At 40.4% G+C, this 144,179-nt stretch overlaps 3 protein-coding genes across 3 annotated transcripts; all 3 read right to left on the reverse strand.

Moving 5' to 3' along the window:
* Positions 1-20,579: 20,579 nt before the first annotated feature.
* Positions 20,580-37,167, reverse strand: LOC118793322 (bcl-2-like protein 11). The gene is made up of 4 exons (XM_036551457.1): positions 37,145-37,167; positions 35,227-35,558; positions 31,762-31,895; positions 20,580-21,208 (listed from the first exon to the last, which is right to left on the reverse strand). Exons 1-4 carry the CDS (start codon positions 37,156-37,158, stop codon positions 21,101-21,103), a joined length of 588 nt encoding a protein of 195 aa, XP_036407350.1. The 5' UTR covers positions 37,159-37,167; the 3' UTR covers positions 20,580-21,100.
* Positions 37,168-45,124: 7,957 nt separating this feature from the next.
* On the reverse strand, positions 45,125-97,101 carry acoxl (acyl-CoA oxidase-like). Its single transcript, XM_036542219.1, has 19 exons — positions 96,879-97,101; positions 96,211-96,307; positions 95,809-95,895; positions 94,831-94,917; positions 93,934-94,032; positions 93,250-93,364; positions 92,746-92,832; positions 89,783-89,855; positions 89,256-89,388; positions 87,019-87,053; positions 82,750-82,866; positions 79,948-80,101; positions 76,327-76,416; positions 73,503-73,612; positions 70,567-70,678; positions 66,115-66,202; positions 62,824-62,894; positions 52,735-52,836; positions 45,125-45,754 (listed from the first exon to the last, which is right to left on the reverse strand). Exons 1-19 carry the CDS (start codon positions 96,992-96,994, stop codon positions 45,566-45,568), a joined length of 1,962 nt encoding a protein of 653 aa, XP_036398112.1. The 5' UTR covers positions 96,995-97,101; the 3' UTR covers positions 45,125-45,565.
* Positions 97,102-102,072: 4,971 nt separating this feature from the next.
* On the reverse strand, positions 102,073-110,668 carry LOC118793001 (sulfotransferase 6B1-like). The gene is made up of 7 exons (XM_036550921.1): positions 110,476-110,668; positions 108,820-108,936; positions 106,683-106,768; positions 104,573-104,699; positions 103,759-103,853; positions 103,417-103,573; positions 102,073-102,200 (listed from the first exon to the last, which is right to left on the reverse strand). The coding sequence occupies exons 1-7, from the start codon at positions 110,666-110,668 to the stop codon at positions 102,073-102,075; spliced, it is 903 nt and encodes a 300-aa protein (XP_036406814.1).
* Between the last annotated feature and the right edge of the window lie 33,511 nt (positions 110,669-144,179).

The raw sequence follows: 144,179 nt of genomic DNA on the forward strand, positions 1-144,179 counted from the left end.
GCACTGTTCAATAACCCCATAAATAGGGGGATTTAATTCTGTAGATTTATTTAGAAACCATTATTTACATTATATTATTTTCATTCAGAAGACTCTCTTATCCAGAGTGACTACCAGCACAAAAGAACTGAAGTGTATCCATTCAAGTTGAATGTGTCAGATCAGGCTAACAGCCCTCCCAAACCAGTGAGTGTGAGCATAACACTATTTAAGCTCTACCACAAGTAAACTTGTGCAACCTGACTAAACAAGGGAAGCCAACTGTCCTACCATACATCACAGTCATTAGATCATAGAATCCAAAACACATTGTGATACTACACATAAAATAAACAGCAAATAATGCAGGTAGCAGGTGTTAGGGAGTGAGGTTTGAAATGGAACTGAAATGCAGTCTGAAGAGGTGCCTCTGTCCTGACCGTTGTGGGGAGTTCATTCCACCACTGGGGGACTAGTATAGACAGGCACCGGGATGGGACAGTCAGTTGCCCCATGGTTACAAAGTGTAGCGATCTGGGCGGTACTGTTTGAAGACTGTACGTAAGAGGCGGCTGTCCCATTCATTGTACTGCCAGCACCAAGGATTTGAAGTTGATGGAAGTGATAACAGGAAGCCAATTGCTGACCCCTCTTGTCAATGAAGAGAGGTGAGGAGGGGTGTAACTTGACTACATTTGGGGAGGTAACTGCATTCTGGATGAGTCATAAGTGTTTGGTGGCACAGGAATGAGAGGACCAGGGTGTGAACTAGGAGCTGCGTAGAATACATAGTGAGGTGGGGGCGGTTTCTTTGGATATCGTTCAAAAAGAATCTGCACGCCCGACTCACCACTGCAACCTGTGAGGAGAAGAACAATTGGCTATCAAGTATTATGCCAAGGCTTTTGATAGTGCTATTGGTGAAAAGGCTTGTGGAGTCTAGGCTGAGGGAGAGGTCTTGACTTGGATGGAATGTAAAGCATCTCAGTTTTAACCAGGTTAAGCTTTAGGTGGTGGTCCACCATCCACTGTGAAATGTACTTCAAGCAAGCTGAAATAAGACCTGTGTGTCAGTTGGCAGAAAAGACAGGAAAAGCTGCACCATTTTTAGAACCGTTCAGAAGGAAGAACACAGGATGAAGTTATATTGCTACATGAAGCAATATTGTAATTTTTGAATGACATTTTAAAGTAGCTTTATGATAGAAATCTGGAGTAGGACATACACAATCCATGGTCACATCAACACAGAAGCCATGAAGACTATATGCTCTTCAGATTGTAAGAGAAAAAACACCAGGGACCAAGTTACACAAAATAATTCAAGAAACGCTGAATAGCTTTGTTTTTTAAATGTGCTCATTCTGTTGTATGAGAGCACATGTGAGAAAAAATCATTTTTTGGGTGCTGATTTTACTTACTTTCTTCATAGAGACAAAAATCATGAATCATTGTGCCTGTATGATCCATGATAACAGTGATTTCAACTTATAACCAATACAAGCAGACGTCATCATGTCAGTATGCAGGTAAAGTGCTTTGGTTACATTCTTAGCAGGGACCAGAGCAGACATAACTAAGCTTAGTCATTGTGTCACTGGCTTTGTCAGTGATAATCCATGATCTCTTTTTCTGCAAAATCTAAACTCAAATGTAATGATTTTGAAATTCTTATGTTATGCAACCCTATTCAGATCTATGCATCTAAAGTATTGGGGGTGGGGGTCATTTACAGTTTAGTCAGATGACAAGCATGAAAAGTTATCTTGCTGTCCCAGACATTAAAGCCCTTATCTCCCACACACCAAACCACACTGAAGCTACTCTTCCAGGTACCTGGGAAATTGGCAGGCGTCTCCTGTGTGAATATGACTCAGGAAAAGCTGTTTACTCACTGAGAAGTCCCTTTGAATCACTTGTTCATGTACTTCAGTTTGATCACAGCAGATTGCAGAAATTTCATCATCTAGTTCAATCATTAGTGTAGCCAGTCAATCTGAGAAGATGAATAAGACCAGATAAATCTCATGAAATGGAAACCGTTCATGGAACTGTGGGGAGCGAATCGTAGCTTACATGGTCAGATGGACAATACAAGCAGTCTTTTCAGCACCACTCATGTGATGCCCACATCTCAACATTCATGCATTCTTTTTTTCTTAAGAGATGGAGTTGGGGGGAGGGAATAATTAGCTATGGTATTGACCAATATGATTGTAGAATTGCATTCTCCTTTCTCTTAGGGCTGGTGACAGGAGTCGGCCATAAATGTTTCTGGGATTCTCTGCCAAAGGTCAGATGCTGAGGGCAGCATATTTCGTTGATTTTCCCTGAGCTGTTCACACATTAACCTTTGTCAGTTTTACACATGCACGCATATGAAAAGCAGACAGGACTAAAAATATCTAAAGATGACACTTCCCTATTTACCCATGTAAAATGAATCATGCTAGTTTTGCAATGCTTTTTGCTGGTGCAACATATTTGTGTGAGGATTTGTGCATCTTAGCATATGGTATGGTTTAGAAGAGCAGATTATTCCAATTTCTTAAAGAGCATTAGTTTCTTACACAGCATCATCAATTGCTGCAGAAAAGCTGCCACAATGTGGCATTGTACCACCACAAGGAGTGACCATCTGAGAAAGTGTCAAACCTGTAAAATGAACTTTACCATTATTGTTACTGTCGTTATCATTATAATGTTATTTTGCAGGAAACCCTAATCCAGTGAAAATATATTACGTGTTGTATTATTACTTGTTTAAATTACACTAATGTAATGTAACATGAGGTCAAACATGGCTGCAAACAAAATAGGGAGTACAAATATATGATACCAATTGAATTATTAAAGTTCACATTAAAACAATATATTACTGAGTATAGAGTAATACTGGGTATTAAGTCTGGAATAATTGTTCATTGTTTACATAAGATGTACAGTAGTACATTTTTTTCCATTATTCACATGAAGCGTGGTCTTTCAGCAATCTCAAAAGCATCAGGCAATACTTAAAAGATGCAGCAGATTCCTAGGGTTCCAAATGCACATTCACATTTACTGCATGAGTACAGTACTATTCCACAAAAAAGACTGTACTGTTAAAGAAGGACAGAAAATATGAAAAGAAGGTGAGTACTAAGGTGAATCCAACTATTAAATTCATTTTCCAAAGTGAAATTTAATATTTTAAGGTTTACATTATCTGGACACTAATAACTAAATATTATTTAATTGATGTAACATTAGATCTTTTAAGCACTCTAAGAATCTTCAAAATAATTAGGCACTGGTAATGGGTGTTGATCAGTAAGTGAAGGATTACATTTCCAGTATCTACAGTCTCAAACAGGAGTTTTGATGTTAATAAAACCTGATGCCTCTGAGACCTAGTTGGACAGCTGTAGTGCTGGCAGACTTGCTTCCTGTCCACTCCCCTTCCCTCAGATCTCCGGTGACTCAGCGAAAAAGCAGGATGTTGCGCAATGGATTTCAGAGCTCAGTGTGGAACGAAAGAGATGCATGAAAGGTTCCTCTCTGTACATTCTCCATTTCATAAGATGAAAGCTTAATTTGACTGTGGGACTGTGGGATGAAGTAAAGTGAAAATAGATGATGAATATAGTCAAATATAAAAAGATTCAACCAGATAAAGGTAATTCACCACTGTAGTGAATTCAGGCATGCAGTTGCATATCAAGGTCAATAGCATGATGTGTGGTGGAAAGCACGTTAAGCAAATTAAACTTAATTAACCCTCATGTACTCATAACATTGTAGCCCTGGTTTTAAAAGATTATGTTGACTTCTAAGGGCTTTCAGGTGTTTTTGTAGCACAAGTTTATTACAGTCCTGTTGGAAAGAGTGGCTGTGTAATGTATGCTTGATATTTGTTAATCTTTTAAACACTGTGAATCACAGAATTAGGAAACAAGCATGATATTATCCCCTTTCCATATTTCTGGGGGTCAAACATTAAAGCCCAAACCAATTTTATTCTCTGCCCTGGGCTGGCAGAAAGAAACTCCACAGACACATCTGTCCCTGATATGTAGAAAAGGAAAACATTTTCTCATTATTACCCCACCCCCACCCCCTGCCTTTTATATCCTCTTCTCCAAATGCTACAATTACAACAGACCCCACGATTTCCAAATCACCAGCTGGATCCCAGCAAGCATGCTTAGTGCCTGGGGCGACTGGATTTTCAGCGTTCTAACAGGGGACACGCCCAGACATGTCAGGCAGCAACTTCACCATTCATCGCTCTTTGTCCGGCACAGTGTAAATACGTACTGGCAGACACTGCCAGCTCCTCCACTCCACAGGCAGAGTGTGCTGAACAGCTGCGCATTCATCTGACAAACATAGTGCTCATAGGTCTCTCTAAGGTCCATTGAACCGTGGCCTCACCTTGCTGTCAGCCTTATAACTTACCCATTAAACATGTAACATATAATATGTTTCAGTATATTACACATGAAAAGCAAACTGCATTTTTCTGAAACCAATGTACTGACTTATTACTGCACTGGGAACGCTACAATAAGATAAAAACCTGTTTCAAGAGAGTTGACAGTCATAAATGTCCATATCCATACAGGTGTTCACATACTGTATGGTAGAAATGATAGCTTGTGTTTTGTATTTTAGCAATGTTTTATGTTCATATGTGCATGCATTGGTTTTTTGTAAACAAACAGCCTTATTGTATATAAGCTCCCTTTACCTGATGGTGACTCAGAATTAATTACTTGCTAAGGAATGTTGACAAGGCTGAAATTTTTGGGCCAGTGTGTTGCCAGTTTTGATGCTGACATGGGCCATGGCTCTTTGAGTGCTAACAGATATCTATTAATTAAATCCCACACACCATAACCTGGCTGTTCCAATATTACAAGAGTTAAAGGGTACATTTGATTGTATACTTACAGTTGTAAGTATACTGCAAAAAGGCACATTGTGTAGTCAGACAAACCATGCATGCCATAAACTGTCATTATATACATGGGTTCTACAAACAGTGTAGAAATGGGATGACACCACTGTCATAGCTAGATTGACTCCAAGCACTGATTCAGCTGGTGAGCTGTTCTTTGATTTGGAGTGTGGTGTTGGTTGGGCGATTGATTGGTTAACATGCTGTAGTGGATTGAAAGCTGAACAGTTTCTTTGTATAATTGACTTACGGCTTTTACAGACAGTGCAGTAATTAATGGTGTATGGTGTGCTTTCTGTAAGGCTTAGCATAAGTAGACCCAGCAAACAGCACACAGGAAATGAGCATACACGGAGCAAACATGGCCGTGACAATGGATGTTTACCCCAGTGGAATCAATACATATACTGTGCAGGGTCAGAAACTCAGTTGGCGTCGTAACAGATTTTGATGACTCATTACAGAGTGTTCTCCTCCTCCTGTTAGCAGACAAGGAGCAGGAAAGAGGACTCTTTGTCTGTGAGTCACTGTCCCACATCCAGATGGCCACACAATTGTAACCCTTCTGTAATGACCAAATTAGGTCAAACTCTACAAAAAACGCTATATGCGCATGTGAAGTCCAAACATTGTATTTTTGTAGTTCCTTTAAAATCTACAGCATCAGCTCTTACGCAATTCAAAACCTTTGTGTAAGTAATTGTATGCATGTATTTTGGAATGTTTTGTAAAAACATAGAGATAATGTCTATATCTATCGTTATGTGCATAAAGATAGATATAGATGCACATAAAAATGAAAACATGACAACAGTTCATGTGTTTTGTATATTATGAAGATTTTGAGAAAAGATACAGTTTATCGAGATCTAAATTTGCCATGTATTGACATAATGTATATTACTTTAGCATTAGCGCATTAGTGAGGGCAGACTGGATCTTGACCTGTTTTGAACTTTATAGTTCAGTTGGGGTAAAGCCTAGAATTGGGCGCTGCTGCACTGGCCCTGCCTAAATGAAGCAGCTGCATAATTAGGTCACCAAACTACTCCGACCCCAGTGTGCACGTAAGCAGGGGAAGCCCAATAGATAAAGGCGCTCGTGAGGCAAACAGATAATGTTAAGTGATTGCTGCAGAGAATGGACCGCCCCTGCCTCCCCTCCCAAAATGGCACTGATATCCCAGACTGCCATGTGTTCTCTACTGAAAGCAGATCTGGCCCCGGTCCTTGCAGTGGCTGATGGAGTGGAGTGACTCAGACTCACCCACAGTTGAGGCATGCTCTCACACTTGGCCTCTCACCATGATAACAGAGCTATTAATAGAATTTATTAGGCACTGGATCTGTAAGCCTGGAGCTCTGTGATGGTGACAAAGGCTGGTGCTTGGTGTTTTTGGATTTATCTATTTGTACAGAAAAGGGATGTGTCACCACTTGGGTTTTATATTGAGTGTTCATGGTCTTCGACATAGTAAGAGGTTTGAGTTTAAAACTTAAGTTAAAGCTTCTGCTAGCCTAAATTTAATTGCTTGTCTAGTACTACTCCCAATTGTAGCCTAACCTAGTATTATCATACTAGGTTAGGCTACAATTGGGAGTAGTACTAGTACTAAACTAACCTTAGTTTGAGTTCCAAAAATTAACCCTCTTCCAATGTTCCTTGTTAATTTGACAATTTTTGATAGTGTAAATCTATTACTTGAAGTTGTGCAACTCACTGTTGTCAACACAGATCTAAACACAGAATTAAGATTTGAATTTGTGTTGAAAACGTAGAGTGAAATCTTTCCTGCAGTGAAGTTTTAATGCCTAAATTACATCAGATTAAACTGATGCAATCATTTATTGCCAGCTGTAAAGAACTATAAAATCAAATCCCCAAGGACTAATTAGTTCAAGATTTTCTACATACCTTTACTGTTCTTTCTAAAAACCATTACAAAACAAAGACAAATACGGCCACAACATAATGCCACTATGTGCATATTGCAGTTTCAACAAAAACATATTGTTCCTCTCTGTTTGTGTGATCAAGGCAATCCTTTGTTGCTGTTATTGCCTTATTGTTTGAGCATTAAAAGAGAAACCAGGACTTGCTGTATGACCAAAAAGGAGTCCTGAATGAGTTAGCTATGGTATCTCATGGGTGACTAACACATCAGGAAAGTACCCAACTTTTTGCTCACAGACTGACGCACTACAGGTGAGAAGTCAGACAATAGAATAAAAAGACATAGATGTAGAATCACTGGACTGACCAAATGTTTGATTTGTGCTGTGCTACACTAAGCTCTATGGATTTCAGAATGGACAAACATACAAGGTGCCATTACACGATGTTCTAAGATTACAGCGACTTCTATTGTATAGTTGGTAAAGAGATATCTCAATCTGATTTTAAGATGATAAGTAAGTAATTCTGTCCAATCCAATATGGGCACATGTCTGACTTTTATTTCAGTTGAAAGATTCTACTGGCTCTATTTCTACACTATGGTTAAACTGTGTCATAAACAGTACTATCTCTCTGTTTGTGAGAGGCTGCTGCCTACTGGCTGTAAGTCTTAAACAGTCACACCCATCTCTTTGTGCAACAGATATATGCAGTTGGAGAGGGAATGCCGTATCTTTGCAGTGATTGTTCACCCAATTGTCCTACTGAAGAGATACGCCAATGAAATGTTTTGCCAGAGGTAATGTTTGTTTTTTTGGTTTCTGTTTTTTTTTGGCACTGTCCCTTGACCTCCCAAACATCACGTCCTGTGTCATCCTGACGTGATGAATAGGCGGGGTGATTCCTCCCCTCTGTCATTGTCCGAGCAAAACAAACAAAAAAAACTTGGCCTCCAGTGTGCAGTTCCCCTAACTTTTCATGAAATGGCTGAAGATAAGCGTAGTGACGTCTGTCACAGTGCACAAAGCAGACAGTGGAGTGGTCTGCAGGATACATGATAACTTCCTGTATAATACACGCAATCTGCTGTATTTTTTTTTTTTATCTGAAACACAATGAGAGACATTTTCCACTACCTAAATGAGGAGCCTGTGCAGCTATTGTGGTTATTCTCATTGGTCTGTTTAAAGGACAACTTAAAAGTACAGTTGACCCTCCCCCTTCCAGGAAACATCTAATATAAACAGCATGTTCGCAAAAAAGAGAAGGCAATAAAGCAGAATTGTATTTATTTATTCTGTTCTCGGGATTACCAGTGCATGGTTTCTCTTCCTTTTCCCTTACCCTTTTAATTCCTCAGCATGTGAGTTACAGTGTCATTACATAAAATTGTCATTGCTTAAAAAAGAACAGTCATATCAGTGTCTTTGATTTACTTATCTTTGCTTGGGTGGATTTTATGTATCAGTCACAGATAACCTGTAGTAATCATATATAATGCAATAGCTAATTTTTATTTTTATTTATTTATTTCTTTATTTAGTTATTTACTATGTGCACCTATGTTCAAAGCTGAAGCTCTCTAACAGCATATTCTCTTCTTCCTTGCATATTCAGATTCAAATTTCCTTTATTATCATTTTATCATGCACTTGTGTACAATCAAGAATTAAATGCCATTTCTCCTATACCAACAGTGTACATAAATTAGAAAGAGAATTAAAACAACACACACACACACATATATATATATATATATATATATATATATATATATATATATACAATACACTCGGTTTTGGAAGGGAATAGCAACATGTACTGTCAATAAATGATCTTTTTTTTATCTGTACAAAAAGTGCCAGGTGCAGCATGAAAAGGATTGCACTTGTGGAGAGAAGTATCTGTCTGGTCCTATGGGGGGGGGTTAATGGTTCAGTGATGGGGGGACCAAGAGTGTTCATGATCCTCACAGCCTGGAGTATAAAGCTGTTTAGAAGCCTGGTGGTCCTGGTACAGATACTTCTGTACTTCTTCCCCGATGGCAGGAGGGAAAACTGGCTGTGGGAGGGGTGGTCGGGGTCCATGATGATGCTGGAGGGCATAGCACTGGTTGCAGATCTCTAGCAGGGATGGGAGAGGGGCACCAATGATCTTCCCTGCTGTTTTCACTATCCTGTTCAGCTGTTTCTGCTCGGAAGTTGTGCAGTTTCCGAACCAGGCAGTGATACAGTAGGTCAGAACACTTTCAATGGTGCCTCTGTAGAAGGTGGTGAAGGCCGGAATGGGTAGGCTGGCCTGCTTGAGCCTCCGGAGGGGGTGGAGCCGCTGTTGGCGGAGGGGGTGGAGCCGCTGTTGGGCCTTCTTGATGATGGCCATGGTGTTAGTGGTCGAGGACAGATCGTCCACTGGGTGCACTCCCAGGAACTTGATGCTACTGACCCTCTCCACGCCCGTGCCATCTATGGTCAGCAGGGGGTGGTGCACTGTACAGGCCTTCCTGGAGTCGATGACCATTTCCTTAGTCTTTTCAACATTCAGGGAGAGATTGTGTCTGTTGCACCACGCTGTCAGATGCTCCACCTCCATCCTGTATGCTGACTCATCACCTTAGCTGATGAAAACCACAACTGTATTATCATCATATAGCAGCAGCATACAGCATATACTCCTCTGTCATGCAGGTCCACATACTGACCATTGCAAGGAAGCAGGGCTGGCTGACATCATAGATGGCATTGGTAGGAAGGTTACAACAGAGAAGCAGGAGCTGGAGCATCTGTATTACAGCACTGATGCACTTCTGTCTCATCGGCTCTTAATCCAGCATTTGTAGCATTCTGCTAAAGTGCTACAATGCACTCCAGGGTCTGCGAGAAATTTGCAGTCCACATTGGAGATGATCAGTGAGCCATGATCCATTTTCATCTTGAGAAGGCTACAAGGATACATCTGCATAGCAGAGATGCGTTTGTATCTAGAAGTAGACTATGCAGACTGGCCACAATTGCAAATAAACTCAGGGACTTGACAGACAAGACTGGTCTTTCTGGTGAGAGAACATCTGATTAATGTAGGATCTGAAGCCTAAACAAGGGATGCTTTATAAAAGGGAAATTTTTGTTTTGGGTCCAGATAACTATTGTTTTTGATATTTTTTTAACTAATGGCTCAAAGGACAGTATTGGGTGTAGCACTCTATTGTTGTTATTAATTCTGGGTTGCAGAGAGTGTGTCTGAGATGTTCTTTTGATGTGGCCAGAAGCCTTCTTTACCCACATCTGCTTATAGCCCCTCTGTATCAGTGTTTGAGCCAAGTCTTGTTTCTGTTGTTACTAATTGACATTGGAGCTGCTCTTGCTCTGGTAAATCAGGGTGATGTGCAAGCTCTTTTTTTCTGTATAAAAGGAGGAAACTGTCTTTCTTAAGTGCAGTGGGTCTGTCTGTTGGATTATGAAAAGATTATTACTCAGCTGACAGCTTTTTCCTCAGGCCTAGAATGTCATTATGTTTCAAAATATTTTTATGTCATTCTTATCAATTGAGCAATAAAGAGTTTTGAAGTAGTTTAGATCCAGTCCACACACACATAGACACACTCACAGAGATACACACACATGCGTGATGCATGTGCACCCAACTCTAAGGAATCACCACGCTAGAACAACAAACCAAGATCTCATGAAGGTTTTCTCAATAATTACATCTAGAACATCCTCCATGTTTAATGTATTGCTTGTGCGTGGATAGTAAAGCCCAAATCAAGTAAAAGTAAAAGTTATAGTTCACTTTACTGTGCTCAGTTCCAGGTTTGATCCAGGCTTGAGGGTTGACCACCATAGATTCAGACTGCTTTATTATAGATCTGGAAAAAAGGGACACAGAGAATAAGGCTGAGCTGACCATTGAAGAAATGGTGAGTCATTCTCTTACCCAGTCATACTTCTATGCTGCCACTGTGCATGTCTGAGAGCACTGACTGGTGAATCCTGTGTGTGAAGCATGTCCTTCAACTGGACTTCCTAGCTGGTTTTGCTCTCAGACTGTGCTTTACAGATTGAATATGCTGGCCTCTGCAGCAACCCACCAGACCTCATGTTAAAATTGTCTTCAAACTTTTCCCACCTCACATCATTTTTCATACTAAGTTTTTACCTTTTAACTTACCTGCATTATAAGAAAAACCAAACTTGGTTTGAGCTCGAAAACGGCCATGCCACTTACTGATAACAGCCAGGACAGCAGTTGAAAAAATTGAGTTTGTTTTTCCAGGGATAAGGGTGGATGTATCAACCAGGGTTTCCTTTGCTCTTAGATGCCCTGTGATTCATCAAGCACATACAAGTTGCTCAGATGATGTTAGTGGAGCTGTACCAGTCCTCCAATGAGCACCCTCTCTGTTGTAGTGTACTGTGTGACCTGTAGTATAGAAAATATTGATTGGCTGTGTGCAAGTGTATTGGATGTATAGGATGGCATTCAACTCGCCTCAATGCTCCTGCAGGACTGCAGAAGTGGTGGTGAGATGAGCCTATGTTATGGCCAGAATCCTGCCAAAGGTGACTACAGGCAGTCACAGGACAATTAGCAGGATAAATATTCCGCACATAAAAGTAAATCAACCCGGCTACTCACTCTTTAGTGTTTGGGCCAGCCAGACGGACGACGCAGCAGCAAAGTGCTTCAAAGTTTAACTGCCTAGATAGTATTGATACGGGTCAGAGGAAAGATGGGTGAAGAGATAGCAGTGCACAAGAATTTTAGAAAGAGTGGTTTGAGAGGGGGAAGAAGGAAATGTGGGGCAGAGGAAGATGGGTTCTGGAGATCGGTATGCAAAAGAATGAAGTAAAACGGTGGGGACCGGCCAGTCTGCAATAGACTGTCAGACCTGCTCCGCCGTCCTATCCAAAACAACAAAATAAAACTATAAAATAAATGCGACAAAATGCACCACCGTCTCACAGACTATATACACATGGTAGCACTTCAACTCAATATGAGAGAACGAATAGATTTTCACAATATACCACGCTGGTACTCACAGTAATCCCAGACGTCTGTGCTTGCTGCCATAGTCCTTCAAAATACCTGAGGTGCACACCTTCGTGCACCCGTGACCCTTACGTCACGTTACCCATAAACCCCTACTTTCGTGCACCCTTTACCTGACGTCATGTGGCATACCCGTAACACCTAATGTACAGTTAATGATACCAAAAGAGTGATTTCATAAACAGGAAAAAGTATTAAAAACAATAACAGAAATCTAGAGCAATGAGCTTGACACACTCCACTGACCTGGGTAAACTATTTCAGAGTAGAGTCACTTTCTCTGGGGTGTGCTCCTTCAACAGTGAGCCTGGGCTCAGTTGTGCAGTCTGCATTTGTCACAGTTTCAAAAGGTTAAACAGCAAATTTGAAACCTGCAGTGCAAGTTGTAGCCATAACCAGTGTAGTTATTGTCTGTGCTCAACGCAGCCCTCTTGTTATACGTTTACATCACTATTACTCAATATCTTGTAGTTCAGTAACTTCTGGGGTCTGTGTTAATTTCTACATTCATTTCCAACCCAGTCAGTGACAGTCTGTTGAGTCATGAGCTGCACTGTCTGTTGTACTTCTGATGAAAACACAACAAAGTCCATACCACATCCATATCTGGTATAGAATCTGGTATGTTTGTTGTATTATTATCATCAAAACAATGGAGATTTTCCAATTACTATGAATTGTGTGTCCTGAGGTGTCCTGCAGTGACAGGCCCTTCATGTTAGACTGTTAATCTCTCTGGGTTTGTGGGATGATTTTAGGTAACCCACACAGCAGGGGTCAGCCACGTGAGACAGAGGAAGTTGATGAGCAGCAACACGTGGCCTTGCCCAACCCAGGCTCACTCACTATATCGGCCACAGAGAGGCTTCTCCCCTAGACATGCTAATTGCAAAAGTGATGCAACTTGTGCAAGCCAGAGCCCGGCCACTCAGAGGCTGGACTATTCAGGAGGTCAAACAAGTTTTCTGCTCAGTGGAGTTATGGTGGTTTATCTTCAGACAGTCTCACCTACATTAGTTTCATACAAACTAATGTATGAACACACATGTTTTGGGAGGAGCCATTCCTAGCAGGTGTAACCTAAATTCAGCAGTTTGTTTTTAAAATAAAATACAAATTCAATGAATAAAATTCAGAAGTGTAAAGGGCAAAAGATGGAGGGAACTAAATAGCTCTTTCATTGTTCACAGCTTGCACATGAGATGAAAACACAAAGTTGAACTTGCAGCCTCCCAAAACCTCAAAGAGTGAAAAAGATTAGATTACTAAGTCACCTTCCATCTCCCCACAGGAACTGAAAGCAGAAGTGTAATCATAAGGAACATGAAATCTGTAAAATAGATCTCTTTATCACACAAGTGTGTGTTTGCTTCGTTTTAGGTTTTCGGAGGGGGGAAAGGCTTCTTCCTCTCATCATAAAATTGCTACTGTTATTGTTTTATGGCATTGACATGACATGATTTAGGCTTTCAATGACAACATATTTAACAGAGCATATTGCTTTTACACTCATGTACATCACAAAATGTAAGGCAGGTATACTTACTTTTGTCATTACCTCTGAAACTCTTTCATTTAGAGTACATATAGTCACAAAGGCCACAAAGACATCTTTGTGTGTATGACTGTATATCAGCACCCCTTGAGTACATTTCTTCTGGTTCAGAAATGCTTTGCAACATGCATCTTAAAAAAACAAAAACAAAAAACAGCCATTTGTCTGTAGATTTAGATGAGAATGCATTTCTCAGGGAGGGATCTTCTTACATAGGTAGCATATGTTCCATAAGATAGAAAAAATATGCATCATTAATATATGCATTTTAAATAATGTATTGTTTTCTCTGAGGCAGCAGGGACTTTTTGTGAGGTATTCTTTATTGTATGCAGTTAACCAATGTTTAACTAAGAAATATTGAAGTCATCTGTGTTTTGGTTCTCATAATGCAAAAGAAACTGAACTCTTTGAAAAGTATTGCTAAATATAAGTTATGAACAGCTTGGTAATGCTGAACAACTTGCCATCAAGCTGGCCAATGATCAGGATCCAAGTGTTTAGTAGCAGGTTTCAGATTATATGTGTATGTTAGTAAAAGACAGGGATACTGAGAATATATGAGTGATTTATACAAAATACTGAAAAATGCCTCATCTTGAACTTTGTGTCACTTGTGCCTCGCTTAGCTAGCATTTAAAAAAAGTCAAATATTGTTTTTTTTTCACTAGATGAGGTAAATAGATCACAGTATTGTGATTATTTTTCATTCCATACATCCGCCGTTACATTTAATTTCCATATTCATTACCAGACTTGCAATGTTTCATAAAATCAAAAAAATGTAAACTGTGGTGCACATAGGTACCTTTATCGCTGGATAAGACAGGGTTTCTAACAAAATACTACAACTACAACTTCTACCCACAAGGCTACTTAATCCCGCCCTGGGGTAGCAATGACATTTTCCATGTCATGGTCAATCAGTGTTGGCTGAATGGTATTATGGCACTCTAGTGTGTATTAGCCATTAGTGAGGGGGCAGCCATGCACCACTAGACTGTTGGCCTTGCATTGCTATGGAACCATTTAAAGTACCATCCTCCAAAACAATATGATATGAAAGCTTTAGAAACTGGATATCATGCTCTAGAGTTTCCCTTTCCCTTACTCTGCTCTCTAAATTGCCAAGAACAACAGGAGAGGGTGTTACTTGCAGCTGTGCACTGTCATAAGCAATACTTGACATCAAGGGACTGAAAATGATTAATTTACAGTTCTGCACAGAGGACACACTCCTTACTGTACTGACATGAAATGACTCAGTATTGGACAGATCTGACAGCACAGAAAGACTTTTATGGATCAATCAATGAATTAAGGGACCATTTTGGCTAATGAGGTAATAATAATTCACAAATAATAAATTCACAAAAAACATTCATTTATTGGCTAATCCTAAGGGCTCAGACACAGTCAAAACATTTCGGAAAGTTTCTGTTGGATTCCGGAAACTCTGAAAAAATTATTCTGGACAGACCTTTTCCTCAGAAATGCATTCATACCTCAGCTACAACTTCAACTGAAAGACTTGAGGAAGAAAAAGAAACTGAGACCCCTTTCAAAATGCCCATCAAATGATTACCATACAATATGACACAGGAAACCTTTGTCTTTGTCTGCTCGCTGGGTGACCTACGACATGAGACGGTCACTAGGCTGTATTGGTTTTCATCACTCTACAAAACACATGACTGTCTGGCAAACAGACAGTACTGTGTACTACTGTGGACTGTGGAATAAGAGTGGTTGGGAGCAACACAAAGCTTTTTTAAAATGCTGGACTAGTGAAAGCAATGAAGGATGTCATACACAATGTCATTCCAGCAATCCTTCAATTGAAAACTAAATCATCATTACTTGCAAGAGGTCAGAGTGTGGTGGTAACACAAACAGTTTTTGTTACATTCAAATTTGAACTGATTTCTTTCTCTGGTTAGGCCAGAAAGGCATGGTTTAGATCAGATGTGAGAACTCACTGCCTAAAACACAGGCTCTTTTGGTGGTTTACCACAGTCTCTCATCTGCCAATCACACAATTCACAAGGAGGTGAAGCGATGGTTGCAGCTGTGGGATGGGAATGGGTGAGGGTCCTTCACTCACTTTTGCTGGTCGAGAGCCTGTGTGTGTTCTGTCCACATTTCTCTCATTGAGTCTGATTACCACATTGCAGCCTGACAGTTGCAGGAGTTCTGAAGTCCAGAAGTACACACTTGTTGAAGGTATATTGATTTGACTGGAGCCACTGAAGTATTAAAAAAGTGCTTCTGACTTTGAACAGGTGCTGGAATTCACCCTAGTCTTTAAGGGGGAAAAGGATGTGTATTTATGTATTTACGAGGTCATCATTGTAGGTGTGCAGTAGTGACTGGCTGAATTCAGAATATGTAATTACTGTTTGTGCCAAGTCAGGGAAGGTACCGTACTTTCCACACTTCTGCTAGAGATACCTCTTACTCAGAGGACCGTCATGAATAAAGAGGAAGAAGAATCCAACTTTTACTTTTTTTTTGACATGGATAAATACAGTATTTCTCATAAAGAGAAAACACTGTGCCCTTGGCACAGAAGACCACAGAGAGTCCGCCTCCTTCCATAATCATAAGCATGCAATATATGAATAAAAACACCGTCTCTAGTTGTTTTCCCTCACAAAACATACACAGGGCATTGACAGGTCTGTAATCATAGGTTACCGCTCCAAAAATATGCTTATTATAGCTTCCAAACATTCATACAACTGGGAACAATTAAACATGCATTTATTTCTTCTTCACGGTCAATTTCACACAAAGAAGAAAACAGCCAACAGACACGTACAAACAAATTTCATGAGTGAGTAGGTGTGAGGCCTTTTCTCAGGACTGATGATATTTCTTGACTGATAATTGGTACCTATGTTATGATATTGTTTCTGAGAGAAAATAGAAGTAAACATGGATATTTATGAAAGTCAACATTTGTTACTGTTTGCATTTATCCCTTCAGTTACAATGAATCCTCTAATGCACCTTAAGAATGGTTCCATTAACATCCATAACATCACACCCTATTACAAAGACCTGTTGTCACTTAGAGAGAAATAGTAGTGGGATGAATTATACTTGCAGTGCCGTCTATCAAAGTGCTCTCTGTACATTCCAACACTTGCCTTGGACTGGAATTCAATTCATTCAGCTGGATATTTACAGAAACAATTCATAGGGTACCTTGATTGAAGATATTACAGCAGTAACTCTTCTGTTCTCTAAAGTTGCACATTATTGTTTATAAATCTAGTCCACTATAACATTGGAACAGAGGCCTATTGTAAACCAGAGAGGTTCTCCAAAGTGACACATTAAACTGTACTGAAGGGTAATTCCATGCCTTTAAAGCCACATCACCTGTGTTTCCAATGTTTCCAAAAGTGTATAGCCTTTCTCCTTCAGTAACCATATGGACATGGATCCTTCATGAATTAATTGCCCCTGTAGGTAGAAGTATTGATTGACTTCACATAAAGAATGAAAATATAAAAGATGCATTTATTTACAGCAGTATTGCACAATCCACCTCCAAACATGATAACATTTCAGTGCGAAAAACAAACAACAAAAACAGCATATTAAAACAGATCTCCTCCCACTGAAAGTCAATTAAACAGATCATACTGTGTTGACAATGACTGAACAAATCCTAAATAACATATGGGGATGCACATAAACATACATTGGCACTTTTGTTTTACTGATGATAAACACTGTTTAAAATGTTGCTTGAGATGAGGCCTACTTTCTTGTATTCAAAACTTCTAGGGTGGTTCTCTGAGAAAATAACACAGGAAAAGTGCTTGGCTGGACATACCATGTATTTATTAATACTTGCAAGTGTCAATGGGTAAGGCTCAAAACATATACAAGGGTCCAGACTTTGGTAGTCACCATATCAAGTGCTTTCCAAAATACAAATGTGCAAAGTACACTTCCATGTACACCGAATGCACCCTCCAAAAAAAATCAATGTGTACAATGAAGAACATATTCTTTTACAGTTTTAACACAGAATGCTTTTCTTTTTACATACTTTCCCCTTGATGCAACACTACTTTGAAACTGGCAACTTCTCTTTAAGTTTGGTATCAAACCCAGGCCACAAGGCCAAGCCTGCACTCAAGAGAAGTGTTTTGCTGACCAAGACGCTTATCGGAGGTATCAAATGTGTTCACCAAGATGGAAAACAGACTACTGGGCAGTCTTCTGAGAATGAAATACCTATCTGACTAAAATGTCTTCACGTAAAGTAAACCAGAGAGTGAATCATCTTACATGCTTTCAGCTGTCGCTGAGTTTCTGTGAGCAGAAATGGCTGAGCTAGCCACCTATCTACATGATGCCAAAATAACAATATAGTTGTGATCCTAAAATGTATGTTAGCTAGCTGGCTATCTTAAAGAAACCAAACCCTCTTAGAGGTAGAGAGTAATAATTTCCGTATTCCAAATTACAGTAGCATTTGTAATGCTATTAATATACTTAAACTAACAACAGAGGTGTTTCACAATTACCTGTCTTTTGCAAGCAGCACTACATGAACACAGACTGCAGTGGGTATGATGTGTTGCAAGTGTCTATTTTGGAATGCAGTTGTTGGACTGTTAGTCTGGTATGATCTAAACACTTTCTGTGGGAGCTCATTTTCAAACACATTGCTTTTTTTCCAGGAAAACTTACAATTCATTTCAATATAAAAATATAAACACTTGAAGGACAATTGTGAGATAAACTACTGATCAGCATTTTTGCATTTTGAAGGGGAAATGAAATACAGCCTGTTGGTAAAGTGGGTCTTGTTACAAGTCATACTCTGAATTTTCACCTCAATCAAGAATGCAACCATGCACACAAATGGAAGGATTATCATAAAATTTAACAGGACAGGGGTAAAGCTACCTGAAAGCCATTTCAGAGAACACCAATATCCTTAAAAAGCAAAGCTCATATTTAAATCATTTAAAAACCACATAATCTGTGAACTTTGAAAAGTCCTACCACAAGGATGAACTTCTTCCAAAGCAACACATGCATGACAGACTTCTTTATAGGTCTGTAATTTCTGCTTTACTCTACTTTACTCTTTAACTCCCTTACTTTCTAAGTTTTAGGAAATTTTAGGAATTTTCCCTCTAAGGGTGACAATGTACACCTGGCTAAATAAAAAAAGTCCTGGTTAATCAAATATGATTACCTGTCCTATTCTAATGCATGTCCTAAAAAGGACACTGCACAATATTCAAATTTGACTGAGCATAAAAACATAAAAAAACGTACTTTTTCTAATCTGCTAATATGCTTTAGGTTATATAAAACCCCACCTGGCATATTCAAATAAATCAAGTGCAATGACACCATTTGAAGACTCCACTGGAACAGTACCAAGGAACATGCGTACCAGAATGTTCACCATTACCATCCCTTACCACAAAAACATTCATTTAAGCAAAATCTAATTTAATGTGTGTACTCTAAAAAATGTACATAATTACAATCATATAAAATGTCTGCTAAATCCCATCATCTGTGTAAAAATGATACCATGAAATGAAATGACACCAAAACGATACCGAAATGATGCCAATCTGGGCCATATAAATATTACTTAAATTGTTCATGAAATACAATCTAATAAGTGCTTTGTGACAATTCTTCTGCTGAATGTGCAATATAAAATAATAAATGGATTAATTGTTTTTATTGGATTCGACATTATCAGTATAACTGCATAACACATGTTACATCTATGGTAACCTTACTTTGTTTTTCGAACTTGTGACAAGTATTACAATCTCATTTCAATTCAATTGCTTTCCAATCATGAATGCTGGGAATGAGCAAAAACAGGTTTTCAGCTGTAATGATACAGAACATGTTCAACATGTTTTCCACATTGAAACTAACATGAAAGGTAGTATGTATTGTATGTATTCACCTTACCATCTTTACTCTTGCTTCAGTTACACAATTGCTGTGTCCCTTTGGCAGATACCTCCCCTTAACACATCCATTTCAGCATTCAGGTCAAACAATATGTGCTATTAATTTTGTGGACAGCTTCAACAGACCACTGCATCCATGAGTTAAATGAAAATGTAAATTACAACTAACGATGCAGGAGGAAGGACATAATACAACAATACAACATATCTTGTAGCACAAATGTTATAACCCCATATTTGTTCTTTTATGTTACCATCAAATCTGGCATACTATTTCCTGGGCTAAATAAGACAGGGAGTTCCCAAAATACCGGGATGTTTTTGTGTTCCTCATAAACAGCATCCTAAAACACACACACACAAACACACACACACACACACACAAACAGACACAACCCTGATGTGCAGAGTGGATTCCGCAGCCTTTAGTGAACAACCCTGAAATCTGATCAAAACACCAGACTACACAAGACAATACAGACTTGCCAAATAAGCACCTCAAGTAGAGAGGATCTTACCAGCTGATGTCCTACATAGTCATCATTTCACATACCTGGGAGAGAATGAAACAATTCTTTCTGACAGTTGATGAGAAAGCAGACATGCTGATCTGACAAAGCCTTCTCCAGTGAGAAAGAAACACTGGCGTTCCCTCCCTTAACAATACTAATATTTGGGGGGAGGAATAATGCTGCGTCGGGCAAAAACACATCAGTAAATGAGGGATATTTCTGTTGAATGGCTGAAGCAAGACAACACTATTTAACGTGAAAAAACATTAGACTATGAGGGCTGGACATATATGGCTGCTGACTGAGGTCTTACAAATACGCCTAAATGTAGGCACTACGAGTTGCCCAGAGCACTACAGCAGTGTGGCCATTCACTGGAGGACAGGTGGTACTCTGCCAATTTCATCCAAAAGGCACCTGTCTCACAGGCAATGTGACAGGCAACTCACAGGCACCTCACAAACTGCAGGGTGCCTCAGAGTGGTGAGATGAGGGAATCCTGGCTGACCTACTCGCTGTAAATCAATGTTCACATGATGAAGTTCAAAGCGAAATAACAGCACAATCGAGACCAGGGAGGATTGACCTTATGAAGCAGTTGGTATTTGGAAGTTGTGGCTATTGCATGACAGTCTAATTAAACTTCAATTAAAAAAAACAACAGCCTTGCAGTACACATCTTTAAAAGTAATAAATAGATGCCAATGACACAAACTGCCCAGACAACATCAAAGGGGAGGAGTAAGAAAAGAAATATTTAAAGGTGCACACTATGTACAAGACACTACCCAACAGCATCCCCATCCATGTGTGGGGCGGAATCGTGCCAGGTAGAGCATTTGGTCTCTTTTTTTCCTGCAGGCTCAGCTTTCAAATTATGTTTCCATGGAAACAGTGAGGTATGAGATCCCAATCAAGCTGAAATCCCTTTTGAAATATCTTCTCCCTAATGGGTCCTGGTGTGTGGCTGAGACCTGCTCTGAAAGAGAAGCGAATGCAAATGGCCCGGTCCACAGGCAGAATGGTGAGATATTGCAGAACACCTCAGTATGTTCAAGGAAATCCTCCATATTTACATCTCAATAAGTGCAGAGTGCATGAAAGACACTTTCCCGGATGCTACGTGTCTGCTGGGCTGGCGAGTGAGAGAGAGGAGGGGCTGAGGGGCTGAGGGGCCGCGTCCAGTCATCATCTTCGCCTCAGGATGGTCTGTATCAGCAGTCCCACCAGGAAAGCCATCCACAGGCAAAAGACACACTCGCTTTGGGCCCTCTGACCATTCCTATTCTGCCTCCCCTGGAAAAAACAAAGAAGAGAAACCCAGTCAGCACGTCACATGCATGCAGAGTGTGTCCAAAATGTGTCCTTGTGTCCAAATGTAACAGAATGTATTAATTGGCATCTTTTTAAGCCCAATTTTTTTTTAGCACAGCTCCTACAGAGAGAAATGAGGGAAGCTGTGGTTATGTCTGATTCTGGTACTACCCTAAGCTGTATGTGTGGTTCTGCTGCTACAGTGCTATGGGGTGAGCATGATTCCAAGAATTCAGTCTGCACAACGGTGAACAATAGCCACTGTTCACTCAGATTCCGAATAACACTGCATGCCACGAGAGCTTACCGACATACGCCCTGTTTTCCCTCAAAGAGCAAAGCGACTATAAGCATGAGGGCAGGTTCTAAGTCTCCTACACTGAAATTGCCAAGAAATGATTGAGGGATTTTGGGGAGAGATGCACTCACCCCACTGCTACCCTTAAATCTGCCAATTTTACACTGGAAACACTTTGCAAGGCAAGTTGTAATACCAATGCACTAGGTTTGAGGCATCAAGGAAGTGTTCTGTGTGTTGGGGGAAGCTGGCAAGTTTCAACGCAGGACCCACATGTCACAGTGCCTCTTGTGATCACGGTAAGAGAGAAAAAAAGAAAAAAAAAAAAAGAAAAACAACCCTAGAGCTGTATTACTCACCCCGTGAATAAACCGCTCTCCTGGTTTCACAATATCATGTTGTTGGGGCATTATCTGATAGCGTCCACTAATGTTCATGTTGACAGCCAACGCCCCCCCCCTCCCTGATGCGTGAGGAGTGTTTGTCCTCAGGGGGCTCTGGGAGTAGTTTGGTTACCTACATATCGCCAGGGCAGCCAACTTTTCCCTAGAGCCTGAGGCCTGACATCACACTAAAATTCCCTTTCATGTCCCACTCCCCAGCTGGTCCCCATGCTGCCTGACACAGTCTGTCAAGAGAGTCTCAGACACAGGGTTCTTGCACTGTGCCTCAACAGGCCAGGCTGTTCTTCCCACACACCCTAATGCAGTGGTTTCTGCTTGTCCCTCACCATTACCTTCACAGCTCTATTGAAAATGCTAATGCTGGTGCCAGTGTGTATGAAATGTACATGGTAGCTAACTTTTTCATCAGCGAGTGCTGCTGGTGCACAAATGAGGAGCTATATGCTGTATAATTTGTTGCAGGTGAGGGAAGTTACAGCAGTATCACAAAGTTTGCAGTGGGTAATTACTCAATGAACCTTCAGTGCAGCTGCAGACAAAACATTAAGTACAAAAATATTCCTGGAAATTTTTTAAAAATTGACAGTATAAGCCAAAGGCTTTGTGAGCTGATGGATGAAATACTTAAAACACTGGATCAGACAGATTTCTTTTTTATCAAAGGAAACATTCAGGCACATCTTTGTTGGAGGCATTAAATGCATCCTGCTGGCCTGTGTAAGGCCTTTACAGATACCCATTTGAGAGAAATGCAAGGATAAAACAATTTCCTTAAAGAAATTACAGAGATATTTACTTCAGTGCAAATAAATATATTAACAATGGACCTTGCATGTCAGTGATGCTTCAGTGGTAGGTTTATGAGTATACAGCAGTGTGAGGTGAATTGGCACTTGAGATGCTAAGGGAAATTCTAGTCATATTGATGGCTTAGTTCCCAGCAACAGCTCAATCCCCCCCCCCCCCCCCCCCCCCCCCCCGTTTCACAAAACACCATGTTCAACTACACAGAGTTACCTAAACACCCTACAAACAAATGTAGGAAATAGGGAGGTGCCCTTCCTGGTTTCCTTTTGCCCCCACCCCACCCCCCCCACCCCTCCAGGTGGTTTCAACAGTAGGTATGTTCACTTCTTATCACGTCCAGGTCCACTGACAAACAGCTGGTGTTTGCACATTCACAGTGCTCCAAATGCCAAGCACTGTGATGTGACGAGATGATGAAACACCACCGTCAAGGCCATTGACTAAAGCCTTAACAGCAAACACTATTATTTCTCATGAAAAAGTGCAAAAAATGGAACTGGGTGTGGGACAGTAAGGAGATGGAGCTGTACTGGTTGTTTTTATGACATCATCCTTCACATGGCACATAGTGATCAAAAGGCCTGACCCCACTGACCTGAAGCTAGCAGCCAAATAAAAAAGTTGCCTCATCATTCACTGCTCTGTAGGGGATACATCCACAGATTCAACAGATACAAGTCCTTGTAAAGCAGCATTGAAGAATCTGTCTCTAACTCAAGCACCAGTGGACAATCAGGCTTCACACAGCCAGCAGCCAACAGGCCCTGGTCATTAGGTACATATAGTTCAACAAGTGCCCAAGCGAGAGAGAGAAAGAGAGAGAGAGAGAGAGAGAGAGAGAGGGAGAGATCTTCAGTCACAGAGTTACAATGGAAGGAAGGAAGGAATAGAAGGAAGGACAGGGCAGGAAACCGCACGGAGTCGAAGATTTATGCATTTTATGCTGCCCTGCATGTTGCATGCTGAGATGTTCATTTAAGTACACATAAAACAGTCTAATTTTGATGAGTTTTGTACAGAATTAAGTGTGTTGGAATTTATTTTGAAAAAATTTTAGATATAAAATTACACATTAAATTATAATAGATTTATGTTTGGTACTAACTTATGCTTTCGCTCTGGCTCGCCGCCATATTGCCGTTGAGTCACTGACTACGTCATGAGGTTGGTGAGTTGGTGAGTTGGAAAGTCGACCAAGGAAGACAGCAGTCGCGTTGGTGGTACATAGAATTTCGAGAGCAATAAAATAATTTTTAAATCAATATTTTGTGTCAAACTATTGATTTCTTTAGTAAGTAGCTGTGTAATAAGTGGGATAATGTACACAGCGAGCCTCCGCTTCGTGTCAGGGTCCTGCATCACCCTGTCGGGGTTTATTTCGCAATAAAGACCGGCTCGCTGTACATTATCCCTTACATATTATCTAATCATTATCTTGTAAACTAGATGGCTGTGCTCTGACGCGAAAAGACGTAACATAACCCTGGTCATAACTCTCTCTGCTCTGCCATTGGGCCCCTTTCCTTACGGCGCACAGCTACTTCTTTGCTATTAGACTGGGTCGGACGTATGTACACCCAACCTTATAATAGGAAAAGTCAAACACAGAGGGAGTGGCCTCGGACTTCAGCCTGTTGGTCCGGTGAACCAGCAGTACGCCTGACTCAAAAACCCTGTCGTCCACATAGTCCTCGTTTGTAGTGCACCTAAATGACGATAAAGAACTGCTTGCCACAAAGGCACAGTATGAAAGTTGACAATCTTTCTTTGGTTTTTGACTCTATAAAATTCATTGCTGCATCCAGGGGCAATACAAAAGTGAACCCCCCCTTGTATCGCTATTTAGTTTGGCTTTTCTTATTTTCCATTGAATCAGTGATTGTCAGTGCTGTCACTAGTTAGCTAATGTGAACTAATGTAGGATTTCCAAGACAACCAACCTCATGACGTCGCATTCTATGCTAAGACAATATGGCGCTACACTTGTTTCAAAAATGTAACTTAGATTACTTATCATTTTTAATCCAGTTTCACTGAGAGTGTTAAACCTATAAGGATTTTAGGGTGGGAATCCATCTTGTAAATTATGCTAACTACATCTAGTGTTTCATGTCCACTTTAAGGACTGCCCATTGCACTGTAGCAAAGGGTGAGAGCAGTTACCCCATCTGGCCTCGAACCAGGGTCTACAGGGTACCAAACCTGCAGCTTGACCACAACGCCAAAGATCCAGGCTCGTTAGCATTGGAGTCAGAGCGCATACTCAACCGTAGTGACAGCACTCTGTCACACTGCCCTCCCCTTTGGGAAGCGCACCCATGCACTTCACGCACAGAGGCGTACCTTGCGCATTTCCTCACCATACTTCTCCCATCCCAGGGTGCCCCACTCACTAGTGCTTCACCCATCTCTGGGGTCCCGCACACCGGGGTCAACCTAACCTGGGGGTCCCTCATACGCCTCACACACTGGGCACACCTCCAATGGCCTCACGGCAAGCCATCCCACTTCTGACATCATATGTAGTGAAGAGCGAGAGCAGTCACCCCACCCGGCCTCGAACCCAAGTCTACGAGGTACCAAACCTGCAGCTTGACCGCAACACCAAAGAGCCAGGCTCGTTGGTATGGAAGTCAGAGCGCATACTCAACCGTAGTGACAGCACTCTGTCACATGCACTAAGGCTCTGGCTGGTGAAGAATTGTTACAGTGGTCAGTCTGCATAGACGGTTTCCTCTGCACACATGCTGGAGGAGAGGCTCAGAACAGGTGGCAGCTCTTGGCCTCACAGTTTGACCCCACTTCCCTCCCCCCAGGGCTGTGTCAACAGAAGCCAGCGAGGGATTGATCCCTATGAATGTGGATCCTGTTGCACAACAGAACGCGAAGGACGAAAAGATAAGGCTGGCGGCAACCACAGCGACCCTTGATGCTTATCTCGCGGAGCAAGGCCGGCAGCACTAGGATGAGATGCCTTCTTCCTCATGCAAAGTTGTTGGACCTCTTCTTTTCACAAAGGAAGCATTGTGAGGAGGGATGTGTGTTGGAGGAACTTGGGTCAGGAGAAGTGGGTGTGCCATCAGGCTGATTTTGGAAATCCAATTTGTAAAGACACAAGGAGTTTTGCATATTACTGAGCTTTCCATTCAGTAGCGACCAATGCAAAAAATCACAGAGGTGGTCTAGAACTGTCTATTCACGCGAGGGAAACAGATGCCGAGGAAATGCAGTTGTAGTTCAACAGTTTTGGACTTTTGGACAGGTAAAACAAGCACCACATAAGCAGCAGGTCTATGACCAATTTATTTAGCTCACAATACACCAAGAACAAAACGCAATGAAAGTGTTCTCTGGAGTGTACAGAACAGAACGTACAGAATCAGTCTTTTACAAACAAATGACTTCACATTACTCAGCACTTCTTACCTTAAAACCCCTGGGGGCTCAATATCCTATCCTTCTTGACCGTTCCCTCCCTTCAAAAGTTTAAGTAGTTTCAAAGCTTATTAATTCCAAGTTTAAAGATAAATGGGTGGTACAAGACTGATAACACTTCAGCGAGCAGCCCTAAGTGCAGGGCAGCCCTGGTTGATGCCCTTGCTCCACATGGCACAGTGCTGTGTTGCTGCACTGCACCTGTTCCCTCTCAGATCGCTGACAGGACAGCCACGCGGACACGGAGTGCGCTGGGGGAAGCCGGCGAGCGTGCTCATTGGTCTGATCTCTACAGCGAGGCCTACTCATGAGACCTGCTTGCCTCCTATCAATCTGAGGTGCATTACTTCAGGTCAATGTTATTCACATCTCCAGTTTAGATGTCTTCCTTGCATTCAGGCCCATAGAAGGAAGTGAACACAGTTGAGGTCTAATGCAGATTGACTCACTGAATCCATACATACTTCTGACAATTCCACTGGCATTACTCTGGGCTCAGATGAGCATCTGCAGTTCTTAGGTTAAATCAGCAAAGCAGTTCATTCTGAGGCTGCACCTCCACAGGCCGCACTGCTGCCATGTACTTGTGTAGGCACAGCCTGAGTTTCACACTGATTTCACAGACAAACTGCAGCCCTTTGGTAACCCAGGGCTAACTAGTGAAGAGCTGTACCGCTGGGAGTGGTATACACTTCTAATTATAGTACATACAATTAATTTCTGCTCTGTCTTAACATCCCAATATTTACTGAACATTTCAATGGTTCAGACAATGGTCTTCCAAAGACTAGAGCAACACGGAGAACTCATGCAGGTATGAAAGGAAATAAAGTTTGGGTTCAAGCTCATGACCCTAAAAAACAGCCAAGGCAAGCATAGAAAAGATGGAATAACTCTGTCTAAAGATGGCAGATGGTGATATATAAAAGTGGTAAAATTCATGTTTTTTAAATCTATTACCACATTATTTCACATTAAACAACATATTCTTAACAGTATGGATTTTAGCATATATTAGCATATGTGAGTTTCACACAGCGAATCTCATCTCAATTTCACAATGAGAGATTTCAGATGAACGCAGGATGAAATCTGTAGCACATATAAGGGAAAAAACACTACAAAAGGCACAAGTTCTGGCATCAAAAACACAGCAAAAACAAATCCACTGCAAGAAAATACCTGCGACTTAGAGATGATGACATAATGAAGTAGCAAACTAATGTATCTGCAACTCAGTGAGCAGGATTTTGTGGTGAGATTACTATCGTTGCACAATGCACCACCACACAGACCATCTTCTGGGTTTATGACAAAGATGCAGTGTCTGGATGCTCCTCTATCTGTCACGTACACCTCAGACCACTGAAATAAGTCAGAGACATAACCACACCACCAACTGGGTGCTCGGTATGTCCTAATGAGCACTGTCTGTCTGGTAAATTTCCAGATAATTACTGACATCCAGAACACTTTCTTTTTCAAACCTGAATAAGAAATACACATTAAAAAGGTAACTAATTACTTAGGGCCTAGATGTTTACATGGTGGAAAACTGAGACTGCAGAAAAAGAAATAAGCGCAGCTGACTCGTGCAGCCTTTCAGCTGTGACCCGAGCTCTGAGAAATCTGCGGAGGAGAAGGGAACGGGGCCTGTCCAGCATGCGGTGACATGCAGTCATTAGCTCCGCAGAACAACACATCATTTCTGCTTTCTGTACATCTGCTTTTCATTGCCAGTGCACACTCAGCAATGGGGCATTGAAATCTTGTTCTGAAACCCCTACCCCCACCCCAACACCTCAAACCCCCACATCCATCCCCTCTACCACTGCCCCCCACCATAGAGCACTTACCAAGGGGAGCCCAGGACAGAGGTTGATAATTAAGCTCAGCTGTGAGCAACAGAGGCGCAGCCCTTGACGCAACCTCTAATTGCCTCTAATGTGCACCCTCTTGGCGGAGAAGCACAGGGACTGTGTTATTAAATTTGCCCTCCCCCACTCTCTGCAACCGAGGCATACTCCAGGCCAGACTGCTGGGCAGGGAGCTGCAGACAGCACTCCCAGGCAGCACAACACAGTGATTCATTGTGTTCTTGTTTTCACGCTTGTTTTCCTTTTTTCCCCCCTCTCCCTATGTACCAAAAAAAGAAAGGGAACCAGGAGGTTCTGTTTACTACAGGACATAAGGAATCATCGGAGGCACATATAACGAACTCTCAGGAGCGGCGGCAAGCGTGGTGCCCATATACACTGCAGGGATGGAAGGGTGGGGGTTGCTGTTTAACACAACAAGCATTAGCATTTGTATTCAACAGCAGCCCTAACTTGAAAATACAGAGTAACACAGATTGAGGGGGGGGGGGGGGGGGGGGGCAAGTTTGAGTAATCCATTATGATGGTTATTTTAGGTTTAACAAAAGTACATTATTCAAAAGCCAAATTGCACTATTATGATTACCATCAGGCACTGACCCTGCTTGCTCAAAAGTTTACCCAAAGCAGTGTGGTGTTGAATGACATCCTTTTCATATCACCTCTGATCTAGTATCACAGAACCTTAAACCTTCACAGAAATCGAAATGGATGCGCAGACGTTATGAGAAGTCTTGTGAAGTAACACATCCTCTTCACAAAATGCCACATGAAATTTATAAGATATATTTTCTGTATATACAGCACATATTGACAGCTATGAAAAGAATCTCCTTTTATTTCAGCTTTTACATTTTTACAGTAAGCGAATGACTGAATACATCCTCAGAGTTATCATTCATATATCAGTAACATGCCTCCGATTGTGAAATCAGTGGTGAGCAAAGCATCAGATGTCACGCATTGTCGTATCACTACTTTGGAATTGGAAAAAAAAGATTTAAAAAAAAAAAAGAGATTCAAAGAGACACAAAGTGTCACTGTGTGCCAAAAAAGGTAGAAGCCCAAGAGGTGGTGAGTATCTAATTAGGGTGAGTCTTTGATTGTTCTGTAGTGCCCTTGTGAGTTCCACCATTTGAAATGGTACTTTATAACATAAATACACACTGAGTTGCACAGAAAGGTAGGGAAATACTATTTTCCTTCTGTGGTGATGGAGGAGAAATGGTAGCAAAGCATCTTAGGAAGAGTCTAACTGTAATTTGGAGGCAGTTTGCGGGTTATGTTGAGACCTTATTCATGATTTGCATATCTCGAATTTTGCTCGACTCCCCAGACATCACTTGAGGGCACATCCTCTATGGAACAGCAGTCACCTCAATGGCTGGGTGCTGCCACGTGACATGAACAATGTCACACAGTGATGAAGGCCCTCACAAAGAGAACGCCCACTGAGAGAACTTGCCAGATATTGTCTTTCGGTCATCCATGTAGAATCTTAGATATAATCCCCTCTCTCTCTCTCTCTCTCTCTCTCTCTCTCACACACACACACACACACACACACACACACACACACTCACACACACACACACCCCTTGGGCTGAGTACCCACTTCAACACTTCATGCAAAACCACTCACTTAGCCTGAAGCCTTCAGTGACCACACATAACCTTCTGTTTAATCAAGACGTAAATAGGTCACATGACCCCGAGTAGATGAGAAAAGCATACAGTAAAATTGAGTGTCAACCCAAATAATAGCTTGACAAAAATGATATACTGTACAATGTATCAACTGGACAGATTTACTTTCGCCGTATATTTGGCCTGCTCCGGCTCAGGAACGTATGAAGACACAGCATATTTGAAACCTGCATTCAATAACTCTGTGACTAGATTTATTGAATGTTTTTGGAGATGGCTGGAAATGTTTAACAGCAGACATCTTCAATGTCTATCCAACTTCTGTCTGGACTTGTAGCTATTCTATTTCCCAACTAACAATGACATATTTCTTGTCCTTTTTTCTACTCTCTACCAACAGAAGAGACCAAATCTCTTGTTGCCAGTATTCCATCTTGATACCGGCAATGGCTTTCAGCTGAAAGAGATTTCTTAAAGTCTTGAAAGCATTACTGTTTACTTTCTAAAATAATGCGACGCTTACAGTGTTTTATAATAACAAATAATAACAGACTGATCTTCTATTTAAAAATATATTCAGCTATTGAGTTTATCATTCCCAGTCCAGAGTGCATAGTCATTATATGCAAAGTGCAAAGCTCAAGACAAGGAGATCGTTGTCAATTTGGAATGAGAGTTACATTTCTGACACGCTGGACTACAATGACAGATCTTGAGGATCAATTTTTAGAAACATAGTAGTAAGCCTCAATTCTGTCATGTATTTTACCTCACCTCTTATGCAACTCCCTTGTCAACAGTGGCCCATATGAGGCAAATCTGCCCTGACTGCCATTGCAGCAATGTGTCAAAAGTCACTGAACTGGATTGGCCAGTGAGATATGCCAGTTAGTGTCATGTGAGATATCGTCGGGGCCAGACAAACATGCGGTGTACCAGGCAGTAGACAATGCACCACACAAATGACATTGCTTTACTCCAGACATTTATCGAAGGGTTGTTCATGCTTCTAGCAAGAGCCTCAATATCCAAATGGGAAAGGAGCTAATGACCAAGTCTCCCAGAATGCTGGCACAAGTTGCACGTTAGTGAGTGGCCTCACAGCCTGCATCAACCCCTATCTTGCACCAGACCTTGGCATCAGTGCCAAGCATGGGTCTCGTGGGAGGGTGATAATAACAGAGACACGGTAATGAGTACATCCAAGGGTCTGGGGATCAGATCTGCTTACAGTACCAAACTGAACAGCACGAACGCATCTGAAAAACAGAATAAATACCAAGCATTCATCAGTTCTATTCTCCATTTAGGAGCTTCACAGCTGTGAGGGAACAGGGAAGCACAGGGAGCGCTTTTTGTACATGAACAGCTTTCACACAGATGTTACGAAACATAAAGAACATTTTGTCAGGATTGGGATGCAAGGTTGGGATGCAAGGTTGCTGCAGAAGGACCCAAGAATATGCACAGTATCAATAAAATAGTGTATGTTCATCTTAAAAGGTGGTGGAGTTCAAAAAGCTAGCTAACAACTGGCATGTATAAGAGGCAATTGGCAAATTCTTAACTTCTGCACTTGTTTTTACGTCTTTTTACCATGCAAACCTTTTAAAGGTCCCACAGTGCAATCCCTATGTTTTTAAGTCAAGTAGCTGTACTGTGGCTTAGACATTCATGCACCAGATTTTTATGAAATAATGTGCTTATTCACTGCAGTGATTGATTTGCTAAGTAATACATGAATCATTTTCTATACCAACAGTACAGTTTTGCAGACACATTACAAGTCTATGTAAACCTGACAGGTCACACTGAAGTACCAAATCAAAACACACCGTTTTCCTTGCATGTGCAAAAAACATCACTAGGTCCCTGTTTTGATTCATTTTCTATTAGCTGTGCATCCAAATGCTGATTCAGACAAGGTGGAGCAAAATGACACTATCACCTTTGTTTGGTTCTGCCCCAAATCCACTGACTCCCAACCCACTCCACTCCAATTACAACTAAGCCGTGACATGAGACAATTTCACAAATGCATCTTTCACAGAAAAGATGGCCACTCACCCTGTGTACATGCATTTGGTTTACTTCGTCGCCAATGCGTCGCAGCTCCTGTCCCACCCACACCTCTGGCCGCACGTCCGCCGGCATCGACAGCGACCGCGATCTAATGGGGCGGCCGGGGTCCTGTGCCATCTCTGCTAAATGGAAGATTTTGCATGAGGCCATATGTGTATAAGATCATGACTACAACCAGCAGAAGACAGCTGTAGTAACAATACCTTTACTTAGCTACAATGTATCTGTTGATCTGTACATACACAATCGAAATATACACATAATTGAAAGCAACCTACCTGGCTGGTAGAATGTTATTTATTTGAGGAAAACAGAAACCACTGAGGTTAGACAGTAATAGCATTTACTCTTTCACGGGTGACTTTTACTGAATGAGTATTGTTACAATGCACTTGTACTGACCTCTTGTTATGAGTCATGTGAGAATCTAATTTCTATGTGCTGTTTTTCACCATGGAATTGACGGGCACACAGTTTGCTATATTATATTTCCTTTCGTGCATTTTCAGAACAAATGCAGACCTTAGTCAAGCAGAAGCCACAAAACCACTCAATTTGGAAAAAACTTTCAATTTCAAGTAAATAACTCTGTAAACACTGTCTGGAAGCCAAACCCTTATCTCAAAAGCATACAATCTAATTCCAGAGAGTAATTGGTGGATAAGTAGCTAATATTGAACCTGAGTGCTAACAGTAACAAAAAAATTCAGTTGTGGTGCTGTGCCAGGACAAGCTACAACAAAGGCAACCGAGGTCAATTAAAAGCAAGTCCAGCTTTTGAGGTGAATGTAACTGAAAACCAACATAATTTGCAACCATGTACAGGGCTAATACCTAACGGTTCTGAGCACAATGGCCTTTGGTTTTGAGCAATCGCTTGAGTAAGAAGAAACAGCTGAATCCAGTTACAACCCCAGCAGTTCATTTTTTAGTTATCATTGAACTGCTTGGTGCATGAAAAAGTGTTTTCTTTGACACCAATCATGTTTGTATGTACATGTGCAACCACCAGCTAACAATATTCTTAAACAATACTTAAAAATATGAATGACTACTTTGGAATTCACAAGCTAAACACAGATTTTCATGTAAAAAGGCCAGGTTTGTTCTACTTCAGCCAATTAGAAAATCCAAAATCAATAACATTGCTTTGATTCACACATTAGGGTCATTGTAAACACTGTTAATGCCAGACTGTTAAAGCCCTTTTACTTAGCTTGGACCCTCTTTCTGCACTGCTGAATCATCCAGATCAAAGGATGTTCACATGTCTATTCATTTCTCTATATTTGTTGAATTAAGTCAAAACTGGAATTTGTTTGTTTACTACAATAGTTTAGCAGGTAGTTTTTGCTTATATCTTGCCTATCTTGTGAGCTGTAGGTTTAGTAGACACATTATATTTGATTCATATCAAGCCATTCACACACAAATACTAAGATAGGTGGTATTTGCTTCAGTCATGCTTTTTATTCTGTGCATTTTATCCTCTAGTGTGTGGTGAGTTTTCAGTGATGTAGAACAATTCATTAACTGTAATACAGAAATTGCTTTCAGTAACTATACAGGTCTATCAAACATAATCACAAGCCAATAGGCAATAAAAAGTTATTCTACAGCTTAAAAAAAAAATCTGTCAAAGTTGCTGATGCATATGAAGGGATATGTTATCAACTTTGTTATAAGCATCTGTGGCTGCTACACAAAACACTGGCAATGCAGAGAGACAAATATAAGAGCTACATTAAACACTTCAACAGACTGGCAACTGTGCAATGATTGCTGAAAAAACCCACAGATATCAAGTCATAACACATGCAAGACTGGGCTACATAGATGGGTCAACTTACAAAGAGGAACATGAGAAAAAATTGGGCCACACAGACCCTACAATAGTGTTGCTACAGTGAGTGAGTGAGAAGTTGCCATGTTTTGATATCACAACTATAGCAGACTGAAGTAGCTCAAAGATGTTTTGAGTAGTTGATTATACAATCCAAGCAGATCACTAACACAGATTACAATCATAAACAAACAACAACTAAGACATAATCTAAATTAAACCCAGTAATTTCTCCTGGCACAGACACATCTACACTTACTTAAACCATTCCTCTCTTTCCTGGTGCAAATTCCCATGCACTCAAAAGTCTGTGATGGAACTGAAATGTGTTCCTCCATTCTACTCCAACTAAAATACAAATATAGCTAATTACTGTCATTTTCCTAGCATTTCAATTTGAGACATGCCCCCCCCCAACCCACAAGATTAGACATGCCTGTCAAACTACAGGACTGGATTTATCTGTCCTGCTCATCAGCCAACCCATAAAGCTAAAGCACGGTACAGCATCCCTGTCTGCCGTGTACAAAAGACAGAGGCCTCTATTTTGACTGTAGCCTGCGCCGCCAGACTGACTCACTGCGTGTGACCTTTGCAGCACTGAAGGTAAATAAAAGGAAACCAGAAAATCAGTCTGCGCAATCAGATCCTTTATGCAAGCAAGGGGAAAACATCCGCTATTGTTTGTCCCCGGCTTTTTTCTCCTGGCGCTGCCTTCCGTACAGGACCACTGTTAATATTGTTCATTCATTTCCTTCAGGTCTGGCCACTTGAGCCGACATAACCGTCTATCTCTATACCTGTTTGGATGTAGGGGATCATTTGCAATGCGCGAAAATGCAGGTGGCTTTGTAAGTGAAAGCTCACAACACAAAGATGTGCCAATACAGCCCCTGACAGTTTGTGTTATTTTGGCCACATGAGACTTAAAGACTGATTTACACTCGCAATCATAAAAGAGCATGTCACACTGCTTGTAAGCAAAGTACATGAACAGTCACGCAAGTACAACTTCACACGCAGCTCACTTACCTTATTCTTTTTAAGGGCGCTAACAAGTTTTTATCAAAACATTATGCACACTTTTGAGGAAAAAAAAGCAGAACAAAACATAACAAAGCAGTTAACTCATTTCTGTCTAATTTTTTGACTTATAGTTTTAGAGCAATACAAGCACTGTGTGTTATACGTTGTTAGTCTAAAGTACAAAAACAACGACCCCTGGCAATGACACGAGTGATGTTTTTTGCAGTGACCACGACAGAACGGGATTAGACTGTCAAACAGGGGTGATCATGATAACCTTGTGAGCGTTAATGAGTGTTTCAGAGCACAGCTGGTCAGGATGCACATCGCTGTACCGGAGGTACGAAGAAGCGCGCACCTCGGCTGCAGTTGGTTCTAACAACTGTATTAAACAATCGTACTCAGGAGCAACGCATGCATGCTCAGCGCACCGTCACCTTTTGAGATTACCTATTTGACCATTGCAGGGATAGAAGTTGGCTGTGGTTTTAGTTCGACAGCACACATTGGGTTATAATGTGACTCATCAGTAGGCTATCTTCGCAATGACAATCATTCAACGTGAGGTAAGAATGTCTTACCATGATGCTGAAAGTTCTCGCACACTTGGGCTAAGCGTTGCTGTGCATGGGAAATGGCTTGGCTTGACGGGCTTGGAGTCTGTGTTGACTTATTATGCATCATCAGTGGAGAGTTTGGAAGAGAGTCGTATTCGAATGAAAAATATCCACTAGACGACGTGGATGCGGACAGACTTCTAAATAGCGGAGACCTGGACTGGTAACCAAGTAGACTAGGTGGAATCGTAATCCATCCCCGTAAATGGTCCCCTTCGCCGGGCTGGCGGCTCTCAGACGGGTTCGGACAGGGGTCTGCGGATGCCAGTGCTCTGCCATTCGTATGATTTTGTCCTCTGTAGAACAGATAAAGTAGAAATTACACTTTGTGCTGTTACCCCGTGTAGTATTTTCTAGCCACATTTGATCAATATACGCGTGGTTTTACGAGTAGGCAGTAGGCTACAGTCACTCATCTCTATACATTTTCAGATATTATTAGGGTAAACATGGTTTGTTCTCAAAGACAACTGTTCTTTCATGAATACTGTGTATTCATATCAGTATAACTGGTGAATTCATCGTTTCCCAGCATAATATTACCAATAAAGAATAGATTCTACAAACTCAGCACAAAGCCAGCCAATGCAATGAATTATAATAACTGCGCTACAGTAATCTGTTTAATATCAGGTTAACTTGGTGATCAATTTCATATACTGTTAAAACGATGTGGAGTGCAAGTTATTTGGGGGGAAATTAGGTATGTTTATCATTCGTAGCCAAGTAGCCTCTGCTCCCAGTCCAAAATCTTAAAAAGTTGATTCATCCTCACTCACTACTGTATAGCCTATTTATACACTAGGTAATACACCAAATTCTTTGAAAAATAAAGATGTATACCGAAACTCCAAATAAGCATATTGTGGATTTTGTAGTTCAGGCGTTGAATATCCGTTATTGTGTTGCTGACTCGCTTAATCACTCAACTTGACATTTTATATATTTTTCTTGAAAATCTAGCCATATTCCAAGATTCAACTCTGTCGTGAATTTTATCTAGTGACTCTATCAAGCATGCATCCAAAATCGCACCGTTAGCTCATCACCGCCGCCCAGAGGCTGAAACTCTTAGCATGAGCGTGCCTGTAGCAGTCAAACTCGGAAGGAACGCATTGTGGATGTTATCTTCTTTTAAATGCCCATCAAAATAGGCCTGCATAAATCTCTGACAGCTATAACTGCCCACGTATTTTTTTAAAACACATGTCATTTTATTTATAACTGTTCGTACCATAAAATGTATACTTACTTTGCCGTAATAGGAACCTAATGCTGTTTACAACATTAAGCGTTTAATTTCTCTAACGGGTGTGATTTCATGTGTCCGCTGGAACTCCTAACATATAGAGGAGACTCATCTATACAGTAAATCCACGCTTGTCTGACACCACAGTGACGTAGAACAAAATCAGAATATATGTACAGCATTTATTCGTGTCTGCTTTCACTTCGGCAGCGGCATAGGTCCCACGCCAAAAACTACGAAGACAAAGCGCCTCAAAAGTTCGTGAAACAGGCAACGGTATAACCGAACAATTACGTGTCCGATTTTTCCCCCAGACAGCGGTTTTGTTCATCTGTTAAATAAACGCAACAACTTATCAAGCGACTGCGAGAGTGAATTCAATTACACAAAAAGGACTAAACCGTATCGGTGGGTTAATGTGCACAACTGAACTGTTACCGTTACCGCACATTGGTGGAAACAAGCCGTTACTGCTACCCATTCTGATCGAAATTGAGCTTGAATGTAGCTTTAGGCAGAACAGCAACACACTGACACGCACAACACAATATGCATTTAGCAAAGGACAATAGCCAGAAAGTAAGCGATGAACAGTGTGATTATTGAAAACCGGCGAAACACGACTTCACTTACCTGGGATTGGACATATCCAAGTTTTTTTTTATCTCTGCATAACGCTCTAAAGTGATAAACCGCAGAAAGAAGGATTATGTTGTCGATAAAAAAAGCGATAATGAGGATATTCTCTCACACTGGAGATCACTGTTCTCGTTGAAAAAAAAAGTCTCAAAACATGTAAAGAATCATCTTCTTCTTGATTAGGGTTTTATATTTTGTGAAGAGACCCTTTTGAATAAAAGCACGAATAACAGGCTTGCCACAGCAGATCCCCACGACACTTCAGCACAAACTGGCCAACTTCTGCTCCTCTGAGAGAAAGTTGCATATCTAATGTCAAGAACAGGCCGTCTTCTTTGTCTTTCTCCGCCTACAACCCCGCCTACTTTCCGTGTTGGTTGAAGTTGTAGTAGCCTGCTGAAGTGGTGGTATTTGAATGCAGCGTAGGCTATGTAGCTCTATGTATGTATGTATTTAAACTTTAAAACTTGAAAAAACAACAATTACTACTATCATCATCATTATTATCAGTCATAGCCTACTATTAGGCTAGTAGTACTGGCAGCATTAGTAAGTAGTAGAAAATGATTCTGGCGTTGTTAGCTATAACGTTAATCTGTGCAGAACAACATTGGCGTAGCCTGGGCACCCACGAATCTCTGAAAACGCAAGTGTCATTTAATAAACTGCACTAACACAAATAGTTTTGCGACTTTCGTAAATAATATCTGTTTTTAGTGGTCTGTACAAACTAGCTTTTTAACTGGCGTTTTTTACAACGGCTGTTTATGTTTTAAGTAGCCTACCACACTTTTAATGCATCCTGACTGTAGGTGGCAGCTGAAGTTTGCGGTTGTCAATCGACAAAGTCGGTGATAAACTTAGATGCAGATAACATGACACGTTCTTGTTCGCAACACATGACCCACGATTACAGCCTTATTTGTGGTGGACAGTTATTTCCTCGCATAGTTTTTATTATTGCTATTTAATTATTGCTGAATACAAATACTTTTGTTGTCAGTTGTCTGCTTTTCGTCAAAATCTTTCTATAACTGTCTAGAAGTGCAGACAATATTTATCGTAGCCTACTGCATGCTCTTTTGGACCGCGGGCTTACAATACAACCTAACACTCAAGACACCTGACAGGCGAAAATTAGAACGACGAGACATATATTTAAAGTGTGTTATAGGTTGTTTGGGCCATTTTCTAGCATTTATTCAATGAGTTAGAATAGTGGCTCTTCTGCGTGTGCTTGAAAAGTGTTCAAATGTTTCAGATAAATTATAGAATGATCACCGAAGCCACACCAATTCAGATTTTGCACTGAAATGAAACAGTTTTTGCTGAGAGTGGGTGTTTGAAACCCACAACAAACCGACAATAACGTCTTTGTTTTATAACTAGGTCAGTATCACGTTTCCAAACATAACTTCTGATTGCACTCTCTAAATACCGGACAGTTGTCTACTCTTCTACGCATTTTTTCATATCACGTCTGTCAGTGATGCTTCTTTTTGCTAACATATTCATACGGAAATCTTGATTGTTGTTCACTTTAAAATAAGTTCAGATTCGTGTGTATTCGTGGCTACTTTAATAATTATAACATTTGCATTTAAATCGAAGCAAACATTGATGCATCGGCTGCAACACCCGATCTGGTTTGTTTTGCCCATAGTTATGCCCATCAGCAAAAATTTGAGTAATTACGGATTAGTAATTTAACACTGACACATTGTCTCAAGATTACAAAACACACCACACGACGAAAAGTATCATTAATCAAATATCATTCATCATATCAAAGTTATCACCCAAAAAAATAAAAATATACTGTCCTTGTGGGCGGCCAGCAGTTTTACTGGCCAAAAATGTATTGATCACGTGGGGGATTTGAAACTGTTTGCATGAAGTGTAAAAATTTTCGCTCACATATGAAACGACTTAGGCAGTTGTAAAAACTATTTCAACATTTATGCTATTTAACAAACCCGATGAACTGAATTATATAGATAAAATAAAGCGGTGGCCGCTGCATTTAATACAGATTACACGGTGCAGTCCAAATGCAATAAATGTTTATGGTTCAGACACAAAAGTCAGTCATTCCAGAAAAAAACAACTACATTTTGGCAAATTTAAAAATTAATATCCTGGAGAGAATGTTCGTTCAGTTCACACTATAATGCTTTTAAACCTTATCAGCACAGATAAACTAAAACGTTTGCTTTTTCATTTGTGTTCATTTATAATGTAATGAAGTGTTGATGTTTTACAGCTTTTCCCTTGGAAAGGGAAAGACAACTCATGTGTGTTAAGCGTGAAACATCTTCTCTGCCGGCGACGTCTCCTTTTGACAACATATGACAATCACAAACGCTTGTATGTTTGGACATAATTTTGCGTTTGCTTGCGTATAAGGCTAATGAGAGGCCCTCTTAAGTGTGAACAAGGAAGCATCAAGTTATCCTGTATCAAAGGTTGCTTATTTCATGAACAGCCATCAATGTCTATGCAATGACACCCGGCATTGAATCAGAACATTGGATTCTCAGTGTGTACAGAGATCAGGTAAGGCTGCAACATGACAATCTACGACTGTCTGCTACTGATGACCTAGGCCCACTATATCGAGATAAGCTTTGAACAGCATTAAGATTTCTGTTGAAATTTAAAGGTTTTTACACAGGGTAATTGAAGCACATTTGGAAATAAATAGCAGTGACCTCACTGAAATTTGTCCTGCACTGATGAACTTCCAGTTCATTCACTCTTATGTTTTAGCTTTGACCAGATCATTGCAGGAAATATCTCTAGTAGATTGTGTGTCTTTGACCACTCTGCATTTGTAGTGATTGCTGCTTAAAGACATTCTCCAGACTACACCATACACCAGATTCCAGACATTCTCAAGGTGGAGTATGTCATTATATGATGAATCCATATTCTTATGATTTTACTCCAAATCCTCTAGATTGGGACAGTTGAAGGTATACAGAGTGACAACAAACAAAGTTTCAAAACAGTTACATATATGAAACAGCACATAAACATTAGTAAAAATGAACTGTGGGAAATGTCTGTTTGTCATGATATGCATTGATTTATGTGGGAAGTCGCTATTTAGGCAAATGAAATCATGTGATCCTTATTCATTGCGGTATTATGTATTTGTGCAGATGAAATGTCATACCGAGGGCGACCCATCCGATTACTTCTTATAAGTGGAGGAACCGGTGTTGTTAGAGCAGAGGACACTTCTCTCGTGTCATAGCGGTGCAAGAAATTATGGAGACACCTGTAGACTGAATGTACCGCAATAATGCTATCTCTGTGTCTAGGCTCCTCAGGACTAAGCACATTTAAAAATGCGCTCACAGTCCAAGTGTGGTCACCCAGCTCTCTGTAAAGTCTTCCAAGGGCAACATTGTCCCACTCCCTCTCTATTGCCTCAATGCAACGCAGTGCATCAGTGAAGAACTGTATCACATCTTCCTCATTACCCCTAACAACCAGAAATGACTGGAGTAAAAGATAAAAGAAGAAAGTTCGTTTAGCCAGAACTGCGATCAAGCACAACGGTTGGAAGAACGCCTTACAGTTGTACTGAGATGCCTTCCAGCTATACTGAGATTCCTTCCAGATATACTGAAATGCCTCCCGGTTATACTGAAATGCCTTCCAGATATACTGAAATGTTCTCACGCACATACATGTGAAAAGCTTCTTACTCATCCTTATAAGAATTTTTCACACACAGTTAAAGTTTCATGCTGAAGCATGTATGTAAGTGTGCAATGTTACAAAGGAGTGTGTTTCACATGAGTCTGTATTAGCATTTCATAATATGTTATGTATGTGTGCACCCATTTCACCTGTATCTGAATGAGTTTCATATGTGTGCATGTGTGTGTGAATGTTTCATATGCGTCTGTATGAGCATTTCATATATATATGTGTGTGAGCCCGTTCCACCTGTATCTGTATGAGCGTTTCATATATATGTGTGTGAATGTGTTTCATACAAGTCTATATGCGGGTTTCATATGTATGAATGCGCCCGTTTCATGTGTATCTGTACGAACATTTTATAAGTATGTGTGTGAATGTGTTTCATGTGTCTATATGAGCATTTCACATACAGACATGGACACATTTGCTGGTACCCTTCCACAAAATAAGAAGAACCCACAATTTTCTCTGAAATAACTTGAAACTGACAAAAGTAATTGTCATAAAGCATTGTTTATTCCATATTTAATAAAAATCAGACTTTGCTTTTGATTTTTTATTCAACAGAATATTTTAAATAATAAAACAAATGAAAATGGCACGGACAAAAATGATGGGACCCTTAACCTAATATTTTGTTGCACAACCTTTAGAGGCAATCACTGCAAACAAGCGATTTCTGTAGCTCTCAATGAGACTTCTGCAGCTGTCAACAGGTATTTTGGCCCACTCTTCCTTAGCAAACTGCTCCATCTGTCTCAGGTTTGAAGGGTGCCTTCTCCAGACTGCAAGTTTCAGCTCTTTCCATAGATGTTCAATAGGATTCAGATCAGGGCTCACAGAAGGCCACTTCAGAATAGTCCAATGTTTTGTTCTTAGCCATTCTTGTGTGCTTTTAGCTGTGTGTTTTGGGTCATTATCCTGTTGGAGGACCCATGACCTGCGACTGAGACAGAGCTTTCTGACACTGGGCAGTACGTTTTGCTCCAGAATACCTTGATAGTCTTGAGATTTCATTGTGCCCTGCACAGACTCAAGGCACCCCGTGCCAGACACAGCAAAGCAACCCCAAAACATAACCGAGCCTCCTCCATGTTTCACAGTAGGTATGGTGTTCTTTTCTTTGAAAGCTTCATTTTTTCGTCTGTGAACATAGAGCTGCTGTGACTTCAATTTTGGCTCATCTGTCCAAAGGACATTCTCCCAGAAGCATTGTGGCCTGTCAATATGCATTTTAGCAAATTCCAGTCTGGCTTTTTTTATGTTTTTCTTTCAACAGTGGAGTCCTCCTGGGTCTTCTTCCATTGAGCCCACTGTTGCTCAAAAAACGACGGATGGTGCGATCAGACACTGATGTACCTTGACCTTGGAGTTCAGCTTGTATCTCTTCGGAAGTTTTCCTTGGATCTTTGTCTACCATTCGCACTATCCTTCTGTTCAACCTGGGGTCGATTTTCCTCTTGCGACCGCATCCAGGGAGCTGGGCTACAGTACCATGGACCTTAAACTTCTTAATAATATTTGCAACTGTAGTCACAGGAACATCAAGCTGCTTGGAGATGGCCTTATAGCCTTTACCTTTAACATGCTTGTCTATTATTTTCTTTCTGATCTCCTCAGACAACTCTCTCCTTTGCTTTCTCTGGTCCATGTTCAGTGTGGTGCACACAATGATACCAAACAGCAGAGTGACTACTTCTCTCCATTTAAATAGGCTGAATGACTGATTACAAGATTGAAGACGTGTGATACTAGTTAAAGAAAATAGTTGGTTTGAAGTATCACTATAATCCAATTATTTATAGTCTTTTCTAGGGATACCAAAAAATCTGTCCAGGCCATTTTAGAATATTTTTGTAGAATAAGCAATAATTTGTCTCTTTTCACACTTTCTTTGCTTTACTCTATGACATACCAAAGGCATGCAGGTATACATGAGACAATTGCTTTTAATTTAATCACTTTTCAGGAGGAATGAAGCATTGTTTCAATGAGCTGTAAGGGTACCAACAAATTTGTCCACATCTGTATATGCAAGTTTTCAGTAGTATGGATGCGTGTGTGAAGCGTTTCATATGTATGAATGCGCCCGTTTCATGTGTATCTGTACAACCATTTCATAAGTATGTGTGTGAATGTGTATCATGTGTCTATATGAGCGTTTCACATATATGTGAGTTTTCAGTAGTATGGATCAGTGTGTGAAAGTTTCACATGTGAATGCGTACATGTTTCATATGTGTTTGTGTCACAAAAGTCTGAAATATTTCCTAAACGGCCCCTCATAGATCCTGGCTAGCAGGAAGAGAAGAGCTAGCAAGTTAGCAAGTGTTCAGCTTTTATGCATCATATTTTCCCCCTGTTCTGATAAATATACCTTTACACATTTGTTCAAGTAAATACCCATTTCCAGGGATTTTCTGTATCCATGTTTGACAATTTTAATTGAAGCACACACACACCAACACAGACACACAGGTACACACATATCTACAGAGATACACACATAATAAGTGCACACACACAGAGTATACAAAGAGATTCGACTGATATCAATGATATTTGGCATACTCAGTGATAAAGGCTGCAAAGACTCCAGATGTGATTCTCACAAACATTTTTTAAAATGTCTTTATTCTGGGAACCACATATAAACAGTGAACACATTAGCTTTATTTTTAAAGCATAACCTATACCTTAGAAACAACAAAATAATTAAAACAATGCATATTTATTACTAGATCACTACACACCCTATACCATTTAACCCTGCTGCTTTAAAGTTCAGAAAGACAGTGTCATCATTGTTTTTTGGCAAGAAACACAAACATGTTCACCCATTTATGGGGTGACTGAAAAGGTGTCAGGAAACTGACACCTTTTGGACACACTGCTTTTAGTCCATATTTGACAATCCCCCACTGTGTTCTGTAAATATACTTATACCTCAGTTAAAACATGGATACTACATCTACAGAGTTTGTTTTCCACAACAAGTACTTTTTCATTTCTCTTGAGGAAGGGTGTTCCCTTTCTTTCTAGCCATAATGTTTCCTCACTTGCAGAGCTGAAATCCCACAAAACCCAATACTCATAGTTGGACAGTGTATGGTTGTTGGTACTACTGTACAATACAGCAGGTCTACTGGACTAAATTATTCTCTAGTCCAAATCATGCTGCTATCCACTGACAGTATCAGAGTCAAATGTTGCAAAGGACAATTACACTTTGTATTCTCTCTTGCTGCGTTTTGGTATTAGAATAGCAAGCTTTCAACACTATATTCTGTTAATGCCCCACAACAGTCAGCTAAGTGGAATCACATTTGTGGTCCATTGTAAATACAGTTAACACTCATTTTTATGTGTAACTTAAGAATTTACTGACTTCATTTTCTCTTTGGAATCGTTGCTTAGTAAGCAGGAAATAAATTGATTAAAATACCTACAATATTTCATTTTTAATTTCCATTTTCCATTCATCCATCTCAGTGCTATGACAACTGTGTCCAAAAGCTCTACTGATTTTCAAATCATAGTGGTGGCAGTTATGGTCAAAAACTGCCAAAACACAAACTGTCCCCAGAGCTAAGCCTGGTGGCCTGCTCCATCCAGCTGTCATTAGCATTACCTGGATGAGGTACATTATACATTCAGACATTCAGTTAACATGAAACTACATGTGTAATGGTGGTCCAAAAACTGCAAGTTACTGTAAGTCACTTAGTGTCAATTTTGTCAATTGTCACTTCAAGAAATCATCAATTTCGTAGGCCATTTCATTTTTAAAATACAGTGTCCTAGGTTTTTGTTCTGTATGGTAACATAACATGTCTAGAGCAGAGTCATATATTGCACAAATTTAAATGATTCACTTTTCTCCACAACAAAAATTTTAAAAACATGCTTCCCATAGATAGCCATCAAACTCAATACTATGCTTTTTTTGGCATTCCTGAGAAAGACAATGATCTGCAAATTCTATGCAGAGGTGCTATAAATTGTGTTTCTTTGAATCTTCTGTCTTGTTTGTGCACAAAAATTGTTACAATACAGTTTTACAGCAAATTACAATGATTTATACAGCTAGCTATATGTCTAGCTTGCTACTTGTATGACACATTGAAAACTGAGATTGTGAACCAGAGACCATAACCAATAGCGGATACCGTGTCTCTTAATAGTTTACTGCTGAAAAAATTTTTTTTTAGTCAACCATTCTAATGGTTGGTTCTAAAAACATTTGTAACGGTCCATTTTCATATGTCACAATATCATAACAGAAAAACAAATTCTCTTTCCATCAGTATCTCACCTTGTTGCAAAAAGTACATGAGTTTACAGCAGTTCAGTGTTCAAAACAACCAATTAACATATATAATGCATATTCATATAGATGCAAATATCCAATGTACGAAAGTCATTGTATGTGGTACCATCTAATTAGGACTAGAAACCCAACATTAGAAGGTAGTGTTCAAATTCCCTTTACAGCAGAAGGTGAAGGCCCCCATATTCATAGGCTACGAATACAAGTTTCACAAGTCAACACATTGCAGACCAATTTAAGACAGAAGTCTTAGTCGTCATTTAAATCTGAGAAATGAGATCCAGTGAAAAAATCCTTCTTTTCACTCTAACATCAATCACAGTGATGGTGTCCAAACGTGGGTGAGGTGAAGAGGAAGTCAGAGAATCTCACAGTTTAGACATGGTCTTCACCTCCACTTGAGGTTCGTCAGGATGCCGAGGTGAGGAGTAGAAAGCCCATTCTGCTCTGGGGTTTACCACCCCTGCAATAGGGGCTTGAACGCAACATGACGGAATGTTGAAGTCAGCGACAACTTTCAGAGCATCATCCTTAACAGATTTACACAGCTCCAGCAACTGAAAGACAGAACGTTAATCCATCAGTGAACTCACCAAACATTGAAGGGACCAGAACATTGATGAAATAATGATTAAAAATGACTCATTTTTAATCCATGACTATTTTTTTTTCCATGATCAGACATAAGATATAATCACTTCAAAAGACAATCACAATCGAAAGACAATTGAGCTCTCTTTAGTCATAATCTGAGCAGCAGTGTAACAAAGGACACAAAGTTCTCTTCAATAGAGTGCAGTTTTTTGAATTCTATCAGGTTTTCCCTTGTGAGTAGCTCCAAATAACAGGTATCTATCTGGTTGAGCCTCCAGTCAGGATTATCATAGGAATATAATTTGGCAAGACACTTAACTGTGTTCATGTTCAATAATATTGCTAGGGAGAGAACTGGAAACAGAATAAGAAGTCACAGCCAATCAGCAGCTCAAGGTAACATCTATCATTCTCTTAAAATATAATTACTACCACTAGTAAGCATTTAGTCACTGTATACCATTTAGACATTTCAGCCAGCTCCCTCTGTAATTCTTTCTCAGTTTCCCTGAAATATTCCCTGTATATTATATACAATAACCAACAGCAATAACACCTTGTGGCCAAAATGTTAGTCAAAACATTGATGAAATAATGATTAAAAATGACTCATTTTTAATCCATGACGATTTTTTTTTCCATGATCAGACATAAGATATAATCACTTCAAAAGACAATCACAATCGAAAGACAATTGAGCTCTCTTTAGTCATAATCTGAGCAGCAGTGTAACAAAGGACACAAAGTTCTCTTCAATAGAGTGCAGTTTTTTGAATTCTATCAGGTTTTCCCTTGTGAGTAGCTCCAAATAACAGGTATCTATCTGGTTGAGCCTCCAGTCAGGATTATCATAGGAATATAATTTGGCAAGACACTTAACTGTGTTCATGGCTCTGGTGTGAATTATAACCACAACTTTCTTTTAAAGATTCAGAGAGATGACAAAAAAATCATGGGATTTTTGTGTGTGTGTGTGGCAGAGGCTTCAAAGGGGTTAACCACAAAAATGGCAAAGTGTAAAAAACGAGACTATGTGGTTCACTTTTACTGTATTTTAAGTATGGCAACAGTTAATGATTTATACGTGCTATTTTGCTTCAATGAGTCTTTGTTATGATATGCAAATTCATGACAGTGTGCATAAATGCCAGCAAACGGCAGTGGAATCAGCATTATCATATAGATGGGCATGCTTTAAAGCCTTTTTGTAGCAGGATAATAAGCGCTGCAATCTACTGCAGTAAACCCTAGATTAAATGATATACTGTAGGCATGGTTCCATTACAAAAGGCATTTCAAAAGATTAAGAAACTGGAAGACACCCAGCTGACATTCTCCTCATCTCATGAGAGGAGATATGAGTGCCAACTCCATGACATGAGTGCCAACAGACAGTAAAGTATGCAAAACAATAGAACACAAGTAACAAAAAACAAAATGATAACAAAATAATCATTTATATTATGCTTGCACAAATTGATGTAAATTGACTTGTTTTGTGTAACCAAATAAACTGATCAATGAATCTATTTTCAAACTTGATTAAGCAAAACCATAACAATGCTTTCAATCTCAGCCTTCTTCTGTGACAATTTGAGTCAAAGTGTACAAATTTGTCCATGCCCAATGAGGTAGCGTGAAAGAACTGGGCACTCTCTCCCCTCTTTCTGCCTTGATCAATTGGGCCAATGAGGAAGGGCTGATAAATGTGTCACATGCATGGCTACAGTCCATTTTAGGATATCACACTTCTTCCTCCTCAGACATACACTGCCTCCCAATCCAGTTTGACATTTTTTTGGCTAACTCCTGTGATGCTTGTCATATCAAGACATTTTACAAAACAACAGTCTGCAATTACCATTGAGGGGAGGGAGCTTGTCACACCCTCTACTGCACATACGTCAAAGACAAGGCCCGCAGGCCAAATCAGGCCCCCCGCACCATTCTATCTGGCCCGTGCAATGATTTGGATTTTCTACTAACTCTGGCTTGCTTCCATATCATCCACAACACGCTGCACTACAATCCCCAACATACACTGCAACGTGCTGCCCTTTAAACACCTGCGTGCCACCCCTCCTCCCACCCACAACCAAACACACTCACGAGACAGTCGTTGCATATCACATTCCTGCACCAGACACAAACGATTTCAGCAGCAGCCCCGCACGACAGTTGTATCTCGCATCAAAAATAACTGGTTCGCTAGCTAGCCAGCCAGCCAGCCAGCCAAAAATGGCAAAAAGAAAAGTGGACAGTGAAGGCAGGGGTTTTCAAGACAGGTGGGAGATCGAATACCTATTTACTTACAATAGGGACACACCTGTCTGTCATGTTTAGGAAAATTATAATCAATGAATTATTAATATTGTAATGACTAGAGGAAACTCTTGCTAATTTATGTTTTCATTAGCGTTATTACGTTTCTCATAGTTTTCAGTTAGCATTTGCTATATTTTTAACGTTAAATCGCTGTTTCCTCAAAGCTAAAATTAACTAGAATTTTCCAATCTAGTGTTCTAATCGCGCCAGTTTTAGCATACGCACTAAACGGCAAATCACACCGGTGTGACCATATGCGAAAGTGTAAAAAAAAAAACCTTGTCTTTTTAACAGCGGATTTTCTTGAACTTTAAATATAATTCAACTGACCCAAATAACCCTAAGCGCTACCTCCCCCCCATGCCACCGTCCATCCTGCTGTTTCACTGTAGACATTGTCATATGCCAATTCCGTAGACATTGCCCAACCCTACTTATAACAATATGGATATATATATCGAGAGTTTAGGCAGCTCTGTAACAAAGAAAAGATGCCAGGTGTCTAGCTCAAGCAAATAGGTAGAATCCATAGACCTACAAACCTCCTGAGGGACATTTAAAGAGGTTGGACAATTATTTGTATGTATTGTGAAAATTTTTTTTGAATATTACAAGTACAGCCTGTCTATATTTTGTTGTTGTTGGGAGTTCTGAAATACTTATTATAGTTTGATATAATGGCATATTTTGGTCAAACAATGACCAGTTTGGGTCATAGCAGAATGGTATTTAAAAAAAAAAAACTATAGGCCATGTTTGGCCCGTGAATACGTGGTGATTTTTTAATATGGCCCCTTCAGTGAGTGAGTTTGAGACCCTAGCTCTACTGTCTCCTCTGAGCAAGTCTGTGAAAGTGCTAGCTTTGAAGGAAATGATTGATTATTAATGAATTAAGAGCAGAGTTGGCACTAATATTTATCATGTGAAATTAATATTACACTGTTATTTTCATTTGTCAAGATAAAATCAACTTTTCACACATGAACTGCTACTTTCTACAGCAAACAATGTGACTACCCACTGCCCTTTCTCTAACAAAGATATGCAGAATTTTTTAGCAAATTACCTTGTGAAACAAATTAATACCTCAATTCTGTAATAAATGCTTTCAATAATTTTGCACAAGTTATTTTGTTATCAAACAGTTCTCTCTACATGCATGATGAAACAGTGTGATAGACAGTGATGTTAAGGGCTTGTTAGATTTGGTGTGGAGATGTTCATGCACAAGGCAAGATAAAAAGTCTTAGAAAACATCAAATGGAAGGCAAAGGGTGTCAGTTACACATATTTGTGAACTAGGTGAACACAGAAATGACAGCACTAGAGTATAACGGACTAAAATTAAATCATAAATACAGCATATTTTTGGTAAATCATTCAAGTGGCTGGAAAATCTAGCTAGGACAACATGCATCTCCACAGTCATGTTCATATCCTGTTTTTTGAAGCAATCACATGTAACATATGAGGTCAGCTGTTTTGCAAAAGAAGGTGCAATGCATGCAAATAATATTGCTAGGGAGAGAACTGGAAACAGAATAAGAAGTCACAGCCAATCAGCAGCTCAATAACATCTATCATTCTCTTAAAATATAATTACTACCACTAGTAAGCATTTAGTTACTGTATACCATTTAGACATTTCAGCCAGCTCCCTCTGTAATTCTTTCTCAGTTTCCCTGAAATATTCCCTGTATATTATATACAATAACCAACAGCAATACCACCTTGTGGCCAAAATGTTAAGTCAAAACGACCATATTTTTGGTCATCTAATGCTGTTTTCAAGATGCTTTCTCATCGTATCGGAAACACTGACCCACTCCAAGATGAGAGTGCCCTTCTCGAAACATAAACTAAACATGATGAGCCACTGGTATGTTAAGGAGGACAAGGACTAGTCCAAAACATAGGAACACTGAACCGCAGTCCAGCAGTCCTGTCACAAATCTTCCCCTTACTGTGAACCTGGATATTACTCTTAGCAAGTGCAGTGCAGTTCAGTATAAGTGTCCCCCTGCTAGAGTAAATACATTCCACTTCAACTCCTCTTTGAGATACTGTCTGGAACACATGGTCATAGAATGACACAACCACGTACAATTATGCAATCAGTCCAACAAATCCTGTGCCGATCAAATGTGCCAAATGCTCTTTTGTCAATGTACCACTTCTCAGTACAAGATTTGGCGTTTACAATTCCCTAGAAGCCACATGTATATTCATGCCCCACTCATTACCAGTGCCTGTATGTGTGTGTTTGTGTGCATGTGTGTGTGCGTGTGTCAGGCATTGAAACTAGGAAAGACTCTCAGCAAACACTTGATTAGGGAATTTCTCCTCTATTGGCATGTAGCTAAACTGTCTACAGATAAAGATCCACTAGCTCTGCCTGCACAGACATGTACTCTATTACTGCTTAGTTACCACTTTGGTATTACCTTCTGGGATAAAGGGCAGACCTTAGTGTACAATCTTCAGAACTGCTGGTCTCAATATAAGCATGCTAACAAAGACATATACAGATCTACATACCTCCTATACTTTGTGTTTTCATGACGTTCAATAACACTCTTGAATGCAATTTTTCATTTCAGCTTAGTAATGTGAAAGTGTGCTAGAGCGGCACAAAAAACGTTATTGCCCTAGCAGAGAATTTCTGTTGCTTTTATGAGAACATCAGAGCAACATTTACAATGTGAAATGTTTGAGCACCTGAGACATATCGATTCACTTGCTAGTGAAAGAACCTTGAATCTTTCAAAGCAGCCACCGTTTGGTGTAGATAAAGAGGATAAAAAGAGGACACAGATCACAGTAAATTAATTCAGGTCTCACTTAAGTGCTCCATTTTCTGACATTTACAGCACACATTCAAATACCCCCTCAAGGTCTTAAGTAATCTATCTTATCTGTGGTTATTATGAGCTAATCTACGCTTTGACATTCTTTCACAGACAGAGCTCCTGCCTTTTGGATCCTGATCCAATAACAGCCTTTGTGTACAGCTGCCTTTCTCTTAAGTTTGACCCCTCTCTTTCAAGTCTCTTCACCTTTGCTCACCTCACTAATGACAGGTAATATAAAAGGGAGATGAAAGGACTTGACTGATAAAGAAGACCAGTTAAGTTCCAAGCTTAAGAAAACATACGCTGGAGAAGAGAGGTCACCCGCTCCCAGTAAACCGTGAAATATATAGCAGTGAGCTCAATGACTCAGTGCAGCTCTGTGTGCATGTCTATGTGTGCATCTGTGTGTGCGTGGGCTCCCTGAAGGGCCTCGGCTGATTTGTTGATGCAGACCTTCAGTGGCTTATGACAAACGAGCAGACCCTACACACACACTGTTCTCACGGATGGCTATGTGGGATAAGGAACAATAATGTGGGAGCACAGCCTCATATGCAAACCAATACAAAATCATAAAAAAAAAACCTGCTGACGCATCTTCTTTTTCTTAAACAATTGCTATTTCAATTGTATCGTACAGCTCAAGGTCTAAGATGATCTTTTACTTATTTGCTAAACAAAAGACTTAAAACTGAGGCTTTGCTCACTGGCAATATTGTTTGTTTATTATTCATCCTCAAAGTCCCTCTTGCACCTAGTACAATGATGTATATTATGTAATGACTGCTAGTATCGTCTCTCCTCATAGCCTAACCTTTTGCATGCGCTTTTGTGAGTCACTCTGGATAAGACTGTCTGCTGCTAAATGACTAAATGTAAATGTATTTGCAAAGTAGGTAGTCACAACTGTTCATAACCTTCTAATAGTATTTGCACATCTGGCTTGTACAGCAAATAAATGCAAGGCCAGCACTTATAATAGCCATGTTTCCCCCAACCTGCTTTGTAGCTGTCAGTCAACTATCCAGTAGGTGAGCTGTGGGTGTTTCAGTTGTAAATGGCACATGGCTGACAGTCACCTCAGGTATGCTGGTAGGTTCCTTCAGGCCCAGGCTATTTAAGAACTAGTAGACAGGTTTATTCTGCAACACCAGATAAAAGTCCCTTCAATGCTTACCCCTAGCTGGGCGGAATGGTCTTCTTCATGATGGACAATAACTTTTTACCACCGAACCCCCATATAATTAGCATGAGTCACAGCCAACTTGTATATTGATATCTCACAGAAAGCAAGAGGGTTTCTTACGCCATCAAAAGCCAGTGAGCCAATATCCAAATTTGGTGAGTGACTTCTCCCATCTATTTACAACCAACACAGTACACATTAGAATGATACACACAGCTAAAGCTAGCTCTACGAAAACATGGCCAACACCAGCAGCTTCAGTACAAGGAGATATTTTCCTACCACCTGTGGCATTACACAAACTAATCTGATAAAAATGGGAGCAAAATTTCAAGAGATATAAAAAACTCCCTAAGCAAAACATATCACAGATGAAGTAATGTATTAAATATAAAGAGTAAAATTGTGTTCTTTCCCCTTCAACAGCCTTGATGTATCCTTGCAGTACTTCCCCACTTCTGTACACATTAATACTCCTATGATATGTAGAAGCACTTTAATTGTACCAGTTATATCCAGTAACCCAATGTCTTGTCAGCAGCTCCATGTGGTGGCGTGATGTGGGTCTGTAATTCCTTACCTGACTGCGGATCAGTCTGCTGGTGGTTGGTGTGAGGTAGCTGTGCTCCAGATACCAGGCTCTCTCCTGGTACACCAGGCTGGTGCCATGTAGGAGACAGAACTGCCCGGAAACAAAAAAAATGCAGAGAGACATTTTTTGATAAAGTCCTTGCAACCTTGTGTGGATTTTTCATAACACCGGTTAACACCCCTTGAACCAAATTACACTTTATATGAAACATTTTTTGAAAAGCACACACACCGGATATAGGGAACGAACAATTGTTTCTTTTGACAAAAACTGTCCCTGTGTGTTGTCTTTTGACAGTTTATCTTTGGGATACTTGGATACTTACAATAAAAGGAGTTTTCAATGACGTTCTACGGAATGGCCAGCACTGCTTCACACTTCATGTTTTCTTAGTTTTCCTACCTTTGCCATGAATATTGTTCTAGCAGCCCTGTTTGAGTCAAACAGTTTGCTGAAATTAAAGTAGCCACTCTTCATAACGTAACAATGCTTCATTTTTACATGGATCCTATAAGCTAATTTAGTTTAAAATACAGCAGTGGTAAAGCTGCTTTGATCCCATTATCAGAATGTCACAAGCATTTTATATCATGTCATCCATCATCAAGGGCATGACATGATACCTGCCATTGGTGTATGCAGTCATAGCATTACATGGTTGTTTAATGGTTTTCTCTATAGTGTTAAATAAAGCATTTCTTAATTCTCTTCACAACATGTTTCAAGGCTACGGATCAAACAACATGCACTGGTGGCATTCTATGGGAAAAACAGAAATTGGGGATAGCTGTACTGAGAGTTGTATTGAGTTTTTTATTACTTGGGTTGCGATAAAAAGTTACACATTCAATTTTCCTTCACAAACGTGCCACAGATGGAGCACAAGCATAAACTCTTGATTAACTGTTGACTGCATTCTGAATATTGTTGAGCATGAACCTTTTCTGTTTACATGATTGTTCTGGACCTGCCAAGTATATATATATATATATATATATATATATATTTTTGCTCCAACTCTGATCAAGTGGTAGTAACCTCATTTACAAGAAAAATGCAGCAAGTTGCCACACTAACTTTTTGTTCCTCATTGCTACCCATTCAAATAGCATTAGCTGTATTGGGCCATTTTTTGGTGGTACTGTTGTTCAGCTCACAGCTTGCATCAATATTTAAAAACACACTCTTGCTTATAATTACTGTTGTTCATTTATGTTTATTTAATTAAGTTACGTGTGGGTCAACAAAGTATTGTATCTTCAACAGAATATTGTATGGACATTGCTTGGCATGAAATGGAAAACTTTGCTTACATTATTACTGATCTCAAGCTGCAAAATATCCCCAAATATTAATTAAATTTCTTTTTTTTTTTACATGCCTCATGTAAGCACTGAACAAACTTTCAGACATTGGTGTCTAAATACTATGGGCTCGTAATATACAGTTTATCATAAACTGCTAATCTCTCAAGATGTGACTGCACTGTAGTTAATTAACAGGATTTATGTTTTTTTTTTACATCATAATGACAGCAGCCAACATTTTTTATGTTAAAGTTTTTTTGTTTTTTTGAAAACTACACACACAAACAATACAGTATGTATGTATGTAATATATATATATATATACATACATATATATGTGTGTGTGTGTGTGTGTGTAGAGAGAGAGAGAGAGAGAATAGACATATTTTATACCACTAAGCACTAAGGTATGCATATTTAGATAAAGAACTGTTTTTACAGAGGAGAAATTTATTGACATTTTCCCTCTCTGCCATAGTGATAAATGGACACTTGATTTCTAACACCCTACAGTCCATATTACCCTTCGAAGCATATGCACTTGGTCTTGATGAACTATTTAAGACATTTGCTCTTAATAGTGATATTTCAGAACATTTTTGATGAAATTTAGTACAATTTCTCTAGCTTTGTTCCTATGTGTTTCCTGTCTTATAAATGCACTATGAAGCTGAATCGCAAAGTATGTGAATGTTAACGCAAAGCTGCTGCAATAACAACACAATCATTATATCAAATTTGATGCAGACATAAATCGACTAAGAATACAGAGTATTCAAAATGGTATCTGGCATCTGTGTTTATGCACTTCAGTGGTCAAGAGTGTTTTTTGAATACATAATTTTACATTTACATTTATTCATTTGGCAGACGCTTTTATCCAAAGCGACTTACATAGGTTACAGTTCTTTACAATGTTATCCATTTATACAGCTGGATATTTTTACTGAGGCAACTGTGGGTTAAGTACCTTGCCCAAGGGTACAACAGCAGTGTCCCAGCGGGGATTGAACCGGCAACCTTTCGGTTACGAGTCCTGCTCCTTAACCACTATGCTACACTGCCGCCCCATGATGACAAGATACTTTGGAGAGAAAAGCCAAGATGAAGTAATGGATTTTGAGTTTTGATGGCATGTTACATAGCCTGAGGTATGATACATAACCATGAATGGATTTCAAATTCTGAAATTTGGCAGATCAGTTCATTCATCCAAGGTCACCGACTTGTATCTGACTATAATTTAGAGCTACACAAGAAGTACAACACTAAAAACAACAAAGCGTTACTTAAAAGGCACTTTATTTATAAGAAAAATCCAGGGAAAGTATCTGAATGAGACATAGGAAGGATTTATAAATTAGCCTTGAGAAGGCAATTGATTTCTGTTTGCTTGGTATGTTTGACTGAATGTTGACTGTTTTCAAACCTGTATGACTTTTTCATTAAAATCCCCTGAGTATAGTATATAAAATAATTATGTAAGACAAACCACTGAAATGATTTCTAAAGAAATTCTTTGGTGCCCTTTAAATTATTATCTTCCATCTTAACTTCACTCCTGTCCCACGTCTTTCAGACTCTGACGGTAGTTAGAGGTCTGCCACAAATACATTTGGAGGGTTAGCAGGCACGGATACAAAAGAACAAAGCGGTTAGCAAAACTATCTCTGTGCGCATGTGTTACATGTGTCTTCAAAGGTGTGATAATTGCAGTGAAAGCTCTGCAGACGAATGCCTGCTACCAAAACTGATGAATGGAAAAATGCAGAAAACACCCGGTCCCCCCCCCCCCCGCAACACACACACACACACACACACACCATATCTATGGGGCAAATGCCCTTCACAGTGCAAACCAGTCTTCATCATCCTAGACATGTCTGTCACTACCACCAAAGGGATTGATTATATCATGATGTATTTCACGTGCACTTTTTTCACACAAAGTACTAAGTGTAGTGGCCCGCTTCCAGTGGAAAAAAAAAAAATAGCAGAAGAGAGAACCAGCACAGTCTGTAATGAATTGCCAGTGAGATATGCTGTGCTGATGCCAGCAAGTTATAGAGAGAGCAACTGCATAACAGTAATGGTACCTATGAGAATCAGGTTGCAAATCCTCCAAACAACTAAAATGACTACAGTGCTGAGGCATGGGGATTGAGCTAGCACTCATAGTCTAGCATGATAGCCTCTAGACTCACAGTCTAGCACGCTAGCACTGATATCAATCAAAAATGCCAGCCTTCCTCTTCTGTACGACTCTCCTATGACCCCCCCCCCAATGACTACATTAAGCAGACTGAAACTTGCTGACATTTCCATGTTAAGTGTCCAGTTCTGATATTCCTTGAACAGTATTGCACCATAGTCCAAAACAAAGGGAAAGGAACACTTCAATAACTGAATATTACAGTGGACATTAAGATGCATGTGTATTATTGTACATTCTTTTATATTCACATTACTAAAGACTGCTCTGCAAACATTTCCAAGAGATGTGTCATGCAGATAAGAGATGTATGCGGTCTCCAGTCAATGTGGCGCAATGTGCACAATAAAGAGAGAGGTTTCAGTTATTTCTCAGTCCTTCCCACTGACACAAAGCACTGCCTGAAGTGGGGCTTATTAACCTGCCCTGTTTCCTGGGTCACATGGTGTCAGCTAAGTCCCGCCAATTCTAAATTCTGTCAAAGTGTGTGCATGTGTATGTGTGTCTGCATGCTTGTATATATGTGAGTATATGTGTGTGTCTCTACACCTGTGTGCATGTGTGTGTACTTTTACACCATATATGTGCTTGTCACTATCCTTCTGTGTGTGCTTGTACATCCATATGTATGTATGCATGTCTGTGTACATATGCGTACGTGTGCACAGTGCATATGTGTGTGTGTGTGTGTGTGTGTATACCCGTGAGTGTACATGTGTATGTCTGTGTATATGTCTGAATGAGTGTGTATATATATGTGTGTGATGTCCTTTCTGTGTGGCTCTTACAGCAGTGATTGTGGGACCACAGGGCTGTGGACAGCATGTTAGCTCTGAGAAACTGGGTGGAACTTTCCACTCCTAGATGAAGCCACAGTGCTTTGAGTTTGCACATTTCCCCTACATTTTCCACTTAAGCATCAGTCAGCAGTGCATACCATTAACAGCTCTTGACCAGTGATGCTAAGTCTCTAATGAATGGTAAACAAACTGAAATGTGTTTGGCGTTATGTGCATCTTTGATATTTGTTATCTAGAGGACAAGATTGACTCAATTATCTTTTTCCACATTCATATTTGAATATAAATCACAAGAAAGACAGGACATGCAAATACGAATGTTGACCATATTCACAGTATGTCTAAAAATTGCAGGTTACATTTTTTTATGATCTCTACTTGAGTGCGTTATCATTTTAGCTTTTTACACTGATATGCTCTTCATCTAGCAGCTGACACAAATCAGATGTTGCATATTATAGCACCATCATAAGGATCATAACAATCATAAGAATCCACACAAAATGGAGGTTTATTCCTGTGTTAGCACACAACATTCCCAAGTATTCCCACACCAAAGGCAAGCTGCACTGGGTCTCCTATGGCATGGGTATGGAGTTTCAATGATTTATAATTTTAGCATTAAAATAATTTTACAGGATAACAGCAGTATTACATAGATTGATAAGCAAGTGCAGAGAGAAGTTGCTTCATTCCAGCTGCACCCTTCACTGTGTGTCCCCAGCAGAGGTGCACCTGTGTGTGCCTGGATCCACAGAAACCTTACACCATTGGTCGGCCATTGACAATTCTACACAAACTGAACTATGTAGGGAATGGGAACCGCAAGACGTTAAATAAAAACAATGAACATCCTCAGCAAAAATGCAGATAATTCTCTGACTGTAATAAAGACACAGTATAAACAGACACAAAACCACAGCACTGACTGGATTACTGAGTTACAGGGTGCAACCATGCATCTCTAATCAAATATTCCACAAGCATGTGAAGCTTCTTACCTAGCTCTGTAATTGCTTGACATATGACACAGGTAGTTATTAACTGCAATACCTAGCTAATCAACTTCATTGAGCATTTGAATTTGAGGGGTCTCCATTTCAATTTCATTTCCCTAAAGTCCCTCAATTACAATTAGGATTTAACTACAAAACTACAATGGGCTGCTGACTGTGTTCTGAATCAGTGAACTATTTTAATAAAACACATGGCCAAGCATTTATCAATGCACAGCTGCAAACTCAACAAACCTGCGTTACCTATTCCAGTTAAAAATGAGAAAGTCATTAAAAGCAGCCGACCATGGCAAGAGTCAAAAAAGTGTGCAGATGGCATGCGGCAGAAGAGAGGATGTGAGCTGGTGCTGTAAAGTCGATATAAGATTAAAAACAAATCCATGCTTTCATGTGTAATGACTGAAAAATACATTTCATTCTGAAAAGGACGTAGGTCACAGAATGACATTTTTTAAAAAATTTCATCAAAATTTCAATTTGTCAGCTACTGCAAACCTATTTCGAAGCACATCTAACCGGTGCAGCCAGAGCGCAGTCTAACAAACCAAACTGAAGCCTGATGCTACAGTCTGATAACATTAAAAATCCACATGTACTTGGATGCACAATATATTTGAATGGTCGTCAACAGACAATCCACTTGGCAACAATAGCTTGACTTTTATAACACCTACCCCACCCACTCATTTTGCACGCAGTTGTAGTAGGAGAGTAGATGCCACCAGTATGTGTCATAATTTGCCTCAGATTGTTTTTGTACCTTAAATGTGAGTATTAACATGCAGTACTGGTTTCGCATCCTTTCATCTAATGACTATAATTAGCACTAGATTTCAAGACACATAATGTATTGGCTTTTAGGCTGTTTTAAAAGCCACTTCTGAACTGAGAAAACTAATATACGGTAGTGTTAACGTAGCAAGCTAAACTACACTATATGGCTACAAGATTCATATATTGTCAAATTGCTGGCCTTGTTTGTGTTTTCCACGAGCAAACTAGTTACAGACTAGTAGCACGAAGATGGTTAGTGACCTTGTTAGCTAATTTGGCAAAATTGGCCATAACTAGCTAACTAAAACTTGTTGTTTGCTACTACTTAACTAGTTTCTAGTACTAACAAGTCATAAGACCTAGAATTGCAAGTAAAGCAGACCTTCAAGGAAAGTGAATTCTGTTCTGTTCTTTCTGTTCTGTTCTGTTCTTCTGTTCTTTTAATGCAGCTAAAATTTGTGTCGTGTAAGATGTGTGTACAATGTCTTCATGATGCCCAGAAAACCAAAAGAGGTTTACGTACAATTTACAAATCACCCACAAGTAATTTAAAGATGTCAGCATTAGAATGCAGAGGAATAAAGCACAAAAGGAGCTGCTTTCCCCAATTTATCTTTCGACAGCAAGTTAATTTCTTCAGCCTCAACCTTCAATTAAAATGTGAAACAGCTTGAATATGAAAGCAGGAGAGAGAAAAAAGCAATCCCAGCATTGTGAGGACTGCCATTTGAATGTGCAACTACCATTTAGCATGAACAGCAAAAATTTGCTGCTCATCCCTTCATTCAGACATTCACAGAAAGTATGCATATAAAAATAAGACATTTTTCCACAATAGGGTTCCTGACATTAAATACAAGGAATTCAAAGATTGAGCTGTGAATGTGTAGGCATCATCATGTGACATGAGCTGTAGAGAAGGGTGTTACAGTGTACTCATCCACAAAGGACTGTGGCCAATGTGGAAAACATCCAGTTCCCAAAGCTGTATTTCAACAATCACAGAGTACATTCTCCCTGAGACCTCAGCTGCATTGCTGTTGTAAGGTTTAAGGGAATGTATTATTTTCAACTATTTATTAACCATGACTGGTCATGGTCACCCAGAAACACAACTGGTTGCTCTGGATGACAGAAAAAAAATAGCATTTCAAGACATGACCCTTCACATCATGACCCTGGGCTAAAGATGGCAAGATTTAAAATGGCATTCAATCTGTGGCACATGTCCATAAACTGGAGAAACAGAGTTAAGGACAAGTGTCATAGTCATCAGACTGAATGCATGCCTAAATCTGGCAAGGCTAAATATGGTTCCCTATAGCTGCAGTGCAGTTTTATACTGTGTGCATGTGCATATGCATGCACATGTGAGCATGCAAGACATGCCACATAAAGAGCCCAGCCTGTAGACGACTGTCTGTTCCCTCAGGGTTAAGGTGTTTGCAAACAAAAAAGGCATGTGGCGTGCTCACAAACAAGGACAAGTCGACTTTTTTATTTTCGAGTTGAACAAACTCTCCCGAGAAGCTTCTCACACCCACTTTCCTGTCCCAGAGAGAGGCCGAGCGGCCGGGCAGCGTGAGAGAGGCAGTCCCCCTCCTACTCGTTCCTGCGGCAAAACTGACAGCAGAATCTCCCTGCTGCCTCGTCCCTCACGGCCGACACGGCTGGTGCTCCATCCGGCTCCTCAGACAAAGAAACCACAGCGGAGACTCGCACGAATATGCGCAACACAAGAGACAGAGCCTCCAGATTCTTAAAGCATTTGTATTCTTGTCATTACAGTTTCCGCTTTGCTTGATATTGCTCATGATAATATACACACATTCTCCTTTGCTTAGTAATACCACACATGCCATGATTCTATTGATAATGCACATGGGAATGGAGCCTGTTGTAATGCATTTTGGAGTATGTTGACACAAACTGCAGGGACACTTTGGATCATAAATCATCTGATGATCTGCACTGACAGTACATTAAGTATGAGACAAAAAGTACGTTGATGACCTAGGAATAAACTGCCAGGGTCAAACATAGCAAAGCAGACTTGTGTTCTTAAACCATGAAAGCAGACTTAGCAGTCTACTATAAAGTCAAAGCTTTAAGAAATACTCCTTCAAATAGCTACAATGTGGACAAATTACTCTATACCAACATAATGTTTCCACCTGTCCAAATTCTTGTCACTACTAATAAAATCTGTCATGCCTTCCTCTTTGATTCTCCTGAGGGCAAACAAAGTATGTGTGTGTGTGTGTGTGTGTGTGTGTGTGTGTGTGTGTGTGTGTGTGTGTGTGTGTGTGTGTGTGTGTGTGTGTGCATATGCACACACACGTCTGGTTTCACACCACGCCAGTCTTCTTTACAGTATGTTCAGGGTTACTCTGTGACTACTTGCTATTGCTAATTGCACCTGCATTTACATCCCATCACAGAGCAGCTGTTGTGATGGGTTATGAGGAAACACAAATAAATCAAGCTCCAACTCAAACTATTCCGCCTCAGCTCCAATGCACTCATGGAGCCCGCAAAGATACATTTTCTTCCAGGAAAAGATTCACCGCAAAACTGTTATTGTACGATAGTTATGCTTTTAGATTCGATGTGGCCATGAGGAGTATCTGTGAATGACAGGGCTCTTAGTTTCTATGCTGACACCTGATGCCGCAAGCTTATGAATGAATCATAAGGCTGATCTCAACCAGGTTCTGGTTTGCTGGTTTCCAGCTGTGTTATGCAGTTTTTAATAACTCTCACACATGACACAGGACCATATGATCGTGCTGGTCTCACAGAAAACATGTAATGATGTTATGATTGCAATCATTGTGATCTGAGACGATTTCAAGACTACTTCTAAAGAAATCCCAGGAGAGATTGATCAAAGTACACAATGTCCTAATAGTAAACAGTAAACAACCTGAGGTGAAAATGCATCTACAATTATGCATTTCTTTATGCATCTAACATTTAAGGAAAGAGAGTTTATCAATCGAGCATATTGATCATAGACACACATATTCTGTTTCAGCAGTGGAAGACACATCTACTCAATCAGCTCTAGTACTAGTATGAATAATCAAATAAATGCTGATGTCATTCATATAACCTATGTCAAACCCAAAGCTGGAATAAAACTGCACCAACCCTAAATCTTCAGCCTGAACCAAAAATGAGGGGTCTGTAGGAATGCGAATATTAAATTAAGATCAAAGACAATTAATTCCATCACTGTTAACAGAAACAGCTGAAGTTAGTAATACGTGTAAGCAACAAGAAAAGTATTAGGTCTTGCCACACAGCCAAATTACACGTTCAGATGCACAAATAACTTGATAAACATCACCCTTTCCTCCAGCATCTCTTTTTGTCACATCTTTCACCAAACCCCCATTTTAGGTGTTTTAAATGCAGGTGCTGCCACTGCCACACCCCTCATCTTTGTGCTCAGAGCTGTTCAGCTTCCAACAAGGGCTAACCACAACTATGATAAAGCAGGAAGGTCACATAGGTTTAGTTGGTGTTGTGTTGGCCAGTTAGAGAATTAAACTGGAAGAATCCCAAGCCAGGCCTACAGGCTGGAAGGCACTTTTGTCTCAGGAGGCACTGCAGGATCTGCCCTTTACTTCCCAGGCCTTTCAGCAGTAAACGGTATCACTTGTTGGGGTAGTTTCATGGCAGAGGAAGTCACTGGCTGTACCCTACCACTCTAGGAGGTCGGGTGACAAGCTGTTCCATCCTGTCATCTGCTTTGAATTTTCTCATCTACTTTGAATTTCACTGCATGGCTTCGTCTCTGGGTATTTTCCAGGAAGAACAACGGCCCCCCCCACAAAAACACACACAAATACATTGCTTTTTGTGTTGATTTTTGTATGTGTGTGTGTAGGGGGGGGGTATACTCTGTGTTACACTATGCCTGCAGACTGTCACAAGCAGTGGAAAACTTATTTCACACTTACCTTTGTCAATAGGGTCTGGTCTTCTTTGACCCGACAAGCTTGTACTGCCATCGCAAATTGTTCCAGAGTAACTGCAGGAACAAATAAACAGAGAACATTCATTTTCCTTTTATCAATAACACTAATCTTGTCACTTAATGTCAGTTATGCACATCAGAACAGGTTAAAAACCTTGAAGCGAAAAATTTCAAGATCCTTTGTGTCTGCAGCATTCCTCAAACTAAGGGTGTTCTTTAAAAGAAATTCAACATGTGATCTCTCAAAAAATAGTATCCAATATATTAAGCAATAAACAACAAGAAATAGTTATTAAATCATCTTTCAATGTATGTCAATGCTTTGATTTCAATTGTGACATAAAGTATAAAGTTTCTAAAAGGCAAGTTAAAATGGTAGCTTAATGTTACACCCTTGATCTCTACATAACACATGACTTTTTAATTTGGATTTTATCTACACCTCTGTATTGGCATGACAGTACAGAGTTCTGACAATGAAAAATGTAGCTCATTTTACTGTACTCCAATGCCATTACATTCACAATAAAATCACAATACTGTGATTAAATGCCTGCTGGAAAGACATGAAGATAGAGAACCATGCACAACTGCAGTGCCAAAATGAGCTCTAGAGTAACTACCAGGAGTTTACTACTCTATTGCATTTTTAATTATATTGCACACTGTAAATGACTCTCTGTATCTTTGGAGACACATTAATGCAGGAATAACAAAACAAGTGAGCATGGTGGAGGAAGGAGGTAAAAACACCACATGATGCCCATTGCTTGCTGTTTCATTTTACATCAGCTGTTATGACTGCATATACAGGAGAGCTGTCTGTAATCTGCAACATTCAATAACCTCCAAAATACATGCGTGGTACCCATGTCCTAATAAGAATATGCTAACTGTAAAATGTTCTCCTGCTGTAAGGATACATACATTTTAGTTTTTAAGGAAAAGCAGACATGATAATTACATGCCAAAGCAGACATGATAATGCAATTAAGGCATGAATAAAAACAGTTTTTTGTGTGTTTTTTCTGAAGCATCAGAACTCACAGTAGTGCTGTGAAGTGCTCAGTATCACCACATGGAGATGTGTTCAAAGCCCCTCCCCATCCTTTTTTTGCAAACTGAGAGGGCTCTTTGAATCCCTTTGCATGTCAGCTGCTGGTAACTTTTAGGGTGAAGATGGTTGTGTGGGAGGTGAATGACAGAATGGAAAGGTTATCTTCTTCCTACAGTATAAACAAACATGTGGGGTAGGGGTACTTTCAGAGCAGCACAATATTTCAACAGAGAACTGGTGTTCACTTCACAATTTTCTGCAGTGTGCTTAAATTATGCAGCTTTCTATGTGGTTTGTCATGCAGCTTTTATTCTTTCTTGTGCACAAATAAAAGTATTACTTTATGAAAAATGTCATGTTTTACTTTGAGTGACCCTTTTCATGTTCTTTGTTACATAATTAGATTATTGCTGTACAGGGCAATTAACAAGGCCTCAAAAGACACTAAATATTCTAAAAACTGATATACAGGACATACAGTGTATGATTTATATAAACAATCTAGAGTAGTGGATAGCAAAGCGGTATCTTTAATAATACGAAAGAGAGCCAATTAAAAAAAACAAGCCAATAATTAACACGTGGTATTCTCATACTGGACTCACAGGAGTTATCTTAGGCCTATAAAGGAGGAGGGAGGAAGTGAAAAGAAAATGTGAAACTTGTAAAGCTGGGGAAAAATGTGGTGAGAGAACCGTTTCTTGGCTGAGGGCAAGCTGGGTTCTGGAAAGACTGAAATCGTATTGCACTAGGTGAAGCCCACGTGTCTGAGGAAAGAATGTCTGAATTAACACTTTAATGTCAAGTTTCATAATTGTGTGCTCTCATGTGTGCTCGCAGGCAAACTGCACTTGGGCCTCGTCAACCATTCTGCCCTGACACTCATATAATGAACATTGTTGTGTATGGCTGTATGGTGTATTCTTTCTGTGTATGGCTCTGAATGCTGTAATGACATTAATAACGAAAGGGTAACTGTTTTTGATAGACGGTGGAGCTGTAAGGGGATATTCTAGATGCATCCAAAGCAGGGAAGGCACCATGTGCTGTGACGCATGAATGAAATCATCAGGGACCCATTTTCTCCAAACCTCATTTAAAATGCTTTGCAATTACTGCACGCTATACCTTTGTAGTAGGGAGAAATTCATGTTCAGTCCCCTAATTTCTTCTTCCTTTCACGTAAGCATCTTAGATATAAACACCCAGTCTTGCACATCCACCAAATGAGATATACAGAATCGTACGACTCAGGATCACTCTGACCCAGGATTCCTCCCGTTGGGAGATTGGCAGTTGCAGTGCACAAACTGGAAGTCATGCATGTTATTTCAGCCTTTTGTCAAATGCTCATGGAACACAGTGTAGACTGTAGAGTAATGCTTTCTCTATCACACTGCAAATGTAAGAGAGTGCAGATTAAGATCTCAAATGCCCAATCAACTGTAGAGAATATGAAAAGCAGAAGATCTACTTTTTAACCACTTAGTTTGGCAGTTTGCCACTTAGTTTATTCTAGTTTAGTTTGTTATTGGTAAAAGACTACACAAGTCAAAAAGGACTATACTCAGTTGTCTGTCGTTTCCATAACCAAGGTGATGTGTTGCTAAATTACACTAAACCAATTATTTAGGTGACTGGCTTGAAAAGGTAGATTTAACATTTAATTTCAGCATTTAGCTCAGTGAGATATCAACATAAAGCACAAAGGCCAGTCTGCATATATATAGACTGAAACATTTGTCTTTCAATTTAGCAATTTCACCCTATGCACCCATCCTTGATGGTGCATCATTCTAGCAGCCTAGGATTTAAACTTAAGCTAACATGCATGGTTAAAGTAACCAAACACAAATAAATGCATTCTTTTTCAAAGTACCAAATGAGCTTACTAGCGATAAAATCACATGCAGCCACTGAGCATGGTAGTGAGGAGCAGGGCTCATAACTGAAAGGTTGCTGGTTCGGCAATAATATAATGTAATGTAATGTAATGTAGTGTGTCTAGCTACAGCATATAACAGTTAACCAATATTTATCTATATAAATTAATGTTTTGCAAGCCTATAAAGCACTGCTATAACTAGCTAGAAAAGTTTTACAGAGGCAGTTAGTGTGCAGTGTGCTGAGGTCCATTAAAGTCTTACCTGTTTGTTCAGGGTCCAGCAACAGATACTCTGAAAACTAGACATAACACTGGACACTGAAGCGCCTTACCTCTGTGTATGTGAGCCAGGGCCAGGCTAGTCACATGATGGAGACAGGAGTTCCAGGCTCTGAAAAATTCGTCCTTGTTCTTCTCCACCTGTGGTGGAGAATACAAAGATTATGGGCAGAATGAGAGCATCGTGTTTGGGAGACCTTCAACACCTGCCACAGTGACAAATGAAAGATAGAGGTTACTTTTGATTTAGATGACCAATTCAACAGACAGGCCATTAATGTTGACGTGGTACTGAAGCCGTGCCTCTTGTGGAGATGCCTTATCACCTTTGTCACCAAGTCTTTCTCTTGTTACCAGTCATCCCCGGAGAGCCCGTCTATGACTTCTACACTCTCTCAAGCAGGGATTCAGGCCTATCTCTGATGATAAGGTGAGTGTGTGATTGTTTCCCTTGCTGTGCTCAGACAGCCTGCAGATGTGAGGACTGTACAATGGGTCTTTTCCAGCTTCCTAATGCCACATACACAAGTTAGGACTTTCACACCAATTTAGCCTTTTCAATTTGTTTGCTATGAATTTCTCAATATTCTTGGTGAAACTTGGTGTGTGACAGGTTCAAGTGCAGCCCGCTTACTTACGAATTTTACATCATATTACATTAATTTATCAGACGCTGTTATCGACAGTGACTTCCAGCACAAAAGAACAGAAGTGTATCCATTCAAGTTGAATGAGCAACAGTATCAGACCAGGACCAACTACACTCCTAGACCAGTGAATGTGAGCATAACACTATTCAAGCCCTACCACAAGTTAACTTGTGCAACGTGACTAGACAAGAGAAGCAAAGTATACTGCCATACATCAGTCACTAGATCACCAAATCCAAACCACAACACAATACCACATGTAAAATAAGTTAGGGGGTGGGGATTGAGATGGAACCGTCTGAAGGGGTGGGTCTTCAGGCTGCATCAGAAGATGGCCAGTGATTTTGCTGTCCTGAGCTCCCGTGGGGAGTTCATGTGTAGCTGCATTCTGGATTAGCTGTAGGCCTTTGATGGCACAGGCAAGAACACAAGCAAAGAGGGAGTTACAGTAGTCCAGGCATGAGAGGACCAGGGCCTACAGTAGGAGCTGTACAGAATACATAGTGAGGTAGGGGCGGATCCTTTGGATGTTGTACAATAAGAATCTACATGTCACACTCACCGCTGCAACCAGAGAGGAGGACAGTTGACTATGAAGTATTACACTGAGGGTTTTGATAGTGCTATTTGTAAAAAGGCTTGTAGAGTCTGGGCTGAGGGAGAGGTCTTGAAATGGGGAGGATTTGGATGGGATGAAAAGCATCTCAGTCTTAACCAAGTTAAGCTTTAGGCAGTGGTCTACCATACACTGTGAAATGTCTTTCAGGCAAGCTGAGATGCATGCAGAGACCTGTGTGTCAGATGGCAGAAAAGACAGGAAAATTTGCGGGTTGTCAGCATAGAAGAGGTATGAAAAGCCATGGGAGGAGATGACAGAGCCAAGAGATTGCATGTGAAGAGAGAAGGGAAGGGGGCCAAGTACAGAGCTTTGAGGGACACCAATAGGCAGGTTGTGGGGTCTAGACAACCCACCATTCCAGGACACCCTGAAAGAGTATCCAGAGAGGTAGGATTGAACCCGAAGAAGAGCAGTGCCAGCAATCCTCAGTGTAGCCAGGGTTGACAGAAGTAGAGTGTGGTCCACTGTATCAAAGACTGCAGAAAGGTCCAGAAGACTTAAGACTAAGGAGTGAGAACATGCTCTGGCTGATTGTAGAGCCTCAGCGATGGAGAGTAAGGCCGTCTCTGTGGAATGAACAGCACTGAAGCCAGACTGAAAAGGGCCAAGAAAGTTGTTCTGGGATAGAAATGAGGATAGTTGTTTAGCCACTGCGCATTCAAGAGTGAAAGGAAAGGAGAGAGCCCGGTTGATAATTCTGCACAGCCGACGGGTCTAGAGTCCTTTTCTTCAGCAGCTTCTTCTCAACTTTAAGAATTTTAATGAGTATTAGGCTTCAGTAACTGTGGTAGTGAGCAGACTCCCTTTGTCTCAACACATCTGAGCTCCACTATGCAAATATGCAAAAGGAGAATTTTAAAAGACACCTAGGGAGGTTCTATGATACAATAAAATCTACTGTATTTACAATGATTATGTTTGATGAACAAATCATTCATAAATAAGCCTTTTATATACCACTGTCCTAGCATGTGTTTGGTGCATCCATCAAACATAAACACTTTCCCTGGCATTCCATTTCAAATACTCTCTGTGATTAATTAATTATTTAATGTGACCTTAATTACAGATAAATACACAGTAGCATATAATTGTATGGCAAAATACTGATAACATTTGAGAAGGCTCATCAAAGATTAGTGTGTGCAAGTTTTATAGAGTGGAAAAAGGGACATTATTCTAAGTTTATATGACAAATGTTCATGAGGTTATATTTGGCATATTTAAGACCACCTCATGCTTTGGTTTAAATTGCTTTTACCCGACTTATCTCATATTAATTACACATGATTTTGATTTTACAGGTTAAATGAAACAGACTAATGAAGTTTTCATATAATAAATAGTGTCCTCTGCTGGCAAAAATGGAAAGAGGTTACACATGCATGGTTGTGTTTGCTTTACACTCATATAAAAAGTCATGTTTTGTGTGGGGCCAAAGTGAATAACTGAGTCAGTAAAACGAGTAGAGAAGATCCATTGGGGAGTGTGTGTGAAAACACAGGGATAAACTTGAGCACATACAAAATGTCATTAGGCAAACTACACCATATTTGCACAGAAAATGCTGTTGCTCTGAATTATACTTGATCTAGCATCGTATGAGAACACCTTGACTAAAAATGACAAAATAAGTCGGAGTGAGTAAAAGCAAAAAAAAATCAGAGACAACATTTACACTGGCAACAGTACAGTTCAACAAGATGCAGGGAGCAAATCTATATATATTTGGTCCCTCTGTGGGCAGCAACTAAACTTTACTCACTCCTGTGGGAGAGTCTGTTCAAGTTTACATGGCTTTGTCAATTTTTCACTGTTGCAAGCTGGCCAACTAAGAATATCATCTAGCTAAAACAAATTAGAATAAATACTAGAGATAGCTAAATAATTAACCACTGTACCTTCACTACAAGTTGAAATACGTAGTTTTTTTGCTTTCCAAAGTAAAGTGCAATGTTTGTATGTTCATTTTAAAAAGAGACAGGTTTTTAAAATGTCGCAGCACAAGCTTTTTGGTTGATTAACAGTTAGATTTATTGATTAACTTTAGAAAATGAAAACAACTGAAAAAACAATAGATAAATTCCAGGGTAATTTTTAGAGATACAAACTAAAAATGATGGGGCTTAGTCACATCGACTGCAAGCAAAAATGTGCATCTCAATTATTCTCAGTTTCAAAATGAGCCAGACAATACCTCCATTCTACTTGCATTTATCATCATCATCCTTTGGCCACAGCCAAGATACTTGTATTTATTTATTAATACTTGTATTTAAGTTTCAAAATGACGATGGAAGGTTTTTGGAAGAAGTGAAACATTGCCCCTGTGACCAATGTAATGACACCGCAGCTGTTGAGTGACCGCAGCTCCTCATGAGTCTCTGACCTGTTTACTCTTGCTGAGAAGAGTGTAACTTTGCACACTGCTGAGGTAACAGACGCAAGATTTAGTCAAGCTAACTTACCACCCACCCATTAGAGATGCTCAAAACCACAAGATTCTTGACAAAGTTGCTGCTGTTTTCACTCAGGTTTGGGGATGTATCGAAAACCATCTGTTTTTCAAAAACACAACTGTGCCAGGCTGTCGACCTCTATATCTCTTCATCGGTTTGTTTGTCACATTTATGCAGGTGATAAACCACAACATCATTAGTATTAATGCTGAACTTTCATATCTCACATCTCCTTAACATAACTCCTTAACTCCTAAGCTGTAAACGTTGATGGAATCAAATTTAAATCAAGTGGCATCAAATCAAATCAAATCATCAAATCAAACTCATTTGGCATTAGCACATAATCATCTGCATATGTTCCCCTTTAAAGTCTACTATTGTCAAAATAGCATCAATAAAAACATATTTTGTAATCACATTTTTCATTCAGTTGAAATATAAGGCTGAACAATAATGGAATAAAACTAAGGAGGAGTATATCATAAAAAAATTAAAAATCACTGTCATCGCAAGCATTCACATAATATAACCTGTGGAGGGTGTTTTTAATTGATGAATCTGGACGTTAATCTCTATCATCATGCTCTGACAAACCCTGAATCTGTGGCACAGTCAACTTAAACTATCCACTTCAATCTCAGTTTGTGCCCCACAAGATTTGAAAGTTAGAAGTGAGCAAATGGAACACAGAAGTTGTGCACCAGTGCCTGCATGCTATGATGAGCAGAGGAGGTCAATGGCATTCAAGGGACCATCTCATTGGGAACCACCCACCTTTGTGTAAAGCCTGGCCGCGAGGCTGCGTTGAAGAACTCTCTCCCTGTAGCTCACCGCTTTCAGTAGAAAGGCTAGGTCACCAACTTTGTCCATGCTGAATCCCAGGACACTACAATGGATGGACAAACACATGATACAGTCAGTGTTTTAATGCTAGGACTCATTTGTCTGTGGCACATTAGCATAACATCTCCACTGACTGAGATGTGTGTGAGGTGCTTTAACACTGTAGAGCATTTAGTGTGTTTGAGGAGGCTGCAGGTGCATCAGCAGCACAAGTAATACTTTCACTGGCAACTTTGGGCATCAAGTTGTGATAACCTGCTATTACAGAAAAAAGGTTAAAAGAGGAGTCATAATATCATGGAACATCATACATATACAGTGAACTCAAAAAGTATTTGGACAGCAACACATTTTCTGTTGTTTTGGCTCTGTAGTACAGCACTTTGGATTTTAAAGGTAAACATGGGGTTAAAATGCAGACTGCCATGTTAGAAGTTCTAGAAATTAAAGAATCATTTTAGGGTACCATGAGTATTTGTACAGTTAGCTTCATAACTGTCTGTTATAAGACAGGTGTGTTTCTTTGCATCATAATTGCACACACAAGGGAGTTGTCAGTGTCTAATCTTGATTCTAGGCTTTGCATTTGCCTTTGGAGTCTTTTGCTGATGCCTGACAACATGAGGACCAAAGCAGTGTCAATGCAACAAAAGCTGGCCATCAAGAGGCTGAAAAATCTGAATAAACTGAGGAGACACAGAGCCAACACAATAAGCATGCCAACATCAACTGTTTGGTACATCATTAAGAGGACAGTAAGCACTGGTGAGCTCAGCAATGGCAAATGAACTGGTAGACCAAGGAAGACTACTAAAATGGATGATTGAGGAATACATTAAATTGTGAAGAAACCCCCTCTAACAACAATCCAACAGATCAGGAACTTTCCAGGATGTAAGCATAGATGTGTCAAAGAGTTCCATACCAGCAGAACTTGAACCACTACAAGACACAAAACCCTAGTAAGCCACAAGAACAAAATGGCAAAGCTACAGTTTGCTAAACATACCTAAAGAGCCTATGGAGTTCTGGAACAAAGTGTTATGGATGGATGAGACAAAGATCAACCTGTACAAGAGTGATGAAAAGAGGAAAGTATGGAGAAAAAAGGAACTGTCCGTGATCCACAGCATCTGTTAAACATGGTGAAACACTGCCATAACAACCAAGGAGTTTTTCAGAGCCAGTAAGTGCAAATTTCTTGACTGGTCAAGGTAATAACCTGATCTGAATCTAAGTGAACATGCATTTCACTTGTTAAAGCAAGACTGAGGGCAAAAAGCAGGACATGAAAAGGGCTATTACACAGACCTGGCAGAGTGTCAACAGGGAAGATATCCAACATCTGGTAATGTCTATGGGTTGCAGATTTTGGGCAGTCATTGCATGCAAAAGTTATGCGATCAAGTACAAAATATGACCACATTATGGAATTACTGTATATGGTTAATTTATCCAAACACTTGTGGTACCCTAAGATGGGGGGTCTATGATATGCAATACTTTCTTAAGGGCTCATCCAAATTTCAATCCCATAGTCACTGTATCATTTCAAATTCAAAGTGCGTGAGTGCAGAGCCAAAACAAGAAAAAATGTGTCACTATCCAAATATACACCAAATTAAAGCAATGTAAATGTACCAAATCAAAGCAATTTTCAGTGATATAATTGGTACCACCCAAATTGATGCCAAAAGGACACCATCTGTTCATGTTAAAATCAGCTTTTACTCTGGAATTTTGTAAAAATGAACTTTAAACCCCACAGATCTCATACTAACTTGTATTCATGCCATACGAACTGGAGGGAGACCTCACTAAAATTTGATAAGGAGGCTTGAGAGATCTGGTGCTTGGAGTATCCGAACTCATACACCCTGCTGGTTCCAGCTCTGATTGCTATTTTCCATGACCTTTTGATGACATTTCAAGGGTATATATATGATTTTAAAGACATATATTAATTGTGACTATAGTGAAATTCCCATGAGACAAGTTTACTGTACACTGGTGGTAATACTTTGAAACACATTTCTTTAAGAATATTCGGTTTCTGCATAGACATGCACCCCACTGAAGCGAATACATGTCACCAGTGACTTTTGTTTCTGGGTTTAATATAAAAGGCAGTGTGTCTGTAAACAGTCCTGCTGTAACAGCAGTAGAATTGGCAGGCTGAGTTGACATGGGTCGGCACAAGAATGAAAAAATAACAGAAAACTATCCAGAATATGAGTTTACCCAGAACATAAGTCTGGCTCCAGCTCTGTGGTGGCCAGGGGTACTAGCAGAAGGCCATTGACTGGAGGGGGTAAAGGAACAGCACAGGTGTGAGGGTGCTCTTTAGCACACTCTGCAACATGACTGCCATATTAAAAAGCACCTGTACAACACGATGTAGATAAGATACACTATTTATCTTTTTTGGGGAAAAGCAAAACACGCAAAAATGAACATGAAAAATGAAATTTTCCACTACTACCTCTTTTGTGTTCTGCATGTAGTGTTGTTCCTGCAACTTAACTTTACACACTTTTGTACTCTCACACAGTGACTCACCCTAGATAAGAGATTCTGTTGTGACAAAAAGGAAATGTACATGTAAATATTTGCAAAGGGTTTGGCTGCATGCTTTCTGTGAAGTCTTTTATAATCAATTTTACTGAAATTATCGGTGAGCATCTGTAAATGGGTTACTGACTACTACTGACTACTGTTTCTCAGAAAATGCCACAAATGAGAGAAACACTGCAAGAACCAACCGGAAAGAGAAAGTTGCTTCATTTAGCTTCATTTCTTTTGGTTTCGGGTGTATCCTGAAACCTTTTAATGGTGGCCAAGAGCATGCTCTGTGTTCCATTTCTAACCTGGTTCTGAGGCTGTCAGAGGCTGTGCTTGTCCAGTTCCTGAGGAGTCCAAACATGGCACTACTCTCTAACTGTTTGGTGTATTGAGTCATCAGCTCCCGCACCACCACCTGAAATGAAGTGATTGGAAAAGGAAAGGGGGTGATTTTTTAGCAGGGACCTCCTATTTCACACTAATACATTTCTGACCCCTATTTCTGTCTTCATCAGATCATTTCTGTATGATTTTAAATGACCTACTTAAGAACTCCACCTGAAAAAGAATAAACACACTTGTCAGCTACCATGCAAGAGCTGGATCATAAAATACATGGGTGTGATGTGGCAGAGGTAAGAATGCCTTACTGCACACTGCATTACTGTTCTTCAGTCCTGAGCACAAAGTATTTTAAGCTTACTGATCTTAACCTAGAAAAAGTAAACATGATTACAACAAATTCAAGCGACAGCTGTATTTTATGGACAGGGTGACCCCATGCCATGCTGTGGTATATATCACTGACCCAAAACCTGCTAATGTGAAGTATCCCTGGCTCTTTTGAAGAACTCAAGCCCTTCTGATGAACTTGCCTCTAACTGAATAAACATGTAGTAAAACTGGACGGCATCCCATATACTTGAATACGTTGCACAAGAGGAACAGTCAGGCGTTTTTCATTTAGTAATGGATATTAATGCCCTTCTCCTGGTAGGTGACAGACTACTCCCCAGGGCAAAAGACAGACCACTTCCACACGCAACTGTTTAACCAGACCCAATATCCTGACCAAATTCCCCGTCTCCTTGCCCCCACGGCCCGACTTGTCAATTAAATTCATTTGTCATGTCGACTATGTGAAAAACTGGCAAACTTATTTCTCTTCCTTTGATGAGTCATCTCTGCTCCAGCTGCTTAATGTCCTCATTTGACCTTCTTGGACTGAACAAGATTAGAATCGTGGTTGTGACTTTATTCAATAACAGTGTTTAGAAAAGAAGCAAAATTTATATTTTAAGAGAAGCACATAATACACTGCTCTGTGTACCACTTATGTCATTTAAAGCAGACATCGGGAAACTGTGCAACACAGAAAGTCCTTAGAAATTACTGACATATTAAAGACACATCTGCTCTTGCTCATGTAGTACTTGAACAATTTTCCTTCATTTTTCAAACAAATAAATCAATGTCTGTGTCAACAATAATGCTGCCTTAAATGTGCTTCATTTATGAAATACACCAATTTACAACAAATAGTCGAAAGATTATCACATGCTGTTTAATTCATAATCACTTGTTGTTTGAACAATTTTACACAATCACCATAAATTCTAACTGTAAACAACATTTCTGGAACATTTATGGAAAAATAAAGTTCAAAATGCTATTTTTGCTGAGCTCAATGCACTCACAGTGGTTTGAAATTATTACTACATTCACATGTAATCAAAAATATTTGCCAAACTTTGTATTTCTATCGGCTAATATTTCAAATCTGTATATATTTAGTCAAGGTATCAAAATACAGAGCAGAACATGGGCAACTAAAGGTTAATGACAATGGCTTAATTTAGTTGTAAGGTATCTAAAACCTTTTGCCCCATTTCAATGCTGTTGAATTTTGCTTGAGGTTCAATCCATGCATTTTCTCTAGTTAAAACACAGATACACTCACACACACATAGACAGTCACAGACACACACAGACACACACAGACACACACACACAGTGCTTTGAGAGCTGTTGACCGGATCAAATGCACAACAAATTCAACATGGATATTTTGGCACCAGATTCTCAGTGGAATACGCTTTGTATTAGTCTTGTCTTGAGTGACTGACATTCTGAGGTCAAGTAAGAACTTTAAAAGAACTTTGTTTTTTAGATGTAGGTATTTTCCCTGGATTGTTGAGAATGTATTTTTACATTTTACAAAATAATTTAATTCCACGTGAAACCCCAGTGGCTCTGCAGACTATCATTAGTGCTCATGTGAATAGTAACTTTGTTTCAAAGATACTCACATAAAAACCAGCCTCCTTTCAAAGCATTACTAAGGCTGCTATTGTTCCCTCCAAAAATCGGTTGCCTTGGGTTTTGGAGATTATTACACATGGAAATCCCTCAAAAAAATGCTCCTCTGTATTTCAGCCTTGAACAAGGAGATCATGATAACCAGACCATTCCTCCCTCCAAATAAGAATTAACACTTATCCAATTAGACCTAACACGACCCCTGGTTTCTGAACATATTATTTAAAATTCAATTGGTATAATTAAAAACAGACATGAGAATGAGCACACACAAATGAAAAGGCTCTACTGTGTTATCATAATCACTTCATTAAGCTGCAGGCCCCAGTCTGTGAGAACATGCCTAACTCAAACTTGCCGAAAGCATTGTCCTCCCAGACACTTGTATAACGGTGAAGTGAAGTAGCTGTTATGCATGACCAAGGAAACTTGACTAGGGAAATCTAGTCCTGTGATAGTGTAGTGTATTCCACTGGTGACATCTGACAGTGTATTCTTTAAATGGCATGTAAACGTCATTGCAAGTAAAATGTGAATCTAACCTGTATCAATAACAGGATGTGATAACTAAAAAAACCGCAAATATATCAAAATAAAATGTTAGGCAGCGCTTAAGACAGAAACATTGGTGCTTGGTGCCAAGACCTTGACATTTCAAAAATTAACAAAAAAATATTTGGTTATAAACAAAATTTGGTACAAAAAATGCAAATTTATGTACCAAGCCAATGCAAATTCTGAAAGGGCGAACCATTTGTCTAAAATATGTCGGATTCAAATTGCCCACTCATTGTGCCGATGAAAGCTCACCTGTAACATGACGACATTGTCACCCTCGAATGTAACAAAGACATCAGAGTCACACTTCAGGGCTGGTATGCGGTTTTCCATCATGAAACCCTGGGGAAAAAACGTAATAAACAAAACATTTGATGTCATGTTCCAATCCTGCCACTGAGACACTACACTTTGGTACATTTAGTGTTTCAAATTTGCAATTTCAAAATTCACTGTTAAAACAGGTTCGCTATTTATGTATGTGTTATCAAATCTACTCACAAACAGACCATTTGCCACATGCTGTATGCAGATTACCAGTGTATAACATCTTGGGTGTAATGTTATTTTAATTGGCCCCGAACAGCATAGAGTATTAAGATTGTATGGATTGACAATGACCTGTGGCTAATAAGTGAGAGCAGCTGAGAAAAATGAAAGTATCTCTATTGCTAATTTTCAGACTATTAATGGTGTAACAATAACTTCCTCAATAAACTTATGCAGAACCATGTTTTTGTCTTGTTTTCGTGTTTAAAACAATGAACTAAGAGTATAAGTGAAGCTCAAAGATTGAGATTCAGCCATTCCAATGTTGATGTTGACCTGTATGTTATCAATGTTTTTTTGTTTTTTTAGAGAGAAAATTGACAGACTACCAAAGGACAATGAGAACTGTACACACTATAGGGTGTATTGGGTGGTTTGACATTAAGAGTACACCCAGCTACATGGGAACTGCATGTGGTTTCCTCTCTCCCACACTCAGATGTAGCAGGTGGTAATCCACATCTCCTGCACCATTGAATATACAGCTCACATTTGCACTACAAGACCACCTGCATTGCTTTATAGATGGGTTTAGTCCTTGAAGTGCACCTGGGGATTGTTATCTGACAAGTAAATCCCAGCAGTTTCCCTTACCTGACTGGAATGAATATAAAGGTTGTGCTTAGCTGGTTGTACTAATGGACACTGCAAGTCAACTGCTGCTTTCTCATTCAATCTGGCTTGAACAGGCCTCAACATCAATCCAGCTGAGAGGTTACGAGCACCTTGCTTCCCCACAGCACATGAACACGGGGGACTGAAGAAACTCCACCCCTAAGGGAAATGTGCATGCATAAAAACCGAGGGATCTGGCAGGAACACGCATCTACTTGGCTGTCAACTTGCAGTTAGCAACAGCATGGATGTCCATTAAAATTGAAGGTGTTAACCAATGAAGCAGAATGTTCTTTGTAGTTCTGTTTAGGATATTCAATTGTATATTATCAACAACTGTATGAAGCAGGTAACCTGCATGATATTTATGTAACACTAACTGCACTAATTGTATTGCCTTTGTTAAGATCTATTCAGCTAACATTTTAGTTATCTTTTTTGTTATCTATAGCAATATGAGAACAGTGATTGTTTTTAATAAAACTGTCCAAATCTACGTAAAATTCTATCTAGGCAGATAGCTTCAGCTAGGCTGGCAATCTAACTCCATGAGTAAAAAAACAAAAAAAAAAAAAAACATAATTCGCTAAAGGAATGGTTTGTGGCAGTGTTGAAGGAACCGAATTCAGATTAAGCTCTCTGCATATCACCTGAGACAGGCTGAACACAGATAATGCAAAAATCAGGGGGGCAGGTACATGCGTATGCTTGTGAATGCGTAATATTCGCCATCTAATAATCATAATAATAATACTGCACACATAGAAAAGGAAAATGTAAGTAACAGCATGCATCAGGCAGTGTAGCCATTTTCTACTGGTGATGGGGAGACCACTCCAGACCAGGGAACGGAGTATACAGACTAATGTAAGATAGTTCAGTAAGATTAGCTGTAGTCAAGCCAGTGCTGCCAAAAACGTAGCCAAGAAACCGCCAGCAGCAGACTGCTGTGCCCACAATGTACACTATATGGACGAAAGTATTTGGCCACACCTGTTTTTCAGGGTTTGGGCTAGGCCCCTTATCTCCAGTGAAGGGCAATCTTAATGCTTCAACATACCAAGACATTTTGGACAATGCTATGCTTCCAACTTTGTGGCAACAGTTTGGGGAAGGCCCTTTTCTATTCCAACATGACTGTGCCCAAGTGCACAAAGCAAGGACTGTAAAGACATGGTTTGACGAGTTTGGTGTGGAAGAACTTAACTGGCCCGCAGAGCCCTGACCTCAACCCCATCGAGCACCTTTGGGATGAACTGGAACGGAGATTGCGAGCCAGGCCTTCTCGGTGTCTAACCTCATAAATGCTCTACAGAATGAATGGGCACAAATTCCCACAGAAACACTCCAAAATCTTGTGGAAAGCCTTCCAAGAAGAGTGGAAGCTGTTATAGCTACAAAAGGGGGACCAACTCCATATTAAAGTATATGTATTTGAATACAGTGTCATTACAATGTAATGGTCAGGCGTCTGAATACTTTTGTCCATATAGTGTATCTGCAAAGAGTCATCTGAATTTACACACAGGCCAGACAACTCTGCTGTGCTACTTCAGGATGCCCAGTCTCGCCATCTGTCTGTTCTGCCCTCTTATGTGGTGCAGACTGCCACTGTGGTTAAAACGGAGTCACTAGATCTTCTGTTACAGACGGAAGCCCCACATCTTCAGAATGCTCTACCAAATCATTGCTCAAATAATTTCTTCTCTTTTTCTCATTTCTATGCTCTTCCACCCACTTTTCATCCAATTTAGAATCGCCGAGTGTACTTAGGCTCATCTCACCACGGGAGCCCCCTGCAAGGAGGTGCAGGGCATTGAGGACTGACATATTCTGATACGCTCACATGCCACCAGGCCTGACAAAGGGACTTTGGCTGATCCACTCAACCCTATCCCTAGCTGAACAAGGCCGATTTTTTCTGCCTCTGTTGGCAGATGACAGGGCGTTAAAAAAAGCAATTGCTTGTTCTGTACCGCTGGTCTCAGATCGAAACAGCAAGTCACTCACGGTGGTTGTTCACCACATACTGTGGTGCAGCTGAAAGGAGTGTGCCACACTTCGCATCAATCCCAGATGCTCTTCAAACTTAAGAGGCCCTTTTGTGCTATGTCTATGAGTGCTAAATATAACGTGTCATAATGTCTGCAAATGTATACAGGACATAACCTAAGAGTGCCTATCTGCTCAGGAGACATTCAACAGTGGAGAACTGCCGGAAGTTTTCAGTAACCTGCAAACATTGTATCTATAACCCCTTGCAGAGCACTAACCGTTACAGTTCTATCAATGCAGCAAATGTCCTAGGTAATACTACACAAGTGTTTTGCTGAAGGCAGAAGAAAATGAATGAGTAGTCGCTCACGTATCACTGAAGGATCTTTTATTAGAAGTTTTATGTCCCATTCATTCTTGCAAACGGAGTGCTGAACAGACCATGAGACACGTGGCAAGCGTAGGTCACCCATCTCATCTCATACACCCGTGTTTCCTGTTTTTATCTTTTTCCTCTTTCTGTCATTTTAATCTAAACTGCTTCTAATACCAGGAAAACAGACAACTGCAAAGTGTCATGTCATACAACTGTCGATTAGCCAGCTTCATCGAAGGTGTTGCAGAATGAAATGGCTTCTTCAGAACCCTTTGCCTACTTGTTGGCACACCCTTTTTGGAGGGTACCTTGTGCCTCACACTCACAACGGGACTCACCATGCCCCCCGTGCACTCCCGGCAGTCCTGCAGACAGGCCAGGTTCTCCCACGTGCTGTAGGCTTTCAGGCCGGCCACAAGCGCCTGCAGGGAGCGGCTGTTCATCAGGTCCCTCCCGTGGTGCAGCGCCTCGTCCATCATCTCTGCTGCGAACCTGCGGGGTGGGGGGGTTCACTGCTAGTTAGAGCGGGACATAGGACAAGGAGCAGCAGAGGGGCCTGGCTTGAGTGGGTGGGGTATGAAAACCTTGAGAGGAAATATCCCACAAATTTATTCTGTAAAGCTTTTGGGCAACTTTTTACCATTAGCATGTAAGTTTCATTTTCATTAGTGTTATCATTATTTATTATTATTATATGTTATTGTTGTTATTGTTATTGTCTTGTTGCTATCGTTAGAGGAGCAAGACAGATGGGTGAAATACGCAGCTCAAAACTGGCTGTGAAACAGACCAACTGGTTCCAGTAAACAAAAACAACATTTCGCATCTCTGTGCAGCTGGTAGGAAATCAGAGGCAGGTTCCCAGAAACCATAGTGCTGTTTTCTCTCTTCAACAGGCAGAGCAGCAAACACAACCAGTCTGCAGTGTCGCAGGCTGGGTGATATGATAAGGGACTCACTCAATCTGAAAGCAGAAGTGACGTGAAACCCGGTGGCTAATTTTAACCCTTCGTCTGAAATTCACAAAACCAATGCGGTTTGACGTACATGCTTGGAAGAAGAACACCTCACAAATGCCATGAAATGTCTTTTCATAATAAATTATCAGAATACAGACAAATATTTGCCACAGAGGTACCAGATGTTGCTTTGTCCTGCGTGTATTTCTCCTGCCTTCATCTAAGTGCCAGACCAAACACATGCTTGTGAACTTTGCAAATGATGAGCTGGGACTTCAGAGTGTTTTGGTAAAAGAAAACTACATATGTGATCTGAAGATCCGGCCAGCAGTGTGGCATGGAAGTAAGGAGCAGGACTCGTAACCAAAAGGTCACTGCTTTGATTCCCTGCTGAGGCACTGCTGTTGTGCCCTTTGGCAAGGTACTTAACCCACAATTGCCTCAGTAAATATCCAGCTGTATAAATGGATAAAATTGTGAGTCACTCTGGATGAGAGAGTCTGCTAAATGACATTAATGTAATGAAATATACTGTACCCAAATTCAAACATACATGCTAATGAAAAAAGAATGACACAGAGAACAAAATAACCTCTTGATGCCTGCACATAAAAGGGGCTCGGTTGTGGATTAAAGTGATCCTGTGTTGACAGTCTGGGGTTAGGTACATTGCTTTGCTTTTCTATTAGCCAACAGTGACCCTTTGTTGCTGTCCAAGGTCCTGAGAGACCGCTGGCCTACAGTAGACCTATGCAGACAGACGTAACAGCACATTCGCATACTCGGCAGAACTGGAATGCTGCTCATCAGCTTAGGTGGTAAGACAAGTTCTCCAAAGCATGCTCACCTGACAGCAACACTGGTAACCATAGCAGAGGCTTAACTGTCCTCTTCCATGCCAGCCTCATGTCATTTACATTGTAAAAATATGCTTGAAGCAATGTCAATAGAACATTCTATTTCCGTAAAACTTGGTCACGTTAAATACAGCACTCTTGGAAGGAAAGGGGCAAGGATTCATCGCAGAACACAGTTATAAAGAGAGTTATAAGGTTATAACTGTGTACTTGTGATGTGCAATTTCCCTGAAATGTATCATGTATCATCACTTAAGAGTGTCCCTTACACTCGTAAGGAAGCGTGACCACCAAAACGCATTTGAATTATATACCTATGTTTATTTTCTGGAGAGAGTAAGCCATGATCATTCACTTAACTTATAGCTCTGAAACATGAAGGCCTAAATCAACAGGGGTATATCCCCAGGCATTCAGTGTATACTTTAAACATCACTTGCTGTTATTGTGCATTTGTTCCGATTGTTTTTTCTTTGCCACAAACATCTGTTCATTTCATCAGCAAAATAAACAGACAATGACTGTTGTGATGCACATCACTGAATCCTTGTCTGGTATGAATATGTGAGGAAAAACCAAAAGGAGTGCCATCTAGTGGCCAGTAAGGAAAGCGTTGACCGATGCAGAAACTCTTAGACTCGATCATTCGAGATTCCAGCTCCTCACAAGTCACGCTACAGGGCTGCACAAAGAGCGGCGATTTCCTGTCACTCTTTCAAAGGGCAGTTGACTACTTCCTCAATGATGGTAAACATGCCTTTTTTTTCTCTTCTGCTCATGATCAAACAAACAATAGCGTTCTCAGAAATCCTGAGAGACACATTTCCTGAAACACCTCAAAACTAGCACAAGGTGCTCTTGCGAAGTACTTTTAATATTTTGGAAGGCCCCATTGCAAAACCTCAAAAGCTGTGTTTACCTTGGTCAGTGAAATTCATACAGGGTTTGTATACAGAATATAGCCATCCCTTTTTTGGCATGGACTACTAGACTGTAAGCCACACTGTGCGTTTTAGAAATTTCACAACATGCCGTGACATCTGTGGGAACGGCCAGTCCATATCCTGATTAATACAGAAGTGCAAGTTTTGCTCAGAGGAATGAAATCACTGGAGATCAGTCAACTTGGCTATCCATTCAAAATATGACCAGCCCTTGATTCAGCTGGAAACAACAGGATTACCCAAATCAGCCCGATGACTGTTGAGTGTTGATGTTCTGTCACTCAAAAAGTAGAACATGACAATGAGATTTTTGCCTACATGTCCTCTCAAAACACGATGTTCCTGTAGCCTCTGCTTCAGGTGTGTAGAGTTCACTTTACCTGGTGGTGAAGGTGAGAGCCAGGGCAGCTGCCAGGTGGGGCATTAAACGCAGGTACTGGGTCTGGTGCTCAATGATCTTCACTTCTTCCTGGTCTCTTGGACCAAACTGCCTGCGGCTATGAGGAGAAAACAGTCTTACAGTTTTAAAATTAAAGCTAATGCTTCTGCCTTGACCTTAAGGAGCCATTCTTTTTCATGCCCTGCAGGTTAATCTTTTTCATCCACAATCAAAAGGCTCAGAACCTTAAACACACAGCAGTTATAACCTATTTGTCGATCAGCAGCATGGGCATTACACCCTTTTTGTGACAGTTAACACTGCAAATCATCACTTGAGTCTAAGTCTCTAAATGTCCATCTTTTTTAAATATAAAAATAAAGTAAAAATATAAACACACTAACACACTGAAACACACTGACAAAATAAACCAGGCATTATCAAGGACAGAAAAAAATATTGTGAAAGTATTATGTATTGCATTGTGGGATAATACTGTGTTGAAAGTGTCGGGAAATTATATTGAGAGTTGATTGCAAAGGAATTCATACTTTAAGCTTAAACTGCAAAACTGCAAAGGGTTAAATATGGTCTGTTTACTGCTGTTTGTGCCACAACACTTCCCGAGAATCTATAAATAGCCTGCAAGAGGGACAGAGGACAGAGCCAAGCTTTATCACTATTGTGTTCAGTTCTGCTTGTTCTCAGAGGAAACAGGGGTGAGAGAGAGCTCCTTCAGAGGAAAACTTGTGGCCTCCTGTGCTCTTCTGTATGGTTCTCACTGGCACCATTGCTTCCAGTTTCCTTGTAAGTACGTTGCTGACAGTGACCAATTGTACTTTCCGCTGCAAAGGACAGCGCATACATAAGGTTCATTCAACAGTGCAAATGTTCACAAATGTTTGCTCTCAATGTTTTTTTTTTTCCACTGCCAAGCTTTTCTAACAGATGTGGGCAGCTATAAAGGAGGAGATTGTGCCTCAAACCCTGATCCTGGCTCTGTTTCAGGTTTTCTCCCCACATGATGAAATAGGAATAGGGTTACAAATATGATTTAGCAAACTGGTCCTAGATCAGTTTTTGTGAGAAGCAAGTGTCCAGCAGCTTGAAAGGGTAGCATCTGACAGACTAGGTACAGACTATGACAGGAGCACTGGGACACGCTGTGAAATTTCAACAACAATGTTCCAGTGCCCTTGTTTCAAGAAAGTTCATTTCACCCCACAGTTCAGGAACGTTAAGCCCAAGACCCTTTCGAGAGATAAGAGGAAACCTGTTTGCCAACCTCATAATATGCATCTTATATTTTTGGCTACGGCTGTTTTTGTCCTGTCGTGTGACCACAACATGAGGTCAAGAGGCCCATGCTGCCAAAATCCCATTAGAAGCCAAAGAAAAATTGTGAAAAAAATTCTGACAGACCTCCTTTCAATTGGGCATTCACAGCTCAGAAACATAGCCTATAGTGTTAAGCATCAGTGTTTCAGTGAAGTTTAGAAGTTATGATCCGAAGCTCCAGAAGTCAAAGTTCAGAGAACACCACTGGTATGCTGTAGCTGACTATGGTGCGCTTCAAGTAAACCCCAATACTGAATGATGAGATGTGCAACCTCAGAAACACACATAACAAATATTCTCTCACTGATGTACAAGGACAAACTATTATCTTCACCTTGCACTCCCCCACATCTAGTGCTCTGATGCATGGCTCTTTGAGGCAATACGTCTCACATTATCAATCTCTCATTATCAATCTCTCATTATCTGATGAACTTTAAAGATCAACTTAGCAATCTCTGGTGGCTGTAATCTTACGTAAATTTCATACAAGTTTAATTTGTCAAGAGCATACGAGATTAAAAATTGCTCATCTTCAAGCCCTCACCTTCAGTCTGATACAGAATCCTCGTTGCTGCACTGGCCACCTAATCGGCTGGTGTTGTGCAACTGTGACCTTGATAGGGTTCAATCACTATATAGAAACATGTGCCACATAGTTTTCAGAAAAATATAATATGCAGCTTTATGAGGTTCATATGATCATCACGTTAGTGGGAGAGGGGCTCTCTGTGTCAAGGTAATGGCTACTGCAGAGTACATGGCTGAGAGCAGCAGGTTAGTAGAGTTGTGCAGCTACAACACACATTTCTGGTTTGTGCCAATGAAAAAAATAATCCTGATCCCTCATTCCACTACTTCACAATAAAGAAACTTACTTTTGCTCAGTCCCTTTCTGACCGCATAGAATGTCATGTTGGAAAGTGAGCTCACAGAGACCTGGTGCAGCCCAGGCTGAGTTCAGGGTAGTGTGATGTGTATAAATACAACAGACTTCTCAACCCCGGTGACGTAAGGCTGTAACTATGACAGTACATATGCTCTATCCCACTCCAAATGAGCTACAATAACCAGTAAATAAATCTCATGAGCAAATGGCACAAATCAATCCTTACTGTTGGCTAAACATACCAGAGGTGCTGCTTTTGGGTTCAAATGTAAAGGAGGTGATGCATATTTAGAACATCAGATGGGGTGCTTGTTAACGCGCACAGTCACCCCACCGGAAATGTTTCTTCCTTGCATGGATGCTGACGCCCACTCTCTATGTCTGTCCCCAGGGGTGATTCTGGGGATGCCATGTGCCGACCACAGAGACGAACCCTCCCCCCGCCCCCACAATGGAAACTTTGGTAGTGTCACGCAATCTACGTAGGTGTATGTACAAAAAACACAATGCACGCCTAAACAAGTATAAAAAAAAAAATGAGAGTGCTCGGTGTATTGAAGCTGAAAAGGGGAAGGAGATGTTCTTGAGGATGCAGTGGTAGAGACTGCATTGAGATGCCAAATCTGACTTATATACCATGGCCACATTGCTGCTGCCTCTGTTCATTTTTCCACAATATGCAGTTTGCGTCTCAGTTGCTGATGGTGGTTCACATCTGTTATGAGAACGTAGGAAGAATTTACCACTATATCACAAATGCATCTTTCAACTATAATTAAGGGTAATGAAAACAGCAGATGATCATTTCTTAGATAGTCTGTATTTGGTTTACAATAAATATATCTGTCAGCATTCCGGCCTGAGCCGCTTGGTTTCTCGCTGTCCGTCTGTGTGGGTGTGTCTTTTATTTTTGTTTACAGGTCCTTGTGTTTCCTTGTCCCTCCTGCCTCCCCGCCCTCCTGTTACTTGGCCATGCACCTCACCTGCAGCTTGTTCCGCACACCTGTGTCTCATCCCCTCATCATCGGCCTGCCTACATACACCCTTTGTTCTTTGCCTGATCTTCTCAGTGTCTTAGCTGTTTCATTCCCGACTTTTGTTTGTAATCCTGCTCTGTTCCTGCTTGTTGCTGACTCTACCTGTCCCGGATTACTCTTTTGCCTGCCATTTTGGATGTTGTCTGTTTTCCACTGGATTTTAAGACACTGACTTGGACTTTTTTTCTGACTTTGATTTTGCTTGTGATTCGTGATTTTTGGACTTAGTTATTAAAGAACTGCCTTTTCATACTGCCCGTATTATCTGTGCCTGGGTCCTTTCCCCGCAAACCCTGACAATATCATGTTATTTACAAAACCTGAGCCAGTTTTGCCGAAACCACGTTAAGACCAGACTTCCCCAATCTTCATTTAACGACTGTGCAAAAGAAATTACGCAAATACAGAGTAAGGCAAGTGATTTGTGGCTCAGATATACATAATGTTTGTGTTGGGGAAAATTTCTAGAGAAAACTAGGACACAATTACAATCTACCACAAATAAACCCTAACCACAAGTTATCATAACCACAACTTTCCAAACCAGTCAGAAATTCCCTACTCTACATAAAATTATTCACTAAAAACATGAAAACCAAATCTCACACATCACTGATTGCACAGATAATTTTATCCAATGCAGAATTAAGAAACTAAGGATTGTTTCAAGAGGGACACTGCTCTCATTCAGAAGATAAAAACAGAATTTGGAAGGTTTGGGAAAGTATGTGATCTAACATATATGTAAACGGAACATATGCCTTTTTATGATATATCTACTATACATCTATACATAGTTTACAAATATCATTTAACAAATGTTGAACTGTTGACAGTTTGCCAAATGAGGGTAATTAAGAATTTGAAAATGAACCCAAGCCCATACAAAACATGGAATGGCTTTGCCCAACCAAACCCTTTCTCTGGGTCTTATACAGCTACCATGAATGCATACTGAGGTTAGATTTCCTCATGGGTGCACAAGAGGTTTCAGATTATACTGTACCTGTGGCTGTAGCGGACTGCAATGATGAGGCCTAACTGCAAGAGAAAGGAGATAACAGGGCATAAAATGGAGGGAAATATAAGTCTTTAAAACTAAAAATGTGTAAAAGGTCAGTCACATAAGTGATAGGTAGAACTATGAACAGAAGTGAGTGGAGAATACTGCAAATGTGAACTTGATCACACATTAAGATCTTTTTTTAAGGAAGAGTGCAGGGATTATTTTCACTTTCTCTGTCCACTGCATTTGATACCTAAAAATAATGACAATGACAACAATGAAAAAAAAAAAAAATTTAACAAAAAACTATGTATGCATAGAATCATTTCTTATTATTTAAAAAAAGAAAAACAAAAAAGTTATTCCTTAATAATAAAAGCACTGCAGAGAAGGAATAGTATTGTTCACAAATAATGGGCAGTGAACATCTCAACATAAGTTATTTTTCTCACCAAACATAATGCAGATTAGCATATCCAAAAGGTCAATTTTCATTCCACCAGACCATATGACATGCTTCCAACTGTCACTCAAATAAGGGTTTTTTGATGGTTTGTCTTAAGAAGAGGATTCTTCCTTGCAACGCAGCCATGAATGCCACATTTGTGCAAGAGACTTTGAATGCTACTTTTTGACATTTTGTTTCCTAAAAATGTCAGTTTGTTCAAGATATCTCAAACTGTTTACAGTTGTCTCTCGGACCACTTATCTCACAGCCTGTGGTCGCAAGAGAGATATACATCCTCTTCCTGTCTGGTTTGCCAATGTACAACTAGCTGTAAATTTCTTAATAATGGACAATACAGTAAAAAGTGGTAGATGCAGATCTTTGGCGAACTCTTTGACCTTAACCATGATGATGCACACTACTAATGAATTTCCCTTGTATGTAACTTCCTTTGAAACCCAAGGTAAATAGCAGGCTTTCAGAAGCTCCTACAGTTTCACTAAACTTCAAAAAAGCAGAATGTTGATGTTGATGTCATTCTGATTTCATTTAAAAGATTAGTGTGTGAGTGACAGAATGTGACACCTATGAATTTGCTCTCTGCAATGCTATTAAGATTAAAGTGTAACATTCTCAAATAAAATTAAGGAGAAAAAATAATCATGTACCTTTTTTGCTACATCATGTTTTTGTTCCCCTTTAACGAGTGGCAATATGGAGGGGAGTCTGTGTATATATCATCTAAATTATGCATACACATAGTCATGTATACACATCCACACACACATATACTAGTAGCCACCCTGAGTGTATGTTTATACATTCATAAAAAAACACTTCATCTGTTTTATGCCACAAAATTGTGAATGTCAACAAAAAAGGGTCTGACGAATGAGGATGAGAGCAACAGTTTGTTTTCATTGAGTGAACTCATGTGGAGGACATTAAGAAAACCTATTTGCTCGATCCTTTATTTTGTGATTCATTCTGGATAAAGGTGTGCACATTCTGTACCCTGTTCCATGCCTTTCAAACTCTACGGACATAAGATGGAAGATTAGACGGGAAAATTAGATTTATTCCCCCTGACAAACACACACTAAGTATCCTTTGGGAAAAAAAAAATGAATCTTGTTGAAAATTCATTTAACGCCTCAGCCATTTTACCAACATGGATGTAGACTGCTCTCTAGTGGATAAAAAAATAAAAGAAGGCCAAATCAGATCTGAATTACATGAGCAATAAACTACACTGTCTAAACACTGCACTTCATGTTTATTTGTCTATCAGCCAAGTGCTTTGATGTCATGGCCCTTTGTGATGCTCTACAAAAAAAGAACCCTCTGGGCAAACCTGTTACTCTTAAGACAAGCAAACACATTCTGCTCAATGGAAACCAATTCACACAACCAATGTACTATGTTATGAGCCAGTTATATGTTAATATTGTGTGATGCATAAGTGCAAATCTCACTTTAATTAATTAACCCAAACAAAAGCAACTCGTATGTAATTTAACTCACATTGAAACGGTAGAGTAGACAATAATTACCACCTATCAATCTAGCTAGCTCAAAAAAAGTATATTTTTCAGTTGTATAGTATTAAAAAACAACTAGAACATGTACACTTACACATGTATCAAGTGAACAACTGGTCAGTGATTATCTGCAATAATATCTGCCATAAAACAAGGGCAGTCAAAAAATGAAGTATGATGTCTGCATCTAGTCACTGTGGTGATCATCACCATGTGGGTTGAGCAGCCACATCAAAGAGGGCACTCACCTTCATGGCAGCCAGTGCCTGGACGGTCAAGGCCAAGCGAGTAGGGGTAAGAGCGGCCAACATTGCATTGAAGCGTTTGCTCTTGTTTTGTACAGGAGAGTGGTACACCCCATCAGGGGACACAGAGCCAAACCTGGAGGGGTAGGCAATATTTGATGTTATGCCATGCTGGAGGAGCTGAGAGGTACAGTTTACTTATCAATTGCATTTTGACATGTAAAAAGCAGTTGAATGTAAAACCCAAGGAAGCTGTCAAGTTTGACACCAAGCACAGAGAAACAGGCCAATGTTCATTACCATGTTCATTAGTTCAACCATGAACTTTGCCTGGGTTATATTCTGTCACAGAACCTTCCTAGCTACCTTGTGAATGCGGGGAAAACCTACCGTATGCTGGAAAAAACTACCAAATAACTCATTCAGTGAATTCTGAGACCTTTCTGGTTTTAGGGAGCAGAAGGAAGTATTTTTGTGGGCCAGTAAAAATGACGTAAGTTTGAATTCATGTTGTTAATATAGCAACTTACTTATTCAGCAGGTTCTCCCTTGGAATATGAACATTGTTAAAAACCAAGATACCATTATCAACTCCATGGAGACCTGCACAGGAATAAAGAAAATCAATCATGTTATCTTCAAACAATAGGGGGGTATTGGAATTGAAGTGTCAGATTTGCTAAATGACTACACGAGATTTAATATGTGCAAAGCCATCACCTTGTGCAGTAAAGCACCTGAGTGTATTTAAATGGTTGCGTCAGCACTATTGCATGTAAAATGTGTGAAAAATGTGAGCCGCTGCTTTTCTGCAGGTTATTCTTCATGCATACATACAGTAAACTGCAAAATGATGCAAGAGGAAGATAATACCAAACGCATGAAAGTGCCTGCAGCAACACATCAAGACTTGACACAATTTTAGTTAAAGTTTAGCAGAAATTAGGGCTGGGCGGTAAAACGATCTCGAAACGGGATCACGATAAAAAATATATGTCGATAACTATGATAAGCTTCAGACATTTTTACGATATGGATAGATCTAACAGCCTATCACACAGCAGAAATAAAACAGCAACAACAGCGGGTCAGTCTGCAGTTTGTGGCTTGCACGTCAAAGTACACGCCCATTCCCTGCCGCAAAGCATTGTTTCAGCTAGAGAAAGCTCTGGAAACGTGGGAAAAAAAAATGAGTGGAACCCGCGAGGGCGACAAAAGTGACAGTGAAAGTGAACTCGTGTTACAATGAAAATTCCGTCCATGTTGCGGTTTGTGAACTCGTCAATGTTCTGTGAAAACATCTGTTTTGACAGCTTGTGCGCTAAACGTTGCCTAATGTGATAGGCAATGTCGTGAGTGGATAGGTAGCTGGCCTGTGTATTTGACACGCTAAGTTTGGAAAGTGCAGTCCTGTCCTGTGATGTTATGCACAGGTCAACTAGCGCTGGCGCTATCCTGAAAGACAGGTCATGTTCCGCTATAAATTCGGACATTATGACTGCACACGCAGTCTTAGATAGATGAAGAGGTAGCAGTTACAGTGGCCACAGCTCCCGGGCAACGTTGACGTATAACAAAGAGCCCGAACAGCTGCTTTGTGTGAGGGATCTGTATCATGCCGAGACAATACCTTTTGCCGCTTGTCCCATACTGTATTTTTTTGAACACACGGTGCAAAGCAGCTCCCGGGCTCGTTTAATTTGTGACAACATACACCAAAGGTTTGTCCGTCATTACCGTTTTCATCTAACCAAGCCTATCGCCATTTATTTTTCAATCCCCGTTCTATTGTGCTTGTGTCTGCGCGAACCTTCGCAAGTTTTGCTTCCATCTGTTTGAATGCATGCTAGCCTATTGTGCAGTAATCAACTGATACAGTCCCCGCAAATACTCCCTGACACCACCTCACAGAAAGTTGAAACTAGTTGCCGATTGGATAAGAACAGTGCTCTTGTGCCAGTACGTCGCCTAAACAGGCTACCATTGGCTAAAACTCATCCGAAAAACACCAGGTTAGTGATTGTTTTTAATAAAATTGCGTTCTGGTCTGGTAATATCAGAGCCCGTATATGCTAGTAATAATTTATTGCCTGATCTAAAATCTCTGCACCCCGGGTTTTCCGGCGTGGGACTGGAGATCTTTAACCCATGTATATCGTGATAAATATCGATATTAATCAATATGGAAAAAATACCGTGATCATATTTTTTGCCATATCGCCCAGCACTAGCAGAAATGCACAAGTATTTTCACATATAGACCATATGACTGTTAACTCTGGTTCAAAAATGAGAGCACTGTCATAGCTGCAAAGCTGCAATCTGTCTGCAGTCCCCTGTGCTGAATGAACTGTGGTGAGCACAATTAGGAAACACTGTTCTGAGGCTAAGCATAATTATCCTTGCCTATGAAAAGCTAGGCGGCTATAGGCTTAGGGCATTCAAAAAATGGCCAAATGGACCCTGTAATTTCACCTTTATTTTAAACTGCTTTAGTAAATTATTACCAGTTCATTTCCCTCTTTTGCATGTATCTGATCAGAGGGGCATACACCAGAGAGACTGCTACACTTGGGTCAGATTTGTCTACAAAATTTTCACTTTGACAACACAGTGCTGAACAGCCAGGCTTATCTTCGCTTGCCAAAGTGAAACTCACGTGTGGCAGGTCACTGCCTTTGAAACCCACCCCGGCACACATCCTCATAAGACCTGGAGAAAACTCTGGACTGTACCTAAGGTCAAGTGATCCCTCCATGTCTCAATCAACATGAGTCCAGAAACCTACGGCACTTCCACTCTGTGAATTTGCAGACTGGGTGTGACTCCAAAAGAGTGAAAAAGACATTGTGGCAAACTACCCTGGATTCATGAAGCACTCATTCATCTTCAGGAGGAGCCATTTGTTTTGCAAAGACAAGAGCCAAGGACAAGCACAGTGTACAATTTGGTTTTAAACGTCTGTATTCTTCTGCTCTGAGAGTAGACCTTAACACTGCCTATACCATTTACTGTTGCATTTTGTTGAAGGTGACCATGCCTACCTTAGACGCTAGGATCCTATTACCCATTTAGAACTCAGCCTAGTCTGAGTACCGCGAAACAAGCCGATGGCAGTCACTAGACTGGGCAGCCTGCAGCTGTCATTGCTTACATGAGTACTTCGTGTAAATACCCACTAAATGGAAAACATGATCATGCACACATTTTCACGGAACATGCATTAATATGCAGCTTCCAGCGCCCCTCTTGGTAAATTCCCCATAACAGAGCTTGCCACAGAGTATCTGGCAATTTAACAGAACAATGGCATACTTTCACAGAACTGTGACTGTTCTCTGGCAAATTCACAAAAAAGGACAATTTTGTAAAATTCAGCATGCTGGTAGTATCCTCAACCTCTGTATGTGCTGTCTACAGTCAGTTAAATGCAGGCATGTTCTGTTGTGTCTTAATTGTCTGTGGTCTCCAGAACTCTGGCTGGAACTCATACCTTCTTTGTGTTTCATGTCAATGGCAGTCACTCCTGGGTACATGACACCTTGGTGATCTCTGATAGGAACAATGAAGCAATGAGGGCCTTGAGAAGAGACAAAAAAAAGGTGTTCACATGGTCCAAATCAGCATTCACCATTACCTGACCTGCCTTACCTATAATTCATTATGGTGTCAACACTAAGGCAATCAATCTCCAATTACGGTTTATGACTATGCCATGGGGTTAAGTTTACCAATTTGTTAATTAGTGGTCAATTTCACACTGACGGAATTCATTTCAAGAGTACTATTACCTATTTCACAAAATGATCTAAGCCTGAATGAATTAGGTGAGCAAGCTATTCGGCCATAATAGACTGATGAGAATGGCACGTTACTGAGATGGAAAGTAACTGGTAGAGGAGCTGGCACAATGTAAACATTTTTTTGTCAATATTCACTGTGATAATCGCACAAAAACACCACTCCAACTGATTTTTCAGGTATAAGTCTTTCCAACCTTGGGATTCCCCATTCATTATGAGCTGGGCAAAGACGGCAGCACAGTTGCCCTTCATGGCATTCCCAATGTACATTTTCTTGGCATCCTCACAAGGTGTGTTGATAATGAATTCCTGAAAGGGGAGAACAATGCAAATCTTTGTTTGGGACAACACATTTGGTTAATGCAAATTCTCTGACAGCACCCTCCTAACTCGACCCTCACCCTTCATGAAGAAAGTCATTATTCAAATTGGTTATGAAACAGTACAGCGCTGACAGCACTCAGTTATAACTGCCAGGAACACACGATTGGCTCATTTTGCTTGTATCAATGGATCACCTTGTTGGAGCAAATCCCACTGAGAACACAAACACAGCCTCATTCTCTCAATTCCACTGCTACAGCAGTCTAAGCACAATCAAACCTGCACATATATACATTCTTCATAGTAGAGTACTGATCACCCTTCAATATTTCACCCAAAAATCACTTCTGCACAGGGACAGGACACTGCCACATTGATATATGTTTTGAAACAACAGCTCAGTTTTCACTTCTACGACCAAGTTTCACATCGTCCTTGACTACAGAGCAATCACGCCTCACTGCGTACTGACTGCAGTGGAACTGGAAAGGGAGCAGTCTGCCAAACTGACCTTACTGTGTACAGAACAGAGGGTGTGAAACAAGGGCTGTCACCTGGGACGAGGGCTCGTAATGAGCTTCTGTGAGGATTCCTCGCACATTGCTCCCGTGACCCCTCTCTGTCATGGCAAACATCCCAGTGAACTGCAGCTCCTGGCATGTACAACGAACAAAAAGAAACAACTCAGAAAGGTGAGGGGAGGCCCTCCAGATATGGCTCCATATCATTCTCAGTTAATATCAATGTCAATGCACCTGACACTTCTGTTATTCATTTCAAGAGGAAATGTATGACATGATATGAAAGGATGAGACCTCCTTGAGCATTTTAGGGGCTGATTTACCAGCAGTGTTTCACCTCAAAGATCTATTTTTGCACAATAAAAGGGGAAGTTAATTCCAAAAGTCTTTGATCTGTGTTCATTTTGTAACTTGGGGATAAACCAGTGGACTTTCCATGTGTAATTTTCCAGAAGGAAAAAGGCAAGAGAAATATGTCATTTTTACATTACATTTTGTTTAAGGTCCACTCTTATTCAGACTGACTTACATAACCCACAAGCTTATGTAATCCATTTATACAGGTTGATATTTACTAAGACACTTTTGGTTAAGCACCTTGCCCAAGTGTACAACAGCAGCACCGTACTGGATATTGAACCAGCAACCTTTCGTTTATGAGCCCTGCTCCTTATTGCTACACCACATTTCTGATCAAGAGGCTAAAATTGGAGGCTGTCATTGGTCTAGTTGTGAAAGGCTGTCTAGACAACTCATAGTAAACTGTGGCCATTTAAGCACATTTCAAATAAATTCACAAAGCTCCAAATATGTGTGCCACTTTTGCATCAATCTTTCAGTGGAGACACAAAAGGTTTTTGTTGTCTACACAACACCGTTGCTCTAAAAGGACAGATGTCCAGCAGGTGAGTAAATTAAGGCAACACCTACTGTAACTGGCAGGTACCATTTCTCCTTCTGCTCTGGGCTGCCTAGGTTAGTGACTGCACCTCCAAACAGCCCACACACCACCCCCATCTGTGGGCAGACAGAGAGGCAGTTTGTAAAAGCAACAAAGAGGAGACGCTGTACAATAATAAAATTTCATGGCATGTCATTGCGAATGAGTAGGTTAAGTTCAAGTTTAAGTGGGGTTTCAAACTGAATATAACTTTGCTTCTATCAAAGTTTAAGAACTAAGAAACAATGAATTTCCACATTTCTAACCCTCTCTGTAAAGTATAATATATGGATACAGACTTTTGATTAAATTTGATTCTGTTTATATTTCAAGGACTGGAACATAGCTTTATAACAGTTTTAAAAGTTTAGTACTGTAAGTAATAGCAATATTCTCTAACTTGGTATGTAGCACAAAACATCTCAAAAACACAGGTAAGCAGTAAAGACACTGTTCTTGTTTTGGGCAAATCAAATTAGAATTTTTCCTATCTACTAATTCTCTCAGTCAAAATGCAGTAATAATTAATTTCCCCATCTTTCATTATGTATTTAACTCCACTTTCCCTTACCCAAAAAAACATGTTATAACTTTTGCAGCTCCTGTATTAACTTCATTTTGAATGGATTAAGACTTTCTAGGATCTCAAATTTTACTTTATCCCAAAAAAATGTGAGAACAACTTCAAATGCAATTTTCAAAAAAAGTGCAAATCTTAAGTAAACTGTGACTGACTGACATTTTTGGAGATGATCAATCAAACAAGTCCTAAACCGCTCAAATTGTGTTTTTGGTCTGGATAGTTTAGTTCTGAGATTTTTGGGAGTCATACTGCCTCTCACATTGAAATATTTCACAAAATTCCATCTTACTCCCTGTATGTGTGTCAGGACACCTCCTTTACTCTACTGCAACCAGACTCGCACTGCGAACTGAACATTAAAGGATTGTGAGTGTGTATCCAGTACCTTTACTCCTGTGGCCAAGTCTGCTGTGCAAATCACTTCTGCGATCCCCAGGCTTTTACATATAAAACGGCTCTGCCTCTCCTTCACCTGTAAGCAGCAGAGAAAAACCATTTTCAAAGTAAAAAAGTCTGGTCATATCAGCCTGAACACACCTCAGTACTGACATACAACTGAAATGTATCAATTCAGTGAAGGCTTATTGCAGGTGTTCAGCCTCTACTAAGCCTGGCGTTCAACTCAGATGTTTTATTTGTATAATTATTGTTGTTATAATGATCAAGACGATTTCATTCATATATGAATATAAATAGATTCTTGTGATAACGACACACTCCACTTATCATGTTTACACAAAGCACAGGCAATAAACGGATGCATGCTTGACAACAAAATATGTTATACCTGTTCTTTAAGGTGACGGCGCATTTCGGGAAGCTGTAGGACAAAGTGCAGTCGCTCAGCAGTGAGGTCTCTCGTTTCGTCCAGTGTGAGATCGTAACTAGGGCACACCGGAAAGGCACACAGTGAAGTTTTTTAATGTACTATTTTAAGGGCTGTCAAACCTTAACGCGTACAGTTTTCCATTCAAGTAAAATGTTCAAGCAAATGTCAGTTTGCCTGCATATATAGTGAATGTGTCGTATCATAAGGGGAAGAGGCCAAGGCAAAACTTTAAGTTTAGCTCGACTAGCAATTGACAAATGTACATTGTATTGAGGATCCCTTAAAAGATTTTAAAATCACAATCTGTAGCTTATCTAATGACTAAATATTATCAGACGTTCCAGTGTACCGCTTGTAAGATCGACAGCACGCCAAAATTAGCAGACTGTTGCTGCAACAATGTTATAGGTTGTTATGTAGGCTGGCTAACGTGTTCAGCACATATGAGGAAGTGAACGTATCTGTGACAGATAGCTGAGTAGCTGTGGGTCTTTGCACGGATGTGTTCACGTTACAAGAAAATAATTTGTCTGATCTAAATGTGCAATTGTTTGGATTTAGAAGAAGAATGCTTCACAGTGATACGCATGCAATATTAACTAAACGAAAATGTTTAATATCCAAACCTGGTCAAATGGAATAGCTCGCATTGGCTTATTTCTTGACGGAGACGGTCCTTCAAATCATAAAATTCTCCATCCAGGTACTTTGAAAGGGTGCTTCTTGCACATTTTCCAGGCATGCTGTTGTACGAGTAACAAATTCCCGGTTTCTAAACCGTTTATAAAAATGGAACTGGCAGTATACTCGGAAAATATTCCTCGCTGGTTCGGAACGACTTCCGCGTCACGATGATGTCACCACAGTACATAAAACGAACTGAACTTTGCTGTGTGCACGCCACGTTAAAGGGGGTGTGTCACAGTTTTGCGGTCGCTGCTTCCCTCTCGTTGTATACTTCCTGATTGGATCACATCATTGTAGTTCAGTCGACTTCCACTTGTAAAGTAAAAAATATAAACAATTAAAAGAAAAAATCACATTTTTAAAATGCCAAAGACTATTAAACACAAGTCACTTTAATTTTTTCCCCGAAATATGTGCAAGATACACAGAATGGTATGAAGCCATGAGAGGAATATAAGCGTACTAAAATAGCTGAAAGATACAGTCAAATTTCTTTTGCAAAGGTAAATATTATTTAGGTGTTTAGTGCATATACTGCAGTTTCGTCAAGCTATTAGTATGAGTGCAGGTATTGCATTGAATGTCAAGTTATGATGGCTCCTGTAAAACCTCTTTCATTCTCTGTCCAAAACATTTTCTCCATTTAACCTTTGCTCTGTTCATATGTCAATATTCCATCTGTATTTTTCCATTCCTCGTGTTTACAGGAATAACAAAACCATGGAATGATAACAAAATGACTCATTATAAGGCCTGTTGCAGTTCTTCCATATGAAATTCAACTGGTGAAATAAGAGAGCAATGTTGAAACCTTTGGGCTAATTTGGTCCATGATCCATTCTGACTCTACCTTCATGAATGTCCATGCATTGACTGGTCACTCATTAGTGTTCTATGTTCTGATCTTTTGGCACATAATAAAATGACATCTTATGGGCACATGAAACATAAGACTCCAGTCTCACCTTAGGAGCTCATCCATCTCTAGTGACATAATGTTAAATGTATCAATTCATTAAAAACAAACATGTATGTGTTTCTTATTTTACAGTGCACTGAAAGGTAAAAAGGTAAAATATGCTGCATGTCCCTCTGGATAGACCTAAGTTCATAGTTTTGTCCAGGTTGCTTGTCTAATTTTTATATACTCACCACAGTACAAAATGAAGGGATATGGGTACATATCTGCAAGCAAATCCAAGTTTATTACGATGCTTACTCTCACCATCTTCAAAAGGTATGGTATATGGCCCTGGCCATCTGGTAAGGACAGGGTATTGCTCTGCATGATTCCTCACCCTTATCCGGCCATAAACCAACACTATGCAGTTTGTACATGAATTTTATGACATTTCTCTTGATTTAAGACAAGCACAAATGTCCCGGTGCAGCCATGCATGTGTGCTACATAACGCCTCTGAGGCATCTGGCACTTTGAAAAATATGACCCAAAGCAAAGTTGGAGGCTGTCAGTGATAGCTCTTTATGAATGTGAAGACGACTGTACCTCTTGGACATCCCCCATGTCAACAACATGTGACTGGCAAGATAGCCAGTCTCCAGTGACACACCTGTACGACACGTTTGTTTCCCCTGACCTGTCCAGGATGGAAGCCTATTCCCCAACAACGATCTGGCAACGGATCTCCCCTGTGCATCTCTCTCTGTCTGCTGTGACATGCCCATAAGGCTCCAGTGGAAAATGCACTATGGCCTCCCCGATAGGCCTATAACAAATGAGTTGCCATCACACTTCCCTTTTCATATTGTTTTGTCCCACAGTAATGTTTTCCATCATTTATTCATTAATTAATTTCTTATTTGTTGTTGTCTGTTTGTGTCACTGTTCTAATTTATTTCGTTTCATCAGTGTTTGCTTTGTGTTAATAAACATGTTTTATTAATTACATTGTCACCTCGTCTATATTTTGTATTGACAAACCAGACTCTAACAGCCTTAAAAGACCTAATTTTATTCATTTTTACATTCATTGAAGAATGGTAACTATCCTCAACAAATGACCAGTGCCTCTATGGGGGCAGTGATATTCCCTACATAAACAGTGCCCCGTGTGAGGATAGGCATGTCCGCTACAAAAAGCTGAGGAAATCTAACACATTGTCAGTGATTAAGTGTAATGAATGACTAATTCTTGACATGGCTAAAAGTAAGGGACACAGGCCATTACTATCGAAAGAATATTGTTCACTATTTAGCTCTTGTGACAAACCAGATACACATATTTTGTTTCTCACTGGCATCCAGAGCCCCACAAACTTTGCAGAATAAAACAGTCTTGCTCCCCATTGAGTCCCCATTTTTAAGACTTTTTTTGTCTTAAAGGTTGTCTTTGACGTGCTGGAGTCATCCTAACAGCCTGAATAAGCCATGTGGTTTAAAGTCCTTTAGTTACAGAGAAGGCTATAGGCTATATCAGTGAGTGGGATCTGGTCATATGACCACTGAGGTGACAGTACTTGGCTTTGATTATTGACTGATGGGTTTTAGATGGACTGTTGAGAGCTGTTTAAAAATCAAAGCCCAAATTTTGCCTTTTAATCTGTTCGCTAATCCCTTTCTGAAAAGATTCATACAGTACTGGTGTGTGGGTACCATCCCCTACTGGTTTCACTATTTATCTTGTGTATCTACTGTAGCAGAGGCCTAGAAAAATTTGTGGCAGGCCTAGCTGATGCAAGACTGTAAAAACTGACTGTATAAAATAAATGTCCACATATCACATGTAATTGCTGTTGCAGTGGCTTATAAGAAGTAATCTTTAATTACCTCCATTACTTAATTGTACCTGTTAGACATTATTCTATCATAGAAAAAACAGAAATATGGGATTTTTAGCCTTTATTCAAGCAGTTGTAGCAGCAGCTGTATGAATCCCACATCATCGTCCATGACCCAAAGTCCCTGTATAACACAAGGACTCTAACTTGACCTATGGAATAGAATAATGATACAGTATAACAATAATTCGGCAATAGCTGTGTAAATCTTTTAGCCAGAGAGTTGTCTAAAGTCATCTGTTGCAAACGTTTAGCTTCATTGTGTCTTTTCTGTGTCTTAGAGCTCCATGACATGTATGTGGCAAAGGCAGAAGAATGATTGTCTTTGATAATTTCGGAGGGCTTTATAATGGCATTTCAAATGTTAAACTCCAGAGAGTGCATAACTGTCAGATATTTCAACATGGGTGATGTTGTGAGTTGTTTTGTGTGTTTAGCCTCCAGAGATAATTATGGACCCGTGTTTATTAAGAGTATCATAGTAGGAAATGGGCCCTAGGTGCTTGAACATTCTAAGAGATGAAAATTCTGAGAGATGCAAATTTTGCCCAACTTTTACACCTAAACATGCAAGCTATTCACCAACATTCTTTACACTTAGAAGCATTCCTATCTCTACAAGTATTTAAGAGTCCTCACAAGCTGACCTGATCTGTTAGGAGTTATCTACAGATGACTGCATTAAGTTAGCACATTTTGAAGAGGAAGAATGTTTTGCAAACATTTGACAACGCAAAACTGATAATGACCTTTACGTCACCTTACACCATTGGAAGATTTATTGATTTCCCCAGACCCAGCATCAAATGGATCAAAAATAATTTGCATTCATGTATATTGCTGGCTTCTGGCTTTCTGGGGGATGTCAAAGTCATTGACAGCACCCATTTACACATTGTCACCCCAGGTGAAGATGAGGTTGCCTATTTGATCCTCACTGCATGTTACCTCAATGCCATGCTGAAGTTTTTATTTGAAAACAAACTCATCCCACCATGATGTCACCTACTTGGTGATAAAGGATACCACCAGAAACCATTGCAGATGACTCCATTCCACACCAAGACTGCTTGTAGGTTCACAGCAGGTAACACCTCAGCATTTATGTTGAATTTCAGTTTTAGAGCACCCCTGATAGTGTATGAAACCCATTAATTACCCAAGCAATATTTCATGTTGCTACCTACAGTGTAAATATGTCAGAACCTCTGCTTGATATCTTGCTTGTATTGTGTTTCTGTCTTCCTATCTGTCAGTGTGGGTGTGTCTTTTGTTTGTTTTTTTGCATGCATGTGCTTTTGGTTTTGTTTGCAGCCCGTGTGCTCGTTCATCCCACCTCCTGTCCCGCCTATCTGCCCTTATGCCACACCCATCACCTGCAGCCCGTCCTGCTCACCTGTTCCCTGTTAACTCATCATCAGCCTGTGTATATATACCCCTCTATTTTCTTTGTTCTCTGTCAGTTTGTCTCAGTGTATTTGTCTGTTTTGTTCCTGTCTGTGTATATCTGCATGGTCTGGTTTTTGGATTTTGACCTTGCTTTGTGATTTTGGATTTCTGCCTGTGGATATTCTGGTTCTGACTAAATACCTGGTCTGGTATTCCGGTCTGTGCCTGGGTCCTTCCACCTGAAAGCCTGAAAAAATAAGCTGGCTATTACTGCCTATTTTCTCAACATTTGGGACAAAGTGAGAAAAAGTCACAACCATTTGTTTGCAGCACTTCAAATGTAAAAATAAACTGCTTTTAAGAAATGGTGTTATTCTTTTTTGAAAGTAAGGAGTGTTCTCTATCTTAGACAACGACCAGGAAATAGTTGCCACTGGATTTCACATTTGCAACAAGTGTACCTACATGAGTCAAGACAGATGTTCAGATCACTCAATCCAAGGTATCAGTCTGAAGATAACCCCTCCCAAAATCAGGAAATATTAAGACCAACATGATAAAAAATTCTGTTAGACCCATGGCGATTTTGATACACTCTATTTCAAGGATTGTACCCACTTTCCTGGTACATGTTTCATGGTAAAGAAGGCAAATAAAAATATAGAACCATTATGGTGTGAAGAACACAAAAACTAATCAATGATGCATTCTTTAATAAAAATATATAAAGTCAACCCATTACCTATCAAGAAACATGTGTACTCAATTTGCTGGAAACACCAAATACCTAATTAATTAAAAGAAATGATTACAGTAACATCAGCCACTACATGAATGAGAAGGTGTGTCTTCAAAACGTAATTCTTGACAATTCAAGACAGTGTTCTGTCTTTGTTTTCCTTAAGTATGAAAATTGTTAGTGGAGTTCAGCATTTGGTCATCTCCCTATTTGCAGTACAGATTGTACTTCAGCTTCGCTGCCAGCTTCGTTCCCGCCAGTCGCTTCTCAAACTCATCGTCCATCTCCTTGCTTTGAGCCTCGCTGAAGTGGTTTTTCCAGTCACCCACTTCTCCTGTTCAGGAAAACAACAAGAATAAGTCTCTTTGAGTAGACAGTACAGACATAGCACATTCAAGGGAAAGCAATGCTGTGTTTATGTTTAGCCACTGGACCTTAACGCTTATGAGTTCAAACAGAGATGCTAGGACACTGCTGTGGGGCAAGCACTGGGTACTGAAAACAAAGAAACTTGCTAAATAGAGCAGTAAGCTACCTCAGTTAGGTTAAGGCACCAGGTTTTATGCTAGATGGTTGCTGTTTCAAATCCCAGCTGCTTCACAGCTGTTGTACACTTTAACATGGAGTTTAACTTCTACATTTACATTTACATTTATTTATTTAGCAGACGCTTTTATCCAAAGCGACTTACAAAAGTGCATACAGCAAGTATAGCGACAGTACGGGGACAGGATGTGTACAATTCCACAATGAGACAGTTCTCAGCTGAGAGCAAGGTCTGTTTGAGGACACAGTACTATCAGATTTGTACAATTACAGCCTATAGGGCAACTAATATGATACACCTTCAAGCGGCAAACTTCAACAACTTCAAACGGCGCAATGAGCGTCAGGGTAAAGGCGGCAAGAAGAAACAATTTAAAAAGCACAATTTAAAAAGCACAGCAATTTACGACAGCACTGATTGGGGGGGGGGAAGCAGCAATTGTGTGCTGGGTCAGTCCAGGTAGAGACTGAAGAGGTGCGTCTTCAGGCCCTGTCTGAAGGAATGGGGTGAAGAAGCCGTCCGTAGCGAGATGGGGAGTTCGTTCCACCACTGGGGAGCGATGTTGGTGAAACGCCGATGTCTGGCAGAACGAGCACCTCCTGCCTTGACCAACTTCTATTTCATTTTGTCCTATGCAAGTCTTATACAAGGGGGTTTCAAGAAATTTTTGGTGAAGTTTATTGTTCTATAAAAATGGCAAACAATTGAGGAAAGTCCTTATTTGTGGAAATATAAAGTATTTTTAATGCTTTAAAATCAAGCTTCAAAGTTTCACATTTGCTGAGTCTTCATCAGTGCAATAGGTAGATATATTGAGTGTGGCCATTTCTTTGTTTTCATCAGCACCCAAGGAGGTAAACAATAATCATACTGAGCGGAATGTATAGTGGTAGGGGTGTGATTATTCACTTTGATGCCTACAAGTTCTTGAATGGGTAAAACAAGCTTTTCTCCACAACAAATTTGAGAATTGGTGTACAGAAAATCTTGCATGACTTCATACCTTTCCTAAAGAAGACATCACTCATTTGACCGTGTGAGCCCTTGGAGCTCTCCTTCATGGCATTAAAAGTGCTGTCACGAGCGATGGTCAGGATTTGTTCTTCACTCAGAGTGAAATTGAAGAATTTGGACACCTGTCGTACCCCTTCACTCAGGTTCTGGATAGAGCAAAGACAATGATAGGCTGTTATGTTATAATGACCAATCAAATTGCACTGCTAAGTCTTCCTGCCTTGGACAAAGAAGACATTGCATCCATCAAGAACAACACTTGTGTCTAACATCAGTCTAACAGCCTATGGCATATAATAAAGCATACGCTTAACAACTCAACATGCCTCACCTCCTTCAGGTATTCATAGGTAACAATCATCACATCGGGGTCATTTATGCGCTTTTCCCAAGCCAGGGCATGATCAAAGTAAGAACCCCAAATCACTGTACAAAGAAAAACAAACAACCCTTTGGTGGCTGATTCTGTGAAACTGGACTGGATGAAATATTCATAAAAAGTCAGTATAAGTTGTTACACGTCTCACACGCAGCAAAGCACAAAGGTGTTTCCCAAGACAAAAATAAATACAGTAAAAATACTAAAAAAACATGAGTTTATGTTACACAACCCATTTGGAACAAGGGATGCACTAGAGCTGAGTAGGCAGCAGAAACGCTGAGTGGCCTTCAGCGTCATGGTGACTACATGGTTTTTTATGACCACTAGTGCAACATATGACCTTTTCAAGCCACCGCTTTATAGGTTATATGGTAATGCTAAAAAGTATTGTACCATAATCCCTTATGGATTCTGTTTCATCTGCATAACAAACTACAGTACCAAAAATCAAAATCAGACAACTAAATTGACATGTTGGGAAATACTTGAATGGTTAATTTCTACAACTAAGAAAGTTCCTAAAATTGGTAGGATTGAGGAAATATTTTGGCTACTTCTGGTTATGATTGGGGTTCTGTAAATCATTGCACAAAATTGTGTGTGTGTGTGTGTGTGTGTGTCTAAGATAGAGGAATGGGATTGTGCACCATTCCCATTCTTTATAACCCTATATAATAAAAACACAACAATCATCACAGGAAGTAATATACTAAATATGCTTCAAAGAGTTAATCTCATCATCATATCTGTGCTGTCCCCCTACCATCCCCACTCATGAATTCTGAGTAAAACTTGTCCCAGGATTCGGGTGTTGGGAGGCCAGGGTTCTTGTTGGAGAAGTGGTAGAAAGAAACGGCAGTGTCCTTTGGGTTTCGAAATACAACCAGCATCTCAGGGAAGACAAAAAGACAGAGATTTTATGACTTTTGACGGAATTTAGTCAAAACTTTCAGAGAAAGATGGAGCAAGTTCTCTTCTGACAAGCTGGATATTATATCAGTTTCCCAAAAACAAAGTTAGGAATTACACCTGCAATTGACTTACATTGACTCAAGGAAATAAATATGCATTTTCATTTTCATCAGTCATTTTAATAACAACAGTCCAGTAGCCTAATTAAACTAAAACTAAAACATTCAGTTTGACAGCTATTGTATACTACTGTCACAGTGCTGACCAATGAAATGCACATAAATCAGCATAATGAGATATTTTTACACTTTTTTTTACACATTTTAGAATTGAACATAATGCAGGAATCAGTTTGAACATAGCCCAAATCAAACCGACTGCTCTCCCCCTGCAGGTGGGGCTTGTTAGCAAATGGCTAGCTGCCAGATACAATTACACAATGATCCTGTTTCAAACGATGGAATACATCTGTTACCTTAGAAGCCAGTAAATGGAACTTAATGAACACAGGATCCTTAAACATACACAAAGGTTTAACCCACAGTTTATAATAAAAGTATCATGTTACAAAATAACATTTTAAAGTCAGTGGTTTGGGGATCAGGTGAAGGCTATTTATTTAATTTTGAGCAATACATTTCAGTTAGTACTGTTGCAGTATCACATAGCAATGTATTGCTTAAGACAAATGTTGTCAATAATCTTAGTGTGCATGATGGCAAATGATCATGTTAGCTATTTCTCAAAATTGCATGAACTTTGCTAACTCTAGAAAAGCCTAGGATAAAACAAACAACATACTGTATATAAAGGCTACTGTACATTTATGGCATAGACAGCTAACAAATAACACATCATCACTGTTGAAAACAAAAAAGGAACTTTTTGCTTTATTAAACATGATTTAACCAAGTATTTCAAAGTTATACTGTATGCCTAACGGCTAAAAAACTATGACTGGCTGTTCTGTCAAAGAATGGATTTCCTGATGACATTTAGAGTACATTTAAGAATGAAACCTATCGTGAGTAGCAATTGGTTTTGAAAAAGTGTTTAAGTGGATTGTAAGACTAGGTACATTTGTATTATTACTTTTTAAGTAAGCTTCAAAAGCCAACTTACTGTTCTCATTTCTTCTTCTTCATCTGATTTTCTGAACATTACTACACTTCAGTGAAACTTCCCAAAAGCTAGAATGGTATTGCTTTGTTTATGCTTTTTATGTCAATTCCTCAATTATATTTTGTGATATTAATGATTTAGCATTGTAAATTTCCTATTGACTAACATAGATAGAACATTCAGAATCTGAACAGCCTGCCATGTGCAGACGACTTCATAATGGGCCTGCTACAGAGGCCACAGATTCAAAATGTCTCTCCAGCGAGCCTGGTAACGGCTAGCTGATACCATGCTAGGATTTTTAAGCCAACTTAAAGCTTTTGTGTCAGACTTTCTTTGCTAGTTATTATTATGCTTACAAACATTTTAACTCACAAGCCAAACACGTGATGTGTAATATCGGAATAAATTAAATACTTGCGTTTGTGTTAGCAAATTACAATAAAGGACCAAGCACCATGGTCAATAAATGAATAAATCCACAGGAAATGCATTCTATTACAGTCAGTAACATAGTCAGTAACTCCAGGGAAAGTGTTTGGTTGTGCTGGTCAGTTATTTGTCAAGCCAATGTCTCTGAGAAGGCTGATTTATAAATCATTGGAGTGGCCCACCATAACCATAACCATTAACCCTTGGGTGTTAACCCCTCATAGACTTATCCTAAGTGAAACTCTTCAGAATCCATTTTAGGGCATATCAGCTAGAAACATATCAAATTGAGAAATTAAAAAAACAATAAAATTTACTATATTATTTATTTATTATATTATCATTTTATCTTTATGATGCTTCCAAAAGCATCATTTGTGATATCTGACATTTCATTTCATTTATACCTTAGACTTCTTTGCGGTGAAAGAGCCAGGAATGTTGGTAGGATGCAAGTGTGTTCCAAGGAATCGTGGAGAAGGAGCCTCACTTACTGCCTGAAACGTGAGAAAAAAATGAAAAAAGATGGATAGGGAGACTTCAAGACACTTAAGAGGCTAATTTGTTCTTAACCCTGATTAAGAAATTTTAAAGGAAATTTCTTTTAAGGAATTTTTTTTTAGAAAACTTCATTAATTTGGGAGTTCCTGAAATTTAAGAACGTGAAAGGAAAACAATATGACACAATATGAAGCCCATAAAGATAAAGTCCAGGCTCACTGCATTTTCAAACAAACTGACAGTAAATGAGATGTGCTTAATTAGGGCTTTGTGTCAGTGCTCCCGCCCCCTAGCTATTGTGTTTTGTTTTTCCTTGTCCATGTGCTTTTGTTTTCCTTGTGTTCTAGCCCTGCCCCACTCTCCGCCCTGTCTCCGCCCACCCGATCATCCCCTCCTGCCTGCTTACACACCTGCTTCCCATCTCCTCGTCAGCCCAGCCCTATATCTACCCTGCTTGTCTCTGTCTTGTTGCCAGTTTGTTGCAGTGTGCTTTTACCTGTCTTGTTCCCGCTGTGTTTTCTGCCTGATTGCTGTTCCCTGAATTGACCCTGCCTGCTCTTTGACCTTGCTCCTGCCTGCTGTCCTGCCTTGTTCACCTGATCTTCCTGACTACCTGGTTTGACCCTGCCTGTCCCCAGCTTTGATTCCTGACTGTGTTTGGACTGCCTTCCTGGTATTTTGACCCTGCCTGTTTTGGACTGCCTGTTTGTTCTACAACTCTGTTAATAAACGCCTGGATTCTGGAGTTCTTGTGGTCCGCGCCTGAGTCCTTGCCTGTGCCCTGACACTTTGACTCATACACCACAAGGCATCTCTTTAATTGCCCATTTAAATTTATTAGCCAGGTAATGTCATCAGAATGTGTGGGTAATTAGCATGAACAGTACATGGAAACATTACAGACAACCAATTAATCTCTTTTAAACACTGCATGGAACAGCAGTATTGACTAGTTTGTAGTCACACTTAAAAAAAAAAAAAAAAAAAAAAAAGACTCTAGAAATTGTTACTTTGCATCTGAATCTGAAAAAAAGCAGGTATGAGTATATGGCATACTAAAACACAAAGGTGCTGCCACCCATGCACAGCAGGTCAGATCTAGCCAGATATTTTTGTGTGCTGCATTTTTTCATCCTTTTTCTTCAGTCTGTCTACCTTAGATTACAATACTGGACATTTACCTTATTTTTATATTAAATACTGTGTTGGTGACTATGCATTACACTTAATGATTTATTGTTTTTATACAGCACTCAAATCATTCTTTAACAATCTACATAGCTTTTGTATGAGTCTGGACCAGTCATAAATTAACAATGTGTTTTCTTAGGTACTTCAGTTAAAAAGTGTTCAGAAACACAACCACTGTGACATCTGCATCATACAAATCATGTAGCTACATTCATAGCTTTACTTGCAACTTGCAGTGATGCTTCCCAAGGTTTACTGCAAGCCTGATTTTGTTCCACTTTTTGCATGCAGGGGATATATTTCTTTTTAATGACAGAACAAAGGGATACTCATAATGCAGACAGGCTTCCTTTGATTCAAACAGTCATTACCCAGGCTTTAAAAGATGAGAATGAAGTGTACTCCTGAAAAGACTAGTCCTAGACACAATTATGCCCCTCAGCTAAAAGACTGTTTAGGGTCGCCAGACATTGACATCGGAAACCAAAGGAATGTTGTGGCCTTGTGCAGCAAATGGACACAATTCACAAACAGCCACAAAAAGTTTATGAAAACACTCAACTGTCAAGCACACAGTATCGCTGCCTTTGAATACTCTTTTACCTTCTGTACACTTCTTGTAGAGACTGTTTTGAGCTGTCTACATTGCATCTGTAACTGGATTGCTTTCTAGTACTTGGGAGTATGACTGTCTGTTTTCTCACAAACTTGGCTGCATGTATTATGAGGTGGCCAGTGTACTGCCTATGAAACAGTCAATCCATTTCTTGGGACAAGACATCTAATGGAATCCTACTTGTTGTGATTCTGTGTCAATGAGCATGGCTTATTCACATCCCTCCAGCGATTCACATACCTTTTGCATTTCAGGAGTGAAGAACTCAATTATAGGAGGCATTTTAGATTCTTCTGTCTTCCCAGCGGCAGCAGCCATTATTTTCCGCATCACACCTACCATCCAATTAAATCCTGGCAAAAAAAGAAAGACGGGGTACTGTTATCACATAAGTGTAGTAGGAACAGGTCTTCCTGGGTGTCCTGGAACAGGCACCTCACATTGTTTAAATCAGAAGTTCACAGGCGGACTCCATTTTATGCTGATGTGGTTAACATCTGTCTGCATTTACATTATTGTCATTGGGCAGATCCAGTGTGACTTACACATTTACAACATAAGTGAAAATGTGAATGTCACTATTTATTTATTTATTACAAAACATCCAGATATATGAGAAGAGAGACTGGGTAATGACACCAAGAGTAACAAAAGACCACTCAAAGAAAAAAAGCAAACAATATTTTTTTCCCTATCATAATTTAGGCAGTTTGTTTTCATTCAGTGAACCCCTGACAAGAAGCTAAAGATTTTTTTATGATTTTTTTGATTTTTTTATGTTTTTAGTGTGTTCACTGCCATGGTTGCCTTACTATTAAGTGAATATATGCCATTATTTGCATATTTTGTTGCATCCTCTCCATGCACTGTCAATTATGAAGTGCAAATACTTATGTGTTATATTACTTCATGGGGAAGTATGTCTGAATGAACAAATATATATTAATATTTTATAATTATTTGACTTAATTTCATTTTTTTCAGTATTTTTTATTTCTAGGCTGCATACATGGATGCTACGCTCATATTTTGTCCTTAATTTTTCCTTTTGGAGAACAATACAGATTTAAACAGCTTATAAATAATATTATTGCCCCGTGTTCTGTGTTATACAGGTCTGAGGAGCGGCAGATGTACACATACATACATACTGATTGAGTAGACCAGAAGTTAGCAGAGACGCTGCATGATGTCTCGTTTTACCTTGTGTTATAAAAACATACAGCACAAGCCCACAAAATGGGCTGCTGTGTCTTACATGGATTTCCTTCAATGGAAATCTTTACTTGCACATGTGAATTCTGCAGTCAATGAACATTCTGAATTTAACTCTTGGGAACACCACATGACTGTACCAGCATATGTCCAACATTTATATCAGTGAATGATTCATCTGATCAAAGCTTCAGAGAAAATAAACATAGAGAGGCTGGAGGGTGTGTTATTCCACCCCTGCCAAGCCTCTCCTAGAGTGGACTTTGGGACTGGAAAGCTACCTAATGAATATGTGACAACATGACATGCACCTGACACAGTCTGGCAGAACAAATATCAAATATTGCCACACAGTCTGCCATCTTGTTGCACTCCTCCCAGGTAATACCTGGCACTTTTAATTATAATTATGTCATCCTCCCCCAGCTCCTGAATTTGATGATGTCTACAATAAATGCACAGTTTCAGTTTGGGCTGTATATAGAGTCCTTTGTTCTTGCACATTTTAAGAGTGACAACTTTTCTTTAGTGGCATGTGTGAGGAAACATATTTCTCAACATCAATTCTTTTTGCACTTTTTCTTTCCCTGTTAGCTTGGTGTTTCCGTTCAGATTAGGGCATTTTACTGTTTCAGATAAAATAAGAGGAGAACAAAAATGGGGAAAGTTGCACTCACCACATTTTGGATAGGCTACTAACATTACATCATCTTCCCTTGCTTCCATACTCTCTAGAGCTTTCAGGTTCTCCGGTGGGCACATGATGGTTGGGTAAAGGATCCCATTGTACCTGTATTGTTTTTCCTCCTCCTTCATGTGCTTAGCCTCCTCCATTCGGGCCTGTAAGCGGGAACGGTATGGCGCGCTCATGCTTAATCCTCCTGCAAAATCCAAGCTTCTGGTCTCAGTGTTGTTGTCTCAGTTTCCAGAACCTCTCAGACAGACACAGTCTATTCATGCAGCAAAATTGCCAGGAAGCTGTGGGGTGTGTATGTGTGTGTGTGTGTGTGTGAGAGAGAGAGCAAGAGAGAGATTTTTTTGTACTTGTAGGAGGAGACTGCTCCCACACAGAGAGAACTTGTATAAGATAAAGGGAACTGCCCATTTGTTGGCAAGACGCTCCGTGCTCCATACATGATGTATTGTTGTATTAATGTGTATTACTCTGATTTAATACATGGTGCTGTAATCGCCAAAGAAAATAAACTGACAGTAAACTAACGTTATATGTGTTAGGATCTACGTTCTGATGGATACTGTACTCATTGAGTCAACTAGTCCACAGGAACTGCCCTTGAACAAAGAGTCGTCAGTGTAGCAATGTGCACACTAGATGGTCCACAGGAACTGTCTTTGAACAAAGGGTCATCACTGCATCAGTGCTTGTAGCTTATTTTCATGACACTCTGTCTAAATGCAATCAACAATTGTTGAGGTGTGGCCTAATCACTCCTGGGTATTTATGTGAGCGCTCATATAAGCCTAGCCTAGTCTTAGTTTGGGGGAATAACGTTTGCCTCTGTCACATTTATCTCATCTGATTCATCTGACTGTCTGTTCGGGAAGTAGAACCTATGAACCTATAGTAGAACATATATTACAATTTACAAATATGTCATTTCCTTATGTTCCCTTATCAAAAGCTGGTTTATGTTAATAAACGGTAAAATATAAGAATCCCGTTTATTTTAAAATATGGCATTTATTCTGAAATGTGACTACTGATAAATGTATAGCTTCAACCACTTCTCTCTGTCTCTCTCTCTGTATGTATATATATTGTAAATTGACACGTTTTACAAAAAATATAAAACAAGCGGTACATTTTGAAATGTTGCCAATATAATCCTTATATTCTGGACTTCATATTTAAAATTTGGACCCCAGCCCCTCAAAAAAAAATAATTACTTAAAAAAACATATGCGCATTGGGTGCATTTATAATATTGAGCTTTTGTGCACACACACTCAAGGGTACTTTGCGTTACTCAAACACACCACTAGACGGCGGTAATAAAACACACGTGAGTTACTGTAATAGACGACGCTATTCAAACATTTCACCAGCACAAACAAGTTACATGGTGCTACTCACGCGCATTGACCCACTATCTTAATATCATTAATAAAATTAAAGAAAAATAAAACACAGCAAAACTCTCCAAGTCAATTGGAAGGCAATCAGCTGCTGTTTGCAGAAAGTTATGCATAATATGAGCAGCACAGCCAATGCCTAAAATGTCTCTGCCTAATTTACCCTGTAGCTTTCTCCAGATGTTGTTCCTACCGGTCCGAAATTTGTGTTCTTATTGTCTGCACAAAGTCCAATGTCTTTCTTACCGAGAGAAAGTTTTTCAGTTAATTTAACAAGATATTCCGTTTGCAGATCCGATCCAACTATTGTAATATTAACACCACTATCTGGCAGAAAGTAACGCACAAGTATGGGGAGTAGCTTTATGTCCTTATGATTTGATGCATCCACGGTTAATGTGACAAATTACAACACACTTCTTCCTCTGACAACGGAGCTAGCATGTTGCAAACAATAGCCTGGGACTTTGGGAAAAATTTGGGAAATTTGGGATCATAAAGATAAAGAAGTTTAACTGTGCAGTCACTAGATCGGAAACTGTGCCCATGCACCACTGAGTGATACGCAAAAAGTCCTTCACTTGCATAAACTTTGTCAGATTCAGAATTTTGTTTCACAAAAAACTCTGTGACACTTGGGGTAGCACACTTACTCTTCTCAGCTTCCTTATGTTTCTTGGTGTGGATATTGGCGGAAAACCACTACCAGTCTGGGCCAGGTAGACTGGGGGCTCCCTCCACACTTGCACAGTAATTCACCAAGTTACATAATTTATATATACCTTTTTGTAGTAATTTCAGAAAGTAAATTCCAGTACCCAATAAAGGACAAATATAATTCTCTATATAAGTCTAATGTAATTGGTTTATTGTATATGTTGCAAATCACATACAGTAAACTGGGCTGGTCCACACGTTCACTCTGAAACACCCTCTGGAAGTACTTCTTTTCTAGGCTTTTTCTCTTAGCTCCTCTAATTGTGGAGCTTAGACTCCAACCCCCTCCTTCGATTTCATAACACATTTCCTGTATACTATTGTTTTCAAGATCACACCTGCCTAATTATATAAAAAAAAAATATCCTGCCTTGGCTGTACACTATTAAGGCCACACATATCTAATATATAAAAAATAATTTAAAAATATCAGTCCTTCTTCAGCTGCCCTCCAGTATTGCCATTGCCAAGCCTTGTTTAACAACCCCCCTTCACAAAGTCCAATTCTTACACTCAAGGTCCATCCTCCGAGCAATGCTCGGACAGCGTCCAGCTAAGCCCCGATAACAAGCCTTAATTGGCATACAGGTATCTCACAGCTGCTTACCCCTCCCTCAGTCCTCTGTATTGTTCTGACCCTTCCTTTTAGTTTTTACTCACATGCATACAAAGCAAGAAGTTTAGTTTAGCTGTGGTTAAAATCAAAAACTGACATCTACTGGCAATGCTTATAATTTACATATGGGGTATACAATTTTCCACCACAATATCCTGGGTGATCTCATTCTGGCCTCCATGTGCAATGGAAAAATGAGCCCCACAAGTAACACAGATTAATTTGCTTGCGTCAGAAACTGAAAGATCCCTCTTGAGAAATTTAAATTCCCTTCTAGGTCTGAAGCTACAAGCTGGCTTTTGTGACATTTAATGAAATTCGTAGTTATCCGGCTAGCCCTTAGCCATTCCTCGAACTACAGTAGCAATCAACCATCTTGTAACATTTCAATCGGGAGCTCGTGCTTGGGGGTGCAGGGATAGGATCGATTTTTGTATGATATGATGTGATTGGTGCTGATAAGATGTCCACGTACTTTGTGCCTTCATTGTGCAGGAGCAGACAGTGCCATGTGCATAATGCAATGAGAACCTACGATAATGGCAGCTGCAGTCAGGAAACCCATTGAAATATGGTACGAATACGGAACAAATCAAGATTTTCTCAGAATAAGTCGGGACACGTGAAAAGGAAGAATATTCATGGGTATTGAATACAACAATAGGGTGCTGTGCAAGGTCAGGAATAGTTTCCTCCCTCGCTCCAGGCAACATTATGCATATCCAGGTCTGGATAAAGCACTGTCATGCTTACACAACCATATCCATTCACTTAACTGCAATTAATCATTTCTTTATAGCTTTATAACACTGAACGATCTGATCTGAACTACCCTCAAGTGGGGTATTAAAAAGGGTTGTAATAAAGACAACAAGGGTAATACCAGCATGTACTGTTAGTGTACATGCTCAGGAATGGGTTTTGGAAGCTGAAAGATGTTGCAAATGAGATATCCTTAATCTCTTTTACAGCACCACTAGCTATCCACCAGGCCAAAACCCTTAAAATAGAGTGAGTGTTATCAGTTACATGTGACGCAGAATTACTCAGTTACATATTGAGATGAGAAACTGCTTAAGGGTCCAGCACCCTGATCTGAGATTAATACCTATATGATATTGACCTGTTGGCTATATCATAATACTATCTCTGATAGATGTAGCCAGATATTTAACAGTATCCTTTTTTGCTATCCTCTTGAAAAATGATATGTCCCTTTAAGGCCCCTCACCTCTTGCAGAATTAAATTTGAAGTGTAGACAAACAAAATGCATGCAATGAATAAGAATGAAAAACTGTCCAAAATGACCTTCAAGTATGCCTTAACAAATAAGTGTTTTCCTGAAAGGACTTCTAAACTGATACACAGACAAACCAATACATGGCTGACAATAAATGTGTTTAATTTTGGTGATTTGCATCTTGTCCCAAACAATTTCCACACACTCTGAGGTTAAAACATGAAAGAAGAGCTGTACTTTAGAAAGCAGATGAGTAACATTTATATATTTTGCTGTAACTTGTTTGTGTGAAAACATATAAAACATACAAACACACATTTTAACTCCTCAGTAATATCATGGAATAATATAAAATTGTCAGGGCACAGGCATGGACTCAAATGCAGACCAGGCGTACTCAGGTTCCAAGTGGTTTTATTTGAAAGGGAAATCGCAGGGCAGGTTCGTAGTGGCAGAACAGACAGGGTCAAAAACCAGAAAGGCAGTCCAAGGCAGAATTAATGAGGAGCAGGAATCAAAAACAGGAGCAGGCTGGGTCAAGCCAGGCAGGCAGGCAGAACAGGCAACCAAGGCAGGGCGGAAGGCAGGGACAAAGTCAGATGGCAGGCAGAAGAAGTCAGCACAGGAACAAACACAACAAGCAATCGGGTGGGTGCAAAACTGAGACGAACTAGCAACGAGACAGAGACAAGCAGGGTATATAAAGGCTGGGCTAACGAGGAGGTAGAATGCAGGTGGGCAGGCAGGCAGGTAGAGGCGATCAGGAAATCAGGTGGGCGGGGACAGGGCAGAGAGCGGGGCAGGGCAGGAAAACGAGGGGTCTGTAAACAAAAGCACATGGACGACACTGACAGACAGGGAGAAACACAAAAACAACAGCTAGGGGGCCAAAGTACTGACAAAAATTGTAATGGAATGGCTGAAACAAAAACTGTTGGAAACATTTAACTACCGTGTGTTTCATTCAAAACATTGTGTATGTTGCTGTCAAACCTATAAGAAAGAGTTCATTTCTTACCTAAATTCTTCACTTATGTTAGCAGCAGGTGGTTCTGATCATGAGCTGTGGCTGACACTGGAGTGTCTGTGTGTACTTGGAATGACCTAATACATGGTGTGGCATCAACAGGAATGGCATCTGCACTGGTTATGTGAGTCTGGCGGCTTGTTACAATAAACTCAGGTTGTTGCATGACAAAGGTGACAGGAGCAAACAATTGATGTTTGCATTGCCTTTCATTCGCTCAACTGAGCAGAAATCCTGTTTTGTCATTTTAACCTTTCACTTAAAATCCACCTTTGGAAATGCTGAAAGAACACCTACAGCTAAAAAAAATGGCCATGACTAAGTGACTTTTAGCAGGAAGGACTGAGTCTTCATTAACAGCATTTACTGTGAGAACTAGAATTAACTCTTTCTTTCTTTGCCAACCAAAAAATATTGCACAGGAAATCCTCAGCTTCTGACAGGAGAACAAGCAAACATGACTTAAGGCTTAGGTTAAAGTTTTGAAAGAAGCTGAAGATAGAGGTGTTGCATTCCTATAAGATTTTTTAATCATACAGTAAGAGACATTTAATATAGTAAGAGTCATTTTAGGGAAGTACTATGAGTGGAATTCTCCTCCAATCCAAGAAGACTCAGATTTCATCTTGGCCTCTGATGTGAGATTTTAGCCTTTGAAACACATCCACCATGGATATACTGTATCTATAATACTGTAGTGGTGGACAAGTGTTCTGAGTTGTCTCTCTTTTCATCCTGCCTACATGGTAATTGGTTAATTGGTTAATTTCCCCCCCCCAACACACACATTAATGGCTCTATTCTGTCTTGGCTTGTGCCTTGAATCCTTTTCTGACGGTTCAGCATCCCATTCAACACATTATCCCATTATCATCAATTGACTCCAAGCCACCGACAGAGCCTACACAAGTCAGCCTGATGCCAGGTGTGCTCTGCCAATCACCCCAGCAGATAGCAGCCAGCAGCTTAATAGAGTACAATTCTGCCAGCAGCCCCCAAACATGCACCGCCTCAACAGGCACTACAGCTGGCATGCCTACCGGGTCCGGTTCAACTTTGTCGCAAAAGCAGTGTGGAATGCAAAAGAAACCTTGCAGCATCCCTTGAGGGTGAGGCTTTTCAAGCTTTCCTCAGCCTGGGCCCTGATAAGAAGATGACATTTGAGATCCTCTGCTCAGCCCAAAGAAGCAGTTCAGAGGAGTCACATCAGCCATTGCACTAAAAGAAAAACTGCATCACTGAGAGCAACATTCCGGTGAGAAACTGCATGAGTGCCAACACTTGTTCACTGCTCAAGACAAGGACTGTACCTGCACAACTGAGGAGCAGTGCAGTCCTGTGGCTGCTGCAGGGTATCTGCCACTTCAGGATCAGCAAGACTCAAGAAGACACAAGAAGTGTCTGAGGGAGGGCCTCTACTGGGGATGCTTCCGCTGCAACATTCTGCTGCCAAATTGCCGCCCTCCAACAACAGCACCTCCACTAGGCCAGCACTCCTCAGCAGCCCTTCATCAAAGCCAGACTGCATGTCTTGACCCCATTCCAGCACGCCATGGTCCTGCAGAGAGAACGCTCCTGCCCCATTTGAGGAGTCACCCACAGAGGCTACAACTGCAGCGCAGAGACTATGTGCTGAAAAGGACTTGTCTTTTGCTCAGTGTGGACACCTCCCTCATTGCTGGGGATGGTGGTGTCACAGCAGGTAAGTATTCCATATAGAGGGTATGCACTGACGTCACTTTCCCGCTGACGCCCCCTCAGTCGGACTGAGTGGCAAAACATCCTGCAACATGGCTGCATTTAGTAGGGGAAACTGCGAAACCGGGAGTAAAACAAACGATTATCTGCTCAAATTAAAGGCAGTTGGACTCGACAGTGAACCTTACAATTTAGCAAAGAACCAGTGGTCCATGGACATTGACATGTGGCCAGGAATCGGGTTTTCTGACATCTATATATACCTGATTTCGACGCTGGAGATATACACTAAGCAAAGCCTGAAGGCATATCAAAGCCGGGACATTCCAAAACGTTTAACGTGGCTTAATGTTCCAAAACAGCGATCAATGATCACCAAATTTGTCTGACATCTCACATGTCATAAACACTATCTCCTATCAAAAAAGCAAAACTGTCCATTGACGCCGATTATTAGGAAAACGCTTCGTAGCTTAATTTTCCAAACAGCTACCAACTAACAAAAAAGCAAAACTGGAAGGACAGCGCTTAACGTAACGTCGGTCTAATTACCATATTCCTTTGATTTAAGTTTTGCTTTTTTGACAGGAGATGGTGTTTATGACATGTGAGATGTTAAACAAATTTGGTGATCATTGATCGTTGTTTTGGAACATTAAGCCACGTTAAGCGTTTTAGAACGTCCGCAAAAGCCTTGACGCTTGGTCGTACTTCAAGGCGGGATTTGTTGGCGAAATTAAAGTGACAAGGACACCAGTGGATATTCTGGTTGTATGTGGACCGGTTTTGTACAAGTATTTTTTTATTTTATTAGCCTACAACTTTTTGGAAAGCTGTAAGCTAAAAGATAGCTCCGATTTCTTGTTGAATCTATTTGTACAGTCAATCGCACAACAGCTCTTTCCCATTTTAGATGTGTTTTTGTGTGTGTGTGTGTGTGTGTTTTCGCAGCACTCAAGCTGAACGTTAATGCTGCCACGCAGTAGTCTTTCTGCCACTTAGTGGGTGTAACCCGCAGTGACTCCGCCCACCTTGACGCCACGTCACAACCCCTATTGTACCATTGTTTTGGTCTTGTCTGTATGGTGATTGGTTGTGACTTAGGAATTCTGGGTATGTGTTTAATGTTTCCATTGTGGAGTGAATTAGTGTGATGTTGCATGACCCAGTCCATGTCTTGTTGCTGTGGTTTAGTTGTTCTTGTACCTGCTTGTGTGCTGTCTGTTTCACCAAATAGAGGATTATGTTAAGTCTGAAACCTGGTCTACAGTCTGATGATTCTATACCCTCTGTTAAAATACCTACCCTATTGCTTTGTAACTTGAGAGAGGTAGCAACCTTCCTGACATTACAGTGTAATGGTTATTAGGGCTACTGGAGGAGCTGTAATGATGCGACCTGGCAGGAAAATTGCATCTTCAAGCAGGAAGAAAATCAAGTGAAAATTTGAAGTCTGGTTTTCTTGTGTGGCCACATAAAGTTTACTCTGAGCTCTGTGTATTCATATGAGGTTACATAAGTAACTTGAGTATCGCCCACAAACGTGGAAATTAGCAGATGATATACTTGCAATCCCAATTCATTGACAACAGCCATAAACACAGTTTGGGATTTTGTCTGTGTAGAAAAGGTTTGTGTGCTCACAGAATTTAATTTTGCATTTGCAAAGTAGGAAGTGTATTTATACAAATCACACAATGGTAATTGCATACATAGCAATTGCAAACTATATAGTTTATGCCTAATTGTGACATGAAGCTCACTTCATTAGTTGGAACCCCAATCATACACTGGGCTGCCACTGAGTGTTGGGACATTTACGTTGGGACGGTTTGTCCCTTTGCAATTACCGTTGCTGGTAAACTGTTCGGCTAGAGACGTCCGAAATGGCGATGGGCTCTGCATCCACGTCTCCTTCAGGGCTTTCTCATCAGAATGTTGAGGATTATTACTCCAGAAAACTGGGACCAAAGCCCGAAATGGTTCCGTGTTCGGAGTAACTGAGAGGAAAGTGAGTCCTCCTGACAAATCTGTCATAATGGATGTTATCAACATCAATGAACCAGATAAGACAGAGGCATCCTACTGTGCCTAGTTAGTTAACCGAACATAAGGTACAACACCTAGTTAGCATGTACTGCATGTACAGAACTATTGTTCGAATATAACTAATCAGCTAGCTGACAGTTTAGGTTGCCTGTATTACCAGGCAAGCTATGCAACATTGCAAAGATCTGTGTACAGCTAACATACTGTAGCTCTGTGCAACTCTGTTGAATTCTGGGGTGTATCCCTAACATGTTTATGTTTATGAAGGTGGACTTTTCTCCACCTTCTCCACCCTCCTCACCCCCCCCCTCCTCCTCCCTCCCCCTCCCTCCTCTCTGCCAATGATTTCAGGGTTTACTTCGAGGAAAAGGTGACCAGCATCCGGGACTCCTTCTCTCCCTCAACAACACTCTTGACCACCACGGGCAACTGCATCAACCAGCTGTCTTCCTTCATGCCACTCAAGGACTTGGAAGTGCTCCAACTCATCACAGACCACCATGCCACAACCTGCCCTCTGGACCCCATCCCCTCTACCCTGCTCCAATCCATATCTGGTGAGATCGCTCCATTTCTTTCCTCATTTATCAACTCCTCACTAACCTCTGGCACTGTCCCCACAGACTTCAAGAAAGCTCTGGTCACACCACTCCTCAAGAAACCATCCACCGACCCATCCGACGTTACAAACTACCGACCGGTATCTCTTCTCTCATTTCTATCTAAAACCTTGGAACGTGCAGTACTTAACCAACTCTCCCCTTTTCTTCTCAGGAACAACCTCTTGGACCCCCATCAGTCAGGTTTCAGAGCTGGACACTCAACAGAAACTGCACTCCTGGCCGTGACAGAGGCTCTCCACACTGCTAGAGCCTCCGGCTTGTCATCTGTCCTCATCCTCCTCGACCTCTCTGCTGCTTTCGACACAGTCAACCACCAGACACTATTATCAAAGCTGTCAGAGATGGGCATCTCTGGAACTGCCCTCTCCTGGTTCACGTCCTACCTGACTGGTAGATCCTCCCAGATCTACTGGAAAGGCTCTACCTCTGCACCCACCCTCCTCACTACAGGAGTTCCACAGGGTTCAGTACTGGGACCCCTACTCTTCTCAATTTGTATTAACTCTCTTGGCTCAGTTATCAAATCACATGGCTTCTCCTATCACTGCTATGCTGACGACATCCAACTCTTTTTCTCTTTCCCTCCCTCTACCCCCCAGGTCAACGAAAGAATCTCTGCATGCCTGGCTGACATCTCCAAATGGATGACATCCCACCACCTGAAGCTGAACCTCAGTAAAACGGAACTGCTCTTCATCCCAGCCGGCCCCTCCCCCCTGCATGACCTCTCCATCACCGTCGATGGCACCACAATACCATCCTCTCAGTCAGCAAAGAGCTTGGGCATCATCCTCGACAGTAACCTGGACTTCAAGGAGTACATTGCTCGCACGTCACGGGCCTGCCGATTCCTCCTCCACAACATCAGGAGGATTCGTCCGTTCCTGACAACATACGCGACGCAGCTCCTTATCCAGGCCACAGTTCTCCCTCGACTGGACTACTGCAACGCTCTCCTCGCAGGCCTCCCAGCATGCATCACCCAGCCTCTCCAGCTCATCCAGAATGCAGCTGCCCGACTGATCTTCAACCTCCCCAAATTCTCCCATGTTACTCCCCTGCTGAAATCCCTCCACTGGCTTCCTGTCGCTGCCAGGATCAGATTCAAGACCCTGACCCTCGCCTTCTCTGCAATCAACAGGACAGCCCCTGCCTACCTCCAAGAACTCATCCAGCCCTACACAACAGCCCGACCCCTGCGCTCAGCAGCAACTGGACGCCTTGCTCCCTGCATGGTCAAGGCAGGAGGTGCTCGTTCTGCCAAACATCGGCGTTTCACCTACATCGCGCTCCCCAGTGGTGGAACGAACTCCCGGTCTCGCTACGGAGAGCTTCTTCACCCCAGTCCTTCAGACGGGGCCTGAAGACGCACCTCTTCAGACTCTACCTGGACTGACCCAGCACACAATTGCTGCCCCCCCGCCCATCAGTGCTGTCGTAAATTGCTGTGCTTTTTAAATTGTGCTTTTAAATTGTCTCTTGTTGCCGCCTTTACCCTGACGCTCATTGCGCCGTTTGAAGTTGTCGAAGTCCGTCGTTTGAAAGTGTATCGTATTAGTTGCCCTATAGGCTGTAATTGTACAAATATAATAGTACTGTGTCCTCAAACAGACGCTGCTCTCAGCTGAGAACTGTCTCATTGTGGAACTGTACACATCTTGTCCCCGTACTGTCGCTATACTTGCTGTATGCACTTTTGTAAGTCGCTTTGGATAAAAGCGTCTGCTAAATAAATAAATGTAAATGTAAATGTAAATGTACACATGCCAAGTTACACACATATTCTCCAAGTCTTGCAAAACACTTGCAAAAATAGGTCTACTGGCAGAATCATTTAATCAAAACCAAATTACACTGAGCAGTCTTGACCACTCACACAAACTGACCATTATTACAAAGCAACCCCCATCCTCACTGTTTCTTATTATTTGTGTCCTGTGCCCGAGTCATCCTCTTCATTTTGTTTTGAAATGAATGCGGTCATTCAAAGTTAATGTCACATTGAAGTGTAAACCGGAGGGAAAGAGTCAGGTAAAACAACAATAATAGTGGAATTGGCACTAGCACGACAATAATGTCAGTGGAAGCAATGACAGTAGGAAGAAAACAATGATTATGGGTCATTCCGTGTCAAATCAGACAGAATCCAGGAAAGTGGTTGCAGCACCGTCTCAGATTTTGTTCAAATCTTGTATATATCATGAATGGGTCCCAAAACTAAGGCCTGTAAAATATTTCTGTTCAAATCCTATGTTTTCATATTTTTTCAGCCCTTGATATTATTTCATTTTTATAGCCTCGAAAACGCCTTATCTGGGAAGCCATGTTTGGGCATTATTATCTTGATAAGTATTGTTCCTAGCCTCACCAAACTTTGTAGGATGGAAGACAAACATGTTTTCTGTATGCCAAAACCATTAAAAGCCTGTACTGCATGCCATTTTATTTTTGTAAGGCCCTAGATTTAGGAAAAAAAGTGCAACATTCCTAAATGAGAGTGATATTGAGGGTACTACAAACCCACATTTTTGCAATATGATATCAATCATTTTTTCTTCAAATACAATCTTTTATTGATTTTGTGCCAATATTTGAGGTCTCTACCACTAATGGACTTGAAGATATTAAGAATAAAACAAGGCGTGGTAGCATTTTTCGGTCATTTTCATAGGACCAAAATGGTATGATGGTATGAATTTCACCTTGTAGTCCTCCTGCTCCTCTGACCTCTCCAAGGTGTACCCTACCCACCATTTTCCATCAAATACACACACCACATACTGCCCTGCCTGCACATTGTGCTGTGGTGCCTGAGTGTGGTCCTGGTGAACAAAGTATGAGGTGTTATCACCTGACACCCTACTGATCCTCAGTGCGTTAATATCCTGGGGTACAAAGTAGTGGTTGTGTCTTGTGCCAGAGATGGTCTTGGCTGCACCAAAGTGTGACTGAAGCTGTTTTCTATTGGCCTCCACTGTTTCCTTTGGGACAAAGAAGAACGTGATGTTCTTCACACTGCACTCACACCAGGTGAAAAGCTGGTGAGCTGAGAGGATCTGGCCATCCTCTGGAATCTGGAAGCTAGCCCTGGCAGCTAGACATTTGACAGTGCCACCGATGCCATCACATGTGCTCTTCCCATGGCTTGTGGCAAAAAAAAATCCATCTTGCATTGATACCGAAGTCGAGCAGGTGGTGCTTGAAGTTGGAGAAGTTTTTATAGTTCTTGCACTGGGAGGCAGCTCCATCACTGAAATAGTGCACCTTGGACAGAGTCGGCATATCAGCCTTGAGTTGTTCCAGGAGAACCTGAAAGAGAAGTGATCATGTAATACCAACATGACTTGTATAACTTTCTAACAATATTGACAAGTGGGTTGTTGGTTATGTGTAAATGATAAATACAATACCTTTTGGAATGAGTACACAGCAGTGGTGTCATGTGTGAGTCCATCGCTGATGCAGCAATAGCTCTTGTGCACCAGCTTGCCTTCCAATGATGTATATACAGAGAAGGGATGCAGTGTTGCCTGGGTGTTTTCCCAATAAAATCCCTGTTTAGCATCGTGCACTATAAATGAATAATTCTCTGCAAAGTCCAACAAAATGATGGTTTTGTTTGGAGGCAGAGAGGCTTTCAGTTGTCTCATGTGAGTAGCCTGGTGTTTAACGATGTACTCATGAGCTGTAAACTTGTCCAGCTTCTCAACAAGCCTGTTGCTAAAATCCTCAGCTGTCATTTGTTGTGCGATCTGTGCAGAGCCATTGCTTGAAGGTGATGGCATCTTCAGCATCAATGTCATCATCTTTATACAGCTGGTGATCAATAAACTCTTTGAGAGCTTCCTTTCCAGGACAATTGGGGCAGCTGTGAAGCATGCACTCTTTACTTCTTGTGTTACATACCAGCTTGGCCATACATTCCTTAGCGTCCAGCTTTGACTGACCACCAAGTGCTGCCACCATGAGCTTGGCATTTGGATGGATGGCACATGCACACACAGAATGTGTTCCACTTGAACCTACAGTGAGGCACCACTTTGGTCGTAGTTCACAAAATGTGGAGAATCCTATCTTTTGTCCTGTTTTCTCTTTGAAACACACATACAGCTCCTTGAGGTTGCTGAGTAGGAGTCTCTCCTAGTGATATTCACCCCTGACAGACACATAGTCCTTTGCACCTGGGCACAAGCGACCCACCTCATCATCCTCATAGAAAGACCTCACAGCTTCCTTGATAGTGTCAGAGAGAAATTTGCCCTTCTTTGCATCAGGTTTGGCCAGGATGCCACAAGTATCTCTCAGTTTAATGGCTTTGTGTGTCATGTACCATGTTGTGCCAAATTCTTGTGCTGTCTTTGCCACAGTCCAACTCTTTGAAGCCAGTGTCATCAACTGTATTTTTTCTTGTTTTGTGGGCCCAGAGCATTTCTGGCGACTTTCAACTAGTGTTCAGCTAGCAGCCTTTCAAATTCATCACTCTCATCTTCAACACTAACAGGCTTTTTTTAGGAGGTTGGCTCTCCTAATGCTGATGCCATGGTACTTTGCAGCTGGTCTTTAGCTTTTGAAAGTTTTTTTCCTGGCATACACTAGGCATTGTGACTTGTTTAGTTTGGCCATTTTCAGTGGAGAGCACTCAATAGCTGTCAGTCCTGTGCTGACAGTATCCAGTGAGCTTGAACCTGGCTCCTCCCACTCAGCTGGCCACTCTGTGTCCTCACCAGTGTCCTCTGTACCCTCCCAATTCTTGATTTCTACTGAACACTGTGCACAGATCTTCATGCCCTGAACAAATTGTCTGTCTATTTTCGAAGTCAACATTTCTGCAGTTTCTTGGGAGATTACTCCAAGATTTTTTAACAGGCTTCACATGCTTCAACATTGGTTCACAACATGAAGTCTGTAAGTGTTCAAATTTATCCAGATAGATCTTCTGGTGGTGAAGACATATAGTGTAATCCAAAGTCAACTGCAACTAGTTCTGTGTTTCAGTAGGTTAATATTCTGCTCTGACAATTCTTTCATTGTTGTTATCATAGTCAGTCTTTCAAATCCAAAAGAGATGCAATGGAACAAGTTGGTAGTGTGGCCATGGTTGGCAGTGACCTGAGGTGGGCTTAATGGCAATGCTCCCTAATACTGGCCAGTCTGATATCTTGATACTGGCCAGTCTGATACCTTGCGCAATACATTTTGGGGACAAGAATGAACAAGATCCACACCAGGAAAACATGTTCTGATTCTAAAGTACATGTAAGGGTATATATACTGATGGTTTCACTGTGTGTTTCAACATGCGTATCAGTACAATTTCCATATATAGCTTTCTAACATGCACACTGTAAAATTACATGTATAAACACATCCAACCTTTTATGTAGAAACACATTTACATAGTCCCACTGGAGCTTGAGAAGGCCATTTATGATACCACTTATACCAGAGGTTTTATCAAAATATTTCACTTATTTTCAATATCCAGGACCTTACCGGAGACACAATTCCCTTCTCAAATGCCCTCTATTCCAATGAACATACTGAAAACATGTTTATCCTTTATTTCTTACAATTCCTATGACACAGGAATTCAATAATCATGGAGATACTGAGGCAAAAAAAATGTAATCCTGAAATGGATGTTTTTCTGCCATAGGTAAAATATCTCTCAAATCTGTGTCTATTTTTGTATGAAGGAAAAATGGAAGGACACTTAATAACCATACATCAAGCAATTTCCATGTACATTTTTATGTTCCTACCAGCTACCCCATATACCATTTTGGTCCAATGAAAATGACCAAAATATGCTACCACGCCTTGTTGTATTCATAATATCTTCATGTTCATTGGTGGTAGAGACCTCAAATATTGGCACAAAATTAATAAAAGATTGTATTTGCAGAAAAAATAATGATTGATTTCATGTTGGCGCAAAAATGTGGGTTTGTAGCAGGGTTATTATCGTATACTAAAACTAAGACGAAAAGTAATGGTTTTTTAGACATTTTCGTAAACTGAAATAAAATAATTTACCCGAAGAAAATGTAAAACTAAAACTAAACGAAACTAATAATGATTTCTAAAAAAAACTAATAAAATTAAAATAAGACAAAAAAATAATTGTCGTTATCGTTGCAAGACGGCGGAGGTCGTATCCATTCAAGGCGGTGGGTGTCACATTCAGGGGCGGTTTGTTCCTTAGGGCCATCGGGCGACGCACCACCAAAGGAAGAAAGGGAGGGAATTTTTCACATCACACATCCTACCACGGTGCTACGCTAGCTGTGACTGTTCTAGACAGTTTGTCCTGCCTCTGAATATCATAGTCCAATCAGCGTCAACTCGTGTTCCGTGGAGTACCGCCCTTTTCTGGCAATTTTAGTCTGGTTGAAAATCGCACAGATCGCTTTGATAGACTCTCATGTTAAGGGAATTTTTTCGAAGTGCAGGCGCTGCAATGCAATTTGTTTGGCTTCTGGTCGTCATACGGAACCTGGTGTAGGGATCTTGTCACATTCAAGGTCAACATGACTAATGTTACCTCAACTCAGAGCAACTCGATCGTGGCATTAAAAAAATACCGTTCAGTCGTCGTAGTAAGCAGGATAAATCAAGCAAGTATCTAAAGGGGGGGATAATCGTATAATTGGGGATTTTCGCGGAGCTGGTATGAGCGGAGAACGTGGCTATAGCAGGCTGCGAAGTAGGTAATTTTTTTTTGTTTGTTTTGTTCTGCTACCCCTGCTCAATTCAATGTGAAAATGTCAAGTTAGCTAGCTGTTAATTTACCAATTGAACGGGTCACCGCTTAGCCGCTGACAGATTTGGCAGGAGCCGCCAGTAGTCACACTCCCAAAATTCTGTGTAGTCTGAAACAAATGTATCGCATATGTTAAATTTAGTCTTGAATTGTTGATATCTTGAATGATAAGCAGATTATTTTTCACGCTGCACTAATCTTAGACAATTTTTTCTCCCTAACTAAAATTACTAAAACTAAAACTGAAACTATAATAAACTAAAACGAAATCGAAATGAGTCCATGAAATAAAAACTAAACTGAAACTAATGAAAACACTGGTGAAACTAACTAAAACTAAACTGAAATTCAGACTGAATACAAACATATTATCAAAATAAAAACTTGAATTTGAAAATGTAAAACTATTATAACCTCGGTTTGTTGTGCCCTCAATATTACTCGTTTAGGAATTTTACACTTTTTTTTCCAAATCTAGGGCCTTACAAAAATAATATGGCATGCAGTACAGGCTTTTAATGGTTTTGGCATACAGAAAACATGTTTGTCTTCCATCCTACAAAGTTTGGTGAGGCTAGGAACAATACTTGTCAAGATATTAATGCCCAAACATGGCTTCCCAGCTAAGGAAATAATTTCAAGGGCTGGAAAATATGAAAACATAGGATTTGAACAGAAATATTTTACAGGCCTTAGTTTTGGGACCCATTCATGACATATACAAGATCTGAACAAAATCTGAGACGGTGCCGCAACAACATTATCTGATTTGACACAGAATGACCCTTATAGCCTACGAACGTGATAATTATTATGATTCATCAACAGCGAGATGTGAGGCCAAGGTTATGGTTACATTCATGACACTTTTGACAGGATGTTCATGACATGGTGTGGTTGAACTTTAAACACAAGGCTATATAAACGTGTCCTACTCCATGTGTTGCTTTATACGTATTTGTGGTGGATTTTTAAAAAAAAAAATGTACCGAATTTGTGTTCATTCCCCACAGTATGGCAGTTGACAAACGAGTGTGCAAATTTAGTTAGGACTCAGCAAGCATATGGGGTTGTGTCGACAATGAATGACATGTCAACACAGTGCATCCCAGAGGTTCTTTCTTGGGTTCATGTTGTGTAAATAGAGTGGACTGTCTATTATATGCACGTGCACAAGGAGAGTCTGACATACCTCGTCATTGTCATTCATACTGTCAGCCACTTTCCATCAACTGTGAGGCAAAGGCAGCTGGTCAGATGGAAACAGACAGAGCCTTTAAACCGATAATTAGTTTCAACTGTTTCCATTCACTACCTCAGTTAACAACAACAAAACAATTAAGGTATAATAGTAATGGAAATCAATACTAATAAGATTACCATACAGATTTTATTTTAAGACATTGTTTTTCTTTATATTATAAAGTTGTAGCATTTTTATGTTATGTTTACTTAAACTTACCTGAGTGCATAAATAATGCATTTTCTCTCTGCTGGAATTTGTGGAATATTGATTTATCCGTTAATCTGATCTGTGCAGATCAGGACGTTTAATGTTCATTAAAAGGTCTAGTTTTTTAAAAGCAAATTTGAGTAAACTGCAGATGCTCAGATTTATTATGCATTTGACTCCAAACTAGTGTGCTATCCAGATGAAAGGGGGGAAATTTTCATCTAATAACTACCAGCCAACTTGACCCCATACCAACTGGCTTCCTAAAACAGCTACTGCCTGCAATTGGCACACCGCTATTAAATTTTATCAACGCCTCCCTTACGTCTGGACACGTACCTCAGCCCTTCAAAGCAGCAGTTATCAAGCCTATTCTGAAAAAGCCCAATCTTGATCCCAATGACCTGTCAAACTATAGGCCCATCTTGAACCTTCCATTCCTCTCAAAAATTCTGGAAAAAGCAGTATCAAAGCAACTCTGTGCCTTTTTAACAACATTTTGGAAGTTTTTCAGTCTGGATTTAGGCCTCACCACAGTACGGAAACCACTCTCCTGAAAATGACCTTCTACTCTCCTGTGACAATGGCTGTATCTCTCTTCTTGTGCTGCCTTTGATACCATCAATCATTGTATCCTCCTCGACCACCTCGAAAACCTGGTTGGCATAAGTGGACAGGCCCTATCTTGGTTTAGGTCTTATCTATCAGTTTGTCTCCATTAACAACGAATCCTCCGCTCGTTCCAGAGTAAGATGGGCATCTCTGGAACTGCCCTCTCCTGGTTCACGTCCTACCTGACTGGTAGATCTTCCCAGATCTACTGGAAAGGCTCCACCTCTGCACCCACCCCCCTCACTACAGGAGTCCCACAGGGTTCAGTACTGGGACCCCTACTCTTCTCAATTTATATTAACTCTCTTGGCTCAGTTATCAAATCGCATGGTTTCTCCTATCACTGCTATGCTGACGACATCCAACTCTTTTTCTCTTTCCCTCCCTCTACCCCCCAGGTCAATGAAAGAATCTCTGCATGCCTGGCTGACATCTCCAAATGGATGACATCCCACCACCTGAAGCTGAACCTCAGTAAAACGGATCTCCTCTCCATCCCAGCCGGCCCTTCCCCCCTGCATGACCTTTCCATCACCTTCGATGGCACCACAATACCATCCTCTCGGACAGCAAAGAGCTTGGGCATCACCCTCGACAGTAACCTGGACTTCAAGGAGTACATTGCTCGCACGTCACGGACCTGCCGATTCCTCCTCCACAACATCAGGAGGATTCGCCCGTTCCTAACCACATACGCGACGCAGCTCCTTATCCAGGCCACAGTTCTCCCTCGACTGGACTACTGCAACGCTCTCCTTGCAGGCCTCCCAGCATGCACCACCCACCCTCTCCAGCTCATCCAGAATGCAGCTGCCCGACTGATCTTCAACCTCCCCAAATTCTCCCATGTTACTCCCCTGCTGAAATCCCTCCACTGGCTTCCTGTCGCTGCCAGGATCAGATTCAAGACCCTGACCCTCGCCTTCTCTGCAGTCAACAGGACAGCCCCTGCCTACCTCCAAGAACTCATCCAGCCCTACACACCAGCCCGACCCCTACGCTCAGCAGCAACTGGACGCCTTGCTCCCTGCATGGTCAAGGCAGGAGGTGCTCGTTCTGCCAGACATCGGCGTTTCGCCTACATCGCTCCCCAGTGGTGGAACGAACTCCCGGTCTCGCTACGGACAGCTCCTTCACCCCAGTCCTTCAGACGGGGCCTGAAGACGCACCTCTTCAGACTCTACCTGGACTGACCCAGCACACAATTGCTGCCCCCCCCGCCCATCAGTGCTGTCAAATTGCTGTGCTTTTTAAACTGTGCTTTTAAATTTTGTCTCTTGTTGCCGCCTTTACCCTGACGCTCATTGTGCCGTTTGAAGTTGTTGAAGTTTGCCGTTCGAAAGTATATTGTACTAATTGCCCTTTAGGCTGTAATTGTAAAAATCTGATAGTACTGCGTCCTCAAACAGACCTTGCTCTCAGCTGAGAACTGTCTCATTGTGGAACTGTACACATCCTGTCCCCGTACTGTCGCTGTACCTACTGTATGCACTTTTGTAAGTCGCTTTGGATAAAAGCGTCTGCTAAATAAATAAATGTAAATGTAAAATGTAAATGTAAGATATGGTATACCTCAAGGATCTGTGCTTGGGCCTCTGCTCTTCTCATTATACATGTTGCCTCTTGGTGATATCATCTGTAAACATGAAATTAATTTCCACTGTTACGCGGATGACACTCAGTTATACATATCAGTCAAACCCGATGTCCCTCTGAATATTTCAAACATGGAGGCCTGCCTAACAGATGTAAAGAATTGGATGGCCCAAAACTTTCTCCTCCTTAACCCGGACAAAACCGAAATATTGGTCATAGGCCAAAATTCAATCAGGAGCAAACTCACTCATTTTACACTGGACCTTGATGGTGTCTCCCTTGCCCCGAGTGCAGCCATCAAAGACCTTGGTGTTGTTATTGATCCTGAGCTCTCTTTTGAAACTCACATAACTAACACCTCTAGGACTGCCTTCTTCCATGTGAGAAATATAGCTAAAATCAGGAAAATCGTATCAATTAATGACGCTGAAAATCCACGCCTTTGTAACATCCAGATTAGACTGCTGTAATGCCCTCTTGTCAGGATGTGCAAACGTCTCATTAAAACCCCTTCAGCTGGTGCAAAATGCAGCTGCTCGAATCTTAACTAAAACTAAACACTTTGAGCACATTACCCCAGTTCTGGCTTCTCTCCATTGGCTACCTATTAAATACCGGATCGTTTTTAAAATACTCTTACTCACATTTAAGGCTTTAAAATGGGCTTGCCCCCCCCCCCCCCCCCCCCCCCATCTTAAAGACCTTCTTCACCCATGTCTTCCGCAGAGAGCCCTTCACTCCCAAAATGCCGGGCTTCTCATCATTCCAAGAGTGGGCAGTAAAACTACTGTAGGCAGTAGAGCCTTTTCCTATCAAGCCCCTCTCCTGTGGAACGGCTTACCCTCCGAGATTCGGGGAACAGACTCTCTCTACTATATAGATATGTTTTGAGTCTAGGCTCAAAACATATCTATATAGTAAATCCTTCATCTGAGGGACATGGCCTGGTGCTGGCGTGGATAATAGAGTCTCTGGGGGACTAAATGGTCATTGCTTTCATGGACTCTGTGCCGTGATCTGGTGTTGACTGTCTTAGGGTCACCCTAATGACTATGCCGGTCCCTTGCCTCCCGTCCCCTAGGTATACTGCCATAATGTTAGCCTGCCAGGGTTTTTCCTTGTTGCACACTGGCACCTTTTTCACTGCCCCTTCTCAAAACCAACTGCGTTCCAAGCACCGGACATCCTTGGAGACATTCTTATAATCACTCTGCTGTTAACTACTGTTGTCTATCAATCGTAAATGTCTTAAAGTACATTGCATAACTTGTCTTTAACTCTATCTGCCCAGTGCCGGCCAGAAGAAGATGGGCCCCCCCTCTGAGCCCGGTTTTGCTCAGGGTTTCTTCCTGATAGAGAGTTTTTCCTTGCCACTGTTGCCTTAGGCTTGCTCTCAGGGGGTCTCAGGCCTGGGAACAATGTAAAGCTGCTTTGTGACAACTTGTGTTGTAAAAAGTGCTATACAAATAAAAATGAATTGAATTGAATTGAAATTTGAAGTGTAGTATGTTATTTCAAATTATTCAGTTGATTTTTACTTTACGCTTGTCATTCCCATTCTCTAATGTCACAAGAAGCTAGTAAATAATACAATTTAAGACAAAATTATCTCTGCAATCTCTCTGTGAGGTTCTAACTAGCTTGCTAAAGGTCATCGTAATGATGATATACCTGAAAAGACCATTATGACAGCACTTTGAGCTGTATCCATGGTAACACTTACCAATAATCCAGTCTCCTCTTTTCCTGTGGGTGTTTTCAACTTGAACCTATCACCTCAGCTGCAAATGGCTCAAACCAATTACATGACACAAAAGCTCAAGTAACTATAGCTGTACAGTTGTAAAAGTAGAGTCAAATATAGATCTGTCACTGCTCAGAACTTGGTTAAACCAAAGTTTTCCTCTAGGAGGAAAAAGAGGTTCATTCTCACCCACAAAGCAACAAATGATTCCCACATTTTGGTGTCAGATTTACTTGTTAGCAAATATTCCACTGTCATAAATGTAAACAATTCTCAGGTTTAAGCTCTGTATTCCAAATAGTTTTTGACATACATGTCAAATTTAGCTTAGAAGTCTGTCAGTTTTCATTATATTTCCAGGTCCCAGTTCCTCAGGAAGTACAGTATAACACACAGAAGCCTGACAATTTGGCGCCAACAGTGAACAAAAAAAAATGGAAAAAGTTTTTCTTTATTATTTTATTTTTTTTATAGGGGATTACAGTTCAGAGCACACCTAGTGTGGCCACATTACCAGAATCTCAATGTTGTCTCCTTCTAAAGCCAATGGTATATAGTGCCACATTGCATCTACCTCATTAAAACTCTTCATGGAATGTTTAATTCATCCTTCACAGTTTGTTAATCACTCTGGATTGAATATTATGAAATAGCACACCTTTTCTACACCAGGAAGTAGATCATCTACTCAGCTCCCTGGCAGACTAACCACTGCAGGCTCATCAGGCTGTTAGGACTATAAAAATACATAGTGCATATTGATTGAGCGGTCTCTTTGATGGTGCGTGTTCACTACGATCATAATGAAGTACAACAATATATGTGTTCCTCTAGTGGATGAAACATTCGGATGCTAAAGGTTTGTTATGGCATTCAAATCCTGTACTTATTTTCCTGCTCAACTGTTCAGCGTCACACAAGGCAATATGACAGCAGCTACATTTAAGACTATTTCACCTCTTAAAAATGTTGGTGGTAGGCTACTTGAATAGTTGTATCTGGTTTCTGATGACTGGCCTCATCAAAATATTTCTTTCTTCTCCATTTCCCATATGGAAAGGAAATATATTGCAATGTATTGAGAAATATGTTGTCCCAAAATACATTGCAGATACAATTAAAATAGGTTACTGGGGATCATAAATATATTGCAAATACAAAAATGGCAAATTTTATATCGTTCAAAAACTATATCATCTCTAAAATATATTTTCAACATATACAATTTGATTTAACCAGTAAGTAGCCAAATGGTATGTGTCTCTCTTTTAAGAAAGCTCTACGCAGTATAAGTTTTTTTCTGTTTATTTAATTAATTAATTAATTTATTTTACTAACTTCAAATGTTCTTCATGTCATGTGCTTTTAAAGTATGTCTGTGCTCTGAGCCATTGTACTGTAAACGTAAATGTTAGTAGTTTTCCTTTGCCTTTACTTATCATTGTTTCAGAAACACAAAGCAAATATCTGTGGATAACAGGTAATATTCTGTCATCTAAAACACTGACACACCTAAATTTAAGATTGATTAGATCATTAGATTATTTGACCATTGATTAAAACTGGTGACAGAAGAACTTAAAAAGCATGCCATAAAAAGGTTCTTTTTATTTTGAATATTTTACACCACACTTTAAACATGCTTAAGTATTAAATGGTACTGTCAGTATAAGGGCTGGAATTAATGCACTACTATTCGGCACTGGGTGTCAGTATTGTGTAAGGCTTAGCATCTGAGAGCACATTCGGTTTCTCCCCAGTTTGTGATTTGACGTGGTACATTGAGGCATGTATTCAGCAACCACATATATCTACCCAAATTTAGTTAGGCCTTTTTTAAAAAAATCTTTTGATGGAAGTGGTGTAAATAAAATCACTGCCTCACAGGGTCAGTGAGTGATATCACACTAGTACAATTTAGCCTGAATAGACTATATGAAGGTAAATTGAACATATGGAAAGGAGTGTAAATTATACTGATTGACGATTATTTTTACAAAAACTGAAAGGCTATCATGGACGTAACAGGTCCATAACCAGACAGTCAAGTCTGACTTTTCAGTTGACTGCTTATGGCATGGTAACAGTCATAAAAGGCTCTGTCAAAGTGATATCTTGTCTGATATTGTTTACCATCAAGACTGAGTTTCATTAGTACAATGAAATGACAAATTATTTTGGAGCAGTTCAGTCCATAACTTTTTTAAACCCAAACCTGCATAACCTTTTTTATCATTATTTAATGCACCATAGAAACCTAGACTCTGTGATGCTGACCTCCAAATCTGGTTAATATATTCGTTGTTACAAATTTCATATGTCTGCCGTTGAGAAGAGACACTCATTGCAGCTAACCATTAGGCTAGTTGTAGAACATGGTAGCTAGGAGCACTTATTCGGTGCTCACAGAATTCTTTCACTCTTTTAATTTGAAGTGAGTAACTGGAATGTTTTAATCTTTTAATGCAGAGCACTTTTCCTCCTTTCTACAAGACACAAAGATCTTTCTTTGGAAAGTTTAAAGAAGAACTCCATCTGGTGGCCTGGGACAGACGGGTAAGCAAGCCTCGAATTTTAATGTGTGATATTAACAATGGATTACACGATCCGCCATTATGCAGTTGTGTGCAACAATGTAATCTCTCACCCTCGCCCCCTCCCCCCTCCCCCTGCCCCCCGCCCTGACTCCTGTCTCAGCTGTTACAGTGTTGCCTGGTGATGAGCTTTCTGCCTGTTGCAGGATGCCTAGGATTAAGGACAGCTTTTCAAGATGGCAGGATACATGTTTTCAGGACATTTTCATAATGACATTAATTAAGCTGTTTATCAATCTCCAATAATGCAGCACCAGTCAATGCCTCCCCTTGTTATTTCAGAGATGGTACATCGCTCCCCCTTATTGGACAGTGATGTGAAAATAGGCTAAGCTGTCAGAACGTTGTTCTAGTCTGATGTGTGTCACACAAACAGATCAGGGTTGTAACATAGGAGAGATGTTCTTTTATCAACAAACATGACAATAGTATTTTAATCATACAACAAAGTAGTTTTATATAGAGAGTCCATAAAAAGTTGACAGCATTAAAAAACAAAGGCATAGAAAGTGTTAAAGACCCTACCAGTAACATGTCATTGCTCCCTACATTGATAGTATTGATGACTGCACTTGAATTGGACGCAAAGAAATTTATGCTGTAGAAAATTAATCAGTGTCACTGAGTGATCTCTCAGTCTGCAGCTGGTCTTTGGGACTACAACCATAGATACAAGCATAGATTTGCATATGGACGGTAGGGACATGTCCCTACCAATATTTGAGCGAACTCGTTCGCATTATGGTTGGAGTGAAGTCACATTAGATAATTCCGATGTGCCCTTGGTTGTTGTGTCCCCACCAATGTTGAGACCAAGCCTATGCCCTTGACTACAACAGAATAAATCATAAGTTTAACTGAGGAAAAGGAATTAACTGACATTTTGCATGGCCTTTTCCTAAATTGTGTACAGATCACATGTCTGGCACATATAATTAATCTCATGGTGGATGCATTTTTTGGCTTCTATAAAAGGCATTATCCCAGCATTTATCTGAAAGCAGTTACAGTTAGACAGTGGCCTTCAGCCTATGTTTCTGAATTACACAGGTGAATTTCATTTTCATGTTGCAGGTTATTTGGAGGAAGAATTTGCAGGAAGAATTTCTTTGTTGTTTCTGCAGAGTTCAGAAATAAATTACTAATCAGCAGACACGCAGCCTGGAGAGTCTGAGAAGTGATTTGCGATCAGTGCAGGGGACATGCGTCAGGGATGGTGTGTAATCCACTTTTACACTGAGCTCTTGGTTGAACAAACAAACTAGGATTGGATTACCAAGCTTATATTAAAGTTAAAAAATAAGCATTTGTTTGAAGGGGAAGTGCAGAATTATTATACTTGAAGAAGTAGAACAGAAAGATACTTTAAAATAATGTTTGCTTGGTAAGAGTCAGTCTTCATGTGGTCAGAATAAATAATGCCTAATATACGTGGCTGTCAATTTCATAGGACCCCATTTTATGGTATGCAACTCCCCTTTCTCAGCCAAAATGAGGGAAGTCTCTAGAGTGGACTCAAGGTGAGTCAGAACTTGGACTGAGTCGAGCTCAGCCCTACATTGTCTTGGGCACCTCCCTACAAGAGAAAGAACAGGATGGATGAAGATGCTGAACCTGCACGGCATATTGCGATTGCAATTTGATTTGTGATATGACTTTTTTAAAGTCAAGTTTCAGTTCAATATTTACTGTGTAATAGATTTAAAACATGTGATGGAGCATTACCACATGAGGTGCCATCAAATTATTAACTGCTCTATATTCTAATGCAAGGATGAGAACTTAAAAATATGAATTGCTTCCAACATGTATTTATTACATTTTTTAAATTGGCATAGAATATAGAACAATCAAACATAGAACAATTATCGCAAAGTGTAAAGTTAAATAAATAAAGTAATAATAATAAAAAATAAAACAATTCCAACAAGAAAATAATAGGACCTTTCTGTCAACAATCTCTAATATTGAAATAGGTCATTCACTTACGGCTCAGGAGCAGCATCTGAATATTGCACATTCTGCAATCAAGTTAAATAAAGTAATAATAATAAAAAAATAAATAAAAATTTCCAATAAGAAAATAATAGGACCTTAAATCTTAAATCTGACCAATTTACTCCTGCATCATCTTTCACAGCATTTTCTGAAAAAGAAAAAAAAAAATCATAAACCAAAACATTAATTGTGTAAGATGCAGTATTGCATTTTTCAGACTGAAAATGTAATAACAATAACAATAATAATGATAAACTACTTGTATAGCACTTTTCTAGCAAGAGCACAAAGTGCTTCACAGAAAGCAAAACAATCAACAAGTAAAACAAATAAATCATAAAGCATGTTATTATTAATAATAATAATTGTAATAATAACAATACATTAAATAATAATAATAACAACAATAATAATAATAATAAATATTTACATAGAACTTATACAAACAATGCATGTCAAAGTGCTTTCAAACAATAATATCTAAAAGACGAAAGGGCAAAAACACTGAAGACAACAAGCAAACATAAATAAACACACACACACAGGGAGAGAGACAGAGAGGGAGATGGAGAGAGAGAGAGAGAGGCCTACATTTACCAATCACAAGATGCAGCCTGTGGCCAAAACACTGAAGCCTGGTCCATTGATTTAGTTCCACAGCTTTGATAATGTTTGATCCATTATCCGTGGTGATGGTGATTGCAGGGTGATGGCCCTCTTCTTTCAGACACCAGGTGGACAAACACTCTCTTAGTCCATGGGTAATATTCACTCCCATGTGGTCAACAGGAAAGTATGCCGTTTGCAGGCAGCGACTCTTCAACTGAAAGTCATCATTTGTGAAGTGTATGGTGAGACTTAGGTACGGCTCAGTCATCCTGCTTGACCACAAATTGGTTGTTGTGGCGTAATACTCCACATTTTTCAACTCCATCTCACCTTTTCCCTACATTCTGTGTACAGTTCTGGGAGGGCAACTTGACTGAAGTCTGTGCGGGAGGGAATTGCATAACTTTTATCCAGCGTTTGGAGGAGTTTCTGAAACCCATCTATGGCCATGGTGTTAATAGGCACCATGTCATTAGCGAGGTAGTGTGTTATGGTGTTCATTACCTCACACTGCCTTCGTGAGCCCTTTTCATACGGAGTAACAGTCGCAAATGACTTTGAAATAGTAGTTTGTTTACCAGACTGGGGTAGAGAATTACTACTTTCACTTGACTTTTTGGCTGTACACTCGTCATATACTGTAGCTGCCTGTGGTGCTTTTTCAAGTGCTTATATAGGTTTGTGGTGTTGCCTCGTGATGTGGCGTCTGATCCACGTAAGGCACAATACCTTCTTTTGTTTTTGCAATACTCCCGTACCCCCGAAGTGCTGCTTTTCTTCAGGACTAAATTGTCCAACTTTGCTTCTGGCTCAGCGGAGGCCATTTTTCCGCACCGTGAATGTAACGTTTTCCTTGGGTTTCACGTGTTTGTTGTTGGTGGGTGTATATGCAGTCACGTTGGGCCACTTCTGATTGGTAAGCATGACTGTCACACGCTGCATGAATTTGTAAAACCATTGACATGACAGTTTAAACCCTGGTTCAGACGCGCTGCATAACGTATAACCTAAATCGCAGCCTTTGCGATTTGCTAATTGCATTGTTTCAGATCGCGTTTTTTAATTTGAAATCGATTAATCGTTCAGCCCTATGGCATGAAGGAGAAGTTTGAACAGTTGTCCACTTCAAGCAACTTTTCTCTTCTTGCTGGTGTCTAGGTGTGGTTAAGGTGGATACTGGGCTGATATAAATCAACTTTATATGGGCATTTAGTATGGAAAGCCACATGTGCATGCTTAGGTTGACAGTTTATGGAAAGAAGACATATCTCTGAATGGCAGTGGCACACATTATGGGGTCACTGATATTGATCAGAAGGCAATATAGCTTATTTGTGCTGTCAATGTCAAGTTCAAACAAAGGCTAACCACTCCCCGATGTATAAAAGCGTCACCTGTGTTTCACACTAATGATATTGATATATGCTGCACATTGTCTTTGCGTTCAGGATATGTTGAGTTCAATCCCCTCTTTAGGAATTATCTGGATGGGTTCCATCTGCCAGTATCCTGCAGCTCTGCTTCTGGGCCAGGACCACGGGTGGAGGCCCTGGCTTCTCCCTGACCTCAGCCTGCATAAGCAGCTTTGGGATAAAGAATGCATGAATGAGTGTTCCATCTGCCGGAGGGTTGCCCCAGTACGGCGGGCCACTGCAGTAATGGGAGAGGGTCAGTCACATCAGGCCCACACCGTCTGCACCAACATCCCAGAGGCTCTTTCACACCGATGCTAGGTTCTGGTTCCGGAGCTAATCCAGCAGGGGCCCAAGTCAACAGGCCCGGACTGAACGAACCGTTGTATGCTTTCACGTGGATTTGTAGCAATGGGGGGGCAGACTCCAACAGAGACGAAAGAAGTGGTTAGCTTTCTCTGCACGAAACAGGGTTGCACCCTGGAACTTTGGCTGGCGCTAGACCGGATCAGTGTGGTTTAATACCCAGGACCTTGCATATTTTGCTTGAACATTGTTGTATGAATCGGACCAAGGTGCATCAGAAAGGGTTTTATTTGCAATAGTCTGCGCACTAATGATTCATGCTGGTTAACTAACCGAACAGCAGAGTTCTCAAACTGATGGTACTAAAAATTTTCAGAACTTACAGTGGATCTAGACAGTCTACACACCCTTTCAAAAATTATTGTTTTTATTGCCTTGAGGCCTGGAATGAAAACCCATTAAATCTGATTTTTCCACTTTCATTTCCACATAGTAAGCCACAATATCAAAGTAAAAAGAAAAGGCAACACATTTCTGAATATTAATTTAAAACAGAAAAGCTGAAACACCCTGGTTGCATACATTTACACACCCTCTATAATGGGCGTTCTGTTTAGGTCTAGTCATTCACCATTAAAATCATGCCTAAAGATAAATGACTTTATCTGTGACCAACTGAAGTGATTCTGATTAGTTTGGGATAAATTCAGCTGCTGCTGTAGGTTTTCTTAGCACGTTTCCTTGTTTCTTAGTGTATGCCAGTGTAAGAGAACAGCTGTGTGCAACAAGGAGCTACCAAAACATCTCCAAGAGTGAATTGTTGAAAGGAGCAGATCAGGAGAGGATTATAAAAAGATATAGGCCATAGGCCATAGGCCTTAAGTATATCATCAAACACAGCAAAAACCATAATCAAGAAAGGTACAAATATGGCACTACCAGGACCTTGCCCAGACTAGGCCGTCCCTCCAAGATGCATACGTATACAAGGAGGAAACTCATCAGAGACTGCCAAGAGGCCAGCAGCAACATTAAAAAGCTGCAGGATGTCATGGGAAGGACTGGCCACTATATGCATATAGCAGCAATATCATGTGTTCTCCACAATTCTGAGCTGTGGGCGAGGGTGACAAGGTGGAAGCCACTTCTCTTAAAGAAGAACAACCAGTCCAGTCTGAATTTTGCTAAAGGACACTCTTGCCATGTGGGAAAAGGTCTTGTGGTCTGATGAGACTAAGGTAGAACTTTTTCACCTTAATTCCAAACAATATGTTTTGCACAAAGCCAACACAGCCCATCAGCCCAAGAACACAGTCCCTGCTGTCAAGCACAGTGTCATGCTATGTGGCTGTTTCTCTTCAGCAGGGACAGGAGCTCTAGTGAGGATAGGGGAAATGAATAGTGGAAAAATACAAGAAGATTTTAGAGAAAAACCTGCTACCCTCTGCAAGATCAATGTCCTGGAAGAGCTCTAACCTCAGCCCCATTTAAAATCTTTGTACTGACCTGAAGAAGGCAGTTCATATGTGGTACCCTTGCAATTGAAGTGAACTTGAACTGTGCTGCAAAGAAGAATGGGAGAAAGTTGCAAAATCTAGATGTGAGAAGTTGGTAGAGACTTATCCAAACAGACTCACTGCATTTACTAAAGCAAAAGGTGCTTCCACCAAGTATTAATTTAAGAGTGTACAGACTTATGTAACCAAGACATTCAAATTTTTTCATTTTTAATACTTTTTTGAAAAACTGAGGCACTTGATTTTCTCTTAGATATTGTTGTTAAATATTGTTACAATGTGTCAATAAAGCTAACAAACTCTGACTTCACTTGTCTTGATTTTAGCCTTTAAAACACCGAAACAAGAACATTTTCAAGGGTATGTAGGATTTCTAGATCCACTGTATTTCCAGCGAGCAGTCCCCTCCTGACTCCTCTCATGTAGAGGCCAGTATCCCTACTCTCTTCAGAAAACCTGTGATTACATCTCCCAGTGCTGGTGCCTCAGTTAGCACGGTTCTGAAACCCTTGGGGCACACATGTTGCAAGGGAGAAATTTGTGTTGTTGAAGTACACTACTTCAACAAGGCTAATGTTTGAATGGATCTGGAGTGGAATTCCTACATTGTTGAAGGGCATGTTTCTGAATGCATGCCATGCCCAACACAGCCTTTCCTTAGGTTTAATTTTCCGGAAAAACTGCAGGTGCCTCCCCATAGGGTCTGTCCTGAATTTTCAAGGCTGCCCCTTCCAGTGGGGACTGCAGGAGGTGACACCTGTGCCCCATCACCAAGTTTGTGCCGTGCCACTCTGTCCCCACTGTATCGTCTGACAGTGCGCTTGACACACGGTGGCGTTTGCGCGGTTCCGCGATGGGGTCCCAGCCGGGCGCGAGCACAGCCGCGGGCATGCTCACTTCATCTCACATTGTGGTCTCGGCACCCCGCCTGTCAGCATGCACCATCGCTCCTGTCACAATACTGCTTACTGCTGTAATAGTATATTTCACAATACTTTAAGGATCTGAATGTGAAGTGACAGGACAAGTGCTTATCAGAGTAATGGCTGGAGAGTGCACGGGTGTCTCAGGTGGAGGAGGGAAGGTGCATTTGACTGAGACAGTGTGAGAACAGATCTGTCTGTGCACATCCTATTGTTCAGTAGTTTGCTGCGTGAGGGGGTGTAAAGGGATGTGACTGGGTGGTGTCTATGGAATAGAAAATCACAAGGCTTTTAGTAGTAAGTAAACTGTCATTTGTAAGTCACACTAACATTTAGGATTGAAATTGAGGTACTTCTGCTGCAAAAACATCACACAACACCCTCAATGTCAGTCTGTTACATTTTAGTAACAGAGCACAGGAGCTTTAATAGCATTTAGCATGTGGATAGAGAAAGCGCTTAGGTGGATGTCTCTCTGCACAGGCTACTTATTTAGAAATATTTAGTTCTGTGGATAATTCTTAAAGTGAATGACAGTGTTTGGACATGCATTTTAAATCAGGCTTGTAAGGGCCATTTACTCAATGTGTGTTTGATTTGGCCAAATAAACAAAGGAATTACATTGAATCAGACTTACCCTCTTCCTGAAGAAAGTATTCGGGCTACTTTGAAAATATATTTGATGAAAGAGCTGCAGGGTGACGTATTAATCTTTTTTAAACAGCAGCCCTAGGTGCCCTTTAAGCGATATTGCAGAATTTTATCCCTTGGCGATAGTTTAATATGCTGCTCCAGACATTTAACTGCGTTGGATGTGTTGCCAGTCCTGGAAGTTCCTGTTGTCTGGGCCCCTGAACATGATCTGCACAGGCTGCCTCCTGCAGCTCCACCAATAGCATGGGTGAGTGACCACCCCCTATCTCAAACATGGACCTACCTGTCATTGGGCCCTATTCATGAAGCATTAGCATTACAGTCAGCATTTTAGCATCTGTTTTCAGCCACAACTGACCAGGTCAATTACATGTGTTTCTTAAATAGTGTTCTTTACCTCGGAAGCTTAATAAGGATATTCACAATGTTTCACACAGTCCTCCATTAATTGCATTGACAAATGTTCAACAGTCCTGAACAGTAATGTACACGTCTAATTGTAGCTTCAAATGAAATGTCAGTTTTCTGTGAAAGCTTGATAGGTATTTAGACATGAGCCTTGGAGAGGATGCTGATGCTAGGTGGATGCACTAGGAGCACACCAAAGTCAAATTGATAAATGCTTTGTTTGACCAACTAAACACATTCCCAGAGCATTTTTGGTTCATAGAGTCACTGTAGGTGTCTGTAAAAGGAAATGCTGTTTATCTGAAGGTGGGCAATACTCAGTACGTAACACATTTAAGTGTAGAGATTATAGCATAGGAATCCTCCCATCACTGAAATGTTATCACAGTTAAAGAAAAGGTTGAAGGTTGTTTTAGATCAATAAAATAAACCTGGAATTAAATCCTTATATGAATAATTCTTCTGAAACTGAATCAATGCAGACACAACATTCCCCTGAGTTTGGCACAGGCTGGACAGAGGAGACATCTGCTTATTGAGCTGACACGCTGCTTTGAGGAGGGAATACTAAATCTTTATTAGTTCCAAACAAACGTCAAGTATTGATCTGTGAAATTAGAGAGGACACTCATTTTGGTTGTGTAACAACAAGAAAATGCATATTGTGCCGATTAATTAAGGAATTACAGAAAGGACTTTATCTTTTACCAGCAATCCCCATTGAGTAGACTGCTGAACTTTGACTAATGAATTTAACAGTACCACTATTTTCCAGTGGTGCAGCTGCATGACCAGGTACACTGCCAAGGCACGCTGTCCCTTCATCCTCTCCATTTAGGCCCCACAGTGCAGGAGGGAAAAACGCGTCCCACACGTGTTCCGTGGCGCGGAAGCATCCACTCCCGGTGTTACCTGGACAGATGCTGTCACCACGCTGGCCTTATGACACCTCAGCGTCTCTGAGACGCAGCGGCTCCTGCTCCGCTCTCCTGCCTCACTCAGCGCCCCTGACTCATTCATCACATGCTTCCATTTCACCGCTGTCATCATCCCTGTCAGCGCCATCACCGGTGCGCAGTTCAGCGTAGGGCTCTTAAGGGCTGCTGCGTCTGTAGCTTTTCACTCGAGCTGGGCATTGATCTTCTCATTTTGTTTTTTAGTTCTTTACAAAGCTGGAAACCTATTGAAGCTGTGGGCCCTCAAGGGCCATGTTGAGCCACCACAGTCCAGTGCTAAACTTGCTTGTGAACGCTACCTTTCTAGTCAAGAATATGGTCATTCCCTGATCCATTTCCACTGCAACCTAGGTTCTTCCCAGAAACCAGGACCTGCCTTTACTAGCCCCACGTCAGCTGGCCCAGTACGACAACTCAGGTGCAGAGAGAAGCCATCTCCCTGTCTCTATTTTCTAGCTTATGAGACAGGACTTGTGGGGTTTTTTGTTTTTGTTTTTTTTTTGTGTGGCAGCAGGATAAATTAGGTCCCTTCCACATCCCTGGATTTTTCTGTTAATCCAGCAAAGACCTTCACAAGCTTGTGGTCCACATTCAAGTAGCGTCCTTTTAGCCCGGATGGGTTTCACTGTTTATTCCCACCCAGTACGTCTCCCTAGCATGCCAGCAACACATTAAAGCAATGCTGATTTAATTGCTACTGCTAAGACATGGCCATTCAGTTCGCATCCAGTATAATGCTCAAAATGTTTAAATCAAAGGCTCCGAAAGCT

The sequence above is a fragment of the Megalops cyprinoides genome, chromosome 1 (assembly GCF_013368585.1).
Source record: "Megalops cyprinoides isolate fMegCyp1 chromosome 1, fMegCyp1.pri, whole genome shotgun sequence".
Taxonomy (NCBI): Eukaryota; Metazoa; Chordata; class Actinopteri; order Elopiformes; family Megalopidae; genus Megalops; species Megalops cyprinoides.

Coding starts and splice junctions, on each gene's coding strand:
- LOC118793322 (XM_036551457.1), bottom strand. Junction 31,896..35,226: donor CGAGAACTTTCAGCATCATG/GTAAGACATTCT, acceptor TCCATTTAGCAG/AGATGGCACAGGACCCCGGC. Junction 21,209..31,761: donor ACCAAATGCATGTACACAGG/GTGAGTGGCCAT, acceptor TGTTTTTTCCAG/GGGAGGCAGAATAGGAATGG.
- acoxl (XM_036542219.1), bottom strand. CDS start 96,994: ATGCCTGGAAAATGTGCAAGAAGCACCCTTTCAAAGTACCTGGATGGA. Junction 94,918..95,808: donor ACTTGGCCACAGGAGTAAAG/GTACTGGATACA, acceptor GTCTGCCCACAG/ATGGGGGTGGTGTGTGGGCT. Junction 70,679..73,502: donor TCTGACAGCCTCAGAACCAG/GTTAGAAATGGA, acceptor CATCCATTGTAG/TGTCCTGGGATTCAGCATGG.
- LOC118793001 (XM_036550921.1), bottom strand. CDS start 110,668: ATGAGCGCGCCATACCGTTCCCGCTTACAGGCCCGAATGGAGGAGGCT. Junction 104,700..106,682: donor TCACCGCAAAGAAGTCTAAG/GTATAAATGAAA, acceptor GTCTTCCCTGAG/ATGCTGGTTGTATTTCGAAA. Junction 103,574..103,758: donor CCTATGAATACCTGAAGGAG/GTGAGGCATGTT, acceptor TGCTCTATCCAG/AACCTGAGTGAAGGGGTACG.